At 45.6% G+C, this 141,620-nt stretch overlaps 5 protein-coding genes across 8 annotated transcripts in view; 2 read left to right on the top strand and 3 right to left on the bottom strand.

The window, feature by feature from the left end:
* Positions 1 to 37,544: 37,544 nt before the first annotated feature.
* HIF1AN (hypoxia inducible factor 1 subunit alpha inhibitor) lies at positions 37,545 to 47,541 on the bottom strand. Its single transcript, XM_053984016.1, is given in 10 exon segments — positions 37,545 to 38,308; positions 39,503 to 39,613; positions 39,842 to 39,905; positions 40,303 to 40,409; positions 40,898 to 41,043; positions 42,819 to 42,967; positions 44,220 to 44,470; positions 45,430 to 45,802; positions 45,804 to 46,171; positions 47,440 to 47,541. Coding segments are annotated over 10 exon segments (1,716 nt in total). The 3' UTR covers positions 37,545 to 38,263.
* Positions 47,542 to 47,703: 162 nt separating this feature from the next.
* NDUFB8 (NADH:ubiquinone oxidoreductase subunit B8) lies at positions 47,704 to 51,490 on the top strand. Its single transcript, XM_053983328.1, has 5 exons — positions 47,704 to 47,825; positions 47,995 to 48,121; positions 48,742 to 48,841; positions 50,408 to 50,563; positions 51,265 to 51,490. Exons 1-5 carry the CDS (start codon positions 47,726 to 47,728, stop codon positions 51,355 to 51,357), a joined length of 576 nt encoding a protein of 191 aa, XP_053839303.1. The 5' UTR covers positions 47,704 to 47,725; the 3' UTR covers positions 51,358 to 51,490.
* A 90-nt stretch (positions 51,491 to 51,580) lies between these two features.
* SEC31B (SEC31 homolog B, COPII coat complex component) lies at positions 51,581 to 88,686 on the top strand. 4 transcript variants are annotated; one of them, XM_053983326.1, is made up of 27 exons: positions 51,581 to 53,357; positions 57,908 to 57,996; positions 59,999 to 60,122; positions 60,923 to 61,118; positions 61,902 to 61,997; positions 63,065 to 63,205; positions 63,695 to 63,837; positions 64,074 to 64,173; positions 66,129 to 66,290; positions 68,160 to 68,312; positions 69,059 to 69,289; positions 70,725 to 70,799; positions 71,371 to 71,451; positions 72,370 to 72,478; positions 72,860 to 73,038; positions 73,686 to 73,812; positions 74,897 to 75,042; positions 76,423 to 76,596; positions 77,215 to 77,397; positions 78,099 to 78,312; positions 78,697 to 79,020; positions 80,061 to 80,099; positions 82,868 to 82,923; positions 84,139 to 84,285; positions 84,705 to 84,821; positions 86,210 to 86,281; positions 86,821 to 88,686. In XM_053983326.1, the coding sequence occupies exons 2-27, from the start codon at positions 57,918 to 57,920 to the stop codon at positions 86,998 to 87,000; spliced, it is 3,648 nt and encodes a 1,215-aa protein (XP_053839301.1). In that variant the 5' UTR covers positions 51,581 to 53,357; positions 57,908 to 57,917; the 3' UTR covers positions 87,001 to 88,686. The 4 variants fall into 4 exon arrangements, with proteins under 4 accessions (XP_053839301.1, XP_053839300.1, XP_053839298.1 ...); XM_053983325.1 differs by lacking the exon at positions 51,581 to 53,357 and adding an exon at positions 53,471 to 53,556; XM_053983323.1 differs by lacking the exon at positions 51,581 to 53,357 and adding an exon at positions 53,579 to 53,865.
* A 1,688-nt stretch (positions 88,687 to 90,374) lies between these two features.
* Positions 90,375 to 105,215, bottom strand: WNT8B (Wnt family member 8B). Its single transcript, XM_053984382.1, has 6 exons — positions 105,157 to 105,215; positions 99,142 to 99,175; positions 98,059 to 98,197; positions 96,555 to 96,680; positions 94,411 to 94,553; positions 90,375 to 94,020 (listed from the first exon to the last, which is right to left on the bottom strand). Exons 1-6 carry the CDS (start codon positions 105,213 to 105,215, stop codon positions 93,463 to 93,465), a joined length of 1,059 nt encoding a protein of 352 aa, XP_053840357.1. The 3' UTR covers positions 90,375 to 93,462.
* Positions 105,216 to 128,621: 23,406 nt separating this feature from the next.
* Positions 128,622 to 141,620, bottom strand: part of SCD (stearoyl-CoA desaturase) — a 21,051-nt gene continuing 8,052 nt past the window's right edge. The window contains exons 3-6 of the mRNA XM_053984152.1: positions 138,594 to 138,724; positions 135,052 to 135,257; positions 133,589 to 133,821; positions 128,622 to 132,375 (exon numbers count right to left, since the gene is read on the bottom strand). Of these exons, the coding sequence (XP_053840127.1) occupies positions 132,176 to 132,375; positions 133,589 to 133,821; positions 135,052 to 135,257; positions 138,594 to 138,724 (770 nt within the window). The 3' untranslated portion in view covers positions 128,622 to 132,175. The remainder of the gene's footprint in view (positions 132,376 to 133,588; positions 133,822 to 135,051; positions 135,258 to 138,593; positions 138,725 to 141,620) is intronic.

The following is a 141,620-nucleotide window of genomic DNA, read 5'->3' as shown; positions in this document are numbered from 1 at the left end:
CAAAGACTCCTAATTTACAAGGGATGTGTTCCAAAACAGTGTTCGTAGCAGGACATCAAGGGGCTGGCCCAGGTATGGAGGTCAGATACAAGTGTATGAGGTAGACTTGCTCTCTCTTTGTCAAGCAATTACTTGCACTGTGTTTAGCACAGACTGTGAGATAGGGATCAGAGCCCTCTGTGCTACCTACCAGCATGAACACAGAGTTACTGTCCCACAGACCTTCTGTCCAAATAACCACAGCAAGAACTGGGAGGGGAAACTATGCTTTGCCAATGGACAGGCAAAAAGCTTTCCAATCTCTCTTTCCAGAAGCAGTTACAGGGGCTAGTATTGGAGAAGACCACAAGACATTGGCAAGATCTCTTCCTTCACGCTTAAAATACCACTTCACAAGTTTAATGGAGCTGATACATGGTCCACCACATTTTCCTCTGCCCACTACCACCTTCACCAGTCTATCCCTGTGCCTAAGCAGTGTGGACACTTGAAGCCCATGGGGGCAGGGAGTTTCATCAGTATCTCCCAGAAGTGATAGGTCAAGAGGAAGTCAAGTCAAGCTAGATGGCCCTTTACTGATCCTCCCTCTTAAGGCCATAAATAGCTCTATCCTCTGTGACCCTCGGCCTCCCACAGCCCTTCACCACCTCTGCCCCCTCCCCAGCACAGGCTGCTCCTTGCCCTCTGCAGATCATTGTCTGCCTCTTAATTGCTCTGTCTAGGAGGAACAGGTCAGCAGCTTCAGGTGAGAGCCAGAGAGAGCTGTTAATAAGTAAATGATAAAAAAAAGAAGTTACAGAACGAACTTGTTTCTTTCCAGGACTTGCCTTGCAGTTTGGCAACCACAACTGTCCTGTTGCAAAAGGGCTCTTTTTATCTCTCCTTGACCCAAAACTCTGACTGTAACGTTAAGCACAAACATGTGACCTCCAAAAAGAGTGTGTTTGTATGTATGCACGGGTCTTGCCAATTTAGAAGCTGCCCTGATGGCCACACTATCTCCCTGTCTATGTTACTAAACAGAACAAAGGAAACAATATGCCCTCAGATCATTCCTACTGTTTAACTACAGGCTCCCTGGCTGGGGGATGGTTCTGTCTCTCAGACAGTGAATGACGACAGCCTGTGATACCAACCAGCCCCACTAGACAGCACAGACAAAACCTCCAGCACCATCCAGCATGCCTTGCAGCCCTGGACACCGTTACTTGCCACAGCTCAGGGCCACATCATGCTCTAATGCTCCTGAGGTGCAGTGTGGCACTTTCCTGTGATGCCCTCTCTCGCATGAGCCATGCAGTGCCACACAGGAGCCATGGTGCTACAGAACCAGCAGTCCCAGCCATTGCTGCTGTCTGTAAGTGTTACAAAACACACAAAACTCATAGGAAACCTCTCAAAACCAAGTACAACATGAGAGATTAAGCATTTGGAGTGCAAACAAGCCACCAGCTCCATCCCAGAGAAGACATTGCAGGAAGAAACTTCTGATGCTAGGAGACCTGAGAACAGACTTGTTCCCAGCCCTAGAATCAAGCATCAACCAGAGGGCCTTAATTTCCCCTGGAAACACCACGCTGGGCTTGTGCCATCTGGCTTATTGGGAATGCTGTGGCTCCTGCCCCTGTCCATGGCACAATCATTCCTGTTGCTGCCCCTTCCCAGAAGGAGGTGCCTCAGGGTGGTGCCCACACTCCTCTGCTCTCCACCTTTGTGAGCCTAACCCTGTGGGGGTCTCATATTCCTTTGAAACCTGAGTTGTGTTGATGGATATATTTGCTGGGTGCCTCCCGTCTCTCCTGGGCTCAGGCTGCCCTGTCTGGAGGTTCTGTGAGGGAGAGGGGTCTGGAGTTTAAGAGCGTTATTGTTACCGGAGGAAGGAATTTTTGGTCCTATAAATCAGAGGCAGGCAGGAGTAGGGCCAGCATACTTGGGCTGTGTGAACAAACTTCATTTCCTGGGAGACTGGCCTTCAATCACCCTCTGTCATACTCCACTGATCAGAGGTGGACATGAGAGGAGTTCATTAAGGTGGAAGAAAAATAATATAATAGGTCCTCCCCATGCATGCACTATTCCCGACCCCTGGGGGTGGCAAGACATCCCTTCCTTGTGCTAAGATCCAAAACACATACACACACAGAGCCACTCACCCTGAATATGCTGGTATTCCTCTGCCTAAGCAAATTTCCTTCTAAAAATGGACACCTCGAACACAGACCGAGGTTTTTTTTCTGGCTACTTTTCAGATGAACTCAGTTCCACTGTCTGTTGACTCGCTTTGTAATTCTTGGCTGCACTCTGTCGGAGAAGAATCAGGTCCAGCACTTGAGGCAAAAGGAATCGACAAGTTTCTGAGCAAAACAGAACACTCAAAGCTCTCCTTGTTGATTTTATTTCCTGGCTTTCTGAATTGATCTTTTTTTTTTTTTTTTTTTCCTTTAGGAGATTATCTCTTCTGTTTCTCTTTACCGTCCTTCAGCACTACTGGTTTTAATTGGAATCAGGAAAAGAGGCAAAAAATTAGAAAAATAAATACATTTAATGAAAAGAGAAAATATTTTGAGTTAAGGATATGGAAAAACCTCAAAGAGGAAAATTGTTTACAAAAAGTTTTGTGTTTTCAAGAACAAATTGTGAGCCAACCTGCTGTATGGAAACACAGAAAATAGCTCTAGTAAGGACCAAGAGATTGAGCTGGTGTCTAATATGGACTGGTGCAGTGGTGATACCACATGGAATAAAAGCCTTTCAGACTTCTGAGCTTGGCTGGGTTGGTGCCATCCATTTATATGCTTGTCACAGAAAGCATAACTGAAAGAAAGACATAATTGATTGTTTTAACTACTTTGAAAACAGTTTTCCTAGCAGTTCTTGTAAGATATAAATACAAACCAGAGCTTGTGCCACAGGACTCAGGAAACTGATACAAGACAAATACTGTTAATTTGGAGGTGCTGCCCAAGTACAGCTTCAGGCTAGTGGACAGCTGGTGCTCTCACCTCCTGTGTGACAGAGGCACACATTGGTTTAGGGAGCTCCTTGAAAGCAGTTTTAATCCATGTCTAGTTATGCTGCTGGACTCAGCTCCTGGAGAAATTTGTGGTTCTGTCCAGGCAGACAAGGGAGCCCAGGCACTGCCATCCTGGGTTCCAGTGTCTTGCCTCTCTGTTTGTGATGCCTAGAAAGACAAATCCAGCAGGAAGTGAGAAGGGGTTTGTGTGAACTGGTCCTGGGAACAGAAGACTCTGGAACATAAAGAGTGCACTGTGGAGCAGGAGCCTCTGCTCATTACCATGACTTCACATGGTAGTCATGGTACCATGACTTCACTGCACGTTCCTCAGTTTAGCAGTTCTGCTGTTGACCTTTGTGCACATCCCAGCAGAGGTGGCCAACTGCAGCAGGAGCACTCCTTCAGTCTTTGCTTATTAGGGAAAATCCAGAGATCTGTATCTTCTGGGGAACAAGCAGAAAGTTGGTGAGCTTACAGGGGCTGAGGGATACACTGATTCAGTGAATCCACTGTGAAGATCATACAAAGATAATTCTTCTTCCTTCTGATCTCTTATGGTCTCTAAGGAAGGTGGCAAGGTAAATCCACAAGCAGGTGAGCAATCCTGAGCAGTAGCAGATTGCTCCTGGTTTGAGAAGTAGCTCTTATATTGGGGGATATAACATGAGTCATTTCAGGTTAATATCCAGAGGCTGAAGCTGGATGGTGAGGCAAAACAGGCGGTGTTTCATCATCCCAGAAAATGTTGGAGGATATTCTCAGAAGATTTCTTGTAGGGACAGTTGCTGCATAGAAAATATAGAACTGTCTGGTACTAACATCTCCTCTAGAGAGAGAGATCAGACATTTCCGTGGCATTTGATGAATAGGCACTGAAGGATTTTGTGGGCCTCCCAGATGAAAGAGGTTGTTGGAAAACAGGACTATGGGGTGGCTTTTCCACCCTGGTTGTTCATCACCAGAAAGGCTGTTTGCAAACCTGCCTTTTTAGTTACTGCATGAAACCCTTCTGAATGGACTTTTTACACTAATGTCTAAAAGGAAAGTTTTACAGTTGTTAATAGACATATGCCTCTGTTGGCTTTGAAGCTGCTCAGCATATCTGCATTAAAGAAAAGTTCACTGTGTTTGTTGAGAAATGTCAGAGAACCAGGATATATAAACTCTAAGCTCTGCTGGACTGAAAAGCAAAGGGGATAGAACAACTGAGCTAAAAATCTAAGGCCATCACTGCAGCAGAGAGGGGAGAACAATACGCAATACTGATAATGCACTGGCTGGGGTCAAGGGATTGTGGCTGGAGATATGCAAGAGTACTGTCAGAATAAAGTATATGGCAGAGGTGTACCCTATACCCAAACACAGCTATATGCCCCAGCCCACTCCCACTACAGCAGAGCTCTCTTTGGGTCATTAGTGCTTGTTTTAATTTATTTCACCAATTTTATCGCTGGAAACACACAGTGATTTACAACCCTTCCTGAGTGCACAGATTAATAAGTCTTCTTCTCACTTCCCCTAGAGACAATTAGCACATAGCCATGATGGGAAATGACTGTGAGGAACACACAGGCAATATGCTGTGAGAGCTAGACATTAGGCTGAATTCTGCTTACACACAAGGTCACTTGAAAGCCACTACTCATGCTTTCCTCACCTGGAGAGAAAAGCCACCCTCATCACTGAGCAGAACACACAACAAACTGGACTGAACCACCTCTGGGATACATCTGATCCCAGGCTGCAGTTTGAATGCAGGCCAGGAGGAGGCAGAGACCCCAGCCTCCTGTGTGTTATGCCACTGATTTTGTGTGCCCTCCAAGCCGCTTCTGCCTGCCTTTTGGAGTTGACCCCGCTTTAGGTGGAGGTGAGTCCAGACACCTCTGAGGGTCTCTTCCAATCTGAGCTGTTTTTGACTGTGACACTCTGCTCTTAGCACAACAGGACCCCAAGTTGTAACTCGGCCTGGGAAAGATTTATGGCAACTGCCCTTAAGGGTAGAGACTTGACTTCCAGCCTCAGAAGGCTTTACTATTAGATGAAACAAGCAACAGATTGGAAAAAAAAAAATTAAAATAATGTGATAATCTTCTTCTTCTTTTTCAGGTTTGTCTGTTGCTTTCTTTCCCAAACCATCACTCTCTCTCACTTCTAGGCAGTTCGCTCCCTGCAAGCACTCTTGCAGACTTGGATTTTAAAACAAGAGCCAAGAATCCAAACTCATTCTTTCAAAATCAGAGGGGAAAAAGATGGCAAAAATATGCTGACAATTTTCTCACAGTTTTTTTTTAGCTTACTGAAACTTCTTTTCTCCAATTCTGATAAGTCAGCAATACTTTTATTCTTCAAAACAGAAAAAGATCCAGATTCTGAGAGCGAATATTCAAGAAAATTTTATCAAAATTTTTAGCAAACTTGCAGTCCTTTTTATCTCCACAGGTAATTTTTAAGTAGTCCTTTCCACATATGTTCTGATGAAGATGAATGTGGTAAACCCCACTTCACAAGCAGGAAAACTGAGTCAGACACACATAAAACCAAATATGGTACTTCTTACTCACTGAGGAATCTTCTTTTTTACTGCAAAGTCCCATAATTAGCTACATAGTGTGCTCTGATCAGTTTGTATAGCTGGGACTGTAAAGGTGTTAATAACCCAACACTTCCACTGCTCTGCTGACCAACACTCGTCACCTTGCTAAAGGGAGTCCTGTAGGAAGCTGAGAGCTCAAGTGCTCTGAGGCACCGTGTAGGTGGCGCAGAGCTGTGAACACAGCAGTCACCAGACGTGAAAAACTCTTGTCTGCATCTGCCTGCTCTCATGCTTTCTTCCTGAGCAGCTCAGTCTTGGTTGTCTTCTGAAATCCCATCTCTGAGCATCTCAGACTAAACCAGGAAGGTTTGGGAGAGACTCCTATGGCATTCCAGAAACTCCTTGGAGTTTGCTAGTCTCCTCCCTCTCCTTTTCCTTTCCCATGCCCTGGTGAACGCGGCCATTGCCCACAGCACTGTGTGCTTGCTGCCTCCCCAGTAGCTGCAGCTCACAGGTCTTGGGGAGCATATCTCCACAGCAATTGTATCACCTCTTGAATAGCACTGCTGTGATTTTGCTCCCCCATTCAGGTTCCAGTGGCAGCATTGTCCTGCAGATTATATATGGCTTCCATTGAACTCATTTCAATGGCAGGGTTCATATGGATGTCTGTAAGGACAGTTTCTAGTACGTAAAACATCACCAAGGAGTTCAATTTCTCTTTGCTCAGACAGAGCCTGTCCTCTCCTGGGAGTGTCTTATCTCATCTCTTTGCTCGGGTTGCCCAGGGTTGCTCCCACCCTTGGTCTCCACAGATCCCCTTTTCTCTTCCCAGAGCAGCAGTGAGGTTGAGGCAGCAGCAGGACTGCAGTGTGTTTCTGCAGAAGATGATGGCTTAAAGAGGCCAAGGGGAGCAACTTTTAGGGTGTAACAGTGTTGACTGTGTTGCCTTTCCCTCCTCTCTGAACCCAACCCTGCTGATAGACATTAGTGGGTGGGAGGCTGGCTCACTCCAGAGAGCCTTTGACATAAAGGGAGTTTTCACCCCACCTCTTCATCAATCAAAACTTAAACTTATTTGTGCTTATACACTACTTCTTAAGTAGAGAAAATAAAAACTGGGTTTAGGAGAGTGCAAATATTTAACAATAAAAAAACCACATTAATTTACCCTTTTTCATTTCTACAGAAGGATCCTTAATGGAGTCACATGACTCTTATTCTAAGTGATAAACCACAGGTCATAAAGCACCACTTTATCACTCTGCACAAGCAGTATAAATAACAGCTATTACCCAACCTCACTCCATCTGATAAGCTCAGAGATTTTCTAATATACATTTCTGATTTTTTTAAATAATATTCATGATCATTTCCTCTTGAGCGTTATGAGTCTCTGGCTATGTGGCCCTTGAAACCAGGGCCTGCAAGCCCTTGTACCATCTCCCTGATTTATGGCCATGTTGGTCGGGACTGACGCCCTAATGAAATCTGTGACACTGCATTAATGGGGCTGTTTGTTACCACCAGAGTTCAGCAGCTGGCTGTAGTCTCGGCGCTGTGCTCAGGATGGTACACGCAGAGTCTATAAAACCCACGCAGTGGGCAGCAAACCTACCCTGCTGCACACACCGTGGCACGGGCGCGCAGGGGCTGCCTGGCCGGGTCACTGAAACCTGGAGGGTGCAGGTAGAGGGTCACGGCTCTGCACCTCCTGCCGCAGCTGCACGAGCACACGGAGCGCGTGACAAGCTCGAGGTCTTCCCCGGGCCCACGGCTACACACACAGACACATGGCTCTCAAGCGTGTAATTAACAGCCAGCCCCCGGTGCGGAGCCATTGAGTTGCACCAGCCACAGCGACTGTGCACCATCAGATTAGCCGCTAACAAGCGCGTGCGTATGGAGTGTATCCGACACACATCCCTTGCACCTGCAGCAGCCCCGCAGCCTCAGTGCGACGTGTGGGCAAAGAAACGCTGCCCACACCTCTCCACCATCCTGCCCAGGCCTGCCTCCCTCTGGCTCCAGAGCAAAGGCACAGGCCAGCACCAAACACACTCCTGCGATGTGTGTGTGCTTCCCCAACGTTTTCCAGTGTGATCTACTTCCATCGACTGAGACATCGAAGTCAAATAGCCACCCAGTTCTCATCAACTCTGATGGCAGTTTGGAGGATGATTCATGTCCTCAGCTCAGAAAAACTGAGCCAGCATGTATGCAACAAAGATCTTTTGTATCCACTGCACAATAAAACACAGCTGCAAGACAGTTATTTTAATACCAATATGCCCTGTATAGAGATACATTATCATGAGCTCAATCTTGGACCTACCACAGCAAGGAGAGAGAACTCCAGCTTTCTGTAAGCAGGGAGTGTTGGAACCTCTCCTTGGGCGAAGTAATCACCCTGAAGTTTTTACCACATGTACATGCTTGAGTATCTACATCTAATATAGACTGATTGAATAAGCTCCTTTTTGTTGCAATCAGCTACTATCAGTATGTGCTTTCTCTTGAGTTTTATTTGCTCCTGTTCATCTTTGTTTCATTTTTCCTTTTTTAAAATAGTGTAGGAAACAAATGCAAAGATTTGTGTTCATGCAATGCAGACTCCTATGCAACAGGAAATAAAAATTGCAAAAGTGAATATTTAGCCTTAATTCTGCCCTGGGGTAAAACTCTGTCAGCTGCTGTAACTGTATATTACCTATCAAATAATTCAACACAGTACACACTTTCCTCCACCTTAGGTACATACAAGGAAGAGTCTTAGTTCCTGTGTGCTTTATTTTACAATTTTAAATGAAACATTTTGATGTGAAAAATGGCAGTGTTATGGAATATATTGTTGTGCCTTTAAAATGCAAGGCCTTTTTTCAGGATTGCTTTTGTAGTATTTTTAATAGTAAAAATGGCTTAACAAGAAATCAGGGGTTTGACCAATTCATGTCTTCTGGAATTATTAAGTAATTATATAAATAATAAAGCATTGATCTTAAAAATGACAATTTAAAATCAGTAACATTGATATGGCTGAGTTTCATTTATACTGGAAAGGAAACAGCTTTGACAAGATCATATTTTTTAATAAAATGAGTGTGATATTTTTCTATCAGGTCTCTTTAATTCCAGTCTCATAAAAATGTGGTATATCTTTATTGATAGACTTTAGCTGGTGCATTCTCTTCTCTACAGCATATATATGTTAATGATTTTCTCAGCACTGACATACAATATGTTTAACCAGATGATTTTTCCTTTCACTCAGAGTTACTTCTCTGAGCAGTAATTTAGTGGGCAGTTCTCAAATGACAACTCTGAGAAATACACACACCATGTCTTGTTAAAAGTGTATTTTAATGATGTCTTGCTTGACCATGTTTCTTTTTTGTAGAATTGTAAATAATTCCTACTCTTCTTGTGATCTGTAGCTGGAGAGACACAGGACTGGAGTAGACCAGCTATGCAATCAAGTCCAGTGCATTTGCAATCACTTCGCAGCAGGTGTTTAGTCAGAAAGAAACCACAATTCCCTCCCTATGCCACAAACCTCAGAATAACTCAAACCTGCTTGCGTTAAAAAGACATAAACACATGCACACAAAAACCCAAAACCAAAACCCAAAGCCCCTGAGAAAAGTAATAACACATCACAGGAAAACAGCAGAAGATACCTGGAGCCAGAGCATCACCCACTGCTGGGAGCTGCATGGGCAAGGGAGTGTGGTATGTGAATAGGCACAGCTGATCTCAGCACATTGCAAATGTAACTCTAGTCAGGCAGTAGATGTGCTCTCTTTAATGATATTACTGAACAGATTACATAAATGAGTGAGAATTTATGTACAGAATTTGCATGTGTTTGCAACTGATCTGAAACTTATAAATACATTTCTGTATTTACACGCACAAGTAAATTAATATTGATTTCCAACCAGCAAGCACCACGAAAATGGCATTCAAGTGCATGTTTCCAGGTGCAAAGTATTTAGCTGGAGAGCAAAACAAGCAAGTCTGCAATGAGAACAGTGAAAATGTTGATGCAGTTCTGGAAAGAATGGCTTGCGCTGTTTGTGTTGCAGTGGTGCTGGAGGTTGCAGGCACCCTGGAGATCTCCTGGGCAGAGCACTCTGCAATCCCACTGCAAAAGAGCTTCTCTCCAGCCTGTGCTAGTGCCTCAGTTTAGCAACACGGGCCTAACTCCCAAGTGGGTGCTCATTCCCTGCCCAGAGAGCTTTATTGGGTGCGCAGCTCAACTCTCTGGGTAGGCCATTGAAGGTTTACAAGGCACTGGCCTGAGCTAGCTCTGGGACATTGTGGCTATTGCATGTACCAAGTCTGCTCCTACATTGCTTCATTTTCAAACCCCTGCATAGCCTCTATCTGCACACCCTCAGCACCCCTGACCCCCAGCTTCTCACTCCCTAAGCTATAACACATGTATGCATTCTCCAAAGAGGAGACTCTCCCTGACTACCCACATTCCGGAGCCTGTATCCACTCCTTCCCTCATCTCCCAGCACTGCCTCCTACCTTTCCTACAGCAGGGCCACTACCCTGGGCAGACATGCTGGGTTCCAAGGCACCATTCCTCACTGTCCTCCTGCTGTGTGCCCAGTCCAAACTGAGGATTGTGGGTCAGGGCTGTAGAGGGCAGGGGGAAGAGTAGCTCTTGGGGCTGCATGAATCAAGTCTAAACCCTTCTCTTCACCAGAGAAGGCAATTACTTTACCAAGGATCGGGTTTTTAACCAAGGTATTACAGTCACATCTCTCTGGATTTGCTTTTGTTTTTTCCTTCTCCTTTCCCTGAAACTCTGCCTGATGTTTGGTGCATTTTTCTTGGGTATGCTTTGTTGTTTTGGGGTTATTTTGTTGCTATTGTTGCTTGCAGCCACCAGAGAGTTCCCTTCCGCTGGTTAATGGCTCATTAACTAGCTCTCTCCATGCAGGAGTAGGGCCTGGGAAGTGCTGAATTCTGGAAAATCCTCACCAGCAAGGAACCATTTGCCAGCAAGAAAATCCTCTTTTCAGAGGGGGCCCTGTGTCATGGGACAGCAAGGAGAGACAGTCCGTGGATGGGAGGGATAGGGACAGAGCCCACAGGAGTGTGGGGCACAGGCATTGTTGCTGTTTCTTGAAAAAAGACACTGGCTCTTGGGAAGAGGGGGGAGAGGAGACAGGAGCTGGATTGTTAGAGGATTCAATGAGCTGTGCCCAATGTATTCGAAAGGTGCTTAAGACAGCCAAAGCTCCTCACCAAACATACACTGCTGTGAGCAGCACAGCAGTGCCCACAGGCTGCAGAGAGGCAGTCCAGCTCCCCCACCCCTCGCACAGCACACCCCAGAAACGGGCACCATCCCCCTGCCCCTGCCCCACACCACCACGGCATGGCAAAGGTGTCAAAGCTTCCACACATGCTCACCTGGACTTCTGACTACCCCAGAAGAGGTGCCTACCTCAAACCCTTCCCCTCCCTCCCATTTGCACCCTTCCAGGTAGAAAATGACTTGCAGCTTTAGGTAGTCCCAATCAAGCAACCCAATGGCTAGGCCAGAGAGAAGGTAGAGGACTTTCCATAGATATAAAAAAGAGAATTCAAAGCAAGGCCTGGGATTGACAAGACTAGTGAAACCTGTTTTCTGTTAGCTTTGTGTCCTGATTCCTTTGTCCTCCCTCCATCACCACTACAATAACTGCAGAGGACAAATTCTCCTCCAGTGCCTCCCATTGCCCGAGAGGACTCTGAGCTTGCGTGCTGTCACTGGCTCCAAGCCATGTGCTGTGTGGTCACTGGGCATGGAGGGGTGGTTGGTCAGCAGAGAAGATGGAGTAGTCCTGGTGCTGGCACCAATATGAACCTTGCTTCTTTACCCCATCATTAATTTAAACACATTTTGTAGGCATAGAATAGTTTAGTGGTCTCCGTCAGTGTGGCTGATATTGACAGGTAGGTTAAACATTATGGAGAGGATGGGGACAAGTGACAGACAGTGCAATTGCCTCTGCTGGGTTACCTGAGCTTAAACTTTAAAAAGGTGATAGTTTCATTTCATCAGTGTCAAAAAGTACCCTCACCTGCAGCTGCAGAACAAAGCACAGCTCAGGCTCATGAACATTAGCAGTCAGTTTGTCACACTTTAATCAGGTAGCTCCCATCAGCAAAACTGCAGAAATCACTTTTCTTGAGGGTCTTGTGGCTCAGCTTCAACTGCAAAGATGAATTTTCTTCACCCACAAGGGCTGGCACCTCAAGGCCTTCTGAAATACCCTGGGGCAATCAAAACTGACCCTACTCCCACAGTTGCTCAGCTTGCCAAATGAGGTCCACAGACACAGCAGAGATGTTAAGATCTTGATGTCACATGTGCAGTGACTGTGGCATTGCTTATGACCTAGCCGTGTGGCCATAGCCCCAGCAAGGCCAGTCACCTTGTTACAGGGCATTTTTGGTCTGTGTGGTACCAGCTCACCTACAGATTACCACACCCGATAAAAGCAACAGTTTCTCACCGTGCATTTTTCGTACACCTCCAAGTTCATCACAAATGAAGTACTGATGATTACTGCCATTTTAAAGGCAGGGAAACTGAGGTATTGCATGATGCATGACCCAGTGTCTCCCAACAGACTGGTGGCAGGGAGCAAAGATACAAACAAGTTCCCTAAATTTCAGTGCAGTGTGCAGGAACTGCATTATCATGTGGACAGTATTCACTGTGTGATGCTCACACTGGTCTCAGGGGAAGCTTTGTAAGACCAGCTTTACACCCAGGGTGGTCTAGGACTTGAGAGTGGCAGGGCAGAAAGGAGACATTCCCTGACAAGCTTTTGCCTCAGAGAAAGACTTGAAAAAAGTTCAGCTCAAGGTCCTTGTGAAAAGGCCGCCTGCAGGGCCACCCGCACCGCTCTCTAGTTGCTCCCAAGCAGTGAATTCATCTGGCCAAAGTTCTGGGGAAAGTGAAAAAAAGTACATACGAGGAGACAGAAGCTAGCCCCATCGACCACTCACACTGTTTGACATTAAAAAGTGCTGACAGCAGAGAGGGAGGAAAGGAATGGACGAAGGGACACTTTCATCTCATGACAGTCTCCTGCCAGCCCCAGCCACTGTGTCTCCCTCTCACCCCCCCCTCTGGCCCCTTGCTTTCCTAGGCATTTTATTAAATAGGGTCACAGCCCGCATTACAGTCCCTCCCACAGCCCTGGCAAAATGAAAACACTCGCCCATCCCCATGACCCCCACCCTCCCAGATCTCTGTCTCCTTCACCGTTTCCCCCCACTCCAGAACTGAGATCTCCACCCCACAGCAACCTTGGCGTTTCATAGCCAAACATCAAGGCTAAGGGCTCCAGGGAGGTGGAAGGTCTCCCCCTTTTTTTTTTTTCCCCTCTACATTAATTATCTCATTTAGTTGAAAGAAAAGTCCAAAAATTGAGCTTTACCTTGGCAATTTATGAGGCTAGAGGAATAATTTATGGTTTGATACAACTTTATTTTGTTCCTTCTTTACACACACACACACACACACACACAGAGAGACACACACATATAAACACACATATACATACACTTAAGGAGACACTGAGCTGAATTTATCACATTAAGTACCTGCCTGCTAAAAGGACAGGACTGCACATAATTTACAAGGCAGGGTAGGGAGGGGATCATATGTGGGGGGAAACATTTAGAAGAGTTAATGTTTGAAAGTTGGTCTTTGAAGGCAGGAGGCTCCTCTAGACAGAAAAAGAAAACCTAACTAATTAAAACTGATGTATCAGTTTCAGAAGAAGAATGTGCTGGGAATGAAACTGCATGGGCAAAAACAACACTCAGCTGGGTTAGCCATGACAGTGTAGATACCCCCAGGGAGAAGGCCTCGATTCCAGCATCAGATCCACAGGGTGTGAGATCTCACTCGCTGAGGCAGTAGCCAAAGCCCCCTGCCGAAGTGGCTGGTCTGATGCAGGACACAACTTAGGTGCAGAAGCAAATGTGGGTCATCTGTAGGGTTTGAATCATGGCCGTGGCATGCCAGCAATGTGACCCACTGAGCTCTGCTTGGAGGAGGAGGGAGGGGACCTTGTGCCACAGATGTGCCGCCGGTTGTTTCAGTAGCAATCAAGCACTGTGGATGGCCAAAGGAGAGGACTCGCCTGCCTCAGAATGCTGACCAACAGCGCAAGCAGCAAAAAGGAAAGAGGGCACAGAGGAGTACGTGACTGGTCCAAGGCCAGTGCACACCTGTGTGCAGCCAGCATTCACACCTTCCCCAGCCTCGCTGTGTCTCACTCAGTGAGTTCAAGCAGGAACATCCTGGCTTCATCTCTGCATTTTCCAGTATACCTTCCTGAAGCGTCCTCCTCCCACTTAGGGGTACCTGGGGGGCCTCTCCTGGCACCTTCCCCAGTTCTCCAAACCTCTGTAACTGAGGTCTAGGGGGGAGGTGCCTCCAGACACTATCCAGGAAAGGTGAAGTCTGAGTAGCTAAGTATGCTGAGATGAGAAACACGTGCAGAGCATCTCAACTGATGTTTGATTCTCTTGTGCATTTCCCTAATTTCACAATGCATCTCTATCTTCCATATAGGAATCTGAGCCATTGAAGACATCCAGTGACTTGGACCTGGGTCACAATGCAATTAAATCTGTCAGCCAAGTGCCAGGTGAGCCCCCTGCAGCCAGACAGTTCTTCCACTCCGGGGACCTGTACCTGATATGGTTGGGCACTGACTTTAACCCCTCTTCCACTGCCTTTGTCCAGGACTGCACACATTATTTCCTCTGAGTCATACAATTCTATTACTCTTACAAGCCTCAAATCCTTTAAATTATTAGGAGGAGAGGTAAGTATGGGTGTGGAGAAAAGAGGAAAAAAAAAAAAAAAAAGAAAAAAAGTGAGAGAATCATGAAAGTATTTCAGAAATGCCCCTTACCCAAATGCAGATTCTTTCCAAAATGTGCCTTGATGAAAACTGGTCAAGCTGCGAGTGCCCTTTTATAGTGCTGGGTCTGTGCATCAGGCAGAGGCACACCAGACAATAAACAACCCCTGCTTGTCAGTCCACATAGCAAATTTCTGGAGCCCACTGAAAAAAGCCCCAGAAGGTGATTTGTATGTAAACACAGAACACCCACTCCTTTTGGTAGGGAAGGTGTTCTTTGTCTTACAGCTTTCCCTGTAGACATCAGCTTGTTTACAAATCTTACAGCAACCCACAGCCATGGCATTAAACAGGTGGAGAGAATAACGCTTTTTTCTTATTGATCTAGGGTCGGTTTCATTTGTAAGCAAAAGGGCAGCTGTCAATAGACTGCATGATCTAAGGCACCAATCCAGAGAAATCTTAAGCACGTGAACGCCAGGGAGCAAGGATGAGATTCAGGGTTGTTGAACTGGGGCCAGGAGCCTAAACCAGGCTTTATTTCATGTTTCATCATAATTCTATTGTGTGAATGAGAGGGAAGCATTAATAAATGGGAGGATGGAAGGAGAAGAAGAAGAAAACATGTCTACTTCTTGTCCAATAATGTTAGCAGTGTATTTATAAAACCGAAACAAGACTAATCTTCACTCCTCTGTGCCTCTCAGGGAGCCTTGTCTATGTTGTCTGTTTTGTTTAGATTGTGCACTCTTCATGACAGAGATTATCTGCATTTTGTGTCTCGTAAAGCACTGGGCACTTTTATATAATAGCAATAATCTATAAAATGCACAAATAAAAATATCAGAGCCAACAAATGATGTTGCAGAATTGTTTCTGTCTAAAAGGAGCAGCAAAATTCCAGCTAAAAATACCCATGTCTACCTTGATAATAAAATGCAAGTGTGTGATTGTGCATGCACATGCAGATATATAGGTGCATATAGTAGGGAAAAAGAGTCAAGGAAGGAATAAGTTCATCAAATCTGTAAGTATGTGGCACATCAGCATCATGCAGGCTACCCTGGGTGCAATCAAAGCCTCTGACGCTCCGAGGGACTCAGTGGAAGTGTGCAGGATATTAAGAGTGACAAGCCATCAGGACTGCACTATCAGACCAGTAGGGAAGGAAAACTGAAGCAGGGTGTCAGTTTGAATTGTTATTATCCCTGTTCAGGAAACAGCATCGGGCAAGGCAAAGTAATCGCAGGAAGAAAGGAGGTTGGGACATCTGGGGACTAATCCCCCATCCCCCAGGAATTCTGCACCCATTCAGGACCTGGAACTGACTTCTGCATCACTCCCTGTCCTGCCTTTGTCATCTTGAGAAGGGGGGTGACTGCTCCCAGGGTGCTGGGGTGGAAGAGCAAGGGGGCAGATGCATCCCTGTGCCCAGGGAAGGGTGTCGGGGCAGTGGGAGGAACTCTATGGTGCAGTGGGAGTGTGCAGCACTGGGCAACACCAGGGATGGAGGGGAGGAAGGGAGGGTGGGGAGGGGAAGGCCTATAATCCCCTTGGTAAATCCATGCCTGAACTATAAAAGGATAATCCATGTGCAACCCTGGCCCCACTTATAGGATTTAGCTCTTAGTGTAGAATACTAATATTTGGCTGTTTGTTTACCCCTGTGAACTAATTTGGCAGATTCTTATGATTCTCACAGGGAGAATTTATTTCGATTTTGATATTACTCAAAGCCTTGGGTCCTGGAGTCATAGGATTATATGCAAAGCTCTGAGCAGACTTTTTTAATCCTTTTTCTTAAGAAATAACTATTTGTTGTGGGTGCAGCAAAAAGCTTGAAAGCTGGCCTGCTGTTCCACAACACAATGGCATCAGAAAAGAAGCCACTTGCTAATTCCTTTTTTTTTTTTAACATGGTGATTTTTAAGCCAGTTTTGCAACTGTGAAGGGTGAATGGGGATCAAGCCCATGATTTTTGTAGAGTCGGCACAGTCAAGCCAGGCTCTGCTTGTAGATTCACACTGGCTTGGTGAGCTTCAGTGTCCACTTCCCTGCTCCTAACCCAGTGGCACTGCCTTGGGAGAGAAGTATCACAGGCAGAAGTTAGATACTTGAGCTAAAAATAATGTGCAGAGTTTGGGGAAGGAGGAGGCACAGGAAGGAAAAGAGTATGTGTTAGGATCAGGAATTCAGCCTTCAATTAAAAGTAACTTTCTAACCTTGGACAATGCAAAGAATGGCTTGAAAATGTGATGCATGCATCCCCTTAACATAGAAAGCCAGTACAAGAATCCCAACTATGTTATTTTTATAATCTTGCTGGTTTGAGGGCTTGCTCTGGGATTTTTGAGCAGTTAAAGTTGTTAATACTAGGGGAGAAGTGTCCTTTCTTTAAATGCAAAAACCAGCTTTTGTGGTAAAGTCTAAAGAAACAGAAGGAAAACAACAGTTTTCTCTAAATGTATTTGTGGCTGTTCCTCTCCCACTCACTGTCCTGAAAGAAATTAAAAGTTGCAAATGTAATTACAGCTAGGAGCAAGGCAAAACTGGATATGTGCTGAAGATTTGACTCTCGATTTATGAAAATATTTATTTTAAATTCTGTGCCCAAGATAATTTCTTCTGAGACGATTTAAGCACATGCCTGAAGTGGAGTAACTGCAGAGGGAGTCCACCAAATCAGGGCCTTGAGGAGAAAGCTGACAGTAAACCCAAAATTTATTATAAGGGAAAAAAAATCTCTCCCTCAGTAAAACCAGAAGCAATGCCTAAAAAGCCCAAACCTTCATAAATCAGGCAAACAAGACAGGCAGATGAGAATCTTATCAGGCAGTGGAAATGAGGCAAAAATAATTCAAATTATTCACACATTTTGAAACCTTGCTGGACTGAGAAGAGAGGGTGAAATCTTGGTGAATAGGAAAACAAGCAATATTTGTGCCCCACAGTTTAAGCTGGAAATGCACTAGCTACAGATCCTAGAAGTCCAAGAGCAGAAAGTTTTTAGAGGATGTATGTGCATCACTGGTAGCTGCCTGATTTTCCTCCTTCTCAGATCCTGCTGTGCCTGACTCTCCTGCCCAGCCCAGCTTCTCGGGCTGCCTCCTTCCCCGAGGCAGAGAACAAACTCCCCTTGGGCCGTGCGCTCCCCAGCTCAGCCGGCCCTGCCACAGAGAGAGGAGGCTCGAGAGAACTCCACAACCCCTCCTGTAAATCCCACCAATATCCTGATACCTACATGTGCCTAAATGCACTGATTTGTTGTCATTTTACCCCTCACGCAGATGCTGATGGCCAGTTCTAGCTCTGGTTATAGCTATTAATAATTAGTCTATAATTATAGAGATTGAGAAAATATCTTTTAGATGAGTGGTATTTTCCTAAATTGTTCCAAAGATAATGTGAAGGGAAACAATGTGTTCATACACATTGAGACAAAGAGAAGAGAGGGTTTGGCTGTCTAATTTTCTAGTGGTTTGGACTCATTCCTATGTCCCCCTGTTTCTGTCTCGGCTTGTATTCTGGTAACAGGATAGAAAAACCCAAAACATTACCCAAAACATGGGGGGAAAATGCACTACACCAAGGATCCGAAGGGAACCATTTATTGAGTTTATTAAAATGATCAAGAGGTGATTTGCTTCCTATATATAAATTTCTTTCTAGGGAAGAAATACCAGATACTAAAAAAACTCTTTAATCTGCCAGAGGAATCTGTAACAAGAGCCAATGGATAAATGCTGCAGCCAGACAAGTCCAATTAAAAATAAAGTGCTGGACCTTTTTAAATTTTGTTTCACTTTGTCTGAGGAAGTCAGGGTGATTAACCATCAGAGCAGCTGTTACGGGAAGCACTGGAGTTTCCCTTTCTCAACATCTTCAGCTCAAAACTCACATTCTTTCGGGAAGAAAGTTATTGTATTCAATAAAGGGTAGCAGGGGGACAATTTCTGGTCTGTGTTATGCAGGCAATCCAGTCAAATCATCGAAAAATGTTTTGTAAGCTTAAACTGAATAAACAACTTAGCACCCCTCAGCTTATTTTTAAGCAGGAAGCTTCTTCTAAAAAAAATGGGGAAGGGAGAATAAAAATCCTCATCAATTGAATAATTTTTCTTATTACAGAAAAGGAAAAAAAAAAAAAAAAGGTGAAAAATTTGTAGAAACAGAGGTATCTGGAGCAAAAAGGATGCCAGGATCCGGGGCAGAGCAAAGCAGAGAACTGACTGCTGGTCGGGGCTGGTGGGGTTCTCCCCCATCACTGTGAGCCTTTGGGGAAGGAGCTGCTCAGGCTCCATGGAGAATCCTCCCTTGCTGATTTCCAGCTGAGCAGCTTTCCACACTCAATGGCCGTCCCTGCTGCTTTCATGCAGGGATGTACTGTAGCTCGGAAGAGAGCGGTTCTGTTTAGATAGCCCCCAATCCTAGCTTTACCTCATCCCTTCCAGCAGAGTCACTGTAATTAAGATTTGTTAAGGTTTGGAAGAAATCTCATTAATCAGATAAGATCTGAACTTTATTTTCTTTTTAAAGACCCAATTTGATCTCTCTTGCTTGTGGTAATTGCTCTCCTCTTCTGACATGGAAATTCATTTTCCAGGCACATAAAACACAATAGATTTCCATTGTCAACAGCAGCAACCCCAGGAGACTTGAAAATATTCCTCCAAAGGCTAAAAAGAGTATTGGGAGCAAATCCAGACACAGGCGGGGAGAGGAAGCATGAGACAGGGTGCTGTCAGAGAGATATGGGGTGGAAGAAAGGGGTTTGTATGGCCCAAAAAGGACAAGGGATACACCAGGGGCAGGAGGGGCAGCAGGACCCCCACTGTGACCCTCAGTAAGTCAGGCTGAGCCGGCAGGTCCTACCAAGGGACCCTGCACAGAGAGGAGAAAAGTTGTTCCCACTCCTGGTTCCTGACCGGGGTTGGTAAAGCATCTTTCTCCTGAGTTTATCAGAAACCAGTACTTCAAAGAGCTGTTAGAAAAGCCTCCTGGACGGCTGACATTTCACATGAGGCAGCACCAGGATAAATGACACAGTGTGAAATATACTCCACCACATCAAATCCTATCCATCAGCAGGATTCCTGGTTTCTAAATGTCAGGTATAGAACGGGAACCCCTCAGGAACATCTGAAACAGAGGGTGGATTCCTTCTCTGCCACCTACTCCCCAGCTCCCCAACTTCTCTTGGCCTCCACCATGCTTTGGTGGGCTCTGCCTTCTCATTCAGGCCAAGCCCAGGCAGCTGGGCGCTGCTGCCAGGCCGGGAGATGTGTATGGATAAGGCCCACACCCTGAACAGGGCTGGGTGTACAAGTAGCACTTTCACCTGGGAGACTGCAGTCCTCAGGAGAGACAGGACAGGGGCACATGGCAGCCCACTGCTGAATCCTTCAGCTGGGTCACAGCATGTCAGCCCAGTGTGTGGCCATCAAAATTGGCATCACCATTTTCCCCCTGCCCAGGGTCCTGTACCCTGCCACCCCTCTGTCACGCTGGTCCCCCCCAGCCCGTGCCCTGCTGCTTGCACCACCCTATCCCGAAGTTTGACCTGGACCAGCAGGGGCTGAGCCCCAGCTGCACCATGAGGCCAGTGGCTACAAGCAGCCTTCCTTGTCCTGAACTCACACAGTGAGAATAAAGCTGAGCCACAGTTTTCCGGCACTTTCAGGGGGTCACACAATCCTGCAGCAGCAGCAGTCCCTGTCACAGCTCAGCCTGGCCACCTTCCGGAGATGCTGAAACTTTGGTGGAGCAGACAGAGACAGAAACCACTATCAGGCACATTGTGGGCTCCCAGAAATGGGCAGTCCTGGGCAGCAGGCCCACAAGGATGGCTGTGGGTGACCAGGGTGGCCAGAGCAGGGAGAGTCCCCTGCACTGCTGGCCACGTGGAGGCAGAGGCTGGGCATGGTGAGTGCATGCAGAGGTACTAATAGAGACCTAGGGCGAGTGTCCCAGCCCTGCCTGCCTCTCTCATTCTCTTTGCAGAGAGAATCTGCAAACATATTAATCTCATCTCACACACAAACCCTCCGTCCTGATCCCAGAATCCATATATTAGGAGATTTACATAAATTACCAGCTATCAATAGGGCACATGAGGTGCAGGGGCTGAGAGCCAGCACCCTTGCCAAGAATACAGTACAAGAGGATTGGAAAGAAGGGAACGGGAGGGGGCTGCAGAGGAGGGCTAGGAGCACAGACCTGGTGAGCAGAGGTCTGGAGTGGCAGTGTCTGGATGTGCTCGCTGGGTCTCTGAGTCACTTGCTGCAGCCACTGTATGGTTTGGCTGCAGTGCTAGGTACATAACCAGCAGGGGAAAAGGTATGAGCTCTTCACAGCACTGTTTTGCTTTATTCGGGATTTGCATTTGCAGCCTAGGTCAGAGCTCACCTTAGCCACTGGCATCCCCAGGTCTCAGGAGCATTGGGGAACCAGAGCTGTGTGGCTCACTGTGGAATTCAACAGATCCTTGACTCCCTCGTTTCCACCTGAGGGGCTTTTCCGAGAGAGGAGGAAGGCGTGAGTTCAGCCACTGACCACACCACCTGGCCAAAGTGAGGATGCTCTCTCCTTAGATGCACTGAAAACGCCATTCAGGCTCTCTGAGCCATCAGAAACACAGGTGATGCTTGGTAAGCATTGTGAGAGCCACGTACAGAGCCCTGGCATGCAGATGCAGAGAAAACCACCAGTACAGATTTCTTTCCAATGTGTTTCCCGGGACAGACCTCCTCTGCACAGAGGGTGATGGCCAAGCATAGGGCAGACCCATTGTGCTCCAACTGACACCAGGGCGAGGACACAGCCGTGTAATGCTGTGCATTTCTAGATCCATCCCCTTGGCATCTGCCTGGGGCACAGCCCCGTTCCCATGATCCGAAGTCTCAGACCCTGGGAAAGCCCGGGGCGAGCCCTGGTCACAAGAGATGGGTCCTTCCTTCCCTAGACAGGCAGGGTGCCTGACCGCTTCCTCAGCATCTTCTGAGCATCCTAGGCAGCAGTCCCGGACCCCCCTGCCTGTGAAGAACCCCGAGTCGGGGTCCCTTTTGTCACTAGCCCGCGGCCACCTCGGGCTGAGCCCGCTTCTCCCGCAGTGTTCTGCTGCCCTCGTGGGTGCAGAGCGCTCATTGCAGCCCCGCACCCGCACCCGCGGCTCCCTCTCCGCACCTTCCCTGCAGAGGGCCAATGCACAGGTTGTTCGCGCCCTGCCAGGAGGAAAAGCAAGGCGAAGAAGGCCGGCAGCTCCCCGTTTTGGGTCTGGACCGAGGGAGGTGGGGCGGGAGCACTGAGAGGGGCCCCAGGACGCAGTTCCAATCCTGCTTGTGGTGTAAAAAAGGGTGCAGAACAAGAACACCCTGCACAGGCAACAGTGATCACAGTTAGAGCAACGCCTCATCGGAAGGGGCATCACGTGTCATCTGTCCCTCCACCTTTCCTGTGGACAGGCAGACATCACAGCTGAGGCCATGCATCCACAGGCTGCTGGGGCTGTTCCATAGCTGTGAGTACAGAGAGGTACTGGAAGCTTCTTCCAAGCTGAGGTGAGGTACAGCCCAGTGTTATTTCTAGTGCAGAGAAAGATAGAAAAGTAGCCAGTGGGGCAAAGAAAAAAAGCAGTGCAAGCCATGGAAAACAGGTCTGGATTTGATTTATCTGCTAGAGAACTGGATTAAACAGAGGGGAATTGGTCTTTTGCTTTATGATAGTTTTGGGGGGGGGGGGGGTGGAATAAGGAAAATGGGAGTAACCAAAATTAGAGTTCACATATACAAGATCCCCTGGCAGTGTGACTAGAGTACACACAGACTTCTGCAGGTTTGGTTTGTATTGGTTATATGACAACATATGTGGCACACTGAAAATATGACTTGCACCATATGCTTGTATTTGTACAGCATCTAGCACAGCAAACAGCATCCTTCCTAATGCCAGTGTTCAGGTGTAGGTGCCTGGTCTCACGTACATCCCCAGAAACTCTAGGTACGGTTGAGAAAGAGGCAAGTCCCACCCAGGTCTAGCAGATAGGTTCCAAACTGAGGCTGAAACTGCATTCAGATTCATGCCTGGTGTATCTGACGCGAGGACTCTGCCAGGGGAAAAGATTTCCATGGGAAAAGTGCTCCTAAGGTATCTCAGCTCAGAATTATGTTTTTGACCCTCCTGACGGCTCAGCCCGAAGCCCCTGCAGCGGCTGGCGCCCCTCCGCAGGCCGAGAGCATCCCCGCAGGGCGGCTGGCACGGCGCGGTCCCCACGGCAGCCCCGGGAGCGCCGCACGGAGCGCGGGCTCCACGCCGTGGCCGTGCCGCGGCAGCACAGGGCAGCTCCGGGCGCCACTGCCGCCCTCCCCGGCGGTCACCTGCGGCTGTGCCCACGCTTACCCCACCGCGGGTCACCGCCACATGCCCCTAGAGCTGCCCGTTCCGATCCCTGCCCTCGCCGTCTTTCTTACAAGGCAAGGGGTTGGTTTGGGTTGGTTTTGTCTGTCTGCCTTGCTTTTAGCCGCGCCTTTTCATTGCTCTCCCCCTGCCTTACCTCAGACACCTTCATCAACACCATTGTCCCCAAATTAGATCACAGTCCAGACACTTCAAAACCCAGCCCCTTTGAGTCTGAGCTCTCCTCTTTCGCATGCACAGGATGGCTCTCTATTTATTCACTAACCGATCATTTGTCTGCCTTAAAGCACTTGGAAAGCACTGCCGCTGTCAGATCCCGGGGCTTTCATTTTCCACCCCAGCCACCCCCTTTCACTGTAACCCTCATGCAGGGCCATAACATGGGGATTTGCTCACCCACCGCTGCTTTTTTTGTCCCCGTGTGAATGGGCACTAGCAGACACATCCAACATCAGGTACATATACTTTGTCCAGCGCCTGGAAACGGCTGGGCAGTGTTTGTCCAGCTGTGCCTTGGGTGCAAGACCAGTATTTGGCAGAACCTTTCCAAGGCAACATCTAATAAACCAGCAACCACCATCCAGTCTCTTGGATGCAGGAGGCAATCCCAGCATCAGCAGGCATCAGCGTCAGCTCTGTCCTGCTGGGGAAGGAGTGAGGGAGTCTGACAGCTGTACAGCAGCTGCCAGAGGTGACAGCAATGCCTTGGCCACTGCACCAAGAGAGAGCTCATCACAGCTGCTCCTGAGGAGCAGAGTCCTCCCTTGCAGACCTGGAGAGAGTCTCTTTGGGAAAGGCAGGTTGTCATCACAGCATCAGAGACTGCAGGTATGGAAAAGGCAGCAGCCAGCCTGATGGCAAATTCTCCTGCAGACAGGCCAGGCCAACCAGCAAGGTCTAGCTGCTGTTCAGCAAGGGCAGCTGCGGCCCAAATAAACCAAAAATCAGCACAGCAGCTGGAGCAGGACTCAGAGGTCAAAGGCAGTTTGAGTATTGGGGGCCAGGGGAGTGTGACCCTTTCCATACAAGTTTCAGATGCTGACAAAGAAAAGAGCCTACAGTAAGCACAGACAAATTTCAGTCAAAAATGGGATTCAGTGATGGGTTTTATATGAAGTGATGGGAGCCTTTCACCTCTGCAGCAAATTCTTCAGAGCAGCAGTAGATTTTCTGTCCCAGTGCCTTCAAACCCTGACAGGAGCCCCTTTGGGAAGGAGGGGTTTAGACAAAAGAAACAAGGAGAATTCCCTCAGTTATCCACCAGCTTACACCAAGTGACTGAACAGCTGCTTTTTGACTTAAAAATCTCTCCCTAGCTGTGCTTGAGCTGCACAGCTCTTTCAGGTGTGACAGGCAGACCTGCCTCAAGTACCATAGCCTCCATGTGAGTGGGGACAATGGGACAAGTGACTCAGGTGGTTTCATAATCTGTCACAACAATAGCCAGCACATGCACTCTATCAACCCTACCATCTCTAGTTTGCCTGTTGAGCGTCAAACCACCTGCTACAGCAAGCAAGTAAAGTTTGCTGAGGAGCATTTTTCTGTTCTTGACCTGTGTAAAGGGCACCACCATCAGTTGCCTGTCTCAGAGAAGTGTTTGAGTCACAGGAGCAGTGGAGGTGACTGTACCTACTCAAAGAGAGCAGTCTTCTAGTTCAGCAGCTAATTACAAAGTCTCTCACACAATTGCTCATGGACTTTCTCCCCTCCTGGGGTCATAAGACAGAAGTCATATCCATGTGTCATCCTTCAAAGGACCTTCACCAGGGTGACAGCAACTGTACTGTAATTCTTGGGCATAGAAGCAGCTGCCAATGCAGGTAGGACCTTCAGGGTCAGGGCAGATGCCAGCTGTCTACTGGGAACCATAAAGCCCTCCCTCTCTTAGTATTCCTCAGAAGCACCTCCCCTTGTAAGCAGCTCAGCAAAGGCTCTCCCAACTAAGCCCACATTTTCCCAGCAATTCCCTGGGGAAACTGCTACACATCAGCTCACAAGTGCAGGGTCCTGCCTCAGTCTGTAGTTCATTTGCTCATGCTGAAGGGCAGTTCCGTGACTGAGAGTTCACCTAGAAGCCTTCTCTGATGCCAGAGACATCTATCTAGGCCAAGGTATGCCTCAGGAAACACACCATAATAAATACTTCCAAGAAAATCCAGCCATCACACATTTACTTCCATCTGCACTTGAATTTGCTCAGCTCTGGACCACAGCTCTGTTTGCTTCATCCAGAGGCTTCATGCTCGATCTGACCACAGGGCAGGATGAAGGAAATTACCTATGATACATCTGAAATCTATCTGAAGCAAACACAAACCAGAGTGGGGAGCTTTGAGTAGTCCACAGGTCCTGAGGATGAGTTTTCATCTAGCACCATGCATGCAAGGTTCACAAGAGGATTTATGGGTGGCCAGAGAAGAGGGCAGAGAGTAGCAGGGACTAATGATACCAGTGTACCCAGAGAGGGAAAGCCTTAGTGTTCTTTAGTCCTGCCCTTCCCCATGGAAATTGGACATTACATCTCCACCCAAAACCCAGCAGACATGATCCTCTCTCTCAGCTCCCAGGAGGCAAGAGTTGCTGTTCTCAGCAGAAAGCTGATGTAGGTAGGTAGGTAGGTAGGTAGGTAGGTAGGTAGGTAGGTAGGTAAAGACTTTGTTGCCCTGGACACCACAGGTACATGGTCTAGGAGACCTCTGCCTCCAGATCCATGTGCAGACTGATGACATCAAGCCAGCAAAGGACAGGGATTAGTAACCCCTTCTTTCATCTGAGGGAGGGAGACTCAAACCCACTGGGTTTAGTGCTGCAGGAGCATGGAAATACCCATGCCAATACTGCAGCTGGCCACAAGCTACAGCCTATAGATAATAAAGCAGAGAGTAACCCCTTCTTTCATCTGAGGGAGGGAGACTCAAACCCACTGGGTTTAGTGCTGCAGGAGCATGGAAATACCCATGCCAATACTGCAGCTGGCCACAAGCTACAGCCTATAGATAATAAAGCAGAGAGTAGAACAGGCAGGGAGCTCTTTCAAACAAATGCAGAGCCTTTGAAAAGGGACAAGTCTTGAGAAGAACTTAACATTCAAAACTGACCACAGCAGAGAGTTTTGTGAGTTTCCTGGACAATCTTTGGAGGGCTAGCTTCATCTGATTGTTATAAGGACAGGGGAATTCTGTAGGTAAATGTATCTGCACTCAGTAGTGTTAGACATGCCTCATCAGCTTGATTTCCTAGTTGTACCCTATAGTACTTATGTATCAGAAAGAACAAGAATGATTATAGATGTAAACACCACAACTGCCTAAACCAGCAGGTGACACAAGGCAAGAAATACAAGCATTCATTCTAATACACCACATTTAAAGAGATAAGATTAAAAGGAATAATTTCTTAAATGGATAAAAACATATATTGAAAATAAACTTTATTTAATAGCAATTCATTAAAAGCTTCTCCCACCATTATTTTCACCAATTTTAAACAGAGTTGAATATGCAAGTGAGGCAGGTATGTTGTCTTACCAAAATCTAGCCCTAGGCAGCCTGCTAGATGAAACCAAGGCCCACCATCACATGCCTGCCTGTAATCTCACCAAAGTTACACTTTGTTAATGATCCAGGTACTTGGGTCTCCATTTCCAGGATCAAATACAAGAAAAGGCATGTTCTTATGGTTGTATATGAAACAGTCTGAAAATTTAAGAACCCGTGCAGAGACCAGAAGAGAACCTACTGCTCTACTTGGCATCAGCTTAGGGCCCCACTGTGTTCCTTGGATTCCTGGAAAGCAGTCACTTATGGACAAGAAACACTGATTTTGTTTATTTTTATTTCACTTGGGTTACTCACAGGTTAGTTTGAGAAGATTTCTCCCCAGAGAGCAGTGGAATCAGCCAGGCTTTGCTGGGCCAAACTGCCAATATCCTTGGTTTTCCTAGTTGGTGCCCTTTTTACTCTTTCAGAAGCTGTTCTCCATTAACTGCTGTGCAATTTTGTCTCCCAGATCCAGGGCCTCAGGGCAGTCAGTAGAGCCACCAAAGCTACATGCCTCCTAGTATTCAAGCTACTTTCCTGTGTCCTTTGGGAAAAGTACAGTCAGGTGATACCAGCAAGGTGCTTTCTTCCCCCTACTCACAGGTAACTTTTATCCTGTCAGAAGAAGAGGAGTCAGCATTTGGTAAGAGAAGGAAAACACCTTTCTGGTACTCCTGTCACTCAGGTAAAAATCATTTTAACATGCTGGCATGTTTCCTGTAAGTGGTGGGATCAAAGCAACAGGTTTGGAGACAGACAACTTGCTCAGGCAGTGATTCCCATGGTTTTAGATGTGCAAGATCCAAGGGCAGTTCCAGTAGATGGCAGAGCTCCTTGGCAAGGTGCAAACTAGTTGCCCTGAGGAAGGATTTGGACTGCTGTGTTTTCTGCAGTAGCTGGAAAGGTGCTATCCTGGGCAGCATAAGCAGATGGAGCCTGAAGGCACAGGAGATGAACAAGACCCAGCTCTCCCTTTCTGGGAGGCCAAGGCAGCCGCTGACCTGCAGTGCCTTCACAGCTCCCAACCTGAGCCAGGCCTGATCCACCTCGCCCATCAGTTCTGCCTCATTGACCACACACAACCTCTTCCAAATGCTGCTGTAAACAGCAGGCTCTTGGAGGGGGCTGGAAGGTGGCAATGGTAAGGTTCATGAGCCACCTCCTGGCTCTCTCCTCTCCAAGCACAGCCACATTGCCATGTGGAGGAAACCTTTGGCAGCTGTTTTGTGCTGGGAGACAGGGCTTGTTGAGCTTGGCTGAGTAATCCCAGCCGCTCCCGTCACTGCAGCTGCATGCATCCTTGTTCTCCCAACCCAAGGATCGCTGCCTCGCTGAATCACCCCATTAAATTGCTAATATCTTATTGTTCTTTAAGATTTTGAAACTTGCTGCGAAACGTTTACAGATAATTTTTTTTAGCCTGCAGTCACTGTGCCTAATGCCCAGTCATTGAGTGCCATATGTGTTTATATGCACTGCAATTTTCCACTTGATTACATTTTACCACAAACACTTTCATCCACTCCGCAAAGACAGCAGCAACACATCCATAATGTTCAGAGCAGCCCAGACAGACAGAGCTCAGACACAAATGTCTCCACTGGATGGACATTGCAAAATGTGAGATTCTTAAAATCAACTGGCCCAGTTTCCAATTCTGAAGTCTCCAAAGGCACAAACACCTCAGTTACCTAACAGAATGTGCAAAGGTAACGTCGTGCTCCAGCTTTCCCATTAAGCACCAGGTGCTGCTTGTAAGTCTGGAGCAGCTACACAACATGGACATGCTTGCCAATAACCAAGGGTATCTCAGATTTTCCAGGAGACAGGGGATGACCCAGACTGCTATAAACTGCTTGATTAGCACCTGAACCTGAAAAAAATCCATTGGGACAGCAATGGCACAGCACGCAGCACAGACAAGTTCTGAAATTAGATCCTAAACCTTGAAAAATGAAGGCAAGTTCTCCTTCAGTCTTCAACTAATTGGACATAGTCCAGCTTGTCCATTGTGGGGGATTTCAGCTCCCGATGGCTACACTTTCCCATTTGCAACTAGGCAAGTCACCTTGTCACCTCAAATAGCACAAAGCATCCTGGCCAGAAGGTCAACCTCTACCTGGGGAAGGGGGTCCCGTTAACTCTACCTGGCTCAGGGCCACAGCTGTACTGGTGCAACCAGGTCAGTCTTTCAGGAGAGGAGAGGCAACATGATCTACACAGCGACACTGGCATCCCCATGTGAGCTTGTTCTTTTCACCAGTTCAGCACAGCACAGGGAATGCTGGCTCAGCTGCAGCAGTGAGCCAAGCCTCAATACTGTCCTGATGTGGCAACAGTGCTTTTGCTTCTACAGTCCTTGCTCTGTGATGTCCCACCCTCTCCACTGCCTGGTGGCACTCACTGTGGGGAAATGGCAAACATCTGCCATGCAATGATCAACAGCTCTCAGTCCATGACTATCCACCTGAGCCTGCATTGCTGACCAGCTCTGCTGACAGACATAAGGCTAGTTTGATGAGGAAGCTCTTCATAACCCTGGAGATCAAACAAAGTAGCCTACAACATCCACAAAAGATTTTACATAGAGAAATAGAATAACCTGGTACTTCCCTTACATCCTGGGTTATCTGGGATAACCTCGGCCTTCAGATCTATGTTCTGCCTTCAGACAGTTTCTTGTGTTATGCCCAAGAAATGTTACTACCTCTTACTGGATGCAAACTGTCCAGGGACAGGCCAGTTTGCATGTCTGCTGCTAATGGACATCGTTGACCGAACTCATGGGAGCGAACATAACCACCCTACACTGGAGAAGAGGCACTAAAGCTGTTAGTGGCCACTAGTCAGGCAGCCCAAAGCCAGTGTTCCTCGCCCTGGACCCATGAGCACAAATGTGCAGAAAACAAGGCAAATGAGAGAGCCTAGCTGCCAAGAAGGGCCACCACTGTTCTGCCAAGCATTTACAGCCTCTCTTTCAACAACACTGATTAGCACCACCAGCACAAAATCAATATTTACTTGAGAGAAATGCCGGTTGAGAGAAACCCAGCAGTGACCCTGGCAGAGGCCACTCCCAAGACATGGGGCAGCATGTCTGTCAGAGGGAGCACACACTGCCTGCTGGAAAGTGCCTGTTAACTGCCCTTTTGTTTGAGACTTCCTACCTTCCAGATATCTGATGCAGTCAGCCCTCAAGGGGCACAGATGTTTATTCTAGATGAGTTCATTGCCCTCCTTTGGGACTCAGGTTATATCAATTTTTAGGTCTGTATCTAAAAGGCAACTTTTTTGAGGAGAAAACAAACAACAAGAGGTGTAGGAGCGAGACTGTATTTTTTTCCTTGGCTGCTTCACTGAACCCATTCAGCCTGCTGCTAAAACTCCCATGCCTTTCATGCAGGGCAAGAACTCAAGCTCACATGGCAAATAGGAAGAGGGTCTGAGCTTCCTAGACTCAGTTGAGAGGTATCACCTGCTTGGCTGTGTCTCACAGAGGAGAAGCTACATTTAGCTTCTGTGTTGTTGCCTCCATCCCAGTGCAAGATGTGGCAATTTCAAAGCACAGCTCATTCTATCCACCACACTCCTTGGTCTATTAAAGAGTTGGAACAGTCTCATGCTAGAGCCTTTTATCTGGGATGAGCCTATTAACTCTCTTCTAGGCTCAACTCAGGGCTTATTTACTTGTTTAATGCATGAGACTAGAGAGGATCCCTCGAGTCACTGTATTCAATCTCCCACCTTACAATACTTGACCACCTTGTCCCAGATCTTTCCATCACATTCCATCTGACTTCTATAGCACATCACCTACAACTTCTTCGCCTTTACAATCTCTTCTACTTCTGTAAATGTTAGTAACAATCTATCACCCTGCACAAAGGGTCCCTCGACATCCCCAGAGCCGCTAAGGAGAGTGGTTATTACTACCTCTCATTCCCACTGTGGAGGATATCAGCTTTCATGCATACAAGGGAAAAAAATAATTCTATATGTAGAGCATTCCTCAGTTCCATGCTGATGGGACAGTGGGTACTGTAAGGCTTGATAACAGCAGATGATAAAATCCTTTTGGGAACATCATGCATCTGATGTACCCCATTTTCATCCTAGCTAGGTGACAGTGCATTTGCAAGAGCAGGTACTGTGGCCCAAGAGCTTCTCAGGCTGCAGGTGTATAGAAGTCATCCTCAAGACATGGCAAGTCCAGGTGAACCATGACACAGACTCAGAAGCAACTTCCTTCTTGCACATGACAAAAGGGAGTTTTCCAAGAATACTTCCACATCCATCTGCAAAATCATCCCCATTCTTTTTCACTTGACGATCTCAGCCTGCTCTTCTTCCTCTTCTGACAGCTTTTCCCTCCAGTCACTCTGTTGGAGGCTGATATTTTCCTGAGAAGCCCAGTTTCTTCTCAACTGCCTTTGCACTGAAACCAAGATTTGAAGGAGAGCCTCAGGAGAGGGAGGGAGCAAAGTATGACACATTCAAGCTATAGTGAAATGACTTATTCATCACAGCTAATGGGGGCCCACATGGCACCCCAACTGGATGCTGCCCCACTGGCCATTTCCCAGCTGACTGCTGGAGTTTCCCCCCTGCTCCCCTCTCCATGTTTCTGACGGTGTCACTCCAATGGAAGTGGCTGATCTGATTGGCGAGAGAACACGAGGGGTGTCAGAGAAGGTGCTCACAGACATTTCTTGGCTGCCTCAAGGAAATAAAGGCCATCGCTGAGCCTGTCAAAATGATTAATCGCTTACAGAGAATGAGGGGGAGGAGGGAGAGGGAGGGAAAAGGAACGGGAGGAAGGAGAAGAGAAAGACAGATGGGATGGGGAGAGCTATAAACAAATAGGAAAAGCAGGAGACACAGGATTGCTTCTGTGCTGGGGAGGAATTGGAAGCAAGAGGCCCCAGGCTGTGCTTGGAGTGAACTGGTGGCAGATGAATGGGTCCTTCACAGCCCCCAATTCCACTTGGAGATTTCTTCCTCAGATGTGCACCACTCCCAAACACAGGCTCAAAGAGCACTAAGGCCTGCTCCACCAGAGCAGTGTCAGACCTGACAGCCCAAGTAACATGGTCCTGTGACACCTCAGTTCTATAAATCTCTGCAGTTCCCTTGAGCTGACAGACCAGAAGGTTATTACCTCAAATGCCAAGCAAGGCCTTGCCTCCAGCTCCACAGCCTGTAGTGGCTGGCATTTGACTCCAATACCCACCAGCACCAGTAAGCTGCCAGGAGGATTTTAACCCAATGAAACACAGATGACTGGGAGCAGCTTCTGAATATCAGAGGTCCTGGCAGGGAGCTTGCAGCAGAATCAGCCCTTTGCCTGTGGTACTAATCTCTTCCACAGAATCAACCCCCTTGGATGCTATTATAACCCCATGTACCCTCTCTGTGGACATGGGGACTGTCCTTTTATAGAAGCAAACAATTTGACCTCACCCCTTTAGCTGCTTTCAGCTCAGCTCGAGCCCTCACACAGCTCACTGCATGAGGCTAGTACTGCTTAAGCATCTCAAGGGGCACAGAGCATGCAGCAGATCTTGTAACACAGATTACCTACACACAGGAGAGAGCCTCCCTTCCTAGCTTCCCAAGAGGTTAAGTCATATCCAAAGGTCCTCCCCATCAAGCCATTCAATGGCAAATCCTGACTATTCAGAAAAAAAAAAAAAAAAACAAACCCACAGCTGACACTGAGACAAAAGTCACACTGAGCTCCTGCCATCCAGTAAGAGTGACATTTCTTACAGAAAGGGCAGTGCCCTGCCATGTCAAAGTCTGGGATTGCTCAGGGTTTGCTTCAAGTTTGTGAATTCTGACCCCACTACCTACTACACCACAACTTACCTTCCCCCTCTATACAGAGCATGAGGTGCACTCCAAATGTAAACACACATTTAAAAAGTTGCTGTAAATGAGAAGCAGCCTTCCTCTTGTGTTCAAGAGGGAATAAAAGTCACTACCTGACATATCTTCCCATCCTAAGCAATATGACCAGTGATTCTCCTAACTGCTGTCTTGATGAGCTCTGGATGAAAAACCCTGTTAGATCCTGTCCCGAGATCTACTGTTTTCTCTTTCATTTGAGTTCCTGTGGTGAACACTAGCCATGGAAAGAGGCTGAAAATCCAAGCTGCTGTCATTTGTCTGAGCTCAGAGCCAGCCGGGAATGAGACAACATGGCTTCAGCTCTCCCCTTTTGTTCTGGTTTAGGGTAAATTTGAGAGAAAACCTCTAAAGGGGTTCCTCTAGAAAGCAGATTCAATCAAGCCCCTCCCCCAACTGGTCTGGGAAAATATTTCTTTGGAGAAAAGTGGAAAAAAACTGTTTATTTAACAGGCAAAGTATTCACCAGCACAAAAAAAAAAAATGAACAATACTAAACATCAAAACCTCTTGCTGCTCTGAAGAGATGGCAGATTGAGAAAGTCCTCTTCATGGGCTGTTGCTCAGCTCACTCAGTCTGTTAGTCCTTCCCGTGCTGGAATGCAGTGTCCTGGGCCCAGCGGGCCACAGGTGTGAGCTCCTGGTGTTTTACCTTTGTATCTGATTTGATTTCCAGTCACAGAAAGAATAATCACCCTGATGGAGACCTTCACCTCAAGTAAATGACCCAGCCTTGCAAAGACAGGAACTGCCACTGAAATCAATGAATCCAGTAAGCTTAAGTCTTCAGATGAACCAAGCAACACTGTATGCCCTCAGATGGTCTGCCATGCCTCCTCCCAGGTTAGAGCTGTTGATTTAATCAGAGGCAATGCCTCTTCATGCAAACTATACCAGTGTTTAACCTGACAAGACCATGAATGGCAGCTGTAGGAAAAACAGGTAACATAGATTTCATTGGTACGATAATTTGATCAAAACCAACAAAACCCAAACAAAAGCATATAGTGGATTGTGGATGACTGGTTGATGAGGTAAGACAGCAAATGACAGACACAGAGAAGTCAACAGTGCCTTCTTTTCTTTACCTGTCATGCAGTCCATCAGGTTCTTCCTCGCTCTTGTAGAAAATGACATTATCAGGAAAAGAGCCTGAAACTGCTTTCATGTTGCCTAGCCTAAGCTTTCTGCCTGCCAGTCAAGGCCCTTGCCTGCTCTCTTCCACACCACAAACTGCATGTAAGATGTGGAGAAAGGAGACAGAAAATTTAAGATGTTGTTTCTGTGGTTTTTGCTGTCAGTTTGTGGCCAGGCACCGAGATGGAAGCGCAAGGTGTCAGTGGGGGAAGGACTGGTCCCCCAGATATGTTCTCTCCCTTACTAAGTAGGACTGGAAGGATTTAAGCTTTCCAAGCCAGACAAAACCCTCTTTGCTGCTCTGTACCTAGGCAGAGATGGCTCTGTGGAGCAACAGGAGCACTTAGTTATGCATCTTGTGGACTTCACTGTGGCTCTAGTGGCTGCCTCCATTGTTTGTGGGATAATTCTCCCCCCCTTCCCTCCTTCTAACAAAGATTCTGATTAATGATCGCTCATTCCTAATTGTCAAATTTCTTTTCCTTCATCCTGTGTCTAATCACCAGTGACAGAAGCCATTACGCAAATGAGAGCATACGACTTCCCACAACTGTTCTCGTTGGTAAAAGCCTTGTAATTTAAAGCTCTGATTTGTAGAGGAAAGCTGCGTTTCCCCAAGGCGTCCGGGCATCTGTTCCACTTACACTCCAAGAGCCTCGACTTCCGCTCCCTCCCCCCACAATTAGTCCTCTGCTTGCAACAAATATTTGACTTTTCAAGGCAGTAATTAGAACTTACTTTGCATATGTTTGTCACAGTAACAGCATCTTTCCCTTTCCGTCTAGGCAGCAGCAATGCAGAGATGTGCCCAGGGAAGATGGTGGCTTCATGACTTCCAAGGACATTGATGGGAGAGGTGCTTTCTGTTCCAAAACAGGAACAGAAGATAAAAACCAGAAGCAAAAGTGCAAGGAAGCTTCTCACACACAAGGCAGAAATGAATTTCTCTAAGTGTAGAAACGCGTGAGCAAAGGCATGCTCATGCTCTGCTGCAATTGCTGCTATGCTTCCAGGGCTGAGACCATGCATTAACAAAGACCTGCCAGGAGATTGCTGAGACCCTGAGAGCACTACCTCCATTCTAGGGCTTTAAAGCACAGTTGGCTGTGTTCAAGGTCAGCTTGGTCATTGATAAGAGCTGTTGCAAACAAAAGAAGTCTCGGCCCAGGCCTGCCCCTCTCTCTCTCAAGAGCTGCTTTGATGCCCCTTGCCCCCAGCTGAGTTAGACTGCACTGCAGCTGTGTCTGATACCTCCTCAGCCCAGGCCTGATCCTCACCTCTTGCCTTCGCCTTGCACCTGATTCATCACTCCAAATTTCCCTACACTGAGCATGACCCTGCTCAACAAGGGGGTGAACAAGTGGATCAATTCAAAAACCACTGTGCTTCTCTTTACACAGGAAAGATTCTGCAGCTATGATTTACAAGGATTAAGACTTCTCCTCAGAAGAATCCCACTTTTTAAGGAGCAGGGAAATGAGGAGAAGAAAAAAAAAGAGAAGAAAGGTATTAAGGGACCTAAGTTAATAAAAGAAAACAAGACTATATGTAAAAGTGAAAAATCTTGGCCTCTGACCTAGTTTTCAAATGACACCATTCTCATCCCTCAGTTTCCTCTGCTCTTTGCACAACCTAAATATTTCTGAGCTTTGTGATGCCACCTGTACATTATCCAAGAAGCAATGCAGAGCTGAAAGGATCAGACACAGCAGACCACAAAGTTTAGCGGAACACAAGCAAGGGTGTTCAGAGATGATGATCCCAGCAGGCACAGCAGGGAAGGGTGTCAGACTTCCTGCCCTTGGCTTTCCTACTCCCTTCACATTCACCCTGTCCCCCAAGGGTGTGAGGAGAGTGCCATTTGCAGTGGCCCAGGCTGAGGCATCTCTCTCTCCAACCTCACCTACTATTCAACTCTTCCCTATTTTACTACATCTTAGCCATTTGTTCAAAATTAGTCAACATTTCACCAATAGTTAGATTTCAAGATTGCTGTGGAGTTAATATTACTGCAAAGTAACTTCTGTTTACTAGGTAGAGAGGACTCCATCTCCCAAGGCTGCTAACATACAGCACAGGTACACACAGGAAGCTTCCCCCCAAAATCTCCGTGACAGTAATTGAGTTCATTAGGCCTGCTTGTGTAGTTTGCTCTGTCATCCAGTCAGAATATGGTGACACCCTTCAGGTCAGCAGGGAGGGGAATTTTTCCCTTCCCACCAGCACTTCTTGTTGACAGGGTACAAGCACACCATCTTATTCCCAGCTTTCCTTTCAGGCTTCTGGAAGTAGTATGGAGAAAGTTGTGAAGACACATAGTAATGCAATTGGTATTGTTGTTTTGAAGGCAATTCTGGACACCAACAGCCTTCACCAGCAAAGAACACAAGTGGAATTGTCAGACTGAAAGGTACCTTTATATGCACATGTCCTTATAGAACTCTTCTACACAGCCACTCACAAAATAAAAGCCACACCATTCTGTTGTTCAACATTGGTTGTATTTAAGAACTACACTTCAGAAGGTACCATGTGTTTGTCACACCCCACCCCCTGCACACACACCCCTAGCAGAGAACACACAGCTTCCCAATACCATGGCAAGGGGCATTGAAAGCACAAGGTGAAAAGGGAAGGGGGAGGGAGTCAGTCCATCAGTGCATTGTAAATGAGCTTTCACAAAGTCAAGTGCAGCAAAACCTGTTCAGACACTTTAAAAGTTAGACCTTTGGCAAATAAAAGAAAAAAAAAAGGATCCTAAAAGTTCTGTAAGTACCATTCTCTCTCCACATGGGATATGAGCTCCCACCCTGAGCTTCAAGAGTTGATGGTGTCTAACAAGCAGTACTGAAGACTACCATGTGCTGAATAACTAGCACAGAAATGGGATTTGAGCATCTTTCAACAAAGGGCATGTGCCCAAGATTCCTGGGAAGGCCTTGCTTTTGGCCAGTCAGAAGGTTCTTCCCCAGTTGTCCAAAGGCTGAGCATTGATAAGCATCCAGCTGAGTGACCTTCGTCTGGATCTAACCACAGCTCTGCAGAGTCTGCAACATGGCAGTCAGACTACTCAGTGACACACATTTCTTGAACAAGGACCCTGTAGCTGCCAATTAAACTTCATTTATTCTGACCAGAAAACTTGCCTCAGGACCTCCTGTTTGAGAAGCCTTTCACTTTTGTGAAAGACAAGCCTACTGCAAGTGGTGCATGAACTGTCCCGGTAAAAGATAGGACCTGAGACCAAAGATGGAGCACTTCCCAAGTAGCATGTTACACTTTTATCAGAACCCACATCAGAACAAGCCCAGCACAACAGGAAAACACTGGGGAAGTCTCAACAAAACAAATTTTACACTTTCTGGGATGAGATACGTGGGCTATGAAACAGCTTCTCCCACCTCTAGCTTTTGGAACCCATTACAACCGCATCAAAAGTACAAGACCTTTGCACCACCCCCCAAACCAGGGACAGCAGTGCAGCACACCTCAGGGAATAAAAAGCCAGCTTCCACATGAGCCTAAGGCCTCTGCGTGGAAGAGGAGAAGGAGGAAAGCAAAGTTATTTTTCAGAGTGATTACTGAGGACTCGAACAGAGGCTTATCTGGTTCCTGTGCTCTGCTCTTGTCACTTCCCAGTCTGCCATGTCAAGTCCCACAACACAAAAAGTATCAAGATAAACTTCATCACATTTAAACAAAAAGCCCTGAACTCTTTCACATGACTGTACAAGGAAGAGAACCACACACTGGCATGGATTTAACTGATGGACAGGAGCCACACAAAATCACACAAACACGCGCACCTGTGCGCAGCCACACACACTTGAGTTCTTGCAGTTTCAGTAAAATAGCACTTTCCTGTGTTAGTCTCAGGAGCCAGCACCCTGCTGGGGAGAAGTGAGGCTCTGTACCTATCTGACACTGCATTTTGACAGTTGAGCTCAGCATCCCTTGGAAATTTAATTTAAAAATGTGGCTTAATCATTCAAGACTTGGAGAGTGCCCTGGCATTTATGCATCTCCCTTCATAATGCTACATCCCCTTTTAACCATACTGCAGCTTCAAAAGAGCAGGAGAGAAACCTCCACTCCCCAGAAAAAGCTGTCAGAAAGGAGATTTATCTAGACTCATACAAGACAGATGTTATTTGGACAGCATAGGATTTGGTGCTCACACACAAGATAAATTCATTCTGATCTCTACCCTGTACTACATCCAAAGCATAGATGTCTTAGGTTGAAGTAACTGAATCATTTGTCCAGTTGCTCAATACACACAGGCCATCTTACATGTTCATTTCCATTAATACAAAAAGGTGCCAGAGTTGAGCAGGGACACGCCCTCTAACAACAGAGGACTGTGAAACCTAACATTTCCCACCTTATATCCACTGCCACCACCAACACACAAACCCAGCCAAGAGGTCCAAACCCCATGAGGCTGAGGAAACAATATTGCTCCTGGTTATCCTCCAAGCTCTTCTTCATATGCCTGAAAATCCTGAAGTGACACATCCAAGTGCCAGAAGCCATGCTCCTTGTTGTGGCAAACAGGGCAGAGGGAAGAAAATAAACAAGTTAGTGAGCATGAATCCAGCTTCCAGTAAGTGCAGACTCTTTCTTGGGAGGTTCAGTTAGATGAGAGTGGAGGATGAGTAGGGTACTAATGGTTTTGCAGTTCCAGTAGCCCCTTTAATGTAGTGGGGCCAGGATAGGCCAGGAAACCCATCAGTCTGTTAAGTGCTGCGTGCAATACTAGCGCTCAGTATCTTCCATTGCTTGTGAACAAAGCAGCTCCAACATCAGCCAGGGGCACCAGGCATTAGTCATACCGGCCCTTAATCATCATATTCAACAAGGGACCCACCTGTTCAAAGCAAAAACAGGTCATTAGCCAGGACAGTTACACAGAAATGGCAGCGCAGAGCCTGCTCTCTCTGCATCACAGAGCCCAAGATACACCTAATCACTTTCAAAGTATTTTTTAGGAAAACACTGGGGCACCCACAAACACATTCTTAAAATACACTACCAAAACTGCAGGGTTCTCTGTCAACACCTGACTTCAGGTGACACCAAAACATTCTATCCAGAGTGGAAACATGCTTGAAACATTTTCATTTGCCACCCAACATTTATGATTTCTAAGCTATTAAAGGGAGCCAATAGTCATCACGGGTTGCTTTCTTCAGGGAGAGAAGGAACATTCTCACTCATTGAATCCTCTCTGGTCCCTGGGGTCAGTAAGAGGTGGGGGCTACAACTGATGATTTTGCTAAGGTTTTTTTTTTTTTCGGTCAAGACCACTCCCACGTCTCAGGACTGCCTAATCACAGACGGAAGTTCAGAATGCTATGGCAGTAAAACAATCTCAGGGGAGAGGTTAAAGAGGAGTGTCTGCACAGTGGTAAGGATTACAGACCATGAAAACATTTCTATCCTTGACCTGCATTTCCACTTTCAGATGACCAGATCTTCAAAGGCATACTCTCAGTACCTCAGTCTTTTTAGACTTGGTACATCAGGGTTTGTTTTTTTTATATATACCAGATAGTTAAGATTGCAAAGAATTCAGAGATGAGCAAGAGACATGTTAAAGATGAAGCACATGAATTAATAGAGATTTCTGTTATTTAAGACTTGGATTCAACAGGTGAAACAGTTTCTTTTTTTTTTTTTTTCTTTTTTTTTTTGCAAATAATGGGTATCTGCTGCACAGATAATAATGGGTATTTCTGCTGCACAGAAGACTAAGGAGTGTTTGGGAACAACACTTTCCTGGAAGTATCCAAAGTTAAAGTACACTTTTTCCCACATACAAGAACAACTACTTAATTGTTTGTAGTGGTCCTTTCCAGAATTATAATTTTAAGAGCTTATGTTTTTGTAAGCAAATGACCTTAAATGACCTTTTGAAGACTGCAGGAAGAATCAGCAAAAGAGCAATCCTGCTTTCTCCCACCCTCACTGTGACACCTAGAGAGCCAAGTAGCTGTCATCGCAAGTTTTGCATTATGCCTTAACGATTTCAACAGCAGTGACCTCATGGTTCTCTCTATACCTCTTGTGGATTTCCTAAGGCTTCTCCCAGCATCTTCTCAATGTTCCTCATTATTGCCACTTTCTGATGAGCCTTTAATGGATACTCAATTCTCTTTGGAGTTGGGGCACCCTGAAATATCAAAAAGAGCTCGTTTGCATGCTTCCTGTATTGGCAGCTTATTCCACTGTACCCCAGTCACCTAGTTCTTCACACACACAACTCTGAAGAGGAAAAAGTAGCTTCCAGAAGCAAAGGACTTGGTGCCATGAAGTTCTCATATTGACAATGTATGCCAATATATCTCTACCTGAAAAAAATCATCTGGCATGGAGCTATCCAAGCTGTGCTTGTACTCACCTTGTACCAGAAGTTCACAGTGATGGTAATCCCCCCATTCAGGAGAGACTCAATGTGGTGCCACCTGCATGGAAATCACATAAAAAAAAGAAAAGAAACTATTGCTGAAGCTTACAGTGAAATACCTTGGATGATGAGTTCAGACAGCACTAGACAAGTCTGGCCCTATACCTCCTGCATCAAGACCTCAAAACTTCTGGAAAGCTCTCCTTATTTAAATATAGATCCTTTTCTCACACATGTTAGTGAGTACATGGACAATTAAAGTGGATGTTAGGGAGAATTACTATTCCCATCCAACAAACAGGAATTAGAAGCATGCTGGCCCAAGATATCACAGAAAATATCACAGTTGCTGGAGAAGTAGAAACAAAATACTCTTAAGAGCCAACCCAGCACTAAGTAGAAAACATTTTAAACCTCTGGTTTTTATCACAGTGCAGTCCTGTGATCCTTCTTACCAGTACATAGGTATGTACAGCACGTCCCCAGGACCCACCACTGTCTCATAGCCAACCACATTCCGGAAGTTTGGAAACTTCTCATAGTCAGGATTGTCAAAGTCCACCTAATAGAAGAAAACATTAAGAAACTCAGAACTATTTCCTGCAATGACAGTCCTCATTATTGGCTCTCAGTGTCAAATCATCCTGGTCTTCCTTACATGGCTTTTACATTTCCGTTTGTATCTTAACTTCATTGTGAGGTCCTGCAGTACCCTCCAAGTACCATACAGGTAGGACCTTGCAATTTGTCCATCTGCAGCAAATCTGTGTTTGACCAAGTGATCAGTGAAACAGAACAGAGAAGGTAGCCAGCTGCAGACTCGTTGTGTATCAGTAAGAAGGTTCTTACAGCCCTAGAACTTGCGAGTCAGAACCAGATACAAACAGAAAACCACCAATGCATTCCCCACTTAACAAAACTGAGCAGAGGTTTTGCAAAAGCTCAGCAAGTGTTTTTGCAGCTTTAACTGCAGTGCAGCTTCCTCCCACCTAGCATCTTTACAAATGTCCATTTTTGGCATGGAGCAGAGAACAGATCTGCTACTCTCACCTGGCTCTGTCTGTCACATGGATGGTGCACAGGATAAGGGTAGAGGCATTCAAACTGATCAGGAGGAAACAGGATACACCTCTTGTAACCCTTAATCTGAGCAAAGAAGTTCTGTTGCTCGTCATAATGAGCTGGTGTCACATTCCCTACACAGAGAGAAAAGATAATTAAGACACTCTCAGGTATGAAAGAGAAGCAAGTTATATTCCTTGCTGAAGACAGAAAATATACTCCCACATATTCAGAAACTAAACAAGGAAAATGACAACAGGAATGTTACAAACACCCTATCAGTCAGCCTTTATTGAGGAGTTGCCACTCCTCTTAATTTCTACGCTAAATCCATACTCAGCAACTTATGCTCTACAGGATTAGGATTTCCTAATTTGCTGTTCATTTTTTTCAATGTTTTTGCTGTTGATTTGCTGTTCATTGTTTCAATGTGTCAATGTGTCAATTGTGTCAATGATTTGCTGTTCATTGTTTCAATGAACAGCAGATGCTGAATGTTGATAGGAAGCTTTTTCATAAAACACTTTGTTTAAATGACAAGTTGTGGAACAGACTGTCAAAGATTATTAGTCTAGAGAAAAGGAGTTCAGTGGTCAGATTTGAAAAAAAGTCCCAGAAGTTTTTCAAGAAAACAAGTAAACAATCTCTGTCACTGGAGCTCCCAATAGCACCCACTCAACTCTGACTAACAGTGCTTGACTGTTGCCACTAGATCTTAAATTTAATCAAATCTTTAAATACAGTGGGATCTTTTGTACCCCTCACAGCTGTTTTTCAGGCTGTTTGCCAATTCAGGTATTACTCTCTTGGCCTGCAAGAATTAAGATAACAGTTAACCCAGTAACTTCATTAAATAGATCAGATGATCACATGCTGCTCTAAAGACATTCCTCTTTCTAGCACATGCTGCTTCAAGACAATTTCTTGGTTCTTGTGCTAACCTGTTAATAGGATTTCAGTGATTATATGACCTGTAAGGAAGTGTTGGTCCACTGATTTTATATTATGTTCTCTCAGCTAGTAAAACAAGTGGCAAAGACAAACTACTGTGGGTTGAGTATGACTTGTGCAAAGGGGAGAAACCATCCAAGTTGTGTAACTGAACAATTATAATTGGATATGTTGGCTACATTGATTATAGGCCCTTCCACTTCAAAGAACAGTGTACATTTCCTCCCCAGTTACTGAGATTACTTTCTAAAAGAATGTTCTCCTTGCCAACAGCCTAGTGGTACCTCTGTCTTCTAAGGCACCCGCCTCTAAGTCAGGCTCCACATGAATTTGGAATTCTATTCTATCCAAATACTTTTAGAATTTATCCATCTTCAAGTTTCCTACTGTCCTCTAGCCTTTCAAGGAAAAAAAAAATCAGGTCTTAACCAAAAGAGAATTCCTCCTCACAGTGTACTAGCTCAAATAAAAAAAAAGACTTCACAAAATAATCAGATTTCCTACTGGGCAGACATTGGACATACTCAGAAAAGCCCAGAAGTCTAACACCATTCAACTTGCAAACCTTTCTGCATTTTGAATCTGCAGGCTTCGAGCTTTTTAAATCTACAGTGCCTAAAGCATGCAAGCAGTAAATGGATCCCAGGATATGATTAGCAGTTAACTAGAAACACAGTCCCACCAGCAGCACACAGAGCCTTTCCATGAGCACATTACATTCAGGCATTCACAGTACATCCCTGGCAAAATGCAGACTATTCCTTTCCTTCTTTCCTCTTTATAACCCAAGTTAAGTTGTGACAACAGTCTCCTCCCAGTACAAAGCTTTACACTACCTCCTCTGAAGGAACACACAGAAACTAGGAGAAAATCCATTTGAAAGACCTTCTGGAACTGAAATACATAACTGCTGATGCAATCTGCTCCCTTTCTCCTCCAGTCTGAGGAAGCTATTTACCTTCCATGCCAATAAGAAGCAAGTTAGAAGTCAGTTGACCCCAACCACGTTTCCCTTGCTGCTTGTTAATCCAGTTCCAGTTGAAGCCAAGGAAATCCACTACAATCTTCCTTCCAACTGTGTCATTTAATGTTTGCTGTAGATATAGCCTGAATTGTCCAAGAGAGAAAGCAGAAATCAAGTATTAAACTTTGTCATGAGCACAGACATACTCTGTCTTTTCAGAAATATTTCAAAACAGAGAAGTACTTCCTAGAGATTCTGTTCTATCACTACACAGCTTCAACTCCTGTGGAAGGAAACAGTTTCAAAAAGTCAGCAAACTTTGCTGTAAGGTTTCCCAGTACAGAAGAGAACAGATCTTGGTTCAACTTGAACAATTACAAGGGAAAACCATAATTTTAAGGAAGAATAACCCTCTTGCAGGACAGGAGGTGGAAACTCTAAACAGACTGGCCATTATCAAATATCAAATATGTTCACATCTAATCCCTAGATGAATGCCACCCCTCTAACTCACCATCAATATCAGTTACCTCTTCTAGCAGAACTACATGAGGGAAAGAGAGGGCTCAGGAGAGCCTGCACATTTCAGTATCAAGTTACTTAAAGCCATGCTTACATTTAGACACAGAGGATCAGAAGGATCTAACATCTGCATCAACAATCACAGTATTACAGACTGTTGTCTGCAATGCTGGAAGAAAACACATTTTTAATAGCAAGGACTGACTTCTCTCTTGGAAAAAGCACACCCAAAGCTGAGAAAGGCACAGATGACAAATGGACATGGGTACAGTGTTGCTTCCAATTAAGACACAGTTAAGCACCTGTAAATCCTTTTAGAGGGCTGTGACTGAAAACACTAAGGGTTTAAGTGCAGCTGCTATATATTCCATGTGCAGTTGAAGCTCCTGTCAGTAACTTACAGCTCTGTTAGTGGCACAGGCCATCACCCCCAGTACACAGCACGTGCACAACCTGGCCTCGTATTTCCCAAAGAGGGTTAGCTCCAGCTGCCTTGGGATTCTGTGGGAAAGCCTGAATGCCACAGTCTATACCTTTACATCACACAACAGGTTTCTCTACCAATACCACAGTCTGCCAAAAAAAAAGTGAAGTTTAATTCTTTCTCTATACAAATCCTGCCTCACACAGAGGATAAAAAAATAAATTGCCACAGCCAGTGTGAACAGTTTGTTTGGTAAGACTTTTCTAATAAGGTAATAAAGCTGCTGTCAACTAGAAGCCCTGCAGGAAAAGTAGGATTACTAACAAGAAACAAAGGAAAAGTCCAAAAAGTTCAGGATACTTTAATCATCAACACCCACTGAAGAGAAACTTAGCTCCTACTTAGGTTTGAAGAAACAAAGAAACCTCCAGACTCCACTTATCACTTACCTCTCAGCACTCCCTTTTTGTTGTATTTCTTTGAGTCTGTCCACAAACTCAGCAAACTTCATTTCTTCCCTACTTGACTTGGGTTTGAAGTTCTTAAAATTGGCCATTTTTTTCTCATCATAGTACAAAAACTTGTGTGTGCTGGCACTATACACTGAGAAGTCCCCATTGCCAATGTTTTCCTGGAGGTAGTCCAGGTCCCATTTCAGGGCAGGATAAACCAGATTTGTATCTGTCAGCACCACTGGCTCCTGGAGAGAAACAGGAAGTTTATTGATTCAAAGACCTCTTGAACTTAAGAACAAACACATTCATTATTGCACCCACAAAAACTCCCTTTCAAAATGGGGAACTGGAAAAGGCATTTGAAGTAATCTTATACCTTGTTCTGGGGAGAAAACCAAGCAAGACATGCTAGGAAATTTTAAGAAAGTGGTGGCCTGGGGCTACAGTCAGCTCCTGGTAGCAATGGGATGACAGATTGTACTATCTGTTTAGCCAGTCTCTATCAGCAAGGTTAGACAAACACCAGCTGGCAACATTTCTGGGCCTGCTTGGTCCTGCCACGTAGCCAGGAGGCACAGGAGATTCTGGCTGGTCACTTCCAGCCTCGGCTGTGAGGGGGTAAGTGCCAGCAAAAAGATCCCTCTGAACCCAGAAACAGAACTCATCTCTTTTCTCACAGGACTGCAAATAACCACCAACAAAAAACTGACCATCTCTTCTACAGCAAAAAAAGAACCTTTGCAAAGGGAAGACAAAGTACATTGCCTATCTCCTCATCTACCAGTAGAAAGCAACCCAACCAAGGCAGCACTGTGTTTCCAAGCTGTGCATACACAACTGGCTTTCTTGCAGACTTTTCTCAAAAAACCCAACTACCAAACCTACCAAAAGGAGATTGAGCTGGTACAGAACCAATACGAGAGCCACCACTGCAAAGGAATATTTACATCTGTGGTCGCTGGCACTTAGAAAATAATCAGTTTGTGCCCAGGGATTTACACAACGTTCCCACAACTTCCATCCCGACAACAAAGAGCTTAAAACAAACGTTTCCTGCGAATTTCACAACTCAACGCTGTAGCACCGAAGTAAAACGTCCACTACAGCAGAGAGGAACGGGACAGCGGCTACAATAGAGCCCGCGCGGTACTCAGGACGGACAGGGCCGGGACGAGGAGCTGACTGCGCCCGGGACGCCCCTCACCTCGTTCTCGATGAGCTCCTCGGCGCGGGGGTCGCTGTGGCTGAGCCGCGGGATGGGCCGCGTCTCGAAGGAGTAGCGGCGGAACTGGGAGTCGCTCCAGCCGGGCCCTGCCGCCACCGCCGGGCCCTCCCGGCAACCCGCGGCGGCCGCCGAGGAGGAGCAGGAAGAAGAGGAGGAGGAGGAGGAAGAGGAGGAAGAAGAAGAAGAAGAAGAGGAGGAGGAAGAGGAGGAGGAGGAGGACGAGGCCGCCGCCATCGCCGTCTCCACCGGAGAACCCGTACCAAGGAAGCCGGAAGCGGAAGCTGCGCACCCATGGCAACGCCGGAAGCGGAGGGCAAAGGCGGAGGGCAGAGCACCATGGAGAGGGAGGGAGAGAGGGGGCGGCGGCGGCAGCGCCCCCGCGCGGGCGGAGGCTGCAGGGGCTCCGCTGCCCTTGGCCTGGCTCCCTTTCCGAGGCGCTCGGACACCCCTGGGAGCGCTGCAGGAACCAGAAGGGATCGTCTCTGCAGCCTCCTTGCCCTTTCCGAGGCGCTCGGACACCCCTGGGAGCGCTGCAGGAACCAGAAGGGATCGTCTCTGCAGCCTCCTTGCCGGGCCCCGTGCCGCCCCGCCGGCAGCCCCTTCCCCTGAATGCCCCTCGGCCATTCCCATTGCCCCGACGGAAACAGCAGCGCCCGCTGCCGCACTCCGCCCAGGGGAGCGGAGCTCTGCGCCTGGAAACGAGCGCTTTAATTAACACTTGCTAAAAAAAAAACATGTAGCACTGCCTGGTGCAACTAACACCCAGCCTGTGATGGCGGCTACATCAGTTTAGCAGGATTTCATGAACTGTGTGACTGAAGCTGGAGCTGTTGAATTATTTTCTTATTATATGTTTATTAAGTGAGACAAAGTCTACATTTGGCTTTTAATCTGCAAACAGCAAGACTGATGATTGCTATTTCCCAAGAATGCGCGCCACATTAGGCATCAGCTCTGGAGAAAATTTTGGTCTCTGGCATACAGGGGTTTTCATCTTACAGTAGCTGGGATTTGTTCTGCCTGCATAGAACTTTGCCTTCATGAGAATAATGCAATTTCCCTTTGTCCTTCCAGAATTTATTAATATACTTAATTTCTGGGAAAATGAATGCCCTCTCACCTTTTAAATCGACAGCTTTTTCTCTGCTGTACAGGTTAACAACATTTTTTACTGTGTATTTGCAAACATATTTGGGTGTTTAGGAAACTTGAAACACAGCTGTGGAAAACTCAAACGTAATTCAGAAAATAAATACCCAGTGGTGAAGAGCTGATGTAAGAAGTAGCTGACCACGATCCAAGCCTGCAGTGAGGCCTGAGCCCGAGTCAATGGGAATCAAGGTCCCCACTTCACGGCACTGTGAGCTGCAGAGGTGGGACAGGCACCAAATGCTGCTCCATGGAAAACAGCAGCAGCATCTGCACTGGAAGGTCGGGCTCTGAGTTAATAACTTTATTAGATAACTGAGTAACTTCACTGCATACTCGTTTGTAAGGGAGTTGGCTGAATTAAGGTACTGTCCCTAAAATGACATCAATAGGCCTTTCTTTGGGATAAGTAAAAGGATCCTGTTCTTTTTGTGCAACAAAGCCCTCATCTCAGGCATGCTGTATCTCAGATATAGTTTTATGGTTCATCACTATCTTCATTCAATTGTTAGGTTTAAAATTAATGTTGTTATTAGAAGGAATGGCTTTAATGACAAACTGTGATAGTTTTTGAGCTGCAAAGCTGTATAATGTAAATCGTTATAGAGACATTACCCATTATGGCTGATGTGAATAACTGAAGGAAAATGAGTTCAACTACCACAGAGTTTACATAATGAAGTAAACTGCAAAATCCTTTAATGCTCATATTGATTTTATTTACAAAAATACATTGCTTACATTTGAAGAATCGCATTGCTAAATTAACATGCCATTTCTGCTGTCCACCATGGAGAAAAGACGATTACATTTGGGTATTGACTTCAATAATATTGATACTGATACAAAGAAGGCGATTTGCATGACGCCGCCGGGCACGGCATCGATCCGGCTGCTCCGCAGGAGGCTCCCCGCGTGTGGAGGGCAGTTCCTGCCATACATTCCTGTTGCCCCGCTTCAGACGGTGACAGGCAAAGGGAAATATCGCAGCGCCGCCTCTCCCGCCATTAAGCTCGTGTCAGTACCACAGCCGCGGCCCGTTCCTTCCTGCCCCGGCCCGGCTCGGTACCGGCAGCCCCGCCGGCCCCGCCCCGCCTCCCGCGGCCGCGCCTGCGCGCTGGGGGCGATGGCGGCGGGCGCTCTCCGCGGTGTCCTCTGGCCCCGGGCGGCCGCCGGGCTCAGGGCGGCCCGGGCCGCCTTGGCGGCGCCTTCGGGGGCGCGGGCGGGTGAGCGGGCAGGCGGAGGCTGGAGCGAGGGGCCGGCGGTGGGGTCGGGGTGTCTGGGGTGACGGGCCGGCGGTCGCGGGGTCGGGGCGGGAGGGCGGCGCGACCTCTCCGGCCCGGCTGCGGCTGCCGGCGGGGCCCGCGCCCACTGTGCCGCGTTGATGTCCCGCAGCCTCGGAGATGTCCAAGGACATGATGCCTGGGCCGTATCCGCGGACTCCGGAGGAGCGGGCAGCCGCTGCGAAGAAGTACAACATGCGGGTGGAGGACTATCAGCCCTACCCCGACGATGGCTTGGGGTGAGCTGTGTGGTGTCGTTGTTCCGCAGCCGGGGGCCGGCCGGGGCCAGTAGCTCCTGGCTTTGTGGGGACGTGCTGTAGGCTCGTAGCTCCTGGTGAATGCCTGCCATTGCTGTACTGTGAGCTTAGAGCTTTGAAGACACCTCAGTGTTTTAAAATAGGAACGAATGGAATGAGTTAGAGGCCTGTGTTGAATAAAACACGAGGGACTTCGTGAGAGAAACTTGTGAGACTTCATATGCTGTTGTACTGTAAGGCTAAGTGGGATGAACTGAAAGCCATGTCTAGAATAAAGGTTTCAGGAGATATTTAAATGTTGGGGAATACTTTGACATGTGCTAAGATAACTAGGGTTCCATATTTTAGTTAAGCTTGCATTTTCTTTCATCTAGTAGAGACCAATAAGGCCAGTTTGGGGAATGCCATTTGTTATGGCGCCTGGTGTCAAGGTAATTATTGTTGTGCTAGTTGTTTCGATGCATTTCAAAAATCTATATGCATAAAAGCTATAAAAACAAAGTAGTATTTAATTCTATTTCCTTTCTTATACTGTCTCCTGCAAATTATATCTAAATTAGTACAGATTTCTTTATGTTTGGTCTTTTGTTTGTTTCTCATAGGTATGGTGACTATCCCATGCTCCCTAATAAGTCACAATATGAGAGAGACCCCTGGTACGAGTGGGACCAGCCAGACATGAGGCACAACTGGGGAGAGCCGGTAGGAGCACCAATTCCACTTCTCAAGTTGCTCACCAATGCTCCTGCTACTAAATTCTAACATGTGCCTCTTGTTAGTGCTTTCTGTTTAATCCTTTGTGTAATTTCATCACCAGTGCCGGTGTGTGTTGCCTGTGCAAGCAGGGACAGTCAGTTCAAGGCTAAGTTAGGCTTTGGCCATCTGGGTAAATACTGTAAAAGTACTGAGGACAGTTAGCTTATTACATATGACAAGGGAGACTTTACAAACTTAACTTTCCCTGCAGGAGTAATTTTATTTGCCTGATTGGACTCAGTACGAGAGCCTGGTTCAGAATTGTTTAGCAAAGAAACCACTGTTTGAATAAAGTCCTTTTAGTGCAATGGAAGTAGCTAATGTTGCTTTATTACTCCAGGGCTTTTTTGAGGTAGACTACAAATAAGGATGTTCTCTCTAAAGCAAGTTTGCAACATGTCTTTAAGATAAATGTGAATAAATCATCTGTGTTAAATTTGAATTTAACTTGAAAATTTAAGCTCCTCAAAATCCTTTCAGGAGCAGCTCTTCTCCTAGTGCATGGTCTTTTAATAACTGCAATCTAACTGCAGTTACTGAGCTTGGTCATTGACTTGTGATCTCTTTACTAAAAGCAAGAGTTCTCTAAGTATGTGTGCTTAATATGTCATAGTAAAACCATGTCAGAGCATTTCAACATGTGTACCACAGCAAAGTGCATGTTGTAATGACCATAAAAGCACAAGAAAAAAACCCATGTTGATTCTGTGTTGTTGTAGTGCTTGCTTTAGGAAGGCTTGTGTGCAAGCCCTTACACATGGTGTGGCAATCAGGAACAAAGAGGGCTGTACTGTTTTTTTCCAGGTGTCAGCACATGCCTCTGTTTAGGCAGCTTTGATTTCTGCTCATTCTGGCTCTGGGTTTGATAGGAAGTGGCTCTGGGAGAACTAGCACTCTAGTGCTAGGGAATCTGGAAGCAGTACTTGAGCTGCAAATTAATAAGTTCTCTGCATTTATTAATGTGAAAGGAGACTATAGACAGAAGATGCTTGAGACTTCCTTATTTATAGTTCAGGGCATTAGCTTGTTACCAGCCTTGCTCTTGTCCTGGAGTAACAGCAGCAGGTCCTCTCCCTGTTTTGAGGGACCAGCTTCCAAGTGTCAGGTAGCTGCTTCTTTGTTTGAAATAGCACTGCTTCTGTTTGGCTGTGTGACTGAGCTTCCATTAATGAGAGTTCCAATTAATACCATGCCTTTCCAGTGGTCCTGGGGAACAAAGCTGAGGTGGAATGATTATGCATAGAAATAAACACTACTGCTGTCCTATATTTTAGTATGTTGTGTGGTGTAAGCATAGGATTAAATGTAGAGTCTTTTGAGTTTTACTGTAAGCAACAATTTTTTGTGACTGTAGGTAAACCATATACCTCCTCTGTGGCTTTATCTCTACATTTGAGGTGGAGATGAAACAGCTTCTTGCAGTTTTGTGAATGCTGTAATGTGCTGCTTCCCTTAAGAGAAGCAGCTTGACTACTGTTGGTAAATGTGCAATTGTTTTCCTTTGTTCTTTAGATGCACTGGAATTTTGACATGTACATTCGGAACCGGGTTGATACATCCCCCACTGTCGTTCCCTGGCACACCATGAGCAAACACTTCCTTCTCTTTTTGAGCATAATGCTGATCATGTTTGGTCTTGGAGAGATCTACCCAGCCTACAGGCCTGTGGTGAGTGAAACCTATAAGGGTAAAGGGAGAAAAAGTATTTCTTGTCATTGCCAACATCCATAAGAGTGGTTTTGCTGAAGCGATGGGTGTGAGTGCAAAACTGCTGCTGGCAGTGGATGGGCCAAGGAATATTCTGTGGCCTCATCTAGCTTCAGTTGTTCTCTTGACTGGCCTGGCTCAGTTCACTATGCTGCTTCATAGTGTGCAGTCCCCATTCATAGGGAGCTAATTTGAACTATGCTTCTTACAGTAGCCCATCTGTGGTCTAGGTATTCTCCTTCCCTGTGTGTGCATCTACTCAAGTGAGATGCTTTAACTCTTCTCTTGCTCTGTGTTTTTAATTATATCTCATGAACTGTATCATTTGGGAAATGTACTCTTGAAAAATGTGTCTGAATACACAAGCCGCTTTTGCAATATATTATCCTCATGCTGTGAGATAAAATGTTGATTAAGATTAAAAGCAAGACCGCCTTGATGTTTCTGTTAAAAAAATAATTTATGCAAGGAAGCCCATATTTCTGAATTTACTTTCCTCATACTCTAATATTCTAGCTGAAGCACTTGAGAAATAGACATTTAGGTCATAAATTACAAGCCTTCATTTGGGTGGGGGTGGGATGGGATGAGACATTATCCACTTACCCCTTAATTTGCTTGGTGAATGTGGTGAATTTACCACTCTTTGTCTCTCCTTGTAGGGACCGAAGCAATATCCCTTCAATGACCTGTATCTGGAGAAAGGAGGAGACCCCAATAAAGAGCCACCAACGGTGATACATTATGAAATTTGAAAGTTGTCCAAGTGCTACATTTCCATCAGTTCTGCTGGGGAAGAAATCTTGTCTGGTGTTCACTGGCATATGTTAACACTTGTTCTTCAATGTTCAGCTGCTAACTGCAGTGAAATATATCAATGACACCTACTGTGCTAGTTGTCTTCTGTTGGTTCTAGAAGGCTGAATTATAGCTAATGAAATGGAGTGACCTTTGCCATATGAGTGCAAACCTACGACTGCTGGTCATTTATGTGTCTTGTGCACAAACATTCCTCAGCTATGCCTGTTTATGTAGGCAATACTGCCTGTAACCAAGGCATTTAATGCAGGTGCTGCTGGGATTTGAACTGCAGTGTCACTGTATACTGCAAAATGACAGGCAGAAATACATTGGCAAGTGCCAGTCCTTGGGAGTCTTGTACTGTGTCTGCCCTTACTGGGAGTTACCTTTGATCTCTTCCAGGTTTAGATGCCCTCTCAAGTGAAGTTTGCATTAGCAGTAGGAAGCACTTGTGAGGCACAGAGCCTTGCAGTGTGTAGCTTGAAGCTGCCAGCAGAGCTGTGTGGACAGCAGCAGTATGAAAAGGCTAATGAGCAAGTTCAGCTCTGGCCAGATCTGCTTTGATACAAGTGTACAGGTGCCCATAATTGTTCCTTTATGGCCTGAGTTCATCCACCTGGCCTGGAGTTATATTTGACCCATGAAATCTGCCTGTTTTGCTGCAAACCACTGGTCTTGGACCTCCTATAGCTTCAGCAACAGTTTGCTTGGGAAAGTTATACATACAGTTATATTAAGCTCCTAAATTTGTCCAGCTCCACTCTAACATAAAGGTTTTTTCCTCTTGTTGCTGGAGGAGACAGTACCTTTAGTACTAATTTACAGTGAATATTCTCTCAACTGTGCCATGCTATGCCTTAAGGCCACTGTTTAGTTGCAGGAGTGGGTGATCACAGAAGTCTGAAGGCTTGGGCCACTCTAGGGCTTCCTATAAACTGGGTGTTGTGCTCTGCTTTCAGCACCCTGTCACAGCTCGTTGTTTTGTGCTTTAAGAGAAGCAGGTATATAAAGACAGTGATTCACAGTTTTTCCATATGTAGAGATTTTAAACCCCAAATTCTAAAGAGACTGTTAGCTTGCTTTTGTGTAGGGGTTTTTATAAGGATATATGTTAAAGGGAATTATGGGATTGAATGCTAGGACATAATTTTATTTACACCTAAATATTTATAACTCCTTTGGAGGTGCTGAACAATCAACATTCCTCATAGCTTTTGTAAGGTGTCAGCTTCTCTCCTTGTTACAGAAATGCTTGCTTTTAAATTACAGTTAATGATGTTTTATCTCAAAAGGGTTTTCAAGTGTTTTTTATGAGCTATGGGGACCTTAAAATTGAATTCTCTTTTGCAGGGTAGAACACTCCTTAGGGACACTTGAGTCGAGAATTACCATTCCAAAACACTTACATGACAGCACTGTATACAATGTTATGAGAGTTGTAGGAGTCTTAAAGTAAAATGAAAGTGATCAGAGCAGCCTTGGTGTGTGTGATAGTGTAGCACTTGCACTGAGGCAGGGCTAGGCCCATCCAGCTCATTGTGCACCGTTCCAGCGCTGTTTGCTGCTGCCTGCTTTGGGGACTTCCAATCCCAGTTAGTTCTAAACTAGCAGCTTAATTATGGTTTTCATCATGGGGAAGGAATAATGGGTTCGGCAGATATGGCTCAGAAATCCTAAAAAATGGAGTCTATAATGTAGGCATTTTTTTTCTTAAAGCAGGAGAGATGTAAGGGAAGAAGGCCTGGGTCCTTCTGCGTATTTTTTCCTGTCAATTAAAATACTTCTAGAAAAATACGTTCCATTCCTTTCTGCACACCCTCAGCATGCATTACATTTGTAGCTAAGGCAAAGCTCTGAGGGGGATCATGGCAGCCGCAGCAGAGCTCGGCTCCACCAGAGGTGTCCTTGGCCTCCGGCGTGAACCACCCGGTACCGATGCACGGAACCGAGTCAGGTACCGTACAGAGGGTGAAGCTGCCCGGGGCCGCCGGGCCGGGCCGGGCCGGGCCGTGCGGCGGAGCGGGGCCGCGTTCCGGGGCCGGCCCCGCGCAGGCGCAGTGGGGCGGGGCGGGCGGCGCTCAGGGCTCCCCGCGGCCACCGTCGGAGCGCCGGGCTGCGGGAGCGAGCGGCGCGGGAGGCACGGCAGCCAGCCGGTAAGGGCCGCCCGCCCCCCGACCCGGCCCGGCCCGGCCCCGCGCCCCTCGGACACCGAGCCGGGGCTGGCCCTGCCCCGCCGCGCCCCCGTCCCCCCAGCCCAGGGCTGCTGTGCTGCCCTGCCCGTCTCGCTATCGAGACTCCGCTCCCGTAGCCCCTTCCTTGCCCCGGGAGCCCCGGCTCCCCTCTGCCGTCTCTCCTCCGCTGGCGGCGGGTGGGGAGCGGCCGGGGATCTCTGCTGTGTGACCTGGGCCGCGGAGAGGCCTCTGGCGTAGCCCGGAGCCTGCGTCTGACACCCGGTGTCCGAGGTCAATGCTTTCCTCCCTCCTCCTAAACCCTTGCTCTTTTTCACCATGCCACGGGATAATGCTGTTGTGCAGACAAGCACACTTGAGACGTGTGTGCACTGCCATCTGAGCAGCGCTGTGCAATGGGCAACAGCTTCTGAAACTGCGCAGAGCACAAGAAGTTTCTTTATATACCATTGGAGCTGTCATGGAGGAATGTGCTGAGCCCTGCCCTGCAACAACCCCACCTTGCACACACCAGTGATTAGCCGAGATTAGCTGAGTGTGTTTCTGCCTTCTGTAATCGGGGTTTATAATAAGCACATACGAAACAGCCTGGCTGTGGGGTGTTGGGGAGCTGCAGAAGGAGCATGTCAGAACAGTGCAAAGGGAAGGGGCAGTACAGAGATTTTAAATCAACGCTGGGATGTGGAAACTCTAGGGACAGTTTGTGTTTTACCCATTGTGTCATGGCTGGGGGATGTTTTTCAGGTCTTAGGGTGTCTACTTGTCACCCGGGTGACCTTGGACAAATCTTTTTTGTTCTGCCCGAGTTTCACTTTTTAGCTAAGTGTGGGGAGATCAGCCTATCAGGTCCTGTGTGTGCAGTGCTGCAAGTCCAATATCAGTAGGAACAGCGAGTTCAACAGCGAGTCGGGTGTCCAGTGGCAGGAGGACTGGGAAAGTCAGTGGGAGGGGATTTCTGATTGACAGTATTTGGGTGGTGCAAGAGAGAGAAGGCCTCACTAGAGTGCTATCAGGGATAATTATTATGGCAGCTTTGAGGGTCAATTAGTTCATACAACAACCATGGTCTTATTATAATGTACTGTAAAGCCATAAGTATTTCAGGTTAGCAAAGGTGAGAAATTCTTGCCTCTGACAGCATTGTTTGCATGGTCTAATGTAACTTGGGAATTTTCACAGTTTAGCTGCATGCTCTCTATTTCTCAGTGGCGAGGTGTGCTCTAACCTGTCAGGTTTTGCTTCGCAGGCATTGTTACCCTTTAAGGTCTGTTCAGGAAGCCATTTCTGAGGAAAGCTGTAGGGAATTGCTGCTTCTGTCTCCCTTTGGGGCTGAAATCCATTAATATATTAGGTCTGTAATCGGATGGATGTCTGTAGAAGGGTGAGGAATTGTCATGATTAATTAATTAGAAGTCCTGAGAAAAGCATGAGCTTTCTTGGAAGTCTTCGATGCTATTTTGAGAGATGACAGCAGGTGGCAACCTCTCCCTAAAAATTCTACTGTGGAAGCGTTTAATACTTGCAAATTTTTCTTGGGCAGCCAGAAAAGTTTGCTAAAGAAGGTTTTTTTCCTTATTTAAGGATTATGGGTCCTTTCCTGGATACAGATATGCATAGTGTATAGAATGATCACTTCTCTAAAAACAAGACTCAAATCAGTTTTTTTTTTTTCTCTTTCAAATTCAGAGCTCACTGACTTAAAGAGGAGGTGCTGCTGTATCTCTGCAGATCCTCAGCCGCAGTGGACCTAAACTGCTCAGACATTCTTAAGAGACAGTGTGATACTGTGATCTTTTAGCTTCTTATGCATCCTCTGTGGGCCTTCTCAAGTCTGTTGGAACCAGTGCTGGTTTGCCTTTAGGGCCAGGGACACAGTGAACCTCTTCAGTACTGATGATCCAGCACTTCTGCAGTTGTTCTGTTGACATTGAGCCACTCCAAATGGAGTGTTGTTTGCTTTCCTCCATTTGGGTGGGTTACCATGACCAAGACACTTCACCTTCACATTCTGTCCTGACTTAAGTTTGTGAAAAGAGAACAGTAATGATGCAGTAATTGACTTTCTTATGTAAAACGCTCTATTGACAAGAAAAGCCAAACAATTGATCAATACTGTTCTGCACAATTTTTGTAGCTTATCTTAATTTACATTTAATGTGCCAATAATTTCAGCCATGCAGTCAGTCCAGCACAGAGGTAAGGAGGGGGAGCTTGTGCCATTTACCCAACTAAGTTTATGATAATTGTATTCTTCACTGATTCCTTACGAGTTAATTTCCTGTAGGGAAGAGGTTTCTTGGCCATTGTCTATTAATGTTATCAGGGAAGTTGCCCTCTCAAAAGCCAAGAAGCAGTGAGGCCTGAGTATACAGCCAGCTCCTACAACTGATAAGTTGTAACTGGAGGAGGAAGAGGCAAGGAAGGGACTTGTAAGGAACATGCCAGCTGTCCTGTCCCCCCCATAGTGGTGGAGTCAGCTAGAGCCTTGTGCAATAGACTGTTGTAGAAGATTCACCTAAATTCTGTGGATATTTTCACTCGCCTCTGCCAGTGAAGGGAGAAGATCTGGACAGAGTTTCTGCAGTAGTATGGGAGGCATGAGTAGGTACTAGAACATCTTGAGAGATGCACCACAGAGAAGAGTGTGGTAGACCCCTAACGAGTACCCCACAATGTGTACTGGAAGATTGGAAAGTAAGCTTTAGAGATTTGTTATGGTAATGAGGAGATGACCTTTCCACCTCTATTCATAGGGGCCATGAAGAAATAGTCGCACTGCGCTTTTTTAAATTGTACAAGAGTTCTGTTCAGATTCTGTTGGGCCTTAACTAAGTTGGGATAAGCTTAATGTATGAATAGCAGTTGGCAATTTGAGCTTTGGGAGATAGTGCTGCAGACTAATGCTAAAAAGCATTAAATAGATTCTAGTCAATCAGCATATCCTAATAGACCATGGGGGAGAGAGAGAGAGAGGATGTCCTTAACTTCTGACTCGTGAGGCAGAAGAAACCCTAAAAAGAGGTGTAGAATTATTAGCTGGGAGGTCCAAGACCAAGAAGTAATGCTGACCAAACTTCCCCCTTGTGTGGGCCCCGGGAGGCCACAGTTTCTTATAAGCCCTGCATCTGAACAGAGGGCCATGTGATGCAGGTTGTGGTTTACACAAACAGTGTCAAGTAACCAGGAGAGGTTAATCACAGCAAACTGACAAGATGCACAGGGTTTTGCTCTGCTGCCTACTGACAGTTTTACTTTGTTCAGCCTGGTATCATCTAAACATACAGTTCTGTTTAGCTAGAGTTAAAAGACTGCAGTGCAGCCAAGCTCAAAAAGTTTAGGCACTGCTCATGAGAGTGACCCCACTAGCCTGTGAATGTCCACATGTCGTTTATGATGCTTAGAGGGCCTGTTTGTGGTCAGGAATGGAGCAGAAGGTGCTTTCTCCTTAGTAAGAATGGGATCCTGCTCAGAACAGTAATTATTTGTATTGTATTCAGTTGTCTTTATACTCAGTTTTGCAGCCTCCCAGCTGCCTGCTGATGATGTTTGATTTTCAATTAACCTGCTACATTGTTGCCCAACTAATCTCTCTCCAGAGACTTGGGCAAATTTTGTTCTCGTTTTACAGGTGTTGCTCCATCTATCCTGAGTAAATAAAGAGTTGCTGTCAGTGCTGAGATTGAAATTCAGTAGTTACTTGTGGATTACTTCTCAGCTTGTACCATTTGCTGGCTCAAAGAGAAAGTCAAATTATTTTTTTTTCCCTTTTGCTTTTTGGAGGAGCAAGAACAAAGTACATTAACTGAATTGGCACACGATAGCATTGCACTTTGTTTTCTGTTGCCACGTCACTTTTCTGCTTGGAATTTAGCCTGCCCAGAGATTCCTTCTGCTCCCTTTTTGCTTATGTATATACTAACATCAGCTTGTCTGGAGAGAGCAGCTAGTGCTAGATCAAAATACATTTGTTTAAATTAATTTCTGCAGCTGATTTAAACCAGCCTGCAGTGAAGACTTGAGTATGTTAATTTAGATCCCCTTCTTTTTTCTGAAACTCTCCTGTAATTGGGACACATGAAAAAGAGAGCTATAGATGAAAGAAAATCTAGGGTAAGACAGTGGGATTTTGGGTGGGGTTTGGGGGACTTTTAAAGAATTCTTAAATATCCTGATTTATTCCAGTATTCGCTGCCTCAGGAAGTAGCAATTAACTTCACTGTTTTGGAAGCAGTGCGTTCTCATCATGTTTCTGATGTGAATATATTTTCACGTCAACTGTATTTCTCTGTTCTAAACTCTGTGAAATTTCTTGCAGAGTCTAGAAAATGAAGCTAAAAGAAATTGAGCGAACAGCTGTGCAGGCATGGAGTCCGGCAAACAACCACCCTATTTACCTAGCAACAGGTAAAGTTCTTCACAATTTGGTAATATTAGAGTATGAATCACAGAAAAATTTTATGTAGAGTTGTATGGGTTTTAGCTTTCAACAATTTCCACCTTGATAATCTCTGGAAAACTTACAAGCAATATACCAAAAACATTACATCTTTTATGTTTTTTTAAAGTAAGTGGTAGAGAATTACTTCTATGCCCAACTTTGACATTTTAAATGTGAGTGATTTTTCAAAGGTTGAATAAATGATTTTTTGATTTCTAATTAAGACTGTATGGACTCCAACACTTCTTGCTGTTCTGCATTACACACATCCTGTGCCTGTGGGGGAAAAAAGTTAACTCAAGTAATGTTTAAGATCACTTGTACTTGTCTGTCTTCAGTCATAATCATGTAGCTTGACAATCAAATACTATAAACCTCTTCTCCCTAAAGTTGCCTGTTTTGGTTAATATTCCATTTTCATTACTTTTGCAAGACTTTAAACTTTACTTTGTTGATTTCATTAATTAATCACTAGTCTTACAGTAATTTTATTTCCTGAAGCAGAAAGTGAGCCTGTTCACTGAGTTGGCAGTGGGCATGTTTGTCTGTGTGGAGCTGATGGCTCTGGTGGTTTTGTTGGGTTTGCATGGCAAGGCTTTAGTAGCTGGGGTGGCTCCTGTGAGAAGCTGCTAGGAGCTCCCACCATGTCCGCTGGCACCAGTGCCAGCCTCATTCCAGATGGACCCACCGCTGTCCCAGGCCGAGCCCGGCAGTGGCAGTGCCTCTGGGATAACACAGTTAATAAGAGGGAGAAAAACATGTCATCTGCAAATGAAGCACAAGAGAGGAGTGAGAATATGTGAGAGAAGCAATGCTGCAGTCACCAAGGTCCATGCAGAAGGATGGGCTGCAGGTGCTTCAGGTGCCAGAGCAGAGATTCCCCTGCGGCCCCTGGTGAAGACCTTAGTGAGGCAGGCTCTCACCCCACAGCCCATGGAGGTCCATGGTGGAACAGATACCCAGCTACAATCCACCGTGCTGGAGCAGGTGGATGCCAAAGGATGCTGTGGCCCTGTGGAAAGCCCACCCTGGAGCAGGCTCTTGGTAGGGCCTGTGACCCCATGGAGAGAGGAGCCCATGCTCAGGTTTGCTGGCAGGACTTGTGACCCTATGGGGGACTGAGGTTGGAGCAATCTGTTCTGAAAGACCACCCCATGGAGGGGACCCACACTGGATCAGTTTGTGAAGAAGTGCAGCCTCTGGGAAGGATTTGCATTGGAAAGTTTGCAGAGAACAAGGCCAGGGTTTTGGTTGAACCAAAGGTCTTGGCTTCAATTTGCTTTAGATCAGAAGCTGTGTAGTTTCATAAATTGTACTGCTTTTTAATAGTCCTTTGGGCACTTTCCATGCTGTAAGCATTCCTGTGGTAACTGGGGGACAGTTTGCCTGGCAGTGTCCCACTAGGTAATGTTAAATCAACTTGTAGCTTTTATTCCTTAAGAATAAGGAGAAAGAAGGAAGCTACCAGTTTGTGACTGCTAGCTGTCTGTGGGTTGTTGAGGCATGTTTAGTTGGTTATAGTTGAAAAACTTATTCTGTAGAGTAGGTTTACAAGGTCTGATTAAGACATGTCATGATCGAGGAGCGGTATGCAGAAGTACTTGGGATCATAATTGTAGCTGGATTTCATTATGTCAGTGCATTTGTAATTTAGAGAAGAACTTAATATCAAAAGCCATAATTTCTTGGAGGAGGGTCCATGAGTTGCACCTATCCCAAGAAAGAAAGTTATCTGTGTAACAGTAACCTTGGTGACCAGAATTTCCTGAAGAACTTTTAATTTCTTTCAAAATATTTGTCTTAATTGTTGATTCCTTTTTCTGAGGTGTTCAGACACGTCCTCTTTTGAACTATTACAGCACCAAGGTTGCGTTGACTATGAAGAACAGGTTTTCAGTGCCTTTCTCTTTTTGTATCTTGTGCTTTTGATAAAAATGCCCACTTGTGTTGCCCTTGTACATCTGCTAGGAACATCTGCCCAACAGCTGGATGCATCCTTCAGTACAAATGCCACCTTGGAAATATTTGAGGTTGACTTCAGGGATCCCTCCCTGGATATGAAGCAGAAAGGAGCACTTCCTGCCTCAAACAGGTACTAGAGGCTCATACTGATGTATCAATTAATGAAACTGAAAAGGGTTTTCTGGTGCAAGAAAGGAGAGGAGGAGATAATGTTTACAGCTTATAAAGTGATCTTTTGAATTAATTGACCTCTCTTCAAAAATTGAACATTTTTGTTGATACAGATCATATTGGGTATAAAAGTAGAGCAGGTGGACTATTAGAGAAATCTAAAATCACTTGTATGGTAGTCAGTCAGTAGAGACATTTTGTATAATGTGAATTTGCTGGGGCTAACAATTTGCCCTGAAGAGACTATAGAGAGAGTGAAACTTACTTTCCAGCTTTTTAAAACAAGATGATTTCTTAGGCTTATCAGTGTGGGTGACATCTGCCCCCAGTGTAAAACACAGCCTGGATTTCTAACTAGCAGATTTTAAAGGGTGTAAACATATTTTTCAGATAACAGCTCTGGAAATGAAGGCACGTAGGTCTCTTAACTAATTTTCAGTAAAGTGTAGTCTAGAGGATTTCACCCATCAAATCCCATGTGAAGTCCTAAAAGTTTTAAACAAACAATAAAACAGCCAAAAAATAGAGGCATGCTCTTCTTTTTTAAATTCCCCTGAAAAGTCATTGGAAGGAAGCTTATTTATTTTTTTGCATGAAAGAGCCGCAGTCCTCTTCAAAGGGAGATGATTGTTTGCAGTGCAGACTGATGGATGTGTTTAATAGGTTGAAACATGGATGTGAGTTTTGGTAATGAAGAGGGCGTTTTGCTTTCCACCAAACATCATAGCCTATACCAGCTTTATTTTCTTCTTATTTTAGGTTTCATAAGCTGATCTGGGGGAACTTTGGAAATGGGTCTGCGGAGTCCTCTGGAGTGATCATTGGTGGAGGGGATAACGGAGTCCTGACAATGTACAGCGTGCACCGCATCTTGGCTTCAAAGGGAGACCCTGTCATGGCGCAGACAGAGAAGCATTCAGGTCCTGTTCGAGCCCTTGACTTCAACCCTTTTCAGGTGTGTAACATTAAGATACCAAAGGAAAGTTCATCTCCATGTTAGAAAATACTGTGCTGTGTATAAATTCATAAAGTGCTGTGTGTAGATTCATAAATAAAGGGACAAGTTTTAACTTAAGAGGCACAGTAGTTGTCACACAAGACAGGTTTGAGACTCAGATTTGGGTTCTTTTCACAGGTTTGCCTCTGAATTCTCCTGTAACCTTGTTCAAATCACTTACCTCTCTATAAAAACGTGTCATGTAATATTGTTACATGTCAAACCATTGTCCTTTCGAAATTAAAACTTTTATTTTTTTATTTGTTCAGTTGGTGTTTAATTCACTGGGGCTCTGATGACATTTGAAAGGACTGCAACATAAATGGGGAGTGAACAGAACATGTTTCTTGTGGTAGCACAAAGGCAAATGTAAAATTGTCTGCAGTCGGTTGTGAGAAACTTGCATCTTCTCAGGAGAAATGTCCTTGATGCCAGGCAAAGGCACAGCTGGCCAGAGATGGTGGCATTGAGGCCTGTGGCAGAATTTCATTGTGATTAACAGCAGCCATCTGCACAAAACAGACACATTTTAAATGTGTCTGTACTATGGCGCAGTGGATGGCACGGAGGCCAGAGATGTGCTTGGTTTATAATCCAGTTAGTATCTTTATGCATGCCTGTGGCTGTGAAATACAGCTCTCATCTCACTTCGGAAGATTTTGGAGGTTTTGCTTCCATTTATTTTTAAGAAATCTGTGAGCAGGAATCTCAGCTGAGCTTTTCCTTTTTTTTTTTCTACAGAGTAATCTCTTGGCTTCCGGAGCCAATGATTCTGAAATTTTCATCTGGGACTTGAATAATTTCAGTGTGCCTATGACTCCAGGGACTAAATCACAGGTAAATGAGTTTTCCTCTGGGCAATACTCGTGCAGTTTTGTATCTCAGTAGGCAAGACAAAAAGATGTGTGTGGGGACAGCCTAGTCAGTCTGTGAAATGGTAATGACTTTGAAGTCTGTCAGGAGAGAGTTGAATCAGAAGAGACTGATTGGTTTCATTCTTGGGGTGGAAGAAGTGTTGTAAAGGGAGGGGAGGTAGACTGGCAAGCTCTGGAAGGATGCACTTTGCATGGATGGGTAAGCTCTTTGTGGATTTGAATCAAGTAACTGACCAGTTTATCTTGTGATCCAGCTGGGGCATGTGTGATGGATTAAGAAGGTTTATTGGACCTTCTCTGAGGAATGAATTTATTTCAGGCTTCAGCTGAGGCTTTTCATATCTCATGAAAGTCATATCCCTAGCAGAACCAGTGAGCCATTAAATGCATCTTGGCTATTGCTCCTTGATAATATTTCCCGAGTTTGAAGAGGAAGACGTTTCTGATCTTCTGATGCTTATTATATTATTCAGGGCAATCAGCTCCTGAAAGTAGAAAAATATAGTAAACTTCAGTAAATGCAGGCCAGTTTTTTCATCCAGTAAGTCTTCTGTTTCCTTGCCTATCTCCTGCATTGCAGTAGAAACAGTAACAGCAATTAGTCATGAATACTTCATTGTTTTCCGTCTCACTGCACTCCTGAAATGTTGCACAAGGTCATCTTTCCATTTAAGTTCATCTGAGAAGCTGGAGTAGAAACATATATGTGTGCTTAGCTGCAGTTCTCTCTGGAGAGATTTATAACACATTTGGCCAATGTAGAATCCAGTGCCTGTTCCTCAAATGCAGAGGTACTTTTCCAGGTGACATTCCCCTATAGAATTTTACTGTCCACTGTACTCTGAGTGAAGGACTTTCCCTAGTCTTTCTGGTTAGTGCTGCTGGTATTTCCAGTTAGCTGATCAGCAATTGAAGAGAGGAATCTGTGTATCATCAAATCCCTAATCCCTCAGTTAAACTATTGATAGACTCCTGTGAGTCTCCCTCAGCTTGGGAATAATGGATGTGTGGCCTTTCCTGTCTTGGCAGCCGCATGAAGACATCAGTGTGGTGTCCTGGAATCGGCAGGTGCAGCATATCCTGTCCTCCGCTCACCCCAGCGGCAAGGCTGTGGTTTGGGACCTCAGGAAGAATGAGCCCATCATCAAAGTCAGTGACCACAGCAACAGAGTGAGTGGAGAAAAGGCTGCATTTCTAACTAGCTTACAACGTGCCACATGTGACTACAAAGCAATGGCACAGACTCTTGGGACAAGAGGTTTTATTCTAGGAGCTGTTGGAACTAGTTCTCTTGGAGACGTAGCATCAAAGCACCTCTTTTTCTTCTTTCCTGAATGAAATGGGGAAACAAGACCCCTTACTGTTCTTAAAATTCATGCACTCTTGCATTCAGTTTCTATGTTCACAACTCATTTTTGAGAAGCCTCCCAGCTTTCTTCCTAGGTTAACTTTGGACTTTGACTTCTGTGTGGTTAGTGGGGGATTTTTTGCTGTGAAGAGACAGTAGAAATACTTGCTGCCTGGAGCAAGACATTACTAGACTTGGTTTATGTCAAGTATTCTAGGCGAGTTCAGTACAGAATGACATGGCTTTGGCCCATTTGTGCTATTGCCAACTTGCATTGCTGAATTTTCAGCCTGTGCTATTTTTGTCCCTAGATGCATTGCTCAGGAATGGCCTGGCATCCAGAAGTTGCAACCCAGCTAGTCCTTTCCTCTGAGGATGACCGGTTGCCAGTGATCCAAATATGGGACTTACGCTTTGCTACCTCTCCTCTTAGCCAGCTAGAAGGGCACACCAGGTGAGGACTTGCATGCTGTGTTGCATCTTTTTAAGGCAGACAGCTGGGATTCTGGACTTTGGGGAGCTATGATTTTCTCCTGGGCCTGCTTTCTTTCCCAGGTGAATCTGGTTGAAGGTAGAGGTGGGAACTAGCATTTCTGAGCCAAGGTGCTGTTGCCTGGTGCTTTCTTAGTCACTGGATGGCAGAACAAACTGTACAGGAAATATGACTGATTTCTTTCTGATCTGTTTTAGGGGAGTTCTCTCTGTTTCTTGGTGCCAGGCTGACCCTGAACTGCTGTTGAGTAGTGCCAAAGACAACCGGATCTTGTGCTGGAACCCAAGTCTGGGGGAGGTATGTAACCAGAGCTATCAGTACACGTGGTCTGCTTTATATTGTGTACTTTGCTGTGTGTGTCCTTCCCTTTATCCTTGTGGAGTGCCAATGTAATTCCCTCAAGCATGTCTTATGCACTCTTTCTGAAGTGGATGAGTGTCATCCATATCCAGACTGAAATAGGTTTTTGCTGATACATCTTTGTCCAGGTACCAGAGAGGGAAGAAAACTTTTAATTAAAATTTAGTTTCAACTATTTATGATTACTCTTGCTATGCTCACACTTTAGTGTTCTCTCTTTCCATGTGCTTCTTCTTTTTCCTTCTTCTAGAATAGTAAGTTCATTTGGGAGGAAATTTGAAGGAGACCAAGGAGCATATGTTAGAGAGGGCCACTGAAAAGGGAACAGTGTAGTTAATCAATGCATGTAGACTTTATTTGTAGTAAAATGGTTTCACATATATGTGCTTATCTAGTCATGTATCTCAGAATTACCATACTTGGTATATTTAGGTATCATCTGAATTAAAGTGGGGCTGTTTAAATTTTTTTTATGCACACCCATTGATCCTGGGTGTGCATAATGCAGAGATCCTGGATAAAACTGAACTTTGGACAATGCAGTTGATCTTGATGATAGCATGGGGAAAGTGCTCTAACAATACTGAGCAAAGTCCAGATGGGAGCCCCGTGCTAGATTAATTTAATGGGACAATATTACTCAGCTGACCACTTTTGCCTTGGAGACAAGGAAAAAAATGAATCCGTTTTCCTAAAATGCATGCAATGCTGCTTTTGTAGTTTCATGGAATTTGATGCTCACTTAGTCTAGATCTCTAGTGGTTAGAAGAGATTCAGACTCTGAAAGTTCCTGATGTCTAATTTTTACAAAAATATTTTTACTGACTTTTAGTGGAAAACTTAAAAAAAAAAAATTAGTGTGGCTGACTTATCTTTATGCATGCTGTTGTAGATTTGCAGAGTCCAAATTAAAATTAGACTTTTGTGTATAAACTACTGTTAGGGTATTCTTTTTGACTTGGTACCAATGAACAGCAAATTTTCAAGTGAAAAAGTTGGGAAGCTTTGCAGTATTAAGGATTAATACAGTTATACAGAATGGCTGATCTCGTAAGTTTGAGGGAAGTATTGGTTTCTTTGGGTTTGGGGGATGTTTGGTTTCCTGGGATTTGTTTTTAGTTTTTCTATTTGGCAATCTAGATTTTAATATACGCAAATGATATTAATTTGCTTCTATCTGGAACAGAAAACAGAGATCATGTTCCCACAGAAAATGAAGCTGTGATTGTCTATGCTTTGTTTCTGTAAACCATAAAAGAAATATGTTCATTTTACAAATGGGAGGTTTAAAATCAATGCTGTGTTAATGACTTGCTCAGCATCAGGCAGGAAGTCTGTGACTGGGCCATGAATTGAACTTTGGCTTTTTGAATGCTGAACCATAAACTTGTTGGCTGCAATGTCCTTCATAGTTCATGTGCAGCTATTACATTTGTCTCTTCTTGTTCTATTTCTTTTTCTTTAGGCTCTTTATTTTCCTTGTCACATTTGTTACTTCACACTATTCTTTCGGTGTTCTTGCTCATGACACATTCTTGCCTCTTGACTTCTGGTTTTATTGTGTTTTCTGGCGTCTCTCCCTTAGCAAATGTGACAAAGCTATAGTACTCTGATACAGCAGTACTCAGAAAGCAGAGCAAAAGTGACTTCTCACTTTTGGATTTTTGTTCTGCAGTCAGAATCCAGTTTAACATGAGTTTTCTGTGACTTTGAGCTGTCTGGACTCAAGGCGCTATAATTTGGTTGTAAATGCAAATTCAAGAAGCAAAAATAAGAGACTCGTATGCAATGGTGACATGTAAACAAAATGACAGGCTTGCTGTGGGCAAGTAATTTGGGAAAAGCAGGAAGGTATTTGTGTTGTGCTTCTATCTTCTCTCTTTCTATGATAGGTGGTGTATGAGTTGCCCATTCGGAGTCAGTGGTGCTTTGATGTCCAGTGGTGTCCTAGGAATCCTTCAGTCTTCTCTGCTGCCACTTTTGATGGGTGGATCAACATTTATTCTGTTATGGGTGGGAACTTAGAAGCTCAGCAGAAGACACAGGCTGACAAGGTAAAGTCCTGTGACTGTGTTAGACTTTGCCAGACTGGCAGTTTCTCTCATGATAGCTCAGAGTGGTGGAAGTACACCTGAGTAACAGGGTCACTTTTAAGTGATGCAGCCTGTCCCACACACCTGGACCTATGGCTGTATGGTGTGGGAACCAGAAGCTACCTGTGTGGGGGTTTAATAATCCCACCAGATCCCAAAGAGAGACCACATTGCTTCTTACAAGGTGTGTAAAGAGAACCAAGAGCAAGCACAGTTGTGATGTTAAGATACATTCTATTGTTATTACTATTAGACTAAAAATAAAGCAGTACACAAGCTTTTCTTGTCATTAGGTTAACATTAAATACATTGATATTAATTAATAGGATATGTTATTCTTCATTAGTTTAGAAGGTAATTTTATAAAGTGGCTTATAAAACACTATTAGCAATTTTCCTCAAGTCTTTTGACTACAACTTTAAGCATGTTAATATTTTTGATACTGAAACCCATTACTTAGCCAATGAATAGATGAGCAAATTCTGAACAGATTAAATGTCACTACTGTCTAAAATGTTAGTTTTAATCTGGTGTCTAGTCTTTTAATTCCCTCCCTCTGTCCCAGCCAACAAATGCCTTACAATACAGGTTTTAAGAGAATACGTATGAACTGGCTTAAGTGTTATTTATATAGTCATTTACAGCTGACTGAGTTCAGTTTCATAGGATTTGCAAGAGACAGAAAATACTTTATCAAGCAACAGCTGCGGGAGATTAAGGATTTATTTAACCCATGGAGAATTTTCTTTCTCCGCATTCTTCATGTGTATGCACCACATTTCCACTGTTCAAAATTGGGGAACAGTAGTGTTGAATAATTCCTGAATAAATTGAATATCAAGTAAGAACACAAGCAGGAGTTAATGACAGTTATGGAGACAGGGAGTTTGTGACCAAGAGGTCTCTCTCTTATGAATTCAATAGTCTCAGGAAAGAAACTCTATTGCAGACCTGGTTGTGTATATTTATTCCTTTAAGGTTTAGGGTGTTTGATCTGTTGGATATAAGCTGTTCCTCAAGAACTATTCTTTCTTTGGAATTGGTTTCCTTTGAAGAAAGACAAAACATTGCCTGTGATTCTAAGATTTGGCAACCTTAGCTTGATCAGCCTGATCTTGCTTCCTTTCAGGTATGCTGGTTAGCTGAATTATAAAGCTATTCCCTATGGTCCAGTCAAATTTGAACAGGATTATCTATAGCAAACAACAAATCTATACAAACAATGTTAAAAATGAAAAGTTTTGTGAACAGCATTTTATGTATGCTCACTGACTCTCTAAATGTAAGAAATCTGTCTCAGGGGCCACTTTTGACACTCTTTTGTCTAGACAAGGAGGTTTTATTTCATCAGTCTCATCAGAGCCAAAAAAGCTTGAGACAGTCCTTGAAACTAACCCATTTAAAAGACTCCAGCAGCACAAAGGGAGTCAGAATTCCTTTGTGAGAAAAAACAAGAAATAAGCTGGACAACTTTTGACCGTATGTTGTCATTATCTTGCATAAAACAAGTAATTTTGCAACTCCTCTGTTTGAGCTGGGTGCTAGGCCTAGCAGTGTTGTTTTTTTTTTAGGAAATTTGCATCTTGCTAAGGAAAAACTACTTAAAAATCTCTTAGAGTAAAACTTTCTTGAGAAACAATTGCTGGAACTGTTTTGAAATGCCATTTCTCTTGCACAGGGACTCGGTGGTATTCCAGAAAGAGGTGCTGTACTAGCCTCATTTTTCATCAGTGTGGAAAGTAATTAGTTCCTAAGCAACAGTTTTTTGTGCTTACTCCATACAGAGAGGAATTGAATTATATTTTCTTCTTTTTTCCATCTGATTCTAGATCTCTTCCTCCTTCAACAACCTGGATCCCTTTGGCACAGGACAGAGCCTTCCTCCTCTGCAGGTGCCAGAGCAAGTAACTCAGACCACCTTGATTCCACCATTAAAAAAGCCACCCAAGTGGATTCGCAGACCTGTGGGGGTTTCATTTGCAGTAAGTGAATGGAGCATCCCTAGCTGAAAATGCAATAGATGTCTTGTCTTGTGACACAATCCTTTGCTTTCACTGGAGAAACCTGTATCTTCCTGTTAGTTGTTTTAATGCTTGTTTAAGGTGCATTGTGGTGTCCCATGAAGTGAAGTTTGCTTACTCTCAGTATTCAGATATATTTCCAACAAGAAAGAGTCCTGTAGTGGAGAATGGGAGGTTATAAGTAGAAGTTAACAAAATTGAAGAAAAATTTGTAAAAGCTGTCCTTCCAGGCTGGCATGTATTCCCATTCTCCTCTGTCTGTCTCTTTCCTATCCAGGCATTTAATTTTCCTCACATCTTTGCTCCTAAATTGGATGGTTGAATTGTTATTTTAGCCTGTTGCTTGACTTGTTCTTTGTCTGTCTAGTGCCTGCTCTTCACCTGATAATTTTTATCATTGCAGTCTGCCTCTCCATATAACAAAAGAACTAACAGTTCTGTTCAATGGTACTTTTTCCTCTGTGCCTCTCTGGCACTTGCAATTGGCTAGGCCTGATCGGATATGCACAAGTGTCAAATTTATCAGTGTTCAGTTCAGCTGAAGGGCTCATAATGAAGAGCTCCCTCAGTGCTCATACCATCCATGCACACTAAACTCTTAGTGTGATCACTGCTGGAGCTTGGGTCTACCTTGCTAAATGAAGAACTGAGTAGCTTTTACCTTTGTTTATAAGAATACTTATTGTGTCTCCCTCTGTCATTCTCAGTTTGGAGGAAAACTGATTACCTTTGGTCTTACCAAAACTCCTGGACAGCAAATGCAGCAGACTTATCCACACCAGGTATTCATCAGTCAAGTCACTACTGAAACTGAATTCCTACTCCGATCCAAAGAACTGCAGATGGCCTTACAGTCAGGGAACCTCCTTGATTACTGCCAGGGCAAGATCCAGACAGCCAAGCTGCCATTTGATGAGAACCTTTGGAACTTCTTGAAGGTAGGATGGCTGAGGTGAAATACAGAGGTCAGTTCTTCTATGGTCCTGGGATGGAATATGGTCCTCTCTAGCCCTTTATATTCCTGTTCTTTAAAATATAAAATGGAATTGAATGAATATGCTTATTATTTTTCTAAAGAAAGTTGAGGTGTTGGAGATTGTCTTGGTTTTCATTAGGAATGGTCTTTTCAGTGGACTTGTTTGGGCTTCCTGAAACAGGATCTTTTCATCTCAACACACTGCCAAGCTATATCTGCCTGCAACCTGTGGAACTGTACATTATTATTTTTTAAGGTGAAATGCAAATGGATAATGAGATACCCTAGAACAAAGGAGAGTGCTGTGGTAGCATGAGGACTGACTAGCCTTCATGGACAATTTGGTAGCATGAGAGTTTGGTAATAAGAAGAGGTCATCCTTCTGAAGAGGCAGAACTTAGTCTTGGCAGTGGTTTACAGACACTTGTGTGTCTGGTTTACAGACACTTGTAGCAGACTTTGTGGAGGGCAAAATATTGAGATATTTGCCATAGTATTATATTTGTGTGGGAAATCTTGAACAGGATGGCCAGCTGTTAACCTAGGTGGTAAAAGTGATCTCCATTGCAACAATGTCTTTGGTTGCATTAAATGAGACACATCAAACTGTAATTTTTAGTCACTTTTTATAATCCATCTGGTGTGTGGTCCTGAGAGACCACTTCAACACATAAAGAATATATTACACCTGATTGTCTTAAACTACAAAGTAGGCTTCTGTAGAAAAGTGTCCTGCAGCACCATTCCTACTTCTGCAGGGGCAATTTCTGAAATGGACTGTTTACAAGTATCTTATACATGTACAGTTTGATCCTTTATGTAGAAGAAGCAGCATGGGACTTAACTGAGACAGACAGATTCTCATTGCAGAATGTAAATCATGCATTAAAGCATATAAATAGTGCCTGTCATTTAGACTGTGTGCAGCCTGTGGGAATTTTTGGGAGTGTCTGAAATCCTCATCCAGGGAGCTTCTGTAATAGTTAACTAATTCTTGTGAAGCCAGCTAGCAATTCAGGCAACCACCTTGTCTCAGTTTCATCCAGATTCAAATCAATCAATTTTCTCTATGAAGATATTAGCTTGCCAATTCCTAGACTATCCAGGGAATTAATGACCAAGTACACTAGGTATATATACAGTCATGGTCTTGATACACAGTTGTACCTCAGTTGTAACTGTGGCAAACTTGAGTTTTGCCCTTTTATCATGATTGTAACTTAAATTCCATACATCTTTACACAATAGTTACTAAGTGGACTTTTCATAGTTGAATTCTTTATGTATAAACTGAGTTCCGAACTTTGCTGGTGTCAGAAGTAGCTAACTATTGTCAGTGTGTAGATGTCTATGATTTTACATATTTTTTTGTCTTTTTAATATCCATTGGCACTCAGGTGAATTTGGAGCAGGAGTCAAGGACTAAACTTCTTAAGCTGCTGGGCTACAGTAAAGAGGATCTCCAAAAAAAGGTAAGGGGTATTTTCAATAGATAGAAACCTTTACAGGACTAAAGCTGCTGCAGGGGAGTTGTAGGGTCCTACTGGAACTGAGCAAGTGATCTCATAGCACACAAATGACCAAAGTGTGTGAAATTTCAGCTGGGGGTCACATGAAGTATACTCCACTAAAAAGCAAATGCAAGCACTTGTAAGGGTGTAACTGTAGTTGTACTGAATCAAGCCAAAGGGGTCTTGAGCCCAGTTACCTTGCTTTCAGTTGTTGGTGCACTGGGAAGTGTTCAGCAACAGTGTAGTTGTGAGAGCAAGAGCTTCTTTTAGTATTCAGCTCTCTGTATCTCAGGGAATTCTTCAACCAGGAAGAAGGTGACAGGTGGGGACAGTCTGGCATAGTACTGATGGATAATGATCTGAAAAGGATAAATAGTCACTGATAGGCAGCCAGCCAGGAATAGGGTGAGGTAGAAGTTTTCAAACAGGTGAAAGAGTTGGGGGAATTGTGTCTGGGACTTGCCAGGCTCTTGGTCGTTTTGCTGTCCAGGTGCTTACTTTGCTTTACTCTGTGTGTCTGTTACTTTTCTAGATTGCCTCATGTTTGAGTAATGGGATCCCAGATAAACAGCCCCTTCCTGAGGCAGGTGATAAAAATGCTGCACCAGATCAGGTATGTCCTGTACATCTTGCCAGCTTGGGAGAGCAGAGGAGGGCAGAATGAACTGGAAGGTCTAATTCTAGCCACAACTTGTTGGGCTCAATGCTGGCATTGCAGAGGGCAGTTCACAGGCCTGTCAGACTCTCACAGGGTCAGACTAAATGATAATGATTTTCCCTTCTGGCTTTAAAACTAACCAATGAACAATGAAGGACTCCTGGCTGTTATTCCTGCAACAAGGTTTGCTTTGCCTGTGTTGATTTCTTCAGTGGTAGAATTAGCCTCACCCCAGCTTAACTTGAAGCTACTATTCTGGATTTCCTCTGTGAAGCTTCTGCTGTGGTTTTTCTTTCTTTTTCACCTCTATCCTCTGAAATATATTTTCACATAATTTTGGGATGTCCATCTTCAAATGCCTTCCAAGGCCTGGTTCACTGTAAATTTTTCTCCTTTGAGGTATCTAAAACTTATATCCTCTGATTAGTAATCATCTTCACAAGCCTCAAACACTGGATGAGATATTCTAGGAGTAGCAATTGTGTCCGGCATTTCAGTAAAGCACCACACATGCAACCTGTTATTTACAGATTTTACTTGTTGTTCTTGTCTCTGTTCCATCCAGAATAGTTCAGCTTGCTCAAGGGCTGACAGTTGATGAATGCTGCCCAGCAGTGCTGTTGGCATTGCATGTCTTGCACCATCAATCTCCTAAGCTTTGACAATTGCAGCACTGCTCTTGTTGCTTCCCTTGTGAAACTGTGCAGATAGATTATGCAGGAGTGACAGGAGTTTCCAAATTGAAATCAGATTTATATGAGCATGCACAACCAAATGGAGAGCAGCCCCATCCCACCCTGTAATCCAAAAAACTGTTTTGGGTAGAATATGTGTGTACAGTGAATTAAATAAGCTCTTGCACTTTTTGCACAGCTTTTGATGAATTCCAGCGATGATGTAGCTGCTGTTTCTTCCTCTTCAGCCTTTTTTGATAACCTCATCCCACAGAATATGAGCACATTGGAGATTCCTGTCACAGAAGGTATGTTACATAAAGAGTGTTTCTGCCCTCTTAAGAAAAGGGGAAAGGAGGGAAATCCAGAAAATTCAGAGGCCAGGAGGAATCTAGTTCACTCCAGCAGATGATCACTTTTAAAACGTATGATCCCTTCAAGTGTTATGCAGCATATTGCATTGAGCATAGAAATACTTCTCCCAGGTGAGAGACCCATTAAAAATATAGAAGAATCTTCTAGATGATGGAAGACTTAGAATCAATTCAGTGGCTTTTTTGCGTTTCCAAATTTTCTTTTAGCTGGGCTTTTAGCTGTTACTGCTTTTTACTGCCTGCTCTTTAAAACAAGCATCATCAATGCTTATGAGTGTTGACTCTTTGGGTTGATTCTGCTTCTCACCTCTGTAGATACAGATGGACTCATCAGCCAAGCCCTTTTGTTGGGAAATTTTGAGGGTGCAGTGGAGCTGTGCATGCGAGCAGAGCGCTTTGCTGATGCCATCATCTTAGCTATAGCTGGTGGGGATAACCTCCTAAAGGAAACCCAGAAGCGCTACTTTGCCAAGCAGAAAACAAATCTCTCTGTGGTAAGTGATGGTTTTGTGTACACACTGAGCAGGGGAAGGTGTGCACTGTCTTGCCAAATGTTTCTCTGAATATATGTGGAAATGTTTTTTCTTCAATGAAGGAAGTAGAACGTCAGCAGAATCTGTGCATCTCCTATTGCATTTACTCTAATATCTTGTTAGTTTTATGACAATTTTTTGTTATCTACATAGTATGTCTTTGTACTCTATTCCTTTTTTTTTTTATGGTTTCTGTCTCAGCTTCTCATGCATATAATCTGCGGTGCATACTGCCCATTTACAGCTCAACTAGGAAGTTCGTAGCTTATTAATTTACAAATGGGGAAGTGTAACAGAGGTTGGGATATCTTAACACTGTGCTTCCAGTCATTGATATCAGCTGCTCTGAAACAAGATATGTGTTAGATCTTTAGTCTTGTCTAGTGTGGCTGTTTCCATATTCTTTTAAGTGCTTTGTTGGGCTTTTTTACTTTCCTTAGAGGCATCAGGTTCCAATTACTGTTAACATAGGGATGCTGAGATTGTTGGACCTTAATGCACAGTGAGGTAGTCTCTGCATGGTGGAAAGCGTGTTTGAAAGTGAGCTGTTGCTTAGACTGTCAGCTCTTTTTCTTCAGTGACTGACAGGCCTTCTGCTTCCCTTACAGCTGCTTTCCTCCATTGTGCAGCAGAACTGGCAAGATATTGTTTGCACGTGTGATTTACAGAGCTGGAAGGAGGCACTGGCCATCTTGTTAACATACTCAAAGCATGAAGACTACACTCAGCTCTGTGGTATGCAGTGCACTATGTTTTGATACAATTTACCTTGCAGAGGGTACCTCTGGGCTGCTTACAGAAAGAAGTGGATAGACATAAGAAAAGGAAGCACTTCTTAATCATTACAGCTATCTGGAACTTAAATAAGTGTGGACTGTTGAGTTAGGAGAGTGATAGGTGCACACTGTAGTTGAGAATCATGGTGTAAAGTTGTCTATGTGGATATTTCCTGTGACCTCTAGAAGTAGCATGGAAAAAAAAACAGGATAGATGCTATCCCTAGGCTGAGACATGAAGAGGGTGATTTTTATTCTGTAGAATAGGGTATTTAGTATGCAGTAAAAGGTCCAGTGGGCTTCATTCCACTTAAAACAGGTTTCAGCACCCTACAATTGCCCAGAGATTCCCACACCTCTTTGGGAAATTAAAAAAAAAAAAAAGAAAAGTGTTGGATTTTTTTCACTGAATTCATCTGTCATTTCTTTCTTTTATGTGTTTGGGCAGACATAAAAATTGGCAGATGTAAAAAAAATTTTTTTTTTTTCCAAACAGGTTTGCTTTGGGTTTCCTTCCCATTTCTCTGTTATCTAACAGTTATGCAATGGAGCTGGTGAAGGGTCTAGATCCCAAGTCTTATGAGGAGCAGCTGAAGGAACTGGGGTTGTTTAGCATGGAGAAAAGGAGAAGTGGAGTGACCTTACTGCTTTCTACAACTACCTAAAAGGAGGTTGTACTTCTCCAAAATAGCAAGTGATAGGAGAAGAGGAAACAGCCTCAAGTTGCACCAGGGGAGGTTTAAACTGGACATTAAGAAAACCACCTACACTCAATGGGTGGTCAAGCATTGGAGCAGGCTGCCCAGGGAAGTGGTGGAGTCACCATCCCTGGAGTTATTTAAAAAACAAGTATATGTGGCACTTAAAATCTTGGTTTAGTGGGACTTGGCAGTGCTAGGTTTATAGTTAGACTCAACCTTAATGTTCTTTCCTGATCTAAATTATTCTATTATTCTAATTAGGTGCAGATTCAAAGCACTAGGGTTAATGAGCTCTTCCAAAGGGGAATGTGTTAAATGTTGGCTACATCTCTTCCTCTCTAGACATGCTGGGTGCCCGCCTGGAGTCAGAGGGAGATGCAGCCCTGTCCAATGATGCCTGCCTTTGCTATATCTCATCAGGCAATGTGGAGAGGCTGGTGGAATGCTGGGTAAAAAACCATGAGACTTCATCACCACTTGCCCTACAGGTACAGGCACTATGATGTTGGTTTGACTCCTCTTCAGCCCTGAACTGTTTGCATTTTCCCATCAGGGTATCTGGCTTCCAGCAGACAGTGGAGACCTGTTTGTACTTACCCAGATATCTCCTTCTAGCCTGGATTATGGGCCTACTTTGAAAGGAGGCTTGCACTCTGAATCAGTCAGGGTTTGTGTGTTTACATTGCACGTAAATCCAGCCATGGACAGGAGTTACTTGCCTCTTACATACTGTTGTCATCACTGAGCTTCCTTTTGGTCAGGGAAGTTTGAGCTATACCTTCTTTTTTACTGGTAGTGGCCTGGGATACATTTGCTGCTGTGCTTGTCATGTATGACTTAATGCTGGAGTTATCTGGCTGTACCTTCAGAACAGCCTTAGCAAAATAAAATGAAGTCTGGATCATGATATTCCCACTGCCAGTAGAATGATCACATATGGGAAGTCACACCTTGCAGATAAATCAGGACTTCTAAGTCAACATTGTTACCTACCTCTCTTCATTTCTGTTGATTATTTAACAGAATCACAGAATAACCGGAGTTGAAAGGGACCCACAAGGATCGAGTCCAGCTCTTAAGTGAATGGCCCATATGGGGATTGAACACACAACCTTGGTATTACCAGCACCATGCTCTGACCAACTGAGTTAATCTCAGTAATCTGTTACACTCAAACCAGACCTGGCTAAGTCACTAAATCCTGTTGTGTCTGTCACTTGCTAGAATGAGCTAGACAAGTCTTCCACTTGGATAGCTGCAGATAATGCCCTCTGCTACATAGTTCCTTGGTTTTGTAATCCCACTACTGAGTAAAAGCAACAAAAAGACATCTTTAGCACTCCTAGTTGTTTCTGAAACTGGCCTCCTCCCAGTTGCCAGATACCAGCATGTATCATTCTACAGCTGTAAACACTGCTTTCAGTGCTAGGAGTTGAAGGAGTTTTGAGTAACTAAAACCCTTCTGGTCCTTTTGCCAGCAGTAGTAGTTTTTTCTAGTGACTTTCTCTTGGTATGGTTTTAAGCCTTCCTCTTCCAAGTTGATCACCTGTAACAATAGTAGCTTCCTAGTAAAATGGTCACAGTTGATTGGAACAATCTTGTGGCTTCTGATTTTCTTTTTTTTCCCTTACTATTAAAGTAGCAATGTCAGGGTTTGCTCCCTGGTTCCTGTTTTTTTCCAAGTGCATCTGAGGAAATGGTCATCAGTGACAGTATTTGGTGTAGAGGGGAGTAACTTCTGTCCACATTGGCCCTGATGTCACTGAAAGTGGGGAGAGCCATCTGGTATTGTCTCAGCATGAGATAGACCAGTAAAGCTAGTCACATTCTGAGTAGTCTTATTTCTTCCTTCCCCCTGGATTATTCAGGATCTTATAGAGAAGGTGATGGTGCTGAGCAGGTCCACTGAGATGCTCCAAGGCACAGCAGGACCAGCACCAGGCCCTGTCTTGGCAGAAAGAATCACCCAGTATGCCAATCTCCTGGCATCACAAGGATGCTTGGCAGCTGCAATGAATTACCTACCCAGCAGCTCTAAAGAGGTAAGTGAGCAGCAAGCTGTTGTGGGAAAGAGTAATATAGGGAAGGAAATTGTATGAGAGAGAGCTGGGGTTTTGTCATGCATCAGGACTTAAAGTTTCACCTTAGTTATGCTAACTTGAGAATAGAGGGGAAGGAGGGAAGGAATTCCAGGATATGGGTTTTGTCTTCATTTGCATTTTCTTTGTAGTGCCTTTGATTCAAGGAAAAGGAAAGAGTTTTAGAACTGTAAAATGGTTGATGGAGAACAACATTGGGAAGCAGCTTGCCAGGGAAGCTGCTTCTCTTCTTGAAACTAGCTGGTAGAGGAAGGGAATGAGGAGATCACCTGGCAGTTTGAAATAAATCCATCTAGTGCCTAAATGTGGGTAGGGGTTGGGGAGGGAATACTATAAAGACTGAGGGAAGGATCAGGGAGCCTTCATCTGCCTGATAGTATGGCAGGTGATGTCCTGGATTGTCATTTTCCATTTGTTGAGTTTTTTTTTCCTGGTTGGGGACATGGTTGGTTTTGCAATTTGATTCATAGTGCTTTAGGTCAGTGTCTACTTTAAATGCCTCCCCAGCATTTTCCATCTGGGGCTCTCAAAGTGCTTCTTCTAAAGCACAGTTTGTTTCAGCACCTGATTGAACAGCTCCGAGACCGGCTCTTTCATGCTCAAGGAGAGAATGTGGGTAATCAGCAGCCACCCCCTTTTCCCTACACTCGTGTCAATGTAGGGGTCGTTAAACCCACAGCAGCCAAGGGTGGTTCCATCCTTGAAGGAGCAGCCCACAAAGCAGGTCCCAGATACCCAGAGAAGGTAGGCCCTAAACTCAGGTGTTTGTGGCTTGGGAAGAGGGAGGAAGGCTATTGGGTTGTGGAAGGCATATGAAGTAGTATGAGATGACATAAACTGCAGACACTAAGGAATTCCTCATTGATGACCTTCACTGGAGCAAATGCAAGCTCTGTGACAATCCAAAAGTAAGCTATCTGGCATCTTTCCACAAAGCCCTGTCCTACTCGCAGTCCCTGGAAGAGAATGTTACAAGTGTAGTGATCCACTGAGATCTCAAATCTTAGGGTGAAAGGGGCTGGGGTCATTTTCCTATGCTCATCTTACCCTGATATCTTAGTAAAATTAGTATGGTATGGCTTCATGGCTTCATCTCAGTTCTTGCACAAGACTGTTTGCAAAGTTTTGCTTCCAACCTCTATTATTCCATTATTGTTCCTTCATTATTTCCTCCTGATTGTGCTTCCAGGAAGGCATTATATGGGAACTTGCTCCTGAGGACTAATCCTTTTGAGAGCTGGAGGATACTCTGAAGAGTGTGGTGCTCATCTTGTTGAGCAAATTACGTGGTGGGAAAGGCCTTTGATCGAGTGCATTCAGGGCACCAACAGCAGCAGCAGCTTCTGTTGCCTGAGAAGTGACAGAGATAGAAATTGCATCTGCTAGTATTGTGTATGCATATGATTCTGTCGGCCATTTGCAAGTTCTTTGTTTTTTAATTGCAGCCCAACTTTCCGTCATCATTTGCCCCTTCAGCCCCATCTCAGCCTTCAGTGCCTTCCCTCTTCACGCCTCAGCCAGTGCCAACGATGTCTGTGACACCTCACCACGTTGCCCCTCCCCAGGCCAGCACGGGTCCACAAACAAGTGTCTATTCCAGAGGGCACCCATATCCACAGTACAACTTGGGCTTGAATCCAGCAACTGTCTCAGGGCCAGGTAAGCATTGTCAGATAGTTTTGTCCATTTCTAGGTTCTCTGAGACTAAAGCCTTCAATGTGGGTGGTTGCTCTAGTTTTTTCCTCACAGGCCTATTGTACTGACAAAGAACAAGTCAGCTGTCTAAGAGGCTTCTCAGTGCTTCTGACAGATCTAGTTGTAGTAACTGTTGCTGCATGTGTGCTGATACTAAGCATATATTAAGGTGGAAAAGCCACAGCTGGCTTGGTGGCAGTTTCACTGATGTAGCCTGGGCTAGGGGGGCACGGATATTAAAGGGTATGGCTTGAAGAAGGGAAGTTACTTACTACCAAGAAGGATAGTGTCACGAGTAGTTGGCACATGAAACAAGTGATGCTGATACACTCTCTTTGTTGTCTGTAGCTGTGTCACAGTCTCAGCCATTTGGACCAGTGGGAGTCAGACCTGTTGGTCCTGCTCCTTTCTCCAGCCAGTCCCCTCTGCCAGGACAGTTGATGCCCATGACATCTCCTGGTGTTCCAGCACCCAGACCTGCCCTCTTCACTCCAGCTTCAGTCCCATCATCTCAGCTTACTGCAGCCTGTCCTCTCCCTGTGGCAAGCCAGTCTCCTCTAGACTTCTCTTCAGCACCTTTCAGCTGCCCCATGAACATGGGTTATCCTCAGGGAGGTCCTGGAGCTCCATCTACTAAACCACTGCCAGCAGCCATTCCTCCTCCTCCCACAGGTAAGTACTGCTTGTGTGACTTGTGTGTCCAGGACAAGCCCAGGTGGGGTTTCCAGTGTGTAATGGACATGGATCTTCTGAGGTCTGCTCTGTCTCCATTAAGGCTGGATGTGATGTTGAGGCAAACATTACAGGCAGAGAGTGCTGAGTCTTGCTGTGGTGGTGAAACACAACAATGGTGACAGTTTCTTTCAGCTCGCTCAGTTGCTCTGTCTCCCAGGTTGTGTTTGCAAGATGATGTCTCTTCAGGTCCTCAGAGCACCCTGAATAGTCATCTCCTCCAAAGGCATCTGCTCTGGTGGAAAGGCTGGTGGTTCCCATGGAACGCCTGATGGAAGGTTTGCTCATCTCACCCTTGCTTATGCAACTTACATGAGAAGTGTATTTGAAATGGTGGGAGAGCTTCCCTGTCCTTGAGATACCCTTTATTTAGCTTCAGGATTAAATTCCTCTGTCTGCTGTGCTCTAGTGCTACCGTTTTCTTCCTGTTGTCATAAAGGGCTTGTTGGGGAATCACTTCTGGATTCCTTGCTGCAGTGTTTCAGACCCCTCTGGGTCTATAGTTTGAATCCAGTCTATTGTGTGAAGTCCTTGCTAGCATGATGAATAGAAAGTGTGTTATTGGACCTAGTTCTCCATGGATGGGCATTCCTTCTATTTCCCAGAATATCTGGTGTTTATTAATTCTCTGTTTGCTGTCTCAAGGGACAGGCTTAGCCAGGCTGTGGAGATCCCTAACAACAAGGCTGATAATCCATAGATTTTTGAGCAGATGCTTCTCCAAGCCACACGTATGCTGAGAGTGAAGGAACTGAAGCTATGATGTTTGCCTTCACCTGAAATCCTTTGCTGACCTGTGTTTATCCAAGGATAGCAAATCCCACTGTGTGAAGTCTGTGGGGACTACACACCAAAGGCTCTAAGCTACAGCTGGACAAACTCCTTCCTGAAAAGCTTTTTGGCATAGTAATCCAGTGAAATTACTCTCTGAATTGAAGCTGTTGGTGATTATGCCTTTTCCACCCTGCCTTGATTTTCAGGTTTCTTCCCTTGGCTAGATCCCCACACGGATCATGCAGGTAGTACCCAGAGAAACCTCCAGACCTGTGGGGCAGGCAGTGTTGCTGCTTCCAGTGAAATGCATGTTTTGTTGTGTGTGCATGCATGCGTGCTCACTGCTGTTTGCTGTTCCCTTGCATGCCTGGGGAGCTATACAGGTGGGGTAGGGAACATACCTGTCCTGAGGACTAGTAAGTGACAGCTGGGGATACTGGAAGTGAAATGAAAGTACTATGCTATTACTCATGAGTTTGGGTACAGAAAATAGGGTCTCCCACATCTTCCTTCTGTATTTCCCTCCAGTTCTAGAGGTATTAGACCATTTTCAGTCTCTGTCTTTTCAGGCAGTTGCTGGGCCAGCAGGACAGGGAAGCAGACAGTTTTCCTGTCTTGGTTCTCTAGGTAAGGAACAGGCCAGTAGCTGTAATTCATCTCTCCCTGTCACTCTCCCAGCCTTGTGCTTTCCTCCTGTGGTTTGGAAGAGGTGGAGTCCCAGCAGACTACCCAGTGGTAGAGTAGAGCTTCCCAAGCAGAATTTGGCAGCTCTCTTCCAAGGGGAACTGGAAATCCCTTTTGGCTTTAGTTAAAGGCTGAGGTTTGGCTTTGAATCTTAGTTTGACTGTGGGAGAAAATTTGGACCCAGGGGGTTTTCTGACTGATACTTTGTACTGATTTCTCTCCTTGGGATTCATTGGTGTTGGAAAGTAGTCATATTCTACATTGTCAGTGGGGTAAGGCTCAAGGTCTTTGTGGTCTGTCACTGTTCTGATTGCTGCTCTTTGGCACAACCATCTACCAGGCACAAATCTCACAGCTTTATTTAGGAAATCCAACTATTTATAGGCATTTACATCCCCAAGCAGTCTGGCTGTGTGGAGTGGGAGTTGTCCCTTCAGCAGAGAAACAAAATACCTCAGTTTCTCCCTGAGAAGTTGATTCCACGGCAAGGATTTCAAGCTCTTCTTTAGGCTCAAGATGCCCTTCAGGAATTCACTACTGAGCAATTCCCTTCTCCTTGGCAGCATTTGCCCCCAGTTTTAGTGGCAATGTATGGCATGCTTGATTCAGTAATACAAACTGGCTTCCTTGAGAGTGCTTTCTTGCCTGCTATTATTGTTCTGCTTTTGATTTGTATTTTTCTTAATCTGAAAAGGGACTGTAAAATCACTCAATCTGACTGGCCAAAATTGCTTGTTTTGGAAATTCCTGAACATAGTATCTACAGCTCATGAACATTATTGCTAACACAATGAACAGACACCTCCACTTGCAGAAATCCCAAGATCCTGAGAGTGTCAGGGACAGGGAGAAGGACAGCAACATGTGTGCTCATCTCCTTTCTGGCCAGGATAATCCCTGATTCCAGCCTCTGATGGTCTTGTTTTTTCTAGGACAGGCATTGCTGGAGACTGCTGCCATGGGGCACTCCTTTCAGGGATGGTGAGAAATCCTATTTCACAAGTAGCATAGGGAAGATAGCGTTTCAGCCAAGCAAAATGCACCAGGATCTGTTGTCTCTCATGTCTGATGATTAAGTGCCTGGCTTAAAGGGTATAATTTAAATAGCTGTTTCCAGTGAGGATACAGAGTGCCACTGGGTTGGAATAGTGCCAAGGACTGCTGGGCCACAGACTCAGTGGGGGCCAGCTGAGTTCTAGGGCACAGAATCCCCAAGCTAGAAATAGGTGCCAACTTAATTAAACTTCTGACCCAAACTCATCAGAGAGCGAGTCTTGAAATCATGGGAAAAGGGAGGGCAAAAAGAGGCTGCCAGAATTGTAATAATAAAGGTAATTAAAATAATGAAGCACCTTTTCCATCTTTCCCCCTGTGATTTTTAAAGCTTAGTTCAGGATCAATAGCTCATTAAGTGTGGCTCTGAGCTCCAGCAATTCTGATATTGCCCCCTTAGAATTCCTCTGTTTTCTCACAGATTATTCCTGTTTCATGGGCTTGAGGTTATTAATACTGGGGTTTTGTCTAAAGATGCAGGCACCTTTACAGGACAGCAGCAGACAAGGTAGTTGCAATTTGACCTTTGCAGAATGAAGAGTGGACTCAAGTCTTTTGATGTCATGTTGTCTGATGGATTTTAAATTACCTGGAGTGAGGTTGGAGTACCACAGAAGCGTCTGCTGAGACACCCCTCTGCTCCCAAAGCATTTACTGGTTAAGTCTATTCCCTTCTATTTGGCAGTCAGCAAATTTTGCTAAGCTTTGGTTCTGAACATGATTTTGGAAGGGAACCCACCCCTAAATCTCTCTGCCTTTATCAGAACAGCCTGTATTACTTTGGACTGCCACCATGAGCATGAGAAGCCCTCTCACCTGTATCATAGCTCTTGCTGTGCTACCACAGTGCCAGATTCTCTGAGGAACCCCAAGAACTTCCTGAAATGTGAGGTGCACACTTATGCAGGTCCCCACCAAGGTTCAGGCCTGACTCTGAGGCTGACTTCTGCAGCTTATACAGAATCTAGGAAGCTTCAGGTAGCTAAAAAAAAAGTTACCTGTGTGGAAGTGGATGTGTGCCAGTTCAGTCTGATCAGACATCACCTCATTAAGGCTGTGCACACACTAGGATACTAAGAATGAAATTAAGAAAGGGAAGGGGATGCAAGAGCATCTCATGGGCCTGTGAGCTGGGTTTGAAATTCCTCAGCTGAAACAGTCTAAAGGTGCAATGACAAGGGCCTTCTCCTGAAGAAAGTTCTAAACCGTGCATGAATTGTTGCTGTAGCCAGCTTCTCACAGTCTGGGGTTTGTGTTTTGTCCTCTGTCCTGGCAGCTCAGGAATCTTGGAGTGATCCCTCTACTGGAAGAGGAGGCCTTCAAAAGAAAAAGGTATGTTTTCAGCTACAATATGTGTTGGTTGTCTTTTAGCCAGGGAGTTCCATGTGACAGATACATTCCTATAAATGCTCGCTGTCAAACTTCGCAGGTCTCTATCCCTGTTGCTCTGTCTACATCTGCACTGCATGCATGGCTAGGACTGGAGTCTAAGTAATCTTGACTCTTTGCCTGCAGGGTGGCTGTTTTGTAATACGGTTATCAGCTCTAATGTTGCATCCTCTGTCAGTACTTCCCAGGCTGCCTACAATAATTTGTTGTTAAAAATATAGATTTAATCTTATCCCCTTGCCTACACAATTTTTTTGATAGTGGCTGAGGAAGTCACATTCTTTTCACACCTGACAGCTAGGGGCAGCATTTTCCCTCAGAACAGTGAGACCAACAGTGATTTTCCTCAGATGCTGATACCAAATGATAAGGCACTGGTGCTGAGAGACGTTAGGACAGGTGTAGCTGTGAGCTGCCTGCTGTGTTGGTCCTGCAGCTCTCTGCCTTGATTGCACTGGAGGGCCTGTGAGCTGAGCTCTTCTGCAACAAATGGTCTCAGTACCCCATTTCTATCACTGGTGCCTGCTGGCAGGTGTGATGAGAAGCTTCTTTGGCATCCTTCCCACCCCCCACCCCTCTTCTTTAGCTTGGAACAGACTTCTCGCCCTTTTTTCTGGCAGCATAGCTGGGAACCTGCTTCAGGCTGTGCTCACTACAACAGGATTAGCCTCTTGTTAAAGCCATCTCCTTTTGATCTATCCCTGTTGGAGAGAATCTGTCATGACTCTCTGGCTTAGCAGGGGCATGATGAAGTGTTTGCAAGAGGAATCTCCCCCCATGTCGTGGGATTTTCCCCAATACTTGCTCAGTTGGACACTTTACTGCTGCTAATCTCTACATTCAGGACTCGTGCCGTTGCAGAGACCAGGCGGCTTTCTGAGGACCAGTGCTCTCGGGGTAACGGATCTGTTTGATTGAACAATTCCAGAGGGGTTTTCTTGCTGTTGCTTTGACTGTTCATCTAGGATGGAAGAGGAAGGGCCCTATTCTCTGAGTCAGGGGGCTGAAAGAACAGGGATGTGTTCTTTCATCATCTTAAGAACTGAAGATTCTTCAAGTTAGAAAGGATGTTGAATTTTTCTGTGGAAAAGCAACCAACCCTTCTTCCTTGGACTTGATTTTCTTGATTTTTTTTTTCTTTCCTTTGTTTGCTGACAGTTGCCTGAGAAATTTACTCCTCTGGCCCCCATCACAGCTCCAGTAATGGGCATGGCTGCTGAACCCCAAGGGATCCATCCTCAGCTATCCAGGTTGCAAGAATCTGGCCAGTCACCCCCAGGAGCACCCAAGGAAGGCAGTCTACAGGTACCAGGGAAAGTGGGGCATTCCCCATCCACCAGCATCTTGTCAAGTAGAAAAACAACTCAGCTTTTGAGGTTCTTACTACTTGGCAGCTTCAGAGGGCTTATGCTGCTCCCTAGCCCCTACAAGGCATCTCTGCTGAGCATTAGAGGAGTTGCCAGGTTGGAAAAATGACACCTGGGTATGGGTGGGAGAGAGCAAGGGAGACCAGGCAGGCTGTCAGCCTGCTGGGAGTTGAGAATCCACAGAGGCCTGGAGCTGTATCACAGTCTGAAGATAACCTAACTCTGTGCTTCCAGATATTCTCTGAGTTTGTGAAGGGGTGAAATTCTTTCTGTTCTCTAGTTTGAGGAGGGGAATCTACCTGCTCTGGCCTTTCATGCTTCTGTTGCATTCATGAAGCTGCATTTTTTTTCTGTCAGTATCACCAGCTACCTGGGGAAAGCATTGAGAGGAAGGAGCTGCCCCCTGAGCACCAGGCTTTGAAGGCCACGTTTGAAGGGTTGGTGCAACGCTGCTCGGCTGTTGCCACTGATCCAGTAAGTCCTCCCTTCTCTGATCTTGGACTTCTTGTCCCTTACAGATGTTTGACTGATGTTTCCTTCTTTTGGTTGGGTAAAGAAAGGAAAAGTCTTGTCCCTATAACCAAGTTAATCTCCATTTGCCTCTTTCCTTTAGGCTGCAGGCTTGTTCATCTTTGGGATCTGAGATGCATTCTCTAACTTTTAACCCCTGCTTCTCATTGCCTTCTTGTAGCAATGATTCTGTCCTCCTGGCTCTTTCTTTTAAGGAAAGCAGAAGAATTTACTCAGCTAATTCAGTTTCACTGGCTTGATCTGCAGATAGTTCCTGCAGAGCTGGTATTACCAGATATCTTTAGACCTTAGAGGGAAAGGCTGAGATATGTCAGGTGGAAGAGAAAGCCAAACAATCTTTATGTCCAAGTAAATGTAATTTCTCCACCCTGGTTCCTGAAAGGCTTTTGGCACATCACATTGGATGAATGTGTCAGACCAGACCGTCTGGAAGCAGAAAAGCAGTGTTTGCACATTGTGTTAGGTTGCTAAGTTTTCTGAGTGCTTGGGGCCTCTAAGAAGCCTTCCAGAATAACTGCTTGATAGGTGTTAGGATGAACACTGAGCCCAGACTGCTATGCCAGAGTCGGGCAATTACAGCAGCATCTTCAGTGTGTTTGCTCTGTTCTTTCTGAGGGTGCAGCATAGCAATTTCTGGGGGCATAATCTAAGGTTCTCTCTATGGACAGAAAGGCCTGTTGGTTTGGGCTTAAGCACTTAACTCAGGTGGTGGTTGAATAGCTGTCTCTGTACAGCAGTGCAAGGCACCTGAACTCCTGTGGCTTCCAGCCTATTCCAGCAGTGCCCAGAGCCAGGCATTTGTGTTCATGGAATAAGTTACCTGTGAGTGGATTATTCAAGATGGGGTTAATGAGGTCAGTCTTATCAGAGCTTCAGTACTCACTTCACACGCTTTCCTTGGTGGTTACCTAGAGTGGGAAGGATATTCCCTCTTTTCACTAAGGAGACCAGGAAGATGCTCTTTTTTGGGCCGGTCAGGGTGAGGCTGTCTGAACACCCCATGGGTCAACTAGCAGATGTTTCTCACACTTTGAAACTTGTCAGTCTATGGTCTGCAAGTACTGGCAGAAGGGAGGAATGCCTGGGCTGGGAGATGGGAAAAGGGGCAGTCCATCTTTCTGTGCTGGGGAAAGAATGTGTATAGATGTACGTGTATGTATATGCGCAGAGTGAGGGCATGGATGGCTTGTATCACAGACCCTGGCTGTCAGAGGCTGAGATGCAGCTGAATGGTAAGGTGCTGTGGAAAGACAGAGGATGGGAGGGACTGAGTGCGAGCACTTTGGCTCTGGAGAGGTGGCTTTGAACAAGCAAGACCTATTTTGCTTCAGAAAACGCGAAGGAAGCTGGAGGACGTGTTGCAACGGCTAGAGTGTTTGTATGAGAAGCTGCGCGAGCAGGCGGTGAGTAGATGCCACCATTCCTTGTGGTCCTGCTGGGTCCCTGAGCCCACCCTGGCACTGGGTTGAGGGTCTTGGTGTCTGTACCAGTGTAACTGGCACATATTCTCATGGAAGACAAGGGAAGTGCCAAACCTTGTAATGACCATTAATCCAGCCTGCCTTGTATCTTCTTTCTTAACTTTGGCCCAGACATAGTGTAAGGAAAAGTTGAGGAGGTATCTGAAAGGTGCTTTTACCCTTCAAGAAGTATACTGGCACATAGGTCCTGGGTGAGAAGGGGCAGTTGGGATTGGTTAAGTGTGAACATAGTGTAACTAGCTTAGAAAACTCGGAAGTTGGTGATGCCAGTTGCTGATGCCAGCTGGCAGTTGTAGTCTGGGAAAGCAAGGGGAGAAGCAGCTATCCTTCCTGCCAGTGCTTGACTGTGTAGGTTCTGTTTGGTGTAGATAAAGTGGAGAACAGTAATGAAGGGTGTGGAGGGAGAGAGACCTGTGTTATATCACAGAATATGCTGACTCATTTCTTCTCCCTCTTCACAGCTCTCTCCAACCATCCTCATGGGTCTCCACGAAATTGCCCGATGCATTGAGGCTAAGAACTACCCACAGGGTCTCCTGGTTCACACCCAAGTTGTGAGCAGCAGCAGTTTCAGTGAGGTGTCTGGTTTCATGCCCATCCTGAAGGTCCTCATGACCATAGCAGGCAAGCTGAATGTGTAAAGTGTGGAGCAGCTGGAACAGTGCACACCAGGAGCTGGTGGACTGCCTCACCTGTTGACGTGCTGCAGGTTGTGGACTCTCCTTCTGACTCTGGAGAAATAGGTCTGTGCCAGTGCCTGGAACTGTGCTAAGCCAGCACGCCTGGCCCCATCCACTTCCAGACAGCCCACTGGTGCCTGCATCTTCTGGAGACTGTTCTTTCTCTCTTCTTTCTTACTATTCTGAGGCCACTTTTCAGCCTAGGGATCTCAATTTCAGGCTGTCCAGGTTGCACAGAGGTCTTTCTTCTTCCCTATATCCCCAGCACAAAGGGGAAATTTTTCCCTTCTAGGCTGACGTTGCTTTTTATTTTTCAGGAAACAAACAGGGCTGGTACCTGCAGCACCACCACAGAAGAGCCTCAAGCTCTATTCCCTGCTGCAGAGTAAACTTCCTGGTGGTAGCTGGGCTGCCTTGGGAACCTAGGCTGGTGTGTCACTCTGCTGGGCTGCAGCAAGGATCTCTCCTGGCTCCTTCTTTCTCTTCATTCTCATCCTTGACTCACCCTTTCACCTCTCTGTACCCATATCCTGCTACAGCTGGGGCTAACTACTAGTCTACTCTGGGCCAGCTTTGGTTTTCTTTCTTCTTCACCCAGCTCTCTTGTTTTTAGAAGTCAAGTCTCCTGTTTACCCTCTATCCACCTTCCTTTATATCTTTTCCCCCATCATCTGCCGGCTCAAGCCCATAATGTTTCAGATCCAGGGATGATATCCCTTTCCAGTTCCTGGGACTCTCCCATTCAGGAATGTTGGCAGGTTGTGCTCTGTGTGCTTCTCCCCAGAGCCAGTCACATCCTGTCTTGGGGCTAAAAGCTGCCCCTTCTGGTTCTTGGCCTTTTTCACTTCTTTTACTTTAGCACAGCTGGACTTTTACCTACTGGTATTATCTAAAGGCTTCCTACTTCAGGTTTTTCAGATGGTCTAGGGATTTTAAGAGCAGACTTGTTTAAGTCCCTTAAAGATTTCCCTTGAGCTACCCTGACCAGCCCAGACTTGAGCAGAGAGAGACAGCTCATTGCTACAGGTATGGTGCATTCATACTACCTACAGTTACAGATACATGCAGAGGTGGTTCTTAAAGGCCCATTGGCACTATGGTGGAAGGAATATGCTGCAGGAGGTGATCCTGTCAGGACTTGAAGATATGGATTGTGCTGAGACTTGTCATCACTGTGGCAATTCCTCTGGAAGTAGATGGATGAAGCATATCTGTCCTGAGGAAGAAGTCTGGGAAGGCAAATGGGATCTTAGGGCACATCTTTGTGTGTGTTTATTTCCCTCTCTTCCTCCCTCCTTGCCTTCTCTCTCAACATCCTTCTTACTAACCAGGCAGCATAACCATTGATCCATAACTGAGAGCAAAGCTTATTCCCAAGATTTGGATGCAGCCAGCTCCTATTTGCTCTTCTTGCTGCTTGAGTGATAATGTTATCGTGGGCCTGCGGTTCAGTGACATACACGAATCAACCTAGTCTACCATGAGACTTAGGAGGGAGGAGAATCAGAGAAGGGAGGAAGAGGACATGTCTCATTGACTTCTTTCCAGGTCAAAGTGCCTCCTTGTTGCTGCTGTGTTGTTTCTATTGCTGCGGTTTGATGCACTGAGAAATTACAGAACAGTGAAATAAAAGCTTGTGTTTTGTGATGCTTTTTTTCATAGGCTTGTTACCTCTGGCTGCATGGAACTTCCTCAGTCTGCATGGCCACCCACAGAGGGGGCAGTTGAGAACCGTGTGGGGCAAACCAGATTTTGGGCTCTGCTGCTATGGGTGGCATCCATCCTGGTGTGGTGAGACCTCAGGTTTTATGCACTCCTTAAGGCTGCAGGGTGAGAGCACTGATCTTCTGAGATCACCTGCATCATTTGTGACTGTTCATCTACATCCGACACAAGAAGGCCCCCAGACTCAGGTTCTCTTGAGGAATCTCAGCAATGTTTGAGATTTTGTACTTGACATCAAGAGTTGGAAGTATGTAAACAGAGTAAACAGAGCCCTTGATGACATTGTCTCCCATTGGAAATAAATGTTGCACCACTGAAACCATGCAGCTTGAACTAGGATAAGGATTGGACCTGTGTGGAAATTTATACCCTTGAATTGTCAGTTCTTATCATTAGTTAATAATTTAGGAATATGTTGGCTGATTTCATTTAATCTTTTAAGGAGGTAAGAAGGCCTGAATTGAAACAGTACTGAGATAAAGATGGGGGAATCAAACTTCTTTCTTACAAAAGAAAGAAATTCAGATTTTTTTTTTCTGTCAGCTAGCTAGTATGTATGTCCAACCCTGCCAGTCAGCACACATGAAACTTTGAAATATGAAGGACTGTATTACATGACCCAAGGTTGGAGGACTTTGGAGGAAGCAAAGGCTTGAAGAGATTGTTTGAATGGTGAAAATTTGAAGGGCTGAGAAGGGCCCAGGGTTTCTGAAGGTTGTGGGTGTTAGGGACACACCACATGCATTCAAGGAAAAGAAGCCTTTTGTATTTCTGCTGCTCGCAGAAGCAAACACCCAGTTTGGAGTCTTGAAGAGCCTTTGGTCTGGAGCAGTTGCAAACAGCCTGGCCTAACAGCTGTCCCCCAGCAGGGACATGCAAAGCTGATTTTCAAAGGTAACGCTGGTGCAGCATCAGAGTGGGGTTATCACACAGGTAGCCCAGGTGGCATACATTTGCTTAATGAGTGTATAAGGGAAGTCCCAGCTTTCTGAGATCACTTAACAAGCCTGGCATTTCTTAGATTCTGGTATTTTGGATTCAGTTATGGTACCCTCTGCCATCCAGCCCTTTGCTCTCTTTTAACTCAGGCCACTTCTACTGCTGAGAAATAAGCACAGATTTTCCACATATCTCTCAGATACATTTGACATTAGTTCTCTCCAGCACGCATAGCTACTGCTACCCAGTACTTGTGCAGAGACTGGCTGTTTATGCTGCCTTCCCACCTGCCCTTCTGTTGCTGTTTTGCTTCCTGTTTACCCTGTAAGCACCATCCCTGAAGCTCTCTGCTTTGAAAGCAAGCCGAAGGGGGAAGTGAGGTGACTCGCTTGAAAGTCTTGGAGAGGCTTGTGGCAGAGGCCATGTCTCTACAGCCCTGGTGGGGTATATTACCCTTCAAACCCTGCTGGAAAGTGCTCCTCCATTTATAGCACCGTCTCTGCTGGCTGGCAATATCTCAGTCTACGGGCAGTGAGCATTGCCCCATCCCGTGTGGGCACATGGCTTCACAGCACCCGGGCACCAGTGAAAGCATTTTCAGTTGGGTGAGAAGGCCTTTGGGTTGATAAAGAATTTGGGGGGGGAGGGGGCAGCAGGAAAGGATCCCTAGGCACAGAAAACAGAGCTCTAATCCTGTGGCAGATAACATCATGTCTGCAGGCTAGGCTTGTGTGTGTTTGGGGGAGCTGGAGGGGCAGAGATTGTTAGGCAGTATTTGTTTGTAAAGCCACTTGCTCTGAAGATAATGCTTGCACTAACTTCTATTGAGGGAGCAGTGTGAGTCCCCACAAAGTCCTTTCCCAAAGTGTCTTTGAAGCCAAGAACCCATTGAAAGGAAGAAAGGCCAAGAGAGGGGATTAGTTTGTTCAGCAGCTGTGAATTTCAGTGGGAGGCTGATGAACTCCAAAGTCTTTGTTGAGATGTTTTTTGTAAGGAGCCCTGCTGGAGGGAGAGACCCACACCGGGGCCGCGGCCTTAGACAAGAAGGAATCTGAAGCGGCGGGGAGCTGTAAACGGGCCACAAGGACTTTTCCCAAACACTTTTCGGAAAAGGTGTTGTAAAGAGATCGGAGGGGGATTAGCATGTGAAATGACACTTTCCATTGACTCCACTGAGGGGAGGGGAAAAGGGCTGGCTGGCTGATTTATTAGCATTTTGTTCCCTTCTCTATTCTGCTCCCCCAGCAGCCCCCCTCCGCTGTCTCCCCTCCTCCCGAGCCCTCTAAAGAGGCTTGGATTGGAAAAGGGAGCGGGGGGCTGCCTGTTTGTGTGTCATCTGGGCGAAGGTGACCACCTGGGAAGCTGAATGTAAATATTTCTCCTCTGAGGAATGCGCCTTCATTAAACCGAAATGAATACATGGAAGCATCCAATCCTGCCCACAATGGCAGCAGGGCCTTTACCGCTGAGGGCTCCGTGCGCCGGGAGGGGGGACCCGCTGCTGAGGTCAGCACATTCTGCAGCTGCGGTGTCGCCGTTTCCCCAGCGGAAGCAGCGTGTGGCGGTGGGGCTCTCACTGAGGCGTCCCGCGTGTCCCCTTCGCCTGCCGCCGCCACCGCGCCAGCCCGGGCTGTGCCACGGCCTTCGCGGGCAGCAGTGTCAGCAGGGGAGGGATGGAGCACGAGTGGGAGGAAGAGGGAAACGGCTTCCACAGCTTGTCCAGCTGACTGTGGAACGGGAGAGCCAGAAGGAAAAGGGAGGCCCATGCTGGAGCTTTCCCTGGTGGTCGAGAGGCTTTTGGCTTCCTCTTTCCTGGCCAGCCACAGGGACATAGAGGAACTGCTGCTGGGGATGCAAGAGACCTTTGACAGGGTCACTGTGCTAGTAAGAACTTCTGTGCAAACAGTGGTGGTTTGTGTGTGAAGTGGAAGTGTTTCGGTTTTCCCTGAGAATGGGCCAAGGTTTCTTGCAATTTTTGAAAGGCCAGATTCTTGCTTGTCAGGAATGCTCTTGCTCTGATGAGACCCTAGGTCCAAATTCATGCTCCCTGTGAGGTAGTCCTAGAATAAAGGACTAATTGATAATGAAGAGACAAATACAGGCTTCTGAGTGTCTTTAACATATCTGCTATGTAGTGGACAACTGGGCCCTGCCTGCCCCCTCCCGCCCCATTTCTTCCTGGCAGTTGCATTGCAGTTGGATGCATCCTCAGGCAAGCTCAGGAGAGAGCACATCATTTCCCCTCACGGTAGGGGCTGAGCTTGTGCTGGCTGGAACTGGTTAGGTCTTCTTGGGCACAGATGGGTAAGCAGTGTGTTTTGATCTCCAGGACTCTTAAATTTATACATACACACACAAAATGAGGCGAAAGAGCACTCAGACACTTAAGACACAACAGCATTTTGCAAGCACTTGGCTACTGATTTATTGCATTGGCTATTGGTTTAAAATATTGGCTACAAGATGGGTCTAATGGCCAGTAACAGCTCTGCTGGCTTCTTGTCTGGCTAAAGGGCACTTCAAACAGCAAAGTAGATGATATTATCGCAGCACAGGGGAAGATTGCTGTGATGGTGTAGTGAGCTTCCCCAAGTCCTGCAGCTGGCAGCTTCTTACCTCCCTCCCCTAGCCTCAGCAAGGGAACAGAGATGCATCAAACAAATCTTCCTGCTGCTTGCTTAGCCTATAGAATATATACAATAAATGGTAGAGGAAAAACTGTTATGTATACATCACAGTAACTGTGCAATAAATTAAACTTCAAAGTGCTTCACTTTCCTATTTACACCACCATTAAATAGTAACTGACATTATTTTCTCAGACTAGGAAGACGTATTTAGTTAGTTAGCTGACAGGGTAAGAGTGCTTGGCAAGTACACCAGGACATGGGGAGTAGGCTCAGCTTGGCAGCTCCACTCTGGGAGTGATCTGGGAGGAAGGAGGTAGTGGAGAAGTGTGAGGGCAATTTATGGCATCAGTCAGGGGCTTTGATAGGAATGCTGGCCTAAAAAGGGAGACCAGACCTGGAGACTTGGAAGACACAGAGAAAGCATGTAAAAATCAAGTGATGGGACCCCGATTTTGGACAGCTGTGTAATGGGCAGGTCAAGCAGCAGTTTCGATCTTGCTGCTGCCATTTCAAATGCAAAGTAAAGCACTGGAGAGCTTAGCAAAGCTGTCAAAGGGTGGGAAGCAAAGCTGTGGGGTCCCTGGAGGCTGGCTTGCTGAGAAAGGAGTTGCACGTCTTTTGCATTTCCTCAAAGTGTAGGCCTGAGGCAATAACTCTTTTAGTACCTCTATTTTTTAAAAACCTCTTCTCATTTACAGATTACTGATCTGAGTTGCCCAATTGTTGGTGCCATCTCAGTTTTCTTGTACTTTTTATCTCACTTACTCAAAAGCCCAGAGCAGGTGTTTGTTTGGGGAACAGCCAAGCTCAAAACCACTGGAGCCACCAAGACCTCCTGTGTTTTCAGAGATGATGCCATAGTCACTGGAAAGAATGACACTGAGTTGAAGGGACTTCACTTTGTTTTGTGAACACTTGAAGGTCTCCCCAGAAGACATTACCCACTGCACTAATGCCCTGTATGGGCAAGGCCTGAGCACTCATACAAGGCTCTTTTGCCTTGCCCTTGCCCCAGTGAGGCAGTAGTGGGAAAAAGGCAAAACTATGCCAAACAGAAATGGTGCCAGGAGCTGATGGGAAGGGCAGGAGAGGAGAGGGGCAGACAGAACTGTGGAGGAGCAGAAGCAAGTTAGAGCTTTCTCTTGAGCTTGCGGCTGGCTCCGCCACCTCCGCTCCGCTCCCGCTTCTCCTTGCGGACACAGAAGTACTTGGTGACCCGTTTGCGGCACTGCTCGCAGCGCACAGCACAGCACCAGTGGAACTTGCAGTTGCAGCTCGACACCATCTCGGCTCGCCTCTCCTCCACCGCCAGCCCGCAGTCCCCACACAGCCGCCGGCAGCTCTGCTTCTCCCACTTGCTGAGCGCCTTGCCCCTCTTCAGGCACTCCCTGCCCTCCGTGCCCAGCAGCCCCAGTGTCTTGTTCTCCAGGCAGTAGTCAGGAGAGTCTTCCAAATGGACCAGTTCCTTCTTGGAGATGGAACTGAAGGTCTCAGCAATGGCACCCCGGCTGGCAGCGCTGTTCCCTGCTCCCTGCAGCAAGTCCACCTTCAGGGCTTTGTGGTACCTCTCCTTGAGGTAAGTGCCCACCTCCCGAAACTCGGGTAACTGCAGCCAGCAGGTCTGGGTGGTGCAGCTCCCTGACACACCATGGCATTTGCAAGTCCGCTTCATGGTCCCTTTCACTGCCTACAGGGTGAGCAGAGAGAGGGGTTCAAGAAAAAAAATCCCGAAGGGGCCGTCTCTGTGCTGCAATACATGCAGAAACATTACTCCAGGCCTGTGGAGGAGTTTGGCATCAAGTCTCCCTGCACAGTAGTCCTAAAGCTCACAGATTTGCTTTTCCACAGTGCTCCCCTTATTGAACTGGGAGAAAGAGTACTGCAGAAAGTCATTAACACTGTAACATAGAAGCTTTGCTACCTTAGAGCAGACACCATTGTACTGCTGCCATGCCCCTCAAGAAGTTGTTTCTTCTGGACATGTATTTTTAGCCACATCAAATTGTGACTCTCCACAGTGAATGCTCAGAGCCAATTTGGTATGCACTGTCAGCTCTGGAGGGAGAGAGGCGCTCACCTTTCTACCTGCCTCATTGTTATGCAGGTTCATAGCAGCTCTGGCATCTTGTCCAGTCTCCAGGGCATCCACAAACTGCTTGGAAATAGCTTCCCCAAAGCCCACGTTATCGCTGCAGCCTCCCCACAGCCAGCCTTGTCCCCCTAAGAAAGGAGATGAGATGTGTGCTGTCAAAGAACCAGAAGAGGTTTCAGAAGTGATGGGAGGGAATGGAGGCTGTGGGGCAAATCCAGCCTTTCACCACACAGTACTCCTAGATTCCCTCCCACTGAGTTCATGACATTTCTCCTGAGGCCTGGATAGTAAGTGGCGCAGGCAGCAAAGGGGTATGTCCTGTACAACAAATTCAGGGCTTTCCAGGCTTTCTATAGAGCAGGATTCAGAAGCTGTCAGCTATCATGCATTAGCAGACATGCAGATAAGCCTTTGGGTCTCTAATCTCTTCTCAAACCCTGACTTCAGCTGGTTCAGCGTGACTTGCAGGGACAGCATCTTGCTAACTTGGATTAACAAACTGGTGGAGGCATTCTGGTCAGAGGCAATAGATTCCCCTCTGCCTAAAACAGCCCAAACCTGGCACATATGCATCAAGGAGGCCCTGGTTTTGGCACACCCAGAGTTCTGAGATGATGTTTAGCATCTTAGAAGGGTCTGATTTTCTAGTTACCATCAAGAAACAAGGGAATCAGCAAAGAACTGTGAAATTACACAAAAACATGTGGAAGGTACTTTTCCTAACTGAATGGGACTGGAAAAACATAATGTGTGTTTTTTTTTTTTCCTCCTAGAGAAAGATGCCAAATATTTAATGAAGATTTGAAATCTGGAACATTCTGACCCTGACATGCCACATTGGTACATCTTGGGAGTTGTGGTTTAATGGCCTTGTACCTCTCTAGAAAGACCTGGCGCTCGCCTGGACTTCCCCAGGGCATTGTGATTCCCTCTCCCAGGGAAAGACAGGAGTGTTTCATGGGAGGTAGATAGTTGCAGTGGATGATGCAGTCCAAATCAAGGACTGGGACTGAAGGAAGTAGGAAAACCTTTCACCAGCTTGGATTCAGTCCAATGGCTGAATTGAATCATGCTGTTTTGGTCAAGCCAAAACGTTTCGTGTGCCTTACAAGGTTTTAAGTCCACAGTGGAAAGTTTTTTATTAAAAACATATATATCTGGGGAAAAGAAATGTAGCATGACTAACTTGGTTTTCCAAAAAAGATAGAATTTGATGTGTTGTTGCCCAAAAGTCTTGCTCTGCTAGAGACAGGCATTCCCAAACTTTGGACACCTATGCAGTAGTGGCTGTTTTCAAAACTATCCGTCAGTACAGTAAATTACTAAATACTGGACGCTCCAGAGGAGTTTGTCATAAAGTGACACATACTGACTGCCTAGTGTGGCTGGGCAGGGCATGGCTTTTAAAAGATTTTGATAATTTGAAATTTGACCTCTTTCTATTAAAAACAAAACCCCTAAATGTCGGTGTTTTCTGTGAAAGCTGAGCAGAGAGCTGGAGTGATGCAGCCTGGAGTTCCCCAGCAGGGGTGCTTGGTGGCTGAGGGCCTGGATATCACTGTCATGTCGAGGATGTGATGGCTGTGTGCTGCCACAGTGATTCTCCTGGTTGTGCTCTTGTGTGCCTGCCATGCTGACAAGTGCTAGAGAGGTTTATGAATGCCACCCTGCTTTTTCTCATGGTCATTCTGCTGTGAGGCCAACCTGGTCCAGCAGACCCTGGGAACCCTGAGGTCCCTGACCTGTGCTGGTATATCAAGATCTGTGCTGTTATACCAAGATCATTTAGGTGCATGGCAACAGATCCACTCCTCAGCCTATATGATGTAGTCATTCTCACCTTAAATAGAGTTCTTGATTTGAATCAGGGAAACTGCAACCCCTTCTACTTTCCTGCTCATTTAGAAAGTAATGGAAAGCAAAAATAGCTTGGCTGGTGTAAACTGGAGGTGGCTCCATTAGCTTCCACAGAGCTACTTTGGTTTGAACCAGAGAAAGCTTTTCTCTGAGCATTATTCCCAGATGTGGGGACCAGGGTGGGGAGGTGTTTCTGCAGGCCTCAGTGGAGGAGAGACAAGCTTCTCCTGCCGCCTGGGACGAGTGAGGGGCAGCAGCTCATCCCTCCTTACCCAGCTGTCCATTGCGGGAGTCGTCACAGCCACAGTTGTCAAAATCCCCCAGGCTGCAGTTCCGGGTCAGCGTGTACATGACACCCGCAGAGCTGATGGCGTGGACAAAGGCTGTTTCTCGGTTTGCTGTCAGGGGGGAATACAAAGAGAGCAGATGTGCAAAAGATTTCATGGCAAGGGCAGTGCTAGAAATTGTTCCTACCGTGCAGGAGTCTGCACAGGACATCTGCAGTGGGGAAGACTTTGTGGGGTGGAGAAGAGGCCCTACATGTCAGATTAGCTTAGTTTGGGCTTGAAGATGGCATGAAGATGCATGAAGATAGAAGCTCCCAAATATGATCCATACTGACTTATGTCATTTGAAAGGGTGTGGAGGAGATAGCACCTGGCTGTCCTTGTAGGAGCTCAACAGTGGTGATATAGCACAGACTGCCAATGTCCCCCACTTCTCACTAACACACCCCCAACAAGAAGGGGTCCCCTCCAAGAATCAAAGAGCTCCTTCCCCACAGTCCCCTCAAGCCATACCTTCTGCTGAAAGGGCTCTGAGCAGTGACCATACCTACCCACCAGGATCAGTCTGGGAATCATCAGCTGGCTTCACTGAGCCTTTGGCTTTCCTTTAATACCAGCAAGGTGTGGATCTGAGCAGATAACCTTGACAGGAATGGTTCTGGGACCTGCTTCTGGTCTCAGAGCAGGCCTTGTGCTGCAACTGTCTCCTCAAGGTCTGGCTTTGAAACTTTTGTCCATCTCTCCCTGGGGCTCTGGTCTCTTGTCTGCTGCTAGTCCCACCAGAGGCCTGAGGCTCTCCTCCACACCCAGGTCCTGCTTTTACAGAGCAGGTATGAGCCCAGGCCAGCATCAAGCATAGGTCTAGAGGGCCAGATATACACTAAAATATTTCCTGGCACTTGCAAATAGGTAAGGAATAGGATACAGTGACAATGACCACTGCCTCATGCCCTACAGTGGCCCAGGTCAGGGATGCTAGATTTCTGCCTGGGTTGATTCTGACATCTGGAAGATGTAGAAAGGCTTTTGTCCTGCCTCTTGGCCAGAGCACAGCCACTGATGAATTTTCCTTCTCCCTTTAGCCTTATCCCTCTGCTTGCTACCTAGCCAGCCTGTGCTGGTTCTCAGCCTCCCTGGGATACCCTGGGACACCATCTAGGCATGGTGTCCAGCAGGCCATGTGCAGGTCAGGGGGGTGCATCCTTGGGGGGGGGCAGTTGTGTAAGGATTGGTCCTGTGCCAGTTGGGGTTCAGCAGGTCCATGGGCAAGGCTGGCATTGCAACGAGGCCTTGGATCTAGATCCCAGTGTATCTGGGAGCTGATGGGTGAAGGGGTCTCCTGGGGAGATCCCTCTGGGGGATTCCTGGGAGAGGCACTTCCCAGGTGGGAATGGAGAGGAAAAGGAGGCACTTGGGAAGAGAGGAGGGGGCCATGGGCTCTAACCTGTAGCAAGGGGGTCCCAGTAGTGGTATCCAATACTTTCCTTACCACTGCGCAGCCCACCATGGCTGGAGAGCTGCAGTGCCCTCTCCGGGCAGTTCCAGCGGTCCCAGGCGAACTGGAACTTGCATTCCTCGATGCCGCTCTGCGCCCCAGCCGCCACACTGCTGGAGTAGATGAGATAGGCCTAGGAGCAGAGCTGGGGGTCAGCACAGGGACAATGCATATTTTCAACTGAACCTGTGTGCCATCTTACAAAGACAAGACGTACAGAGCTCAGAAGGTCTCCCTGGCTTGGCTTCCTTGGGAAGCTCACCACCACCAGCAGCAAACCCATTTCCTGCTCAGCTGGGTCAGAGCCTGAGCCTCCTGTGGGAGAAAGCTCAGCTCTTGGCTGTTAGCCACGTTAGGAAATGTGCCAGCCTGCCTCTGCCATGGGGAACCCCTTATCTCTCCACCATGAGAGGAAACAGAGTTTTCTGCTCAGATCAGGGAGCTCCAGGCTAGCAGATGCCTCAACCTGCCTTCTTCACCACAGCCCACGTGGCAGAGCTAGTGCATTGGGACAAGGTTGCTCCACCAGTGTATTAGGAGCTAGATGGGCCTGGAGGTGTTCCTGGGGAATAGCCAGAACAAAATCGGGATAAATTTTACAACTGGTCCTGGCTAAGAAAAAAAGCCTCTGAAAGAGGAGCATAAGGATGTGAGGGTTCAGAAATATGGAACAAAGTCATGGCAATTCTAGTTGTGCTCCTTGAGGAAGTATGTTTTACAGGGCCTGCAGAAAATACTTTCCGGCTGGATCAGTGTGGGCCCTGATGCCAGCCTGATCCTCAGGAAGCAATGGATGTCAGGTGAGAGCCTTGGCCGATGTCAATAGACAAATCTCCAGAATCTGGCCCCAACCAGCTTAAAAGAACCCCAGGTCAGCACTGCTCAGGGCTCATGCAGCCCAAGGAACTCACAAGTTCCTGGCTTTTCTCTGCCTTATTGCTGGAAACCTGGGGGTGAGGGGAGCTCTGGCTGAGGCTGGGTGGTGAGGAGTGGGAAGCAGGAGCCCCTCTCTCTCTCTCTCCTTCCCTCCCTGGGTTTAGTGGAATCAGGGACAGAGATCAAAGGGATTTCTCTTACCTTGGGGCCCGTCATCAGGAAATTATTCACTGACCTGGAAGATAGAGACAGTGTCAGCAGGGAGGGGGTGATGGTGGAGGGGTCTGGGGAATGCCAGGCATCCCAGGGCTCTCCTCTCACTCCCCCACAGTCTGCCTGTCTCCTGGCTGCAGGCACCTCTGGTCTCTCCCCCGTGTCCCTTTGCTGCTCCCTAAGGGACAGGACAGTGCTGTCCCCTTCCCCCCACCCTGCTCCCCTCAGTCAGGCTGTACTGGGCTGCAGTTCCTTCACTGCTCCCTCCTTTTGCTTTCCTCTGCTCAGCTACCCTTTGTACCAATCCATCCCTTATTTAGCCTTCTGGTTCCCCTAGCCTTGCTTTTTAACTCACTTGACTAAACTCAGGGTAGCATTTCCCCCAGCCCCAGGAGTGGGACCGTGCTGAGGGAAGGAGGGCATCACACCACTGCTCCTTTGCAATATGTGTCCAGATGCATCTCTCCACATCACAATCCCTTGTTTTCCTGTGGTGCCATGTCTGAGTGCCCATACTCTTCTCTTGGTCAGGTTATGGTGATGGCTGAGCACAAATATACCTATCTTTCCCATCCTCCTGGACACTGTGCAGGGGATCCTGGGGGTTTGGGGTGGGTGGAAAGTCCTAGACAAAAGTAAGCTTTCTGCTGTTCCCACTGAAGGTGTGGAGGGATCACCTCCAAGGGTCAGGCAGTGTGGCTTGTCTCCAACACTGTCCCTGTGGCCTTGTAGAACTGATGCTGTCTGGTCTTTCAGTAAGAAAGACTGTTTCTGTGCAAATGGTCAGTCAGCACTGGGACTCCATATGGTGCAGTGACCACCTGCAGAATTTGGAGAATGGCTGGGTGAATCCTGCCTAGCTGCATCATGGCAGAAAGGACTGACACTTTGAAAAATCCCAAGAGCCAACTCGAAATATCCCAAGTCAGAAATGAAGTAAGAAAAGAGAGAGTCTCCTAAAAATACCTAATTCCACTCTCTCCCCATTTGTAAAATAACACTCATCACTATTTCTGGTGAGTCTGTGGAGCATTTTCCCTGCTGGAACTCAGCGCTTCAGAGAAATGGGTGACTGCTGTTATCACCCAGGGAGGACACTGGGGCCAGAGAGGTGGAATGAGTGGATTGAGATCTTGCAGTGAGTGAGTGATTGGAAAAATGACAGAGCATGCACTGATAGAAACTTGGTTCTTCAGCTTCTTCTCGAGATTATGTTCTGCTTCAAATGAGCCACAAGTATTCCCTCATAAAGAAGAGAAAGATACTGTCTTTTTGTGCTACAAATCCAGCACAGACACTGTGGGGGCATCCCAGGGTGGGCTCAAGCACAGGTAGAAGCAGGCAATGCTGTCCAAAGCTGACGGTCAAAGTGCAGCCCTGTTATAGACACAGGGACAGACCGGGTGGCAGGACTGGTCCCCAGATATCAGACACATGGAAGATTGAGAGAGGATGCTGTCCTGCCCTGGAAAACCACTTGTGCAGTTAGCAAGCCCACTTCACCTCCGCTAGAATTGCACCCACAGAGATCCTTTCCAAAGCACTCCACAAAAGGAGGTCTCATTACTTTAGCTTGGTCAAAATCACAAGAAACCTGATGTTTGCTGTTACAGTTTAGAGTTAGGAGAATGAGTTTGCAACATTCCATTCTGGCAAGTCTAGCTTTCTTTTGTTTTGGTTTGGTTTTTGTGGGTTTTCTGGTGAAAATGAGTTTATATTGATGAAGCTTTCTTTGGGAAAGATTTGCCTGGGTCAAAACAGAAGTGGGCTGCGAGAACAGGAGATTCTTTCCCTTTGTTCCAGGCTTGGGATTCAGACCCGGCAGTGCTCCAGCCCCCATGGGTACTTTAGCACGAAGTCGATGGTTGTATTGCAGAGGAATTTTCCTTTGGAAGCTGCTTCTGCATTGTACAGCTAATTAAATATTTCCTGGGACTTGGAGAGACGGCATCTGTAGCCGAGTGATTAGAGCATCGGGTGACCTGAATCACACAGGGCCATGAACCTGGGGCTAATCAGACTGTGTAAGCTCCATGGGTCCCCATCCTAACGCAACTGGGTAGCAGCATGAACAAGTCATTTTTCCATCTGGTTTCCCTTCTGTCCATTGCCTTGACCTTAAGTGCTTTGCTATGGGGACCACACTCAGGATGGTGTCAGTGTGAATCTGGGCCCCTGGTAGCAGCTGTGAGAAAACTCTGGTAAAACGCTCCTGTGTAGGCAAGAGCTAGAAAATTGCAAGTCCTCTCTTATCTAGTTTTTGTCACCAAAAGAAGATATATATGCCATCTGCACTGCTTCCCATGTGGGTAGGAAAACTCAAATTCACAGTGTATAGAAGGGATTTGCCTCAAACCCTTGGATTAGGAACATCTGAGAAGTTGCAAGGACAGCTTTAGGAGGAGGAGGACGGTAATCCACAACATCAGTTTACAGCAAACCAGCCTGTTAGCCGAGTCAATTGACATGACTGCATTGAAGCAGAGGATCTGTTCCTTCCACGATAAAATTCAAGGTTCACAAAAAGGCCAAGTTCAGGATATGCCAATTCTCCATCTGCAGCTGAGCAAATGATACAGTAGCAATTTCCCAGCAGGATATTCTAAACAGTGTATAAAGTCAGAGAGACAGAAGGCATTTTCCTTGAGCTCTCAGATCAACAGGCAGGCATGCTGCTGGCTGGGTTTATAGGACTTAGACAAGTGAAGGATTCACAAAGTTTCAAGTGTTTTGTGCACTTGACACCCCAACATTTAACTCTTGCAGCTTCCCTTCAGGAGAAGGGAAGATGGGACTATCATATGGCTGGAGGCTGGCTGAAATTTTTCTTACTTGTGTTGTGGGGGAAGGAAAGATAGGAATGGAGACAGACTCTATGTGCTTTTCTTTGCTCTTATAATTTAGCTAAGAAAAATGCATCTCCATTCTGTATATAGTCTCCAGTAAGGGCAGAGAGCAATTAAGCCACTACTTACACAGATGTAGTACAATAGTGACAGTGTCTCTAGAATAATCTCTGTGCTGCAAATAGGAATCACTGCCAAAACCTCTCTTCATTGTTTTCTCTGTAGTGTGATTTTAAAAAAGAAATTATGTATTTCTTCTAAATTTTCATTCCATTGTAAAGGAAAGTAGAATGTAATACTAAACTAAGTAGTTGCATTCATAGCTCGTGTTAACCAGCCCAATTTCTATGACATTGGTGATTTTTTTTGTATCACACTCTTCAAAAGAGACACTTGAATTTCTCTTCTCTGAGAAAGCTCAGGGAGTTTCTAGCTGTGTAAACTCCTTTCCCTCCATCTTCAAACCCCAGGACAGCATTACATGGACTGAAGCAGAGCAGGCTCATAGTTGGGCAGATAGAGGGAGGACACCCCCGAGTTCCTCTGCTCCCTCCCCAGGCTGTGCAGGGCATGCTGCTTCCCTCAGCACAACTCTATGTCTCCAGGTAAAAAGTAAATCTAGGGCAAGAGATTTTAATTGGATCCAATATTAGAAAATTATTTCAAAGCTAGTAAATATCTTCAGCAGGAGTTTTCTATCATAGTTTTATTGAATCTGAAAGCAAAGAACCCTGCCAAGCAGCTGTCCCATTATATCTTACTCATATCAAATACTAATAAGCCTCTGATAATTCTGTCTCAGTTACAACTTCAACCAATAACATCACACTCGTCAGTTTAGCATCACACTCCTCAGTTTAATAAGCCCTGAGAGCCTTACCTAATCTCTCATTACAATATTTGTCCGATACCTTACCACCCACTCAGGCTACTGTGCTGCTGGTTCTGCTCTTTAGAAAATGATAAAGCTGGATTTACGTCTTCACTGTCATTATTGTAAATAGAGAAAATGGATAGTATTTCCTTTTGGATCTGAGTTTTGTTTTCAATATGAGCTCCCCGAGGTTATTAGAAAACCAGGGAGGCTGGAAACCAAAGGCAGTCCCACAGCTGAAGTGTAAAAAATACATTTAGAAGAAAACTACTGAGTAAGAGATCTTTATGTTATTCCCACAGGAGAGGAGACTGGGCAGCAGCTCAATAACATTTCTAACATTACTTATTTTTCCTTCATCTTTCTCTATTTTGTTGTATTTATTTTGAGGATTTTGTTTCTAAATGCAACCCTGACATTTTGATCACCTAGAAATAATACACTGGTGGAATGGTCCATTAAATGGTAAAAGTTAATCCACATGCAAAGAAGGGAAGTGGCCATATATATATATATATATATATATATATATATATATATATATAAACATTTTTTGTTGTTGTTCTATATTGCTCCCCCCCATGCTCCCACTCCCAATTTTTGTGATTAAATCACAGAAAAAAAAATGTGTTTTAAGTCGTTGGATGAGATAGAGAAAACCAGCACAAATTTCAAGCAGAATTATTTTACGATTCCCACAAATTTGTCTTTTTTCTCCTCAAGAGTTAAGGGAGAGTGTCTGCAAAAGGATAATTTCAAATAAAGGTTGCAATTTTCCTTTCTCTATGGAACTCATGACCTATGAGCAACATGCAGAGAGAAGCGGGGCTGTCTTGATCTATAAACTTTTCTCTTAGATAAAAATTGCTGAGAGACAGGGAATTTAATCATCCAACTTTGGACTGAAAATGTCTTGGATTTCCATATTTAGCTCTACTTTGTGTGCTGAAATTTCTCTCCTTTGAACTGTTTCTTTAAAATGTTAGGGGTTTTTATTTTAATGCATTCTAAACCTGTTTTTATTGAGGAAAGCAAGACAAGTACACAGGAAGAGCAGAAAAATAACAATAAAATCAGCATGCGCTCTTGCTTAGCCTTTCTGTAGAACATACATATTACCCTTGTTCCAGAAGGGAGGTTTATCTTGAGTTTGCTGTTTTATAGTATTTAGACATATACAAATTGTTGAGTATTCTTTTAATGAAGGAAAAAAGTAGAAAATCTCTGAAATTCCAGACTAACAGGAATGAGTTCCCATCTACTCTTTAATTTCTCTTTTTGTAATTTTGATTTCTCCATCCATGGTAATAACCCTAGAGATCTGCTATGGAGAAGGCAGGGGATTTTAGTAACTGAGTGATAAAAGACTTTCCTTGCTGTTAGAGATAAGTCTGTAACCCACTGAGCAGATTCCCCAGGGCATCACAGCAACTGAGAAAAAACTTTGGGTACTCAGTAAAAATCACATAGGAAAAATACCTGCAGAGACCATTTCCCTTTGGGAATGGGACTGATATATCCCACAAGGCATGATACAAGATTTAGTGCAAGCATAATCTCTTTCTGTTCACCCTTAAAGAACTTTTTAAGAAATAAATACAACACTGCCCTCAGGACAAAGCAAGAGGTCCACAGGAGATGGCCACAGCTTTGTGCACAGCAGAACTGCTCTGATGGGACTCAGGTGGTTGGAAACCGAGCTGTAGCAATCGCCGTAGCAAAAGCAGCTCCCCAGGAAACCCTAATACATGAATTTCAGACAAGTAATTCTGCCCCTGTGTGTGCCAAGGAGCTTGGCTGTCAGGCTGCTCATCCAGAGTGACAGTCCTGTGGATCTAACTCACCCCTGCGGGCTCTGAGCTCTTAATCACGGACTGTCCTCTTTGGGGAGTGTGAGAGAAGCCCCACTTGATTTAATTAAGACAAGAGACAAGCTGACTGGGAGCCTTTGGAAAGCAGAACTCTCCGGCTCTTCCATTGGGTTATCTTCCCACTTGAAAGTGAGGGGCTAGGTCTCAGCATCCACTCTCCCCTATTTTATCCTAGCCTACAACCTGGCCCCTAGTTATTTTTGGGAGGTGCAAGGAAAAAGAGGGACTTTCATAGATCTAATATCTCTGCCAGTGAGTGTGTAGGGACTTGGTTAAATATCTGATTTCATTAAAGGGAGAACTGAGCTAAGTGAGAAAGAGGAGACATTTAGGAAGGTGAAGAGGAATTTCCTTAGGGTATCTGGGAAGAGCACCTGCCTGTGACACAGACTGTGATGCTCTTGATACTCACCAGGCATAGCAGGACTGGAAGAAGGGAGTGAGGAAGAAGATGCCCAGATAAGGGTCCATGTGAAATATAAAATCCAAATAAAGAGGGAGAAAGGAGATCCTAAAAAAAACCCAAACTTGGGTACCACCACCACCAGAGAAAAGGAAAAAAAAAAAGAAGCACAACTAATTTAGGGAAGAGATGGAGTTATTTTCCACCCGGCAGTCCTGGTGTGATGAAGAGGCGGATGCCTCCTGAATCCCACCTTCTGCAAAGGATAACCAATCCTAAAGTAAGAGCTAAAGGGGGCTGGTGAAATGGAGCCGCAGAACTTCCTAAGAAGAGATTATCTACTTAATTAAAGATTTTTTTTTTCCCCTAAGTCCTTCAGCCAATCAGGACTCAAGTGCCAGAGAGAGATTGAACTGATGAAAAGAACACCCCAGGTTCCTCGAAGACAAATGCACCACGAAAGGGATAAGAGGGAGGGAAAAGGGGGGGAAAAGAAAAAAAAAGGAAAAAAAAAAAAGAGAGAGGGATAAAGAAAGAGACAGCAAATCCCTTAAAGTAATCACTAGATTCAATCTCCACCAGCACTGCCCTGGCTCTCCATTCCCGGCAAAGGCAACTGGAAGGGCTGCTTTTGAAGTGTCCTCTCCTCCTCCTGCCTTGGAGACATTGCTGAGCTGGGGTGCACTGGGTGCTCTGGGGTGGGGGGATTGGGTTCAGGCTGTCTGCATCTGCTGCTTGGGTCACAGATATGAGATCATTGTCTCTGCCTCAGTCTCCCCAAGAAGTTTAAGGAAGATCAGGGACAGTTCCTACCTCTATCTGCTTCTCCTTCATCATGGTGACCTGCTCTATCTTCCCACCTCCTGTTTGCATTAGGCCATCCTCACCCCAGAAGAAAGGCCTCTGACTAAACCTTCCTATTCCCCGTTAATTTTTTGCTTTTGGCATTTCCTATAAAGTCCATAAAAGGGGGTCTTTGGTTTGGGTTAACAGTCTCTCACTAAGGGCTTATCCCAGGCCAACAGGTGCTGGAGCTACTTAGAAGTGCCTCCAGCCTGTGTCAGCTGGCTACATGGAACATCCCAGTTACTGTCACAGCAGATACCCTAACTGGCCCTAAAGCAACATGAACAATTGCATCAGCATGTCCCAAAGCAATAGGAAGATCTTCTCCACACTATGCAATTGAATTTTGTGCTGTGGACATGATCAGCCAAAACATGGGCTGAGACCAGTCAAACTCATTTCATCCAGGGCACAGCTACCAAGCAGAAGTGCTGGACCCAGGCAGGATTTGAAGAGGACTGAAACCGTGTGGCTGAGCCATCAGGCAGGACTGGCGGCAGGTTGAGCTTTGCTTGGGGACGCTTCAAGTGGACAAAACTCCCTCCTGGGTTGCAGAGTCTCAGGAAAGGAAAGCTGCTCAGCTGAGATTTGCTCTCTGATGGATTTTGGCCATCTCACACTGAGCCCAGCTGTGCTCAAGCCAGGGAGCCCTGGCCAGGCACAGCACATAGGACACTGCTGGCAAAACACTACCTTTGCCCAGAGCGCTGCCTGTCCAGCCAGGGCACTCCCTTGCTCCAAGGGTGGCAGCAATTTATCCCAGGGCCAGCTGTGCCCCCAGCTGTGTCCTATTACAGCAAGACTGATGGTATTTGCACTCCTTAAAGCCCCACGTCTTGGAGCACTGAGCATTTTAAAAACTAAGGTGTTATGTATGCTGAGAAAAAGCTTGAGAATTTGTCTAGTAGAAGATAAAACCCCAAAAACTGAAAGGTGAGGGAAATGAGCCCTTTATTTATTCTTAAATTATTTTTAAGAATACTATTTTTAATTATTAATTATATTGAAACAAAATGTCAATGCTGTGATGTTTAGCACAGTTTAATTATTTTGGTGGTCTAATTCAAGTAGTGGAGGTAGCTGTGCTCCCTCTCCCAGGCTGTCCTGGACTCGGTGTAGAGAGCAGCTGCAGAGGCTGATGCTGCCTCAGGGGAGCTGAAGGTCTGCCAAGGGGCTCAGTCTCACTGCAACAGCAGTGGTGAGATGCAGGAGATGCCACAATCCTGCATTTGGCATCTATTTCTGATGGTAGAAAGGGGAAGAATTTTTAGTTGCTTTTTGTAAGTCTCCAACTGTCTGTTTTGGGATTCTTGAGCTGGAGTTTTCACATTTCTCAGGTCTGGCAGCAACAGCATTTTGAAATCATGCAACTCTTCAGATATTTCTTGACCAATTGGAAAGACACCATTGGTTTCACTGGGGTGAGCTGTTTTTGTTACTCCATGACAAATTAAGTAAGAAGATTACAAAAAGTAGGAAAAAAATAATAGTAGGGATCCAAAATAAACAGATGCAATTAATTGTTTTTATTTACTGTTGCAAGAGGCACCCAGGCCTTTCTCTGAGCTCACAGAAACACCAGCAGCTTTGGAAACATCAGCCTCCTCTGTCAACATCTAATTCCAATTAAATGCAATACTCACTTTCCTGGAAACAAGCCTGTTTTTCAAACCAAAGAAGCTGGAGGCAAAGTCTGAAACAAAACTGTCCCAAACATGTTTCAAAGTATTTAATTACAGTTCTAAAAAGCTATTAAAAACATTCTATGAAGCACTATCTAAAGAAGTGAGATGGAAAATTGTTTATCACGTTCTTCAAATTTTGTTATTGTTACTGACAAAACCTCAGTAACCTCATTTAATAAATTTACTAAATGAATGCAGAGAGAAGTAAAACACATTTTATAGCCAGAACTGGTACCTTACCTCACTTGACCTGCTGGCCAATACAGATCTCTTCTGACCTTTGCACTGAGTACTGTGATGTGTGTTTGACTATTTGTTCATTTCCCAGAATGGCAGGCAGGGCTTGAGGACAACAGCAGATAGAGAACCTGCCACCATCTGCAGTAATTTCTTCCACTTTATTAAAAAAAAACAAAACAAAACAAAACAAAAAAAAACCAAACAAGCAAAACAAACAAACAAAAAAAAAACAAACAAAAAAACTGCAAAAAAAACCCCAAAAAACCCCACCAAAACAAAAACGCAACATATTTTAATATAATATGTCTAAGTTTAATTTCCAGAATACAGAGAAAATCTGAACTATCCTAAAAGAACTTGTACAAGTTATCACAGAAGTCAGAGAAAAAGTGAAAAATAAGACCTTTAACACTCCTGCTTCCTTCCATCCCAATACCAATGCAACAGATGGATATGAAAAAAGAGGTTAAGAAATGGGGGTAATAATTCCAAGTCTGGCTCACAGATATCTCAAAAGTTTCTTGGTGTCAATGCAAAATGCTCAAATAACAGATTTGTTAAAACAGAATGGGCATTAAAAAGGTCAAGAAAGAATTTGACATTTCTTCTCTTAAAAGATATGTAAAAGGTATGAGATCAAAAGAAAAGGAAACTAATCTTATCTAGGCAACACACAGAATTCAAACCTGAAAGGGCTGAAATAGTCTCGGAAGGTCCGGCTTCCAGTGCAGTAAGTGAATTTCAATTGTTTTGACTGTAGCTTTGCCTTTTGGACCAACTAAATGCATCTTTAATAGTGCCTTAAGTCTGTCAAAACATCCACCAGCAGCCCAAGAAGGAGTATGTGCTGCTCACAGCCCTGTACAGAACATGCCCTGTGCTAGTCTGCTTTAGTCAAGTGGCTCCCGAAACAAAACCAAATAAAGGCTGGGGAAATGCAATAGCTTTCATGAGATCAACTAACATGCAATGGAAACAAACATGGAATTTTTAGCATTTTGGCTCTCTGAAAAGGCAAGAAAGGTGCTGGTGTGCCCAGAAGCCTCTCTGTTTACTATTGTGTTTAGCTGTATCAGTCTGAGATTGTGCCATTAAAGACAGTATTGACATACCAGAAAACGCCAACAGTGGTGCGTGGACCTCTTTGCTGTAAGCTTGATTTTGTAACCTAGCACTGTTCCCCCACGCTGTTCTGTGCATGGGTGACGCACACAGAGCAGCCTCCTGTGAGGTCTGCTTGTGCTTTACCAGTACTGAGAGTATCCTCACATTTGTAGGTTCTCCATAAGGTTCATGCAGGGACAGCTCAGTGGATCCTTGTCCACTGCAGTGAACTGTGGGATGGGACATACATCATACATCATAGGAAGTGACTTGACCTGAGGAAGCAGACCTGAAGAACCCAAGAAAAATCTACTTGGGGGCTGCTTAAACAGGTCCACTGTTGCACATACATTTTCCTTCCTTTTCAGGCTCTCAGTGCTCCCTTCAGTATTATTATTATTATTATTATGAATATTTGTAAACAAAACTACAATTCGAGTTGTAAGAATGAAGCATTAAAAAGTCTGCTCAGTGACATGCTTCAAACTTCTTTAGCTGAAATTGTTCACAAGCTCTGCAAGAGCTCTAAATAACTCCAGCTAACTTACAACTGGATCTTCTTCACCCAAGTCAGTTTGTTTGGCTCTAGTGCAGAAAGACTGGTTTGCAGCCCCTTTTGTGAGACTGACAGCAGGAGGTTTAGCTGAGCGATTTGTCCAACCCTGTGATTTTTTCATCTCTGATTTGCTATGCAGTCTAATGACTGTGCAGCTCTGGGTTAGCCTGTAATTTGTCCCTCTGACGAGCCAGCCTGCTGTGTCAAAGCCGGCAGATGGTGCTCCCAACTTGGCCTGCGGCTGGGCTGCGGCTCAGCACTCCTGTGGAAGAGCATCCCTGGATTGCAGGGGTGCAGGGAAATGCTGCTCTTCTAGGCATGGCCATGTCCAGCACAGACAACAGGCTCTGCACAAGATCCAAGCTTAAAAATTCTCCTTTCCTCCTCCCTGTTTCTCCAGACCACGTATCTTGAGGCCTCAGAGTAGGTAAAGTCCAAAGATGATTCTGACTGGTTGGGTCACAGCAGTGGTGTGGAGCTGCTGGTGGCTGTGCAGACAGCTGGAGGTCAGCAGTGCCAAGGTGCAGCTGCCAGCTGTGTGCTGCAGCACACTTCCCACAGCCAGCCACTGTGGTGGCTGATGAGACTCCTACGAACACCTGGCCTTAGCTCAGGGATGAGCAGATGCTCACCAACTCTCAGCAGGAAGGTGGATGTAAGGCTGTCAGCAGTATGCACAGATCTGTATCCAAACTTTCTCACTGGTGTGCCTTTTAACATGTCCTGGGACAAACCCCAAGGTCAAGGACCAGCAAATCTGTCTCAGCTCTTTGCCCTACAACAGCAATGAAAACTGCAATGGGGTATGTCCAGTGAGGTCCTTCCTCTTTGCCTACAGCTGACTATCATGACTAACCTTCTGCATTTATCTGGAATGAGTCAGACCTGTAAAATCATGAGACCAGCCTGAAAATAATAGTGCAAGCTATTTGTGTCCAAGTCTTTAATGTACTCTTGGGGCTTGTTTCCTCTGGAAATGGCAGAGCTGGGAACATGCTGTTCTCTTGTAAAAAAGGCAAGCTGGGCTCCAGGCAATTGGACTTTCCAATGAACACCCAATGTCAAAAGGCTTGCCAGAAATTTTGGGGGTAGTGACACTGAGCAGGCAAATAGGGCCTCTCTGTGTTGAGCAAAACTTGCTGAGTGTGGATCCAGGCTGTTTGCCTGAGAGATCTCACACGTTCAGTGTTTGTACATTAAAATACTGAATCCTTTTTGCTCTGTCCTTGGCTGAGAACTCCTCTTGGCCTTGCGTGTAATACTTGTTGCTACTCTTCACGTTGGGAGTGGCTGCTTTTTAGTGGTGAACATCAGATCAGCCCATGGGGTGTGGTGGCTCCCAGTGAGCTGTAAGGAAAGCTGAATCATTTCCCCATAAAACCCAGGGTGCAGGATCTGGCTCCAGCTCCAGCGTTCCCCAGTGTCATCTGCACTGACTAGGACTATTTCTTTTGTCAGAATAGTCAGCCAGTCCTAATAAATGGTGATGATGATGATGAGCTTGGAGGCTGAATCAGGGAGCCAAGATGAAGAAATAACTCCAAGATGGTCAGGATAAACTGGCACCACAAAATCTATAACCAATCCTTTGCAAATGTCATTGCTGACAGAGCCACTATCAGGCTTTTCGTCACAATCTTAAACACAAAGCACTTTTAATGACGGTTGTTGGAAAAATGTAACAGACGGACTGTTGTTGGACAACCCTGACCCATTTTATAAGTGTCCCAAGAAAGAGGCATAAATAATAAAGCATTACTTTTGTTTGCCTGTTTGGAACAAGCCCCTTGGCTTTCATACTGCCAGCCTGGTCAAGGTTTCACCACTGACGTGGGCCACCACAAAGAGGTGCTTTATTTAAGCACAACACTCTCTGAAGGAGATGTTTCTTTTCCCACCTAAAATGAACCAGATATTTCAGTTATGAGTTAAGAGCATGGTCTGTGTCCTAATCAAGATTTTCGCCGAGTCCTAAAAACCAGAAATGCGGAGAGTGAGAGGAAGAGAATTGTGGCTAGAAATAATTAGGGTCTTTTTGAGTGCCACTGTTGAATTACAGGTAGGAAAGAGGGCTTTGTGCTGTCAGGTGCTGCTGAGAGGAGTCAATACATGGTGACAAACTTTTGGCTTGTTATGTTCATTTGTCACAACTGACAGCAGTCAAGCCTACTTTGTATAAATCTTTTACAAAGTCCATCACCACAGCATCCCAGGACATGGGCTACTGAAACCCCTCAGTATACTTATGAAGTGTCAGCTGTTGACTAGAGGCTGGTAACTGAGGCATGACATAGATAATGACTTGCCCAAACTCAGACAGCCAAATGGTGTCTCATATGGTACATTTGAGCCGAAAACAAATTAGGATGTAGCCTGTTAATGGTGAGAGGAGGGAGCTGATGGTGCCCATACAACAAATCACTGTTCAGAAGGAGGGTACCCTATAGCAGAAGATGCAAGAACATCCTGGCTTCTGGCCAGAGGTTGCTGTGAGCTGAGACCCCAGTACACGGGGATGGCACTGCCTCAGGAGTACAAGAAAATCCTGTATAAAATCAGCTCTTCCCAAACACTGGCATTTATGTGGGGACCTGTATCTGGTGTCAGAATGAAAATCAACATCAAAGTTTGCACTGGTTTCACATTAACATACGCAAAGTAGGAATGAGCCCTACTTTGTGAAGGACAAAGCATTCCTTGCCATGAGAGAAAGCAGCAAAAAACCCCAACCACCACATTAGAAGACACTATTTATATAGCTTCTTCATACAAATGTTCATATTTATCCATCACAGGGTGGTATTTTTTGGAATAATGTACTTTACGTAGCTTTATCCTTACCCATTGCCACCGTGAAAGACGAGCTAACTCCCAGACTTTGTGTTGTCAGATTGCAGTACCCTTTTGGAGACAGAGCCCGACTTTTCCTCTCCTGAGTTTTGAGAGATATAGCAATATAATTCAGACTTCATGCCATCTGGGTGACCGAAGGGGAGTCTGTAATTCAGACACATTGCGCCTGCAGTTCCCTGTCCGACTCCAGGGTGGCAATGCTGCCTCAGCTCTTACTCCGGCTAATAATGCTCGCTGTGCACTCTGTGAAGGGATTTCTTTATTAGCACCACTGAGTGCGCTGAAAGATGATTGCATATGGCAGGAGTCATTCTTACAACCACGGTCTGCCTGGTTTTGCTACATCTGAAGCCTTGCGTGTAGCTGCTGCAAGAGTCCTTACCTGCCCATGGATTGTAACCAGGGGAAGAACAGAGTGTCCTAAGAAATTACACGTGTCTTGTTTCTGGGGTGCTTTTTATTGTGAATATTTACAGATGGTGTCAGTCATTGGTAGGTGGTTATGCTAAGAGGAGATAACAGATCCCACCCAGGACATAGGCTCTTCTAATTCCAGCTCAGCCTTTGATCATGGATAAATTATTCCTCTTTCACATGCTTCAATCTCTCTCCCCATTCAAATGTCTACTTAGACTGTAAGCTTTTGGAGACAGTGGGTGTCTCATAGCGTGCAGATACAGAATGTAGTACTGATACTGTACAGCACCCAGAACAATGGAGACCTTGATCTTGATGGCAGCCTTCACTCATTATCTTAATAGAAGCATCCAAGTCTATATTTGAAACAATTTATCTGAACAATCTTTTGGCTGTACTGACTCCAGATCAGACACATGATAAAAAGTGACAGAGGAAACTGTGTATGTTAAACCATTTTATGTCTTTGAAATGGCTGAAGATGTAACTTTGGCAGTCGGAGTGGAGGTGAGTGCCCTCCAAGTGGCAGCGCTGCACCTCAGACACATTGTATGTGCCATTTCCATTGCCGGCTAAAAGATTTCTTCTGAGTAGGGTAAAGAAATTAGCTGCAAATCTTGGATCCCAAAGGGCAATTTTGTAGCAATTGTGGCTCTCTGCAGGGAGCAACTCCTTAGAGGGCTGAGTACTACACTGGTACCAGAAAAGGAACTGGTATCTCCCTTAGGAGGGAACACTCTACCCATCTGAAGAGGGAGCAAAAACACAGGTTTGAGGAGACTGGACCCTCCAGCCTCCCAGTCCCTTTTCCATTTTTAAGTACATGCTAGAAACACCACGGGAGATAGGAAGCATCAATTCTTAAGGAAAATTCCCTTTTGACTAAAAACATCTCTCAAAGGACATTTTAATGGGGAGGTTTTGAGCATAAGTAGTGTGAGGACCATTAATACTGTTTCACCATCATTAAGAGAGTGAACTTCCCATCTTGTGTGGCAGAAGAGCCAGTGTACAGATCCACAGTGTACCTCACCTCCAAGAGTATATCTTCCAGTTTTGCTGGGCTGCAAGGAGAAGCCTGTGGGCTGCCTCTAGCAGAGAATTTATTTCATTGGTGTACTACTACCTCTCTTAACCAAGACACCAGTCAGTCATTCAAAAGACCTGGTAGTGCTTCCTTAGGCCAGTTTGGTGTCTTAGGTGTCTCCTCCACCCCAGCTCAATAGACACATATCCAACACTGTGAAGGATTCTCCTGGCAACACCAGGCATACCAAAGCAACAGTGAACCTCTGTTCCTCATTAGCTAGCCACTTTCTAATCCAAGCCTTGCTATTTTTATCCAGCTGAGATTTCTTCACTCCTTTATTAGATAAATAATGAGGCAATCTCTCAAATGTCTGGCCAAAGGCAAAGCAGTTTGCAGTCATTTCTGGCCCTACTGCCAGAAATCAAATGGCATCTTGCTTGCTAAGCTGATCCCAGTAACAGGTTCTCCTCTCAGAGGAAGCATCTGGATATCAGGACTCTGTCAGCATTCCCACTAAACTAGGGGTCTCTTTCCCCTTCTCTCCCAAAACAACTGCATTTATGATGTAGTAGAGGAGAATTCAGCAGCGTCCTACCATGTCCACCATCTAACCAAACACCAAAGGAGCAAGTGCCTTGTGTGCCTCAAGGGAGGTTGTAGGACCTCCAAAAAATCACTCAGTCCTCTGAGATTTCTGCCCTCGATGTCACAACAAAAGGGAACAGTGTCCAGTGCCCTGTCCTCTTGTGACCTTACCCCCAGTGTGCCCTAGATGTGATACCTCTCATTAAGAGCTGAGCGACTCTTCTGGCTTGGACCACCAGCAGACACAGCTGGGGCTTCATCTGAGGTTTGTCAAAGTACACACATCCAAAATGTGCTAAACCCTATAATAACAGGGAGAAGGTGGCCCCAAATATGTTGTTTGTAGCATCAGCTAAATGCTAATTTGGAGCTGGTTTTCCTCCCACTTTGCTGGGCTATCTTGACAGAACAAAAGCCAGAATTCCTGAGGAACTAGCAATTACTATCAAGTTTCCCAGGGCAAAACTCAGAAAATATCTTAAAAAAACAAAACAAAACAAAACAAAACAAAACAAAACAAAAAAACACAAAAGAAAAAACAGTCATAAAAATCTCTGATTTCTGAAAAATAAAGAGTCCCTCCCCTCTGAAAACTCTGCTTCACACTGTCTTTGGTAGGATTTCCAAAATCACCTGTATATAAAAGCCTTGGGCTGGGTGTCCTTTATGTAAGGCTAAGATGGTGGATCATTCTCTTATGGTCAGTGAAATATTTTAATAAATTTATTTCAGGCCTAGTTAGGGGCTCAGCCTGTGCATTTTAGAGTTTGTACTAAAAGTAGCACAAGGTGGAAACTACTCTGCTGAAAAAAGGTAGACTGACCCCCAATGAATCTCTGCTATGCTATGCCTTATCTCTCCTTTCAGGTGGGGGGATTTCTAGGGAATAGAGGGCAGCTGAGCAGTTGGACTTTCCTATAAAAGGAGACTACGGGGGTAGATCATCTGGAAGACTGGGATGGGGGATTTGGGTATTGGTGATAGGTGCTAGGGAAAGGGTGGGTTGCAGCAAAACTGTAATGCAGGTTTGGAGATTAAGCCTCAGAAGCTCTGTGGTTTGGGCCATTGTTTAAGGCTGGTAAAGCAGCTGCTAGAGAAAAGGGGAAACAGATGAATTTGCATACTACTTATTATAACTGTGGAGGGGAAGGGGAGCAAAGCAATGCATGGTCTGCTCTCAGGGAGGGAAGCATACTTGGTTGAGTAGAGACCTGCCTTTTTTAATTCTCCCTGTTTCTATCTCTTTTCTGTAACTAGGTATGCTCTGGATAGTGTAAAGGAAAGTTTACCACTCTTATACTGGGAGCCTGAAGCAACCCTGATCCCCCAGAGCCTATAAATGTTTCTGAAACTCAGGGTCTCCTGCTGTTGTAGAAAACAGTGCCCTTGTCCCTAGCCTTACATACAATGAAGGCTTGTGAAAGTCTCTCTTCTGATGATATGGCAGTCTGACCTCCCATGTGGCCTTTCTCTACTTATTGTTGGGATATCATCAGGGTCTAGAAGTTTATGAATTACTTCTGGGGACAGAGCTGCTATTTTAAGTGCCTTTATTCCCTCTTCCAGAGGCACAGGAAAGCTATGGAGCCAGACCAGAGACACTTCTCTGAGGAGAAGGAATAGATGTAACTGGGGTTTAACTTGAGTAGGTATATAAATTACTTCATACAGGTTCCCTTTTTAGGTCTCTGAACATCTTAATTGTTCATTGGTAGGCTCTTCCCTATGCCAGAGCAAGTCTGCTGTGGGATCTCTTTGGGCAAGCCAGGAGTATTTCTCAGCTGATGACCTCTCAGATACTGGGGTGGAGGGGCAGAGCTCCAGGAAGTGCCATCAGAGGCGCTGGAGACTGAGGCCATCCTCAGATGAGGTCTGTCACTGACCTGCTATCTTGGTTGGGTGATGTCATCCTTAGTGAAGGTTGGTGTGCTGGCAGTGCCTGGTCAGGACACTTCACTGAAGTAACCCCTTGTTCCTCACATGTCAGAGAGCGTGGGGGTGCATCAAACAGCCATTTGCCTGGCACCACTCTTATCTGAGGGTCACTGTTCTCAGGTTTCTGTGCTCAGCCAAAGATTTGGCAACTCCTTGGTGCTTGTAACCAAACAGAAATCTGGCACTTGTGTTAGTGTGACCAGTTATTCCTTTAATGGATACAGCAGGACTAAAGGCTGCAGCAGGGGTTTGTTGCATAGGGCTAGGAGCAGTGGGGCTTAGTAGTTCTTGTGAAGAAGGAACAGGAAGATATGGAAGAGGTTGCTCAGCTGATCAGTGCCAGAGTGGGAAAAAGCTCCAGTTCATGTTTTATGCATCAGGGAAAAAAAAAAAAAAAAAAACAAACACATTTTAAAAGTTCTCATTAGACTTTTAAAGGGGTAAAGGGGAGTGGGAAATTTATGCCCTATTGATGGAGAAGGTGATATGCTTGCCTTGTTGCATACAGAGCCAGACCAGAGACACTTCTCTGAGGGAAAGGAATGGAGATAACTGGGGTTTAACTTGAGTAGGTGTATAAATCACTTCATACAGATTCCCTTGCTCTGTAATTCATTTAGGACTTAAAGTGATGGGATTTAATCTTGGTGTTCTTGCTGGCTCCCCTCTGGCATTTCTGGCAATATAGCCTTGGAGAACTCTCACTTGATACCCTAAGGCTTTCTAGATGCCACAAGAGGTGACATCTGTTTAGGTTGCTGGCAGCAGCAGTGGGGGAAGCTTTAGAGGGCACTGGAGCCATGCCATCAGCTGCCATACTTGCTGGTGCATGGGGAGAAGTGAAGGCATGTTGCATTCTGAAGCTGGGAGGTTTCTGCTACAAGTGTGAGGATTTGACAATGTTTTGGCACTGGTAGAGAGGATTAGAAATTAGTTCCTCTAGCTCTACAGGTGCTTACACCCCAAAGGCTTTCCTTAAAGTCTGAAGCAGAAGTGGAAGTAACAAAGCTAAGCTAAGTTTTCAGGACTGTCTCAGCAGGACTGATATCACGCATTTCACACAGATGAAAGAGATTAGAGGAAAAAAGAAAAGCAAGAATTGAGAACATTGAGTGAGTAAAAATTCATTACTAATATCATTAAAGCATAGCTGAGCCAGCTCATTTCCCTGTTCTTCAATCACACACTATTTGGCTTCTTTCACTTGAGCACTAAACAAATCCAACAGCTGTAGGCAATGTGTAGGCTCAGGAGGTCCCACAGCCTGAGGGGCCTTCTTTTGCCCTCAAAAGGAGGTGCTGGGCACAGAAGCAAACATTTCATTATCTGCCCATGCAGGCAGGTGGGAAGTCAGCTGCTGATTGCAAATGTTTGCTGACCACAGCTTGCCAGCTCCAGCTGCCAGAACCCAGAAAGCTCTCAAAGCCAGAACCTCATCATTGATGACAATGGTGGGGGAGAGGAAACACTGGAAAAACTCTGTTGCATGTCTTAATAAATCATAATGTTGCTGATATCAGTGTGCTGGTACTGAAGGAGTTACTGGAGGCAATAAGCTCATCAAGCAGGAAGCTTTGCTTGAATGGCTGGGCATGAGCTAGCACTGTACTAGTGCACACTTGGAGGTCAGGTGTGAATGAAGGATTTCAGTGATCAGGCTGAAACAGTACCAGAAAATCTGGAAGGAAATTTCATCTGTCAAAGCTTTTGTTTCTTTAGTTTAATCACTATCGTCATGTTTTGGACAGGTTTGAAAATACAATCCAGTGGCAAGAGACTGCATTTGATTCTCAGCTTTGCCATGAATGCTCTGGGCTGCCTCTTGCAAGGCAGCTCTCTGCCTGTATTTGTAGATGGGGATTTTGCCTCTTGGGTTATAAACTCTCCCTCCGGAGGAGCTGCAAGATTGTGCAATCTGCTCAAAATTTTCAGTACTTACATGGAAGAAGGGCTTCACAGAAGGTGAGGTTATTGGTAGTTATTAAAAATATAGGTCCAGATATAATCTGGCTGTTCTTCTATAGCATCTTCAAAGCATCTGCTGCTGGCTGTGGTTAGTCAGAAGATACCTTTGGTCTGACACAATAAAGCTAGTTTTGTTGCAATAGGTAGTCAAACAACCTCACATTCTTTTTATAGATGGAAAAATCTGGCTGTTGCTTAATTGGAGGTACGAACTTCAGAGCCCTGGAGAGATGGGAATGCAGATTACCTGGAGGCAGATTAAATGGGAAGCTTATTAAGATGAATTGTCAGGGGTCTCATTTATTTGCAGCAGTGTGACTTCCAACACTTGTTACTTTTCTGCTTTAGAAGTGATGAGTTTGCACAGATTCTCTGAACTTCTGTGGAAGCCACAAGGCATGTGGAGATGCTTTAGTAAAACAGCAGACTCAAGCAATGCCCATGTTTGCAGAGTGACTAAGTAGCAGAGTTGGGTCTGCCAGTTCATGGTCTCCAGCCATGCATTGAAGCATGAAGGGAAGTCAGCATGTGGGTGATGGAGCAGAAAGCACTTAGCTGGCTCTTATGTGGGATCTTCTCCTTTTGTACAGATCTTGCCCTTACAGACATGCATGTGGTTCCTGTCAAGTCCCTCCACAGGGCTGAATTTGACTGAATTTCCTATCGTATATTTCTGGGGGAGGAACATGTACCCCACAGCTACCAATTCTCTCTGGCAAACAGTAGCATGTGTTTCACTGGGCTTTCCACAAACCATTTCATGGTTTGTTTCGCCACAGAAGCTGTCCTGTGCTAGCACTGTCTGTCCTAGCTGGATCTGCAGGTGCCACCATGAAGAGTTATGCGTGCCACACTCTCTTTAACATGTTTTTCCCACACAGGTAGTATAAGGTCCTATTTTCTTTGATATGGAATACTCTTGGGGAAAACTCAGATTACAACTACTATTTCTTAAAATATCTTTTATTCATCAGCTGCTAATAGAATCAAGGTGTTATTAGTAAAGCAGATAACTATTCACACAAGACATCACTCATTCATGTTCACTGCTAGTGGGAGCAGCCATTAGAAGGCCAATTGCAATGTGAATGCTTGGAAGCAGAAGGTCATCCTGACTCACCACTGCCTTCTGGACAGGTCTTTAGAAATTCCTTCAGAGGGCATTTTGTTTCACCACATGCATACATAACTCTGTATTCTTAATCTGTGTAGGGCAGCCACTGCCCTCCTGGGTGTGATCCAAGTTATACAACCTGTTGCAGGTTCTAATTTGTGCTGGCAGCCTTGTAGAGCATTAAATGCTGGTGGTCTAAGTTTATAATTTTTTGCAAATCCATGAGGATTAGTTATCTCTGAAGTTTATCAGCCCCTAGGAAACTTTCACATAATATCTTTTAGCATAGATCTGCCTTGACTTCGGCCTGTAATATTTCCTGGTAACTATTTCTCCATCTGAATCTATAGAACCATACAAACTTGTACAAAGGGAGCTTCTTTGATACCAGGAGGTAGTATTTAACTGGGGTGGTGGTGGAACATGTATGTCCTCTGCAGAATATGTGATACTGTGGCCTAAGGTGGGCTCAAATTCATTTGGAATAAGCTGGATGGATACCAGTACTTGGGCACACTGATGCTGTTACCTTCCCATGGATGGAGTTGACATTTACCTACTCCAACTGGTTTAAGAGCCTGTATGTGACACATAGAAAGACTCTCTGCCACAGCTCCTCTTCATGTCTTGCAGGCTGGTTGGGGCTCTCCTGGTGATCCAGCTCTCTCATACATGGAGTGATGACCTCCTCTGACAGCTGTGTTGTAATGCCCAGCATGGTGAAGAGCAGAGTTCCCTGCAGACCCTAGAAGGGTTAGGGAGGAGCAGTGTAACTGCGTAGCACCCAGTAGATACCAATTTACATCTCTGCCCTATATAGGAACTTATCAGAGCAGGATGGCCCAAGCTTTCAAAGCAGGAGAGAGCTCTGTGGCATCCCAGCCATATGGCATGCAGTGCTGGTTACTCATGAAAAGGTTTGCTTGGGGCTTTCCTATATGTGTGGTTAATGAGAGTCTGCTTCTTTAGCAGGTCTCAGTCTGGCTCCTTTTTGAGCAGAACTGGCTCACACTGGTGCCTTTGCTAGTGCTCCTGGTTTGCTTTCTGTGGTCTTGCCCAGATGAGTCTTGGTCTTCTGCTGCCGAAAGAAAAAACCCTATTGCTGGCTGCACAGCAAGCATCTCCAAAGAAATCTGAGCTATAGATGGTGTAGAGCTGGCCAGCCTGAATGTAAAGCCAGTAGCTAACCTGGAGAAAGGAGTATTACCATCCTGGGTGCCCACAGTGAAGGAAAAGGGTAAGTGCTCTGACATTCTTCCTAAATCCAGCCTTGCCTTTTCACTTCCATGGAGTCTGGCCCTCTGAAGAGGTTCCTGCCCTGAAAAGCCAAAGTGGATGGGAATAAGGGTTGGGTTAAAGGAGCACTGAGATAGAGAAGTTTGAGGCTTCCTGATCATCATTACATGGGCCCTTCCCTACTGTAGGATGCCTCAGATCTTGTTCCCTGTCTTACCAGGAGGGGTGGCTTTCAGTGCAACTGCAGCAGACCCAGTGGATCTGATCTATCAGCAGCCTGATGCTCTGATCCACATTACAGCCAGCAGCAGGGCAGCCAGGATGCATGGGGGGATCTGACCACTGTAACCAGGGAAACGGGAGTAGTGGACTTTTTAGGAGGAACCAAATGGAGAAACATTCTGAACTAGTAAATTCATTCACCACACAGCACAGTGAAGAAAACCAAGAGAGTTGTGCTGCTGTGTGTGACAGCTGACTGTGTAGCTATTCCCTGGGATGGGGGAGGTGAAGTTGGCAGGTGTGCAGGTTAGCATACATTCCACATCTTTCCGTCGCTGGCGTTTGCTGTTAGTTTTCAACAACATTCAGAAGTCCTACACACAATTATAAATTTAAAACATGTGGTAGTTTGTATATCGTATGGTAAAAAGTATAAACCAGCAGGAAAGTGTGAAAAGGCCATACTGACACGTCAGTGAAGCAGAGTCACTAGCTGTGGATTTAAGTGCTAAGTGAAGTGCTACAGGTTGTTTCACAAAGCTAAGTTTCTTACCCAGCTTACTACAGAGCTGTCATTTGGGAAATCAGAGGCATGTGCAGCCCTTCTTGACAGACCATGCTCTGCATTGACTTCACTGGGGTTTGCAGTGCCAAGTGCCTTCCCTTCTTTATTTATTTGTCACTGTGATAGACGCCCTGACAGCCATAGCAACTAAAGCATTTGTTACCAGTCATGCCCTTAACTGGAATTAGCTCCCACCCACTTTTCCCTGTCTGTTCAGTCAAACAGCTCTTTGGTAGCTAGGTTATTTCTCAGCCTCTGCTGCTGGTTTCTCTGCAATGGTACTCTTGTAATTGCTATCTTGAAGTAAGAACATTTTTGTATCAGTGTCCCTGTCTCCCCCAACAGGAAGAGCTGCCTAACCCTGTCCTCTAAGCCACAGAAAAGCTATTTGCAAATACATCAGGAAGGAGGCACTTTTTCAGTGGTTATAAATCTGAGCTTTTACTGGGAGGTGCTTTATCTATGCCAGCTAATCTACAGTGTCTCAGTACTTTACACTGAGGATGAGGGTAATTATCTTTAAGCTAACTCACTTTCTAAGTGAGCACTGTTCTCTTTCACTGCTGCACTGTGGCCTCCTCATGACCAGGAATCAGTTCTTTCTCTGCAGTAGCCTTCTCACAGAAGGGAATTGAGTACATTTAATAAGCTAATGTGTTCTAAAGTGGGGTTTGTGTTAAAGATGCAATACCTGATCACAGACTGATCTTATATTTACTATTTACTATTTTATATGCCTGGAGCACTCTTATGCATTTAAACATTGATAGTGAAGAGCAAGCACACTTATAAGGATGTGTGTGGTACCACCCTTGTGCTAGAGCTGATGTCATGAGGCCAGGAAAGCTCTCTGCCCTGTTCCTTGGGAACAAGAAGAAGAGGCCAGAGGCCACTGGCACTGACACCATACACTGTGCCCAGGCAAACATTTGGGTTGGAAATGTCTGTATGTGCTGGCCACATGGGAAGGAGGTGTATCTTTAGGGTGCAACAAAAGGGCAAGGAGGCTGAGCTTAGAGCTCTCCTGTGCCCCAGCTTAGTGGCTCTACTGCTGCGTGGCAGAGCAGCACTGGGCAGGAGATGCAGAAGTGTTTCTCCAGCCAAACGGAAATCTATCACAGCACAGCCCATACTGCAGCTGAATGAAAGTAACTCACCAGGGCAGGGAAAACTCAGCTAAAGGGTTACTGACAAAGATGTGTCAGCCAATTAGTGATCCTTGCAGAATGTCCTGTACCTGCTCAGATAGAAGAAGGAGCTGACAGTGAGAATGCTGTTAAGAAATTAAATGTGTCCAGTTCTCATGGCAGAAGCATTTGTTATCAGTCTGTGCTGTTCTGTTAGCTCAAGGCATCCAGATAAGGATGAGGGCACAGAACAAGCTAGAAGAGCTGTGCCTCAACCCATCAATCATTCAAAAGCATTATGTATGTGCAGTTGGAACTGATTTGAGTCTCTTGAGAAAAAAAAAAAAACCTCTGCATGCAACTCATGGGATAAGGTGGCTTCACTGTTTCAGTGTCTTTCATTGCACAGGAGTTTTGTTATGGCAAGGGTTTCTGTAGTAGCAAAGGATGGGATACTGTGCTCTGGTTTTCCTCAAAGGCCTGAGGACCTGCCTTGTGAACTTCAGAGAAACAGAAATGGCTGAACTCTAAGTAAAGCAGGTAAGATGGAAGGTTTCTATGACAGCTCTTTGTCTTAAAACATCCCTAACCATGCTCTGGCTTCCCTGTGCTGGATGTGGAACATGAAGACTTTTGTCCACAGAGGACAGCAGAAAACCCAGGAAGGAGGAAAGCAGAATTTTCCCAGTTCCTGGAGGATTAAGAGACCTGCACATCATCACGTAGGAAGTCAACAGCAGAGTGGGAACCAAACAAATTCACTAGTAGTGATTCAGACTAGAGGCTGGCCCAGTGCATATAAAACTGCATCATCCTTCTGACTGGATAAATTCCACTGGGAGAGCCACCTGCCAGCAGAAAATGTGGTCATCATAATTGAAACACTGTTTGAAACTAGAAGGAGAAAAAAGATGTTCTGGACATTTTGAAATTTCCTGGTTTGGGTATTCCAAAATGAAGTGCTTCTAGATGTTGCTTGGAAAAGACTCTTCAGCTGTATTTGTGTGCAAAGGAGGTGATCTTATATACTATTACATGGAACAGAAGGAGTCAAATCAAAGACAAAGGAAGGCAAACACTTATGGCTGAAACTGCCTTATGAACAATCAACCACATAAGAAAGCTATGAGCTTTTTGTCTGTTTTCAGATAAATCCAAAAAGTTTTTGTAAATTTTTCCTTCAATTTTTCACCTTTCTGAATCCAAATTAAAGCTAGTTGTGAAACAAAAAATTTCCCTTTTTGATGCTTCTCTATTATAACCTCTTATGCTCTGCTAGCATATGACTCAGCTTAATTGGCATTGGAGAGACTAGAGACAAAGAAAAATCTCATAAACACAGAAAATAAATCCCACACGAATATTAAAACAAAGCTACTGCATTGTTACTAGCAGTTCTAGAGATTTATTTCCTGAAAATTCTCATGTCTGCAGTATCTTCCACAGCATCAATCCCAGTATGTTACGTGGTCATTAGTCCAAAGAACGTATTCATTTATGAGTCTGAGATGGCTTTGTTAGGAGTGGCAAACTCAGTTATGAGCCTCTTTCCCAAAGATGCAGTATTTATTATGTGTCATCAAACATCTTGATAATTTGATGGCTGGCCTTCTTAGAGGCTTGGAGTGCTCAAACAAAGCTTGGGGAAGAGAACTGGAAGATCTGGGAGAAATGACGTGGAGGAATGAGAGTGCTGCCTCCAAAACTGGGTGGGATCATGGGATCCACAGTGATTCCAGCCCCCTGTGTCCCCATGCTGTAACAGGGGCTGTCATGAAAGCAGAATTTAGAGCAGAGTAACTACTGGCAACTACTCCTGATCCCGCTGTACATGCCTGACATGTCATATTTTCCATCAGCGGCAGCCAGAGAGGCTGTTTAGAAGAGCCTGCAGGCTGTTTGAGGCTGTCCAGGTCTGCTCCACTCAGACCTGTGTCCATGAACCTTTTGTGTGTGTGTCAGAGGGGAACGTCTTTGCTTTTACCTTCTGGTTATGGACCTTGTTTGCTATGAGTCTCCCTAAAGCATTGGTGAACCTGTTGATGCTGTGGAAATTGGAAACAATTTCCAGAAGTTAATCACTCCAGTAGGAAAAAACAAAAGTATGCTTATATGTCAAGTGCATTTCAAATTTCCAGTAATTCTTGGGGCATTTTAAAACTCCTTAGCTTCAAACAAGGAAGCTTAGTCATAGGCCAAAGCCACCAAGATGTCTCAGATGACATATTTCTCACTCTGAGCACTCAGAGCCCATGCTTAGAGTTGAGGGCTCTCCTCATTAATATCCAGGTGTGGAACTCATTGCACCAAACTCATGATCTAAAAGACAGGCATTCATAAACTAATCCAGGTATCCGTATATAGAAGTTACAGATGCACCACCAGCAGATGATTCACCCTTTTCTAAAACAGGTATCTCAGACTGCTGCTGTGAGTCACCGTGAGCACCACCTCCATGTCTCCCCTGACTAGAGGATGCTTATTTAACCAAAGTGGATTTCACACATATTTAAAATTGCTGAAGTTAATTTAAACCTGTCCCCACCATCTTTGCCCTGTGAAAAGAAACACATGAATTCTGAGTCACCTTGAAAGACTTTTGGCTGAAGGGGGATAGTGGACAGGTGAGTGAAGAGCAGGCTGATGTTCTGCACCTGTTTGAGGTGAGAAAACATCTTGACCTCAGTCACAATTGTAGTTGTTCAAGGATTTTAAAATAATTATCTTGGTTTTCTAATGATGCACTTACCAGTGACCACCCAAGAACAATGTATCCCAGCATAATTTCTTTGGGATTCAGGATCAGGCCAAATCTATTTTAGCTGATAATATGGTAGTAAAATGTGTGATATTTGAATCCCCAGCATGTAATTAGGCAACTCAAAAAGACAAGGAAGAAGAGAAATATTATGATTGTGTAAGTCTCTTCCTGTTTCTGAACATTAAAAGTCACATGGCAGGGGTTACTAGAATTATGTGATTAGTTTAGAAATTTTTAATTTTATGTAACTGTGTAAATGTGACAGAATGTTAGACCTCTCTGTAGATGAAGGAACATGTAATTAAGATGATTTTGGCAAAATGACAACTTCACTTAGCATATAAGGTGCCTGAAGGTCATAGGTATTTTCAAAAAGGATAAGCATTTTTTCTGTTTGAGTGATAAAGACCAGAGTTTTGTAAAAAGCTATTTTAGGAGAACTGAAAAAAAAAAGTAAAACAAACAGCTGTGTTTGTTACAAAGCCAAAGTGGCATGTAAGAGCTGTCGTCACTGTGTTCTCTATTATGAAATACTATTTGTTCTGCAAAGTGTTGTATCTTTCCATGCAGTTTAAAAAGAAATAAAAGACACAATTTTACAAGTTTTTTTTTTTTTTCTGTTAAGAATTAACTGAATAAAAGTGAGTGAGGATTTGATTGCTTTCACATAATGCCAACTTTCAAAATACAGTTACAAAACTGCGAGATTATAACATAGTTAACATTTATATGCATGAAAGTCGTACTTTTAAGCCTCTCTCCCAAATCTAAGTATTCCGCTCTATGAGTGATACTTTTATTTATGTATGTATATAAAGGTCCGTATTTGAGTGTGACTACATGCGTCCACACGCATACTGAATTACAATGTCTTGCCTTCCGGATTTTTTTTCTCCCGTCTTTTTAAAGCTAAAACCGGAGCTCATTTTTAAACACGAGTTGAAGTGCTCGCATTTCCCACGACTCCAGCATCTGGCGCTTTTTTTGAGAAAGTCCAACGAGGGGCAGGGGCGGGGCTGTGCCCGGAGCTGGGAACGGGGCTGGGGCAGGGCAGGAGCGGGGCCGGGCCGGGCGGCGGGGCGGGATTGGCCCGGCGCGGTCAGGCGCCGTGGGCTGTTGCTCACACGCGGCTCCGGGCCCCGGTGACCGGCAGTAACCCCGGGGAAGCCCAGCCCACTGCGGGTGTTCCCCCCGATCCCGGCCCTGCACCGTCAGCTGGCCCCGGCTCTGCCCGGCCTCCCCGCCTACGAGGGCGCCTGCCCGCGCCGGGGCCTGTGCTGCCCCCGCGGCCCTGCCGCGGCCCCCGGGACAAGAGCCCCCTCAGGGGCTGGGCTGAGGCGACTGCCCGTTCAGCACATGCCACTCCAGCCGTCCCTCTGCGCTGCAGGGCGGCTGTGGTGCCATCTCCTCCACATGCTCTCCTGGGACTTTGTTCCCCCTTTCCAAAAGTCCCCGCATGGAGGGTCAGCAGCAGCTGGTGTTTTCTCGCTGTGGTTGGAGTGCGTGGCTTGGAGCAGAGCTGGTACCCAGTCCTGCTCCTGGGCACTTTTGGGGGGATTGCTGCCCTCCCTAGGGCACCCTCCTTGGTCCTGCTCCTAGGGTCCTGGGCTGGACACACTGAGTTCCTCACAGCTGTGTTCACTGAATCCCACCCCTGGGGGAGTGAGTGGATTGCAGCTGGAACATGGTTTCTCCTAAGGATCACGTTGGCATCTTCTGCATGTCGTGTTCAGAGCAAAAAGATGCAGCAAACTCTCCCCTGATAGCCTGCAGCCCTCCCTGCTCTCCCTCCCTTGGGTCTGAACAAGCAGGCACTTGTTTGCCTGCTCTCTCCTACCCAGCAGAGCTGGCTTGTACATTAACTCTTCCTTTCCCTCTCCTTCTCTGGTGGGTGGGAGATTTTCAGAGGAGCAAAGTTAGGGTGCACTGGAATTGCAACCAAATGTGCAGATTACATAGGAAACCAGGAATAGAAGTAGAAATACTTCAAGGCAATGACCTAAAATGCTGAGCTGGCACTGCTGAAGGGCTTGATAGTGTAGGAAAACATATTTTGGGCAGGGGATTTAATAACAGTCTTTAACGAAGAGGGAGAGGTTGCGATTGGAGTTGCACTCATGAAATCCACACAGAGGGATCATTAACTTTATTTTTAGGCTTGGCTGAATAATTTGAGTTTTGAAGACCTGACTTGCCTTCTCTGTTTCACTTGTTTTAGGATGAGCTGTGCTGTCACAGCTGGGATCAAAAGTGCACGAGATTACCAGAAGCAGCACCTCTCTGTCACTTCCAGGGACATGGTGCTGTGACCAGCAGCATTTGCTTTGCTTTTTTCCACAGCTCAAAGCCGCCATATGTCAAATTGGTTGGGCTGGTCACATACCTCCAGGTGGAAGAACACAGCTGCTGGAAGAGCCTCAACCTTCTGTCTGAGTAACTCTCTTTTTCACCCCCCCCCCCCCCCAGCTCCAATTTGCAGTGTGCTGGCTCTGGCCCTCCACTCAAAGGGCTTTCCAGCAGCAGTAGCTGCAGCTGGAAACCAAAGCATGGGCCTATTTTTCCAAGGGATTCAGCATGCCCAGCTGCAAGAATCTGGTGGTACCAGCAAACACATGGGCTGGATCAGGGGTCCGAGTGTGCTGCAGGTGGCAAAGATACCACAAACAAGGCCATCCCCTCTGCCTGCTTGTGCATGAAGCAAGCTGGTGCCATGCGGAGATGGCCTTACTCGCCACTATGATTGAAAGGCGTCTGGGTGGGGGTGCAGGGACGGCACCATCAATTAAAGTGACACTTGGTCAGGGGATTTCCCCCTTTTCCTTTCACTTCCCTACAACTGCAGAAGGGGTGGGGATAAGCAGGGACACTCATGCTGCATGAGGAAAATTCCCCTGCTGAGGCTGATGAACCCGCCTGACGGGAGGCGGCTGCCGGTATTACGTGTTGTGCCGCATGTGTATCCGCCAGCCACAAGGCCCTTGGCAAGGGGCCCTGGCTGGAATTAACCTGCAGTAACCCCAGGCACAGGGGCAGCCTTGGCGGGGTGTGCCTGCCCGGCCTGCACTGGAGTATGAAAGCCATTATAATCCACTCATTCATGATGCTTAAAGAGCCAGAGGCGTTTTTCCCTGGTTCTCCTGGAAGAGAAAAGGGTTTGGATGCAGTAAGGCACAGCATTCCCGTCCTGATGGAGTATCTCGTGGCCCTGCCCACCATGTCATCAGTGCAACAAATTTTAAAGTAACATTTATCATTTTTATTATGAACAAATAAAATTTCAGATCAGCACAACCAGATGTCTGTTTCCATATTAGTAGAAATTATTTCAAAAAGTTTTTTTTTTTCCAGTACACAAAACAGAGATACTACTATGCAGAAATCCCTAAGCTGTGAAAAATTGTATCCTACTCACATTTCAACAGTGACAGAGCTTAGACAATGTGCAGATTCAACTTTCCAATCCTTCCCTGAACATTCAACACTTAGACTTCTGCTCTTCACAATACCAGCAGGGCTAGCAACAGTTTTGGAAAACAAACCAGTCCATGCTTCTGCCAGCAGCGGTGTGTGTGGTTCGTACTGTTCCTTCCTGTGCTCAGCTGGTCAGCAGCGAGCCTCACCCACACCTCTGGGAGGCAGGGTGTAATGCCCCGTTACAGATAGGGAAACTGAGGCACAGAGTGTTTTTAAGTGACTTTGTCCCAAATCACGCAGCAAACGAGTTGTTAAGCTGGGAACAGGTTCCAGCTGCTTTAGCCATGAGGTCCCACTGCTGCTTTTTCTGCTTCCACCTTTCACAGACTCATTTAAGCTAAACATACAAACGATGCGTCCAGGACACAAACATGCCACCAAAAATATATATATATTTATAGGTGTATATATATATATATATCTCAAACAAAGTTCTACTGAAAGTGTTGTATCTGTTTCTTAATCTAACAAAAATTCTAACTCAAATACATTCAAAATCACCTGCACCCACAGTTCAATGTAGGCAATTAAATAATTAAGAAACCCCTTGAATGTTCATAACTCAGAAAAAAAAATGGTAAATAGCTGTCAATTCTTCTATGTATATTAAAGAAAGATTTAAGGCACCCAGAGATATTTGCCAATCTACCTTTAAAGTGACTGGGCAAACACCAGGACTGTTTGGTTACTGCTCCTCAACTTCCACTCTCATTCCAGATTCTGGACCTGAATCAGCACTTGAAATTTGAAAGGAACCTTTGATGTCAAGCCCTGCTTCTCTGCTGAGAGGATGTGAAATACTGCTGCATTTCACAGCACGCATCTCTGCTGTAGAGTATGTCACACTACACCTTAAGGGCACCAGGAGCAAGGAAATAATTCTCCTCTTCTCCCCTCCCCTCACCCCTTTCAAATTACTGGCTGGAGCAAATTCATCCTCTCTGGGGACTTCCATGAGTTCAGAGGGGTTTACACTAGAGCAAACTCAGCCCACAATTACAGAGCTAACAGTGTTTCTCTTTTTTTGGAGGGCTTTTTTTTTTTTTTTTTTGAATGGTAGGACACAGCTCTAGCCACAACTCCCTTTGCTCCGGCCAGCACCCAGGAGGTCAACAGCCTCAGAGAAGTGAGGATGCTGTCTCCTGAAAGCAGGAGCTGAAGGACTCTCTTCTCCATTTGTCCATGTTCCTCTTGGCTGGAGACCACATCACTCCTTATGGCTCAAAAACTCAAAGGGTCCCATTGCTGAGCAAAAACAAGGTCATGGTGGTGGTGGGGAGGGGAAGGTGAGGAGACAGGCTCATTTTCTGAGTAACAAGCTTGTTCTTGTTAAGGAGAACATCACAGAGCTATCCTGGCTCCTGGCGAGTTTCACTGCAGCAGGACGAAGCGAAGCTGCAGACACTCGCTCCCGTGAAGCTTCCCTGGCTGCGACGTGGCAGAGCTGAGGTGAGGAAGCTGGCATCTGCACTATCTCTGCCTTCCCTGGCCTGCCTGAATAAGGGAGACGCTGCAAACCCCACTCCAATATCACTTTGTTCCAGCTACCTCTTGTGCTTTCCTCCAGCTCCAATTGATGCATTGAAGCAACAAAAACAGTACTATTGCTACAACTAATAACAATAATAGTAATAAAAATTAATAATAACCAGGAGAATTAAGGGAAAAAAAGCATGTTCAGCTCAGTGAGGGCCATGATGCCGTAACATCTAGAATGTAACCAACTGCCTGAACTCAAGCTGGTCTCTGCAACTTGCAGGAAACAACACCCACGTGGACTTTTTTCCCCAGCGCCCTCCAGCTGCATGCCCACATGGGCTCAGTGATGTAACTGCCCTTTCTGCAGGCTCAGCCACCCTCGCTGCCTGTCTCACTGGCAAAGGAGCGAGGTGGCGAGATGGCTCGCCGAGGGGGCTGGGAGGCAAGCTAAGGGACTAACAAGGAGCTGGTTTTGCCTCTCCTTCCCACTCCCTCTGGGCAGCAGGGAATGGCAAACCAAGCCAGCAGACCCTGTGCAAGAAAGCACAGAGGTAGCTCACACTGGTGGCAGTGTCTCACCTTGAGGTCTCAACTTCCTCGAGCCCCCTGTGCCACCTGGCCCCACATTGGTGTTTCTCAGGCACTTGTTGAGTGGAGCCCCCAAGGATGAAAATACCTGGTCCTGCAGACACCTTCACTCCTCCCTACACCTGCAGGTACTCCCTTGTCCTGTCTCTGCACTCAGCAAAGATGTGGATCTGCCTGCCACCCAGAAGGGACTCTGTTTTTCCAGCACATAAAGCAGCTTAGCTCAGAGGTGGAGCTTTGGTTTACATCCTTCTCCTCCTCTCCATTTTGGCAAAGTCCCATTTGCCAGCAAAAATCTAAGTGGTGGAGGTGAACAAAACTCACTATGGGCTGGTCCTGCCCCTTGGCAGCCAGTGGCACACCCTTTCCATCTGTCCTCCTCCTCACTGTGGCTCTCCAAAACAGCTGTGGAGCTCAGAGTCACACTCTGCCTTCAGTCCCTCGTGGCACAGAGGGCAGTGCAGGGAGGGAGCTGTGACACCAGAGGGAGTGCAAATTAAGGCCACCAGCACTCCCTCTCGAGTGCCCACTGCTGTTACCACATCCCCCGGCCAGTGGTGGACCTGGGGATCTCAGGGAGTCTGGGCACTCTTCTTTCCCCAGCCAGAGTGGCTAGGTGGTGAGTAGCAGTGGAGAACACTTCCCAAGAGACATCTTGGAAAGAAACAACTCTTCTTTCTGATGGCAAGAGCAAGGGATGGGGCTGCTTTTCCCAGGAAGAGCAGTTTAGCCTTGTCATGTCTGTCAGCAGTCCTTGAGAAAAGAGGAGGGACAGTGGCAGAAACTTTGGGGGGAAGGTAGTGGGGAGAGGGTCACTGACTTTGGCTCAACTCTTCATCTGGCTGGTTCAGGCTTCTCTTAACTAAATAGTACATAGCCAACTGCAATGGGCCTCCCCAGGCCACTTCCTACCAGCTTCTCTTCCAGGTAGAGACTGGGAAAATGTAAAGCAGGAGACAGGTTAGAGAGGCTGGAGAGGAAAACAGAAAGGAAAAGGAGCGGAGAGAAAGGGCGGCCTTGTGTTATAACGGCAGTCCTAGATCTTAAATACATCACGCAAAATGCAGCGTGGGAGGGGGGCGTTAAAACTCATTATCATGATCTTAAGCAAACCGGTAGCATTATTCAGTAGTTAGTTAACAGAACATTAAACTTTTGTCCAGCGCGTTTGGAGGGGGTGGGAAGGGAGAAAGGGAGAAAAAAGGAGGAAGGAGGTGTGGATGTGTGTGTAAAAGGGAGCAGGAACTCAGCCACTCTTGTGACTTCCATCTCCAGTCCGCATTTTCCGAGCCAGGATGACCTCCTTGGAGACCTTCTTGCGATCACTGGCCAGCCCCAGGAGGCACATGAGGTCAATGAAGGCTGTGGTTAAGTTGAAGCGCCAGCCAAACTCACTGGTGGAGTAGTCATAGGGGAAGGTATGGTGGTAGTTGTGGAAGCCTTCTCCTGAAAAACATGACCAGGGAAAGGATGTTGCAGAACTCTAGGTGACAGACCCTTTATCTTGACCCAAAGCACCATATTCTTGTAACGGGCTCTGGATTGAGTCCAGGTTCCTCTCTCCTCTCAGCCCAATTTCACCCTTCTGCAATCTACCCCATCTCATTTGGGCATGACCCAGCATGCCAGGGCTGAGGCAATGACAATCACAGAGGATTTTTGGTGCTTTACAGGAAAGTAAGCATGTGGCAAGGAACGGTGAAAGGCCTTGGTTCCCCAGCTGCACCAAAAAACCAGAGCTTTCCTAATCGTTTTTCCCCTCCCACTACAAGAAATCTTCTAGTATTAGTTCAGCTATCAGCTAGACCAGCAGAAAGCCCCCAACAAACCAGGCTAATCAATACTCCTACAACACTGGCAATCCTAATGTCAAATCCAAAGGACATTTCCAGATGGGGAAAAAAGTAGACTAATCAGACACTTCTACTAAGCAATCTACACCAGTCAGCCACTATCTGTTCTGGACACTGTCAACATTGTCTTCAGTGCTCATCCCTTCAAAGACACTGCCTCGACTCCTGCTCCTAACCCTGAATCTCTGCAGTTCAAATCCCTCTCTACTAAAATTCCACAAGCAGATCCTTTGGTGGTGGAAATCAGTGGAGCCCCACTGAGGTACAGTGGTGCAAAACAGATGAGGATTTAGGCAAGGGAAAACAGGTAAGAGCATATGCTGATCCTGGGATGTACTTTCCTAGATCTCCAAAATTTCAGTAAAAAACATGAAAGCATCTATCTTGTCTTACCCTCAAGTACTCCCAAAATCACCACCTGTCCTGAGAACATGTCAAAATGTGAACCTGCTGGTTTTCAAGTTGACAAATCTCAGACAGATATGCAGTGACGGCAGCACACATTTTTCAGTCTAGTGAACGTGGCAGAGAGACCTCTGAACAGGGTAAATAAAATATTGCCATTGAGGTAAGAAGGTGGTAAGTGTAGCAGAGTCCTTTCCAGCCTGGAAAGAGTCTGATGGGAGCTGATAACTCCCCTGCCCTTATGTACTCCACTGGCCAACACAGGAAACACCCTCAGATGGATGCAAAGTCTAGAAGGAAAAGGTGCAAGGGAAATAGGGAGACCTGGATTGATAGAAATTCCTAGAGGCAGTCCCTGTTCTACAGTCCCCCTGCAGCAAAGACACAGATGCTGAACATACCTAGGGCCCCCAGGCTGACCAAGGGGTTCTCCCGCGGGTTGATGTTCTGGTCATACGGCCGGTTGCCAAACATGTGAGCAGCACTGTTCACTAGCCAAGTGGCATTGAGCCCTATGGTGTAGCGCAGGATGGCTGGAATGAAGAAGCTGATGACGATGGATTCATCCCAGAAGTACCAGGGCACTACAGCTGGCAGTGTGAAGCACAGCAACACCACTGAAGGCTTGTAGTATCTGGAAAGGAAGGGACCAGGAGGAAGGTGTTCAGTGGCAGAGGCAGGAGAGGAAGGACTGATTCAGTCCTCCATTTGAAGGATTCATGCTCAGCTATACAGGGAAAATCAAGTGCAGAAATGCCTCATTCCTGAGCTTTGTATCTTTTGCTCTGGATGTGCAGAAGCCATGCCTGGAGAGTCCCAAGTCCTATCACCAGGCAAGAGACTCAGACTAAATCCTGTTCTCCTCACATCTGCACAAAGCAGTGTCCCCATCACCATGAGTCCAGACACTCAGACACCCATAAAAGCTGCTGCTTTTGGCCTCATCTGTCATTTGCTTCTCAGCTACATTGATCCCCATAAAGGCAACCCCATGCTTCCAGGGTCCCACAGATGGTCCTTTCTCTAGCTTTGGCCCAGTGCTGCAACTCCTCCTTGCAGACTTGGCTGTGCCTACAAATACACCCCCAGCAACAAGTGCAAGCAAGTGGCACAGATGAGCACACAGATGAGCATGTGGGTTCTCTCACACTAGAAGAATGGGAATAGAGGAAGGTGAACCACTCTGATGACCCACAACAAAAATCAGTCTGGGACTGTGCTAAGAACTTCCTTACTTAGGCAGGTTACTATATGTGTTCAGTCCCACATCCCTCCAGCCCTTGCAATAGGCTCACCTGCTCCGGGTCCTAGTATAGCCCCAGATGGCTGAGAGATACCCTTCCCAAGAGGCACCAGTGAATCAAGACTGTTCTTCCCAGTTACTGCCCCTCTCACATCTCCATTTTCAACCCTTCTTTCACCATACTGTTTCCAGAAGACTGAGGGAAGAGGGGCACACACATGGCCTGGTAGAAGTACAGTCTCCAAGGATGTCTCAGAGGCAGCTGTGTGTGTGCTCTGCACCAGCCAAAGCAGCAGCTGGGCTGTGGGGTGAGCAGGTGTGGGGGGGCTTTGTGGTGGGAAGCTCAGCCTACTGCTGGCAAGATGCTGCAGGGTAGGCAGGCAAGAGAAGGGTGTGGGAGGGCTAGAGGTAGCACTGGATTCTAAACATTTCCCATAGGAGAGGAACAGCTCATTTCTCACAGTTCATCTCACAGCAAAGCCTTGGGCATGCTGAAGAGTCGCATCTCTTACACGATGCCCTCAATCCTCCCACATTCCATCAAAGCCACTTGAGTTCCCAGCCCATTTGTCCCTGCTCCATTCCCCAGGGCTCCCCACTAGGGTTGACCCCACTACTCACCTGCGCTGGAACATCACCACTTTGTCAGCCTTTATGTCACTCAGGTCCAGTTTCTGTCCCTTCTCGATGACATCGGGGTGCTTGCGCACAAGCAGCCAGCCAATGTGGGAGAAGAAGAAGCCCCGCATGGCATTGTGTGGGTCTGCGTCTGTTTCGGAGAACTTGTGATGCACACGGTGGTCCCGGACCCACTCGTAAATGTCATTCTGCAAGTCAACAGGCGTGAAAACTTAGGGTCAGGGCTGGAGACGTTCCCTTCAAATTACAAAATGGCCTGAAATGTTTAAATACCTCAATCCCATTGACCTGAACTTGTATCAGTGGCATTATGCCTCATTAGGGTTTGGAGTTTCTGGCCTTTAAAACAGAGGCTGGGTTTTGGCTGCACCTCTCCAGTTTTTTTGGGAAGCAGCTCCAGTTCAGTGCTGCTCTTTGACTGGCCAGCTCTGGGCCGGGGGAGTTGCACCACACCCACGGTGCTGCAGGCTCTGATTGGTCAGTCTGTGCCCCACCCCTGCAGCAGCCACTCTCATTGACTGGCTGGTGCCACCTCTCCTATGCTTGGCTCCTGTCCCATCCCCATCCCTGTCCCCATCCCCATCCCTGCACAGTGCCAGCCGGGGCTGACCTGCCCCTTCCCTCTACCTGACATTTCCCATAGGTCATCCTGCCTTGCTTGTCCTGGGATTGCCTAATCAGATGTTTAACTTCGGGGGGGGGCAAGGCTTTTTTTAACTTTTTTTTTTTTTTCCATTGGAAATCAAACAGTCTTAAAATTAAGGTCCCTTTTTAGAAGGAGAACAAACACACCATTTCAATGACATTTCTCAAAAACACCTCTCTTCAGCCCCATTACTGTTCCATTTAAGCAGCAAAATCAATACAGTTTGGAAAATGTCAATGCTTTTATCATTTGTATTATGAAATGATTGCTTTGGCTGATTTTAAGAATAGATTTCCATAAGCCTGTGATAATTTCTTTGCATCAAGATTTCAATGAGCTTAAAGCCATGTATTACAACATCCTAGAAAACATGAAATAGAGATCTAACCATGGCTCTATTACCTGTATTACACAAGAGGCTCCTTAATCTCCTGCATACTCAGGACTTTTCCTGAAAACACTTTGAAGGTAGGGAAATGTCATAACCATCCCTATTTCTTGCCTCGAAAGACTAAGGAACTTGTCCACACAGGGAGCCTGTAACAAAGACACGACTCCTCAAGTCCTTTTCAAGTATTGTAACCACTCCTCCTTTAACTGAGATAAAATTATTTACCTGCAGGCCATTCAAGAAGATAATGATAGACATGGGCCAGGGTTAAACTCTTGCTTGTTTCCTAATAGTGGGAACTGCCACCTTCCTTCCAGCCAAATATCTCCAAGTATCAGCAACCCTTGCTGATCTTGGCCAGAGTTTGGTCACTCAGTATTACCCCAGAAGAGGGTGGCCCAGCTGCCCTCCCTATCTAAGTAAGTAGAGAAATTCAACCAGTACCTATGCTGGAAAAGTTTCACCAGTGACCCAAAGTCTCTTTCATATTCCAGACCCTACAGAGCACCATGTAACATGAGAAAGCCCAGTCTGAAAGTTGACAGACAACTTGGGCTTGCACATATGGGAAGGTTTTCCCTGTCTTGCTGGAGGCAGGAGGCACAAATTTGGAAAGAGACCTTGTAATGCAGCTGGATCATGGTATGACTTCATCCACCATGTCCTGTCTACAAACAAAATCAGGAGTCTCAAACAGAAAAATCTGTATCTTGACCCAAACTTTAGCTCATTATCTTTTCTACAGGTCTTATTTTGGGACCACCTCTAACTGCAACCCTGACTGAAAATCATGACTTTCTGAGAAGAGTAAGCAAAGCCAAGGAGAATGTCTTCTTTCTTGGGAGTTTCCAGCTACAGACTATAACCATGAGACCTTCTGTTGTGCTGCAGCTGACAGGTCTTGCAGGTGGAAAAGCCAGTTAGAGGCAGAATTCACAAATTCTCTGAAATTACAAGTCACAGGTCTCTGAGCAGCCAACAGGCATTTTCTGGAGGACCTAAGATAAGACCTAAGACCATAAAGGTCCATAAATTTCCGTGATCTTAAAAATTCCTGATCTCCTCTGCTGCCACTAATAGGAATGAGATAAATTCAACATAAATCTTCTCTTGATCTCACTGAAAATAACTACTAAAAAAATATCCATGGGGAATAGTATCGAATTTTCAGTAAAACTTTGGATTAGTTCCTATTGAAGCTGAAATATCTGTCTGTCTCTCATCTTTGTCTACTCCTATCCCCTACAGCAATAGCTCAGCAAATTCTTTCCCCCTCTGTCCTATAACCCTGTGAAAGATGGTCTTTGTACAGGACTAGCTAATACACAGCAACCCATCCTGTTGCCTTGCTGAGTGCTGAACCACTGGCTGGAATCAGCAGCTTGGTCCCTCCTCTTCCTCATCAAAGACTGCTGTTTGGTACTATCAGAGAAGAAGAAATTCAATGATGTTTCAGAAAGTTTTTCAAGGCTTAAAAAACTTTACTCTGTTTTGATTGCATGTAAACAAAGTAATATCCTCTGCAGAATTACTTAAGAGCACAGCACAGATACTTTTGTGTTTGTTCACCTTTTTATGGCAGAAAGTGCTGCATTCTGACACCTTCCTGAGTACTTCCCACAGACAAGCAACCCTTCAGTAAAGCTGGAGGATGGAGTGTTGTTAGGGCTGACTTATAGCAGCAAGCCTGAGAGGATTTATTTTTCTATGCCATGCCAATCTGGGTTTTCACTCTGACTTCTACAGATTTGCAGTTTTGTTTGTTTTGGGGACTGTGAAGTACTCTCACAGTAGTTAGGCAATATCCTGAGATTAGTGCTCTTTGAGAGGTGAAGCAATCTCCCAAGGTGCTTAACAGTGCCTGCAGTTACTTGTGCCACACTGAATTGGCCCAACCCTTCTCTCCTTAAAATATCACTGACCTGGGACAACTCTCTGGAAGCCAGTGGAGTGATTTGTAACATGATTAGTCCTAAATATCACTCTTCTGAGCAAGAGAAACATCCCCTAAATCTCAACAAGTTCTTGATCTTTATGAAGTAGCAAATTCTACATCCTGTAGAATTCTACATCCTTGGCTTTGCAGATGTCTTCTCCTTTTTCAGCCACACAGCAAAAGGAGAGTGAGGCAACACCAGGAGAACACTTAACACTTCCACACCTCTTTCATGGGACCTGGTGCAAGCACAGGCAGACCACACCTTAAGAGAAAGGTACATTCCTGCCTCAGAGAGCTTTCCTACCCCTGGTTTTGGCCAGTTGTCCTCTCAACACTGGGTTTGTCTCAGAGTCAGCCTCTGATGGGACAAGGTAAAGACAAGACAGACTCTAGCACTGCAGTGTTACATGGAAAGGGCTGACTTTTTCCTAACAAGAGGTAGTAGGAGAGAGGAACCTCTTCATCAGATTGTGTCCCATATCTGAGACAGGGATTCATGGGAGCACTTCCTTCTGAGGACACCAGTGGCACATTGAGGAAGTGCTTACCTGGAAGGCCATGGAATTCGCAATAGTCAGGAAGATGCGCAGGGGCAGCGTGGCTTTGTAGGAGCGATGACTCCAGAGGCGGTGAGATCCAGCTGTGATTCCCAGAGCACTCACCACGAAACACAGAAGAGCTACAAAGAAAAAGAAAGTGTTTGAGCAGTTGGAGAAAAGCTTCAGGCAGAGCAATACAAAGGTGGGCCTCCCCCCAAAGCTGTATAAGCAATAGAGGAATCCACAGAAAGCACAGATTGGGGCAATAAAATTCAATGTGAGATTGCCCAAGCTACCAAGGTCTCCTAGGCAAGGTGGGGCAAATCAATTCAGCTCTTCATCTCTAACAAGGAAGAAGATTCTCCCTTAGAAGACTCACAAGGGTTGGTTCTTCAGCATAGTGCCATCTGTCATAGTGCAAAGTAGTCAAAGTTGTATAAACTGGCTGCTTTCAAAAAGCACTGTGGTAAAAGCACTGCAGTCCACCAGGGAACAGCTTCTCCCTTTCCTTCCACCCCAGATAATCCAGGCTCTTGCTTTCCTATCTCACTACTCCCCACTAAATCTCTTTTGCATTATTTTCACCCAGAGATGGTAGATAATCTTAGCATTCTTGAGAGGGAAAACTCAAGCCCAGAGTTAGGCTTTTCTTCTGCTCCCTTTCTCAGCAGAAAAAGAGATTCTTCTTTCTCCCTTTCTGGCTAAAAAAAGATCTAACCTATCATCCCACTGAAGCCTGGGCTTCACCTTCAGCTCTAGCACTGGTTTAAAATCTGCCCAGAGGCTACCATTCCTAGGGTCTTTTTGATCCCTCCCTCTGCTCAACTCTGGCACCTTTCAGAGAAGGAAACCCCAGGGCTAACGATTCATTGCAAGTTGTGCCCATGGCAGAGGCAGATGTTGCTGGGCCCTGTTGAGCTTTGAGGCTACTTCATGCGTTCCCTCTTCACGCAGGGCAGTAGGAATTCCTTGCCCCTTTGGCATCTAGTAAAAAACCACATCCCTCTCCCAATACATCATGAGTTCATATTTGCCCTGGTCTGTGTGCCTGTTTGCCCTCCTGGGGATTCTGGAAATGAACCTCAGCTCCAGCATCTGATCCTAAAACTAAAATGGAGAAAAGACCCCAAGAGTTTCATAGCAGCATTACACTGGGTAAGAAGAAAATTGGTTCTGCAAATTAACTCTTCCTCTAGGAAGGAAGGATCAGGAAGTTTGGCAGAAAGAGAGCATTCAACAGCTGGTTTGCTCTGCAAGCTCAGACACAAAGAGGGAAGGGTGCACATCTGTGAACAGGTCAACTGATCCACCTCTAATCCTCTGGGGGAAGCAATACCTTCTTACCAGCCCCCAAGGGCAAACTTTTCTGGTATAAATTTGCACATTTCAGCCAATTGTATCGATCATGAAAAGAGTTCTTATTCCTTCACGTAAGTCCATGGATAGGAATTGCTGGTAGTATGCTTGATGTTCAGCCATTCAGTCCAGCCAAAAGGCTCTAATCAAGTTTATCTTGAACCCAGAAAACCAGATACTCTGACAGAAACTTGTTTGGAATCAGAAATCTGAGACCTGTGCCAGGCATGGCCTGGTTCTTTCATTCAAAATAATACAGGCTTTATTTCCGGTCATCTCCTGCTTCATCTTCCTTCTGTCACCTCCTTTTTGTTTTACTACATTCCCAGCCTAATCTCTTATGCACTAAAAGCCTGTCTTGGCTGATTTAACATCATCTTCTGGCCCCTTAAACTTGCATGAACCCTTCTCACTTCCATCCCACTGCACAAGAGTGACCTTCCCTGTCTGCTGATCTGACCGTGATTCCCCATCTTCATCTTCTCCCTTGGTTCCCCCGCCTGCTGCTGAATGCAGCACAAGCCTTGGACCAGCACAACTCTGCCTTGTGTCTCCCAGCACCTTGGCAGACTTTCAAAAGAGCCAAGCATGCAAGTACAGCAGGATCCAGCCTTTGCAAGAGACAACGGAGCTGAACAAAGCTCACAAAGCTGTCCAATACAGACAATTACACAGACAATTCTCAAAATTTGCCTGTGGATATCCCTGTTGGGAAAAGATGACACCAGCAACAAAGACATTATCAGCAAGTACAGGGAATCACAAAAGAGATGTGATGGGGACACCTACAGACTCCAAACCCAGACAACGCAGTATCCACTTTTGGGTATCCTTTCCTGGAAGCTTTTGTAAAAAAAAATTTGAAAAGCACGCACTGCTTTTGGGTGCTCCGGCATAGAACAGACTCAGCCTGCATCCAAAGCCCATGAACCTCAGCAGCTCGTGTTGACTTCTCTTGGAGCTGCATCCCAGGTCACTACAATGGCCATAACTCTCTTAAGTATAATCCTGTGCTGCCTGGCCTCTCGCCCATGTACAGAAGCTCCAGTTTATCTATGGGGCAGACACTTTCTGTGGGAAAGCAACTGATTCTCAGTCTATGCATTCTTGGCACCAGCCCCACAGAAAGCCAAACTCTACCTGGAGATAATTAGATCCATCAGCCATATCTAAGAGTTTATGTAACAGTGACAGGATATGCACAATGATTGAAATCCTTGTGGAATACAGAAGAATCCAGCACCCTTGTGATTCAGGGAGTTCACCCCCACAAACAGGTACAGTGATGATCATTGCATAGTCAGGGAATCAGCATCTCACAGGGAAGAAGAAAAACTCCTCCAAGGTCACCCACTAAGAATTCAATTGGAAAGAGAGTAGGGAAGGTGAAATAAAATAGCACAGATTTTCACACCTGCCCTGTGATGCTGCCTCAAATGGAAGGACTTAGGGACTCCATCAGCTGAGAATTCAAAGTCATCTTCCATACTGTGCTTTGAACTACACGAGACTCAAAAGATTGGCAACTCACAGGTGATATTCCCAGTGACCCATTCAACTGGAATACAAAGAATTACGACCACTGGCAGTAATAAGCACTCAGTGCCCCAAAAATTAAACAGAAAACATTCCACATTCAGTCATAGCTATGACTCATTAGGCTTTACCTCTTTAGGGCCC

Source organism: Vidua macroura, chromosome 8, assembly GCF_024509145.1.
Source record: "Vidua macroura isolate BioBank_ID:100142 chromosome 8, ASM2450914v1, whole genome shotgun sequence".
NCBI classification, from domain to species: Eukaryota; Metazoa; Chordata; class Aves; order Passeriformes; family Viduidae; genus Vidua; species Vidua macroura.
Note: the sequence above shows the minus strand (reverse complement) of the source record. Positions and strands in the feature narration are given on the sequence as shown.

Bases quoted from the DNA above. Each gene is read 5' to 3' on its own strand.
- WNT8B (XM_053984382.1), bottom strand. From the start codon at position 105,215: ATGGACCCTTATCTGGGCATCTTCTTCCTCACTCCCTTCTTCCAGTCC. The intron at 94,554-96,554 runs GTAAGGAGGGAT...CTCCTTTCTTAG, and splicing joins CTCCCGCAATGGACAGCTGG to GGGGACAAGGCTGGCTGTGG. The intron at 94,021-94,410 runs GTGAGCGCCTCT...CTCACCCTGTAG, and splicing joins ACAATGAGGCAGGTAGAAAG to GCAGTGAAAGGGACCATGAA.
- NDUFB8 (XM_053983328.1), top strand. From the start codon at position 47,726: ATGGCGGCGGGCGCTCTCCGCGGTGTCCTCTGGCCCCGGGCGGCCGCC. The intron at 48,122-48,741 runs GTGAGCTGTGTG...TGTTTCTCATAG, and splicing joins TACCCCGACGATGGCTTGGG to GTATGGTGACTATCCCATGC. The intron at 50,564-51,264 runs GTGAGTGAAACC...CTCTCCTTGTAG, and splicing joins ACCCAGCCTACAGGCCTGTG to GGACCGAAGCAATATCCCTT.
- SEC31B (XM_053983326.1), top strand. From the start codon at position 57,918: ATGAAGCTAAAAGAAATTGAGCGAACAGCTGTGCAGGCATGGAGTCCG. The intron at 75,043-76,422 runs GTACAGGCACTA...TGGATTATTCAG, and splicing joins CATCACCACTTGCCCTACAG to GATCTTATAGAGAAGGTGAT. The intron at 82,924-84,138 runs GTATGTTTTCAG...GTTTGCTGACAG, and splicing joins GAGGCCTTCAAAAGAAAAAG to TTGCCTGAGAAATTTACTCC.